The sequence below is a fragment of the Hibiscus syriacus genome, unplaced genomic scaffold (genome assembly GCF_006381635.1).
Source record: "Hibiscus syriacus cultivar Baekdansim isolate YM2019G1 unplaced genomic scaffold, ASM638163v2 tig00113124_pilon, whole genome shotgun sequence".
Taxonomy (NCBI): domain Eukaryota; kingdom Viridiplantae; phylum Streptophyta; class Magnoliopsida; order Malvales; family Malvaceae; genus Hibiscus; species Hibiscus syriacus.
Genome location: NW_024063444.1, coordinates 1,736,175 through 1,843,152, shown reverse-complemented (window position 1 = coordinate 1,843,152; position 106,978 = coordinate 1,736,175). Strand labels below are relative to the sequence as shown.

Sequence of the window (106,978 nt, the reverse complement as noted above, 5' to 3'; positions counted from 1 at the left end):
TGAGTTAAATTAATAAATGTTGAAAAGTAGTGTTTTAGACGGTATATTAATAATGATTGTCGCGTAAGTGCAGCAACAGGTATTGGATACTAACATCAAAGTAAGTGTTGAGAGTATTGCTACCTTTTGGGATATTGGGTAACTATGTGAAATTCACTGACTGTGAAAAGGTAAGACACCATACGAATTACAAATGATGCTTTCGGATATAGAATGTTGAATTTTGTCAAATTGGGTGTGAAATTTGTTGCAGATCATGATCATAATAAACTACCATAATTCACATTGGTATATGTTGGTGTTGGATATGGTAGATCGTGTTGCAACATTATATGATAGTTTGTTTACATCTGAAGTAGCTAAACAGAGAGTGAATGATGCTAAGAGATTGGTATGTATGAAAAGACATTATGTAAATTATAATGAATCATGTGCGAGACTGAATGGTCATTCCATTTCGTCTTCAGAAAAAATCAATTGATGTAGGTTGTGTGCTTGTATTCAAATTGAGCTTGACTTGAGGACATGTAGTTTGTCATGTCTCTCACTGCTGCAGTACCAACATCGCCTAATTTTCTTCTCGATCTTGTTCTTCGGTACTTCTTTTCGCTTGCGTTGTTTTCGTTGAGGGTCGCGAACGTTGTTTACTATACTGCTCTGATTTACTGAATCATTCAAACCAAACGAGTTTTCAAATTCTTGTATTAGCCTTTTCGTCTCATCTCTTGCGGTTTTGAAAGACGCATCTGTTTTTGATGCAATGTAGCATAACCTACTTGGCGTTGAACGTAGAGCAGCGAACCTTGCCATTTGTATCACTTCTTGAGGCACATTCAAGTCAACATAACTGGGTGCAGAAGCCTTCATATCCTTAGTCCACCTACTTTGAATCAAAGTCACAGGCAAATATATGTAATCCAAGTTCTTCAAAATATGAAGTTGATGGCGACACGGAAGTCCAACGGTCTCGAATTTTTTGTAGGAATAAATTAGGGTTTTCGTACGAGAATCAAAAATAATTTCAAATGTTATATTTTTTCTTTGTACTTTGTCAAAATATAATGTTGACATTCATCTGATAAGGACTGAATCTCTTCCTCAATCCGGTACAATGTCTCCCGTTGAAGTTCATCTTGGAACGCACGAAAAGATTCGCAGGTAAAAATCTCAGCGGCATGGCTTTCAAGTTCGACTAGTTTTGTGATCTGGAAGGGCTTCGTCTGGGAATTTAAGTAATCCGCTTTCAACTCGTTCATACGCATTCTACTAATTCCATCTTCAATTGCACAAACAACATCTAAATATGTCTTCTTGTGTTTCAGTGTAATCGCTAGTGAAGCATTTATAAACTCGCACCTTTGTGTTGAGCGAATATTGGCAAATAAATTACTGGTTAGATATGCTTGTGCCCATACGTGTCGAGTATTTCCCTTCTCAATCACCCATGGATGTTTTTCAACGTTGAATTCTGAAACAACCGAACGCCATTGAATATCGAATTCATCGGTTGTCCACCAGGAAGCCATGCATTTTGAGAATGTTTCTGTAAAGTTTGGGTCACCAATGTTAGCCTGTGCATTGCGAGAAAGATGCCAAGAACATAATATGTGTTTAGCAAAAGGGATAACAGATTTGATAGCCCTCTGCATTACCTTATCCCCATCGGTGACAACTGAAATAGGTGATTTATTCATCATGGCTTCTAAAAAATTCTGTAGCACCCACTCGAAAGATTGGGACGTCTCGTCAGCGATTATGGCAGTGGCAAACACAATTGTGTTATGGTGATGATTGACACCGACAATAGGCATAATTGGTCGACCATACAAATTATTTTTGTACGTTGTGTCGAACGCAGTTACATCACCAAAGCATGTGTAATCTAATCTCGATGTAGAATCCGACCAAATAAGATTATGCAATGCCCCTGATTCGTCTACCGAGTATGTCATAAAAACCCGTGATCATCATGTTTCTTATAATCAAAGTAAGCAATAAACGCATTCACACCCCCATCGATGATTTCCTTTGCTTTACCTCTTTGAAGTGCATTGTAGAGGTCTTTATGTGTAAATTTAACATTATGATAGCCCTCTGCCTATTGCGTTAAATAGTTCATTACTTGTGACGTGCCAACACCAACCTCTTTCAATGATGTTGCCTCATCGATATCAGCTTTACTTACAACTCTATTAGAACGCATAAATGGTGGCATAGCAGGTATGCACAACGCATGATTATGTTTCTGATAATACTTACTTATAACCTAGTGATCGTTTATATTTGTTGATGTAACTACGACTCTAGCCTTGCATCCTGTTCTTGTGACTGGCGTATGAACACGTTGATGATCAACAGTATTGCCTTTTGATACTTGAAACCCTTCTTTGGAACAACAAAATTCTTGTGTCTTCAGATTCTCTTCCACGTCAAGCCGTGTTGTTCCCTTACGTGCACTAAACCCATGTTCACATGCGAATCCCTTATAAAAGTACCAAGCTTGATCACGTGAAGAGAAGAGCTGACCAACCAATCTGTCAGATTCATCAATATTATGTACTTCATTGCATTCCTCGGTTGGTTTAACATTGTCTGCATCAGTATGATCCATGACAAAAATTTTGTTGTGCAAGTTCAGTGGTCCCGGAGTTGATGGAGATGTAAGTAAAGATTCATTCATTCAACATGTTTCAGTCGGGAGTCGTGCTTTCAATAGGATGTGGTATTGGTAGTGGTAGTTGAAGGGTGGGTACAACATTAAATTCACGTGACATATTTAGGTGTGTACAATAACTACCTAAATATGTGTCGATACATTTTCTAAAAGTATCGACCCAAAAAACATCGAAACCAATAATTATAATGTAATAGGTAAATTAACAATGTAATCGGTATAAATATACCGATTAATTAGAAAACATGTCAACATAATGTATCGACACTTGTGTAATTTGTGTCGATACTTATCGTCCAGAATGAATGCCCAAACGAGGTGCACGCATAAAGTGTCGATACAATTATTAAAAGTATCGATCCTAATAAAATCGAAACAGATAATTATAATGTAATAAGTAAATTTACAATGTAACCGGTATAAATATACTGATTTTATGTTAAAATAGGGGAACATAATGTATTGACACGTTTTATATTTGTGTCGATACTTTTTGTCCAAAATGAATGCCAAAAGGGTTGCACGCATAAAGTGTCGATACATGTTTAAAAAGTATCGATCTTAAAAATATCGAAATCGATAATTATAATGTAATATGTAAATTTACAATGTAACTGATATAAATATACCGGTTTTATGAGAAAATATGTCATCATAAAGTATCGACACTTGTTAAATTTGTGTCGATACATTTTGTCCATAATGAATGTCAAACGGGTACACGCATAAAGTGTCGATACATTTATTAAAATTATCGATCCCAAAAATATCTAAACCAATAATTACAATGTGATAGGTAAATTTACAATGTACCCGATAGAAATATATCGGTTTTATGAAAAAATATGTCTAAATAATGTATCGATACTCTTTAAGTTTATGGTGATACTTGTTTCCAGAATGAATGCCCAACGAGGTGCACGCATAAAGTGTCGATACATTTAAAATTGTATCGATCCAAAAAATATCGAAACCGATAATTATAATGTAATAGGTAAATTTGCAATGTTACCGGCATAAATATACCGATTTACTTATAAAATAGGTCAATATAAACGCTACCTATTACATTATATAAGCGCTACATAATATGTTATTGTACTTGATAATATTTCCGGCTAAATGCCTATTTTATTATATAAGCGCTACCTATTACATTATATAAGCGCTACCTAATATATTATTGTACTTGATAATATTTCCGGTTTAATGATATAACATAACTTATTTAAATTTTAACCGATCACTTATTTAATCGATCACGACATTTTTTAGTTTTTTTTTTAAGCGGCACAGCAGAAGTTCCCCCTTTCATTTGATATGTATCGTCTCCATTATTTTTCAGTTAAAACCAAAAGACACTGAAAAGTTCTGTTGTATGTTCCAACTTCCAAGGAAAGGTTGAGGGGTTTAAAGATATTTACTCTCTTGCACGGCTTGCTCTCCATATCCACCATGATTATGGTTATGGATTACCCAAACGTATCAAGAGTCTGACAAAATCAACACAAACAAGGCAAGTATAGCTAAGACACCACAAATATGGGTATCTCTTTGCCTTTCACTCTCGACTCTTTTTGTTAGATATGTTTTCTACACGAGTTCAAGGAGAAGAAAGAAAGTACTAAAGCTAGCACCAGAAGTATTTGTTCTGTCGTTTACTCTTGAACAAACCTTCTACACCATGAGTTCTGGTCCTCGTAGAGACTATTATCAGCCCATGTTTGCATCCAAAACTCCCCATTTTTTCAAAATAATTCTTCAGGAAGCTATTGGGCATGGGATGCTTGTAAGTATTTCTTCTTCTTTTTCCCCGTTTCATGATATTTCTGCTTTGTAATCAGATTCATTCGTGAAAACTTCCATTAACTGATCATCAGGGGATTCCTAGAAAATTTGTGAGAAAATATGGAAACCAACTGTCAAGCCCTGTTAAGCTTGAGGTCCCAAGTGGTGCAATATGGCAGGTGGAACTTACAAAGAATGATGATAGGGTGTGGTTCCAAAAGGGCTGGCGAGAATTTGCAGAGCATTACTCACTGGAATTCGGGTCCTTTTTGGTTTTCGGATATCAAGGGAATGATCATTTCCATGTATTAATTTTCGATAGAAGTGCTTCAGAGATCGAATATGCCTGTAGGAAAAACAAAGAAAAACCAGACTTGCTATGTCAACTACCACAAAAGAAAATGAGAACTGGTTGTTCATCATGTGAAATTGGAATTGATTTTAAGTTATTGGATTCATCTTTGCACATTAACCTTGATGCCCCCAGCTTTGAAGCCGGGAATCTCAAGAAAAATGAGAACTCACATAGTTTTAAGGCCACTGTTGATGGTATACATGGATTCTTTATTTCAATTTTAGCGGTGGTTATGTTCGTGCCATTTTCTTTTGTTTTCTGCCTTTTGATAGTTGTTTACTATGATTTCGAGTCCATCTACGACAGGAGTTGGAGGAATTTCAGCTTGTGGAAATCTGAAAACGGAACTTTTATGCTGTTCCCAAAGGTTGACAGACACTGAAAAGGCTCGTGCAAGTCAGATAGCTAATGCCTTCAAAAGTACTGAAAATCCAGTTTTCATGGTGGTCTTGCAACCATCATCTGTTAGTAATGGTTATCAAATGGTAACGTGTAAAACGAGAATCTGTATAATCTCGAATGCATCATTTTGCTGACCCGAAATTACGAATTGTTTACTCTTTGTTTAGACTGAAAAAAGTTTTATATTCTGGTTTATTTTCCCTTCTTGAATTCCAGGCTATACCATTGGACTTTGCTAGGGAATTTTTGATAAAGCACAAGTGTAATCTGACCTTATGCAATTCCGCTGGGAAAACTTGGCCTGTGAGGTACTACGTGAATGCAGGAAATAGAAAACGGCGGGCACAACTGTATGGTGGCTGGCAGGCATTTGTGCAAGAAAATCATCTTTGTGTCGGTGACATTTGTGTTTTTGAGGTAATTAAGCTCCATCAAATATTACTTAGAGTGAACATCTACCCGGTTGTTGAAAATGCAAGCAAGGCCTGCAGGTCACAGGGTGAGTAGCATCTGTGATACAGGTTATTGGTATAATGATCGGTTTGTTTATATGACAACCTATAGAGATCCCTTGTTTCTTCTTGTCATTTCATTTTGTTGCAGCTCATAAGAGCAAAGTCAGTCCAGTTAGAACCTGCATGGTCAGTGATACTGAACCTGATTGTCAACAAACTCGATGTTCCTCCATCTCCCAAGAATTTAAAGGCTTGAATCTAGATGAACAGGAGAATAGCATGGATTGCATATATTCGACTAAAGAATTTTGGGGTCATAATCTTTTTCTTCAAATGTTTTTTTAGTTTAAGCAATGGTATGTTTCCAAAGTTAGTTGTCCTAAAAGTTCCGATTTTAACAGATGAAGTCGAATATTCTGCAAAACATGACAATGGAGGAATATCAGGTGCCTGGGGATGTCTGAAACCTGACCTTATGGACAAAATCCAGATGCAACCATCGACTCCAACGGAGAAGCAAAGAGCGGCTGATATTGCAAGTTGGTCTTCATCAAGATTACGTGAGTACAGAAGTTAAATATAATCTTCGATAAGAGTGCTCCATAGATCAATCCATGTACTAGCACTAGCAGTGAAGAGGTTGATGATATATTTTTGTTGTTTCAGGAAGTAGGAAAAGTAAAGATAAATCCCATTTTCCAAGTCCCCTTCCTCGAAAGAAAATGAGAACTAATTCACCTAGTCAACGTGGAACGAATACGAAGCTAGAGGTTTTATCTTCTGGTATAAGCCCTGATGCTGGGTTCAATCTTGGAAATCTCAAGAAAGTTGAAGGTATGCTTTCTTTATTTCAATTTTGGCAGCGGCTTAATGTTGAGATGCTCATGTCATTTTATCCTTTTGTAAATTACAGCTGAGAGGTGTGTAAAAACTGAGGTTTTCAGTTGTGTGCAACGGTTGACAGCCACCGAAAAGGTTCGGTCTGTTCAGATAGCTAGTGCTTTCAAAGGTTCTGGAAGCGGAAACCCGGTTCTTGTGATGGTCATGCAGCCATCATACGTTAGCGAACCGTACAAAATGGTAACTTCTAAAAGTTAAAACTATAACCTGCCTATTTTCGTATCATCATTTTGCTGTCACCAAGTAGCTTAAAATCACAACTTATGCAGCTCATTCTTTGGTTTCTATCTCTTTCTTGAATTCCAGTTTGTACCATCAGACTTTGCTAGGAAATTTTTGGCAATGCACAGGTGTAATTTGACCTTATGCAATTCTGCTGGGAAAACTTGGCCTGCCAAGTACTATAGCAATCCAGATAAACATCAGGCAGCAAACATCTATGGTGGTTGGCGGGCATTTGTAGAAGATAATCATCTTTGTGTCGGTGACATATGTGTCTTTGAGCTAATTAACCATCCTGAAAGTGAATTTTTAATGAAAGTCGACATTTACGCAGCTGTTGAAGATATAAGCAAGGACTGCAAGCCACCGGGTGAGTAGAACCTGTTAATAGGTCATTAATTCGATGATCGATTTGTTCATGTGACACTCTGCGGAGATGCTTGATTGCTTTTTACCATTGTAACAGCTCATGGGAGCATAGCCAGTCGAGTTAAAAGCAGGAGCTTGGTCAGTGATAACGAACTTAATTGTCAACAAAGTCGATTTGAAGACCTGACAGACTCGTACATTGAAATCTTGGATGAGTTTCCTGTGAACCAGAAAACAAAGGAGAAATTGGCACCTCAAGCGGAAGGGGACTAAGCTCGAGAATGAAAAGATGAGCATGGATAACAAAAGTAGGTGATATCGTTTGTGTTTGGAATGTTTTTGAGCTTCTTGTTGTGATGCATCCCATGATATGTTTATTTCTTGTCTCTGGTGAGATATCTGTTGAATCATCTCTTCTTTATTTGTATATCTATTCAAGGATGCAGAATACTTGGTGTTAAAGCACATATATATATATATATATATATATATTGCTGAAGGAACTGATGAAGTGCAGCAGAATAGTAACTCCCTAGGAAACAATACCAGAAACTGATATGAACACTCGCGTTTGGTTGGGGGATTGGCTATACCATTCTTCACTTATTTAATGATGAACATATTCAATGGTATGGATGGAATGTCATTCACCCTCTATTCCTACCTCTCTTGGAATAGCCTTTCTTCGTAGATGCCAAAGAATGATTATTCCATGCAATAAGGAATAACGAAATAGCCCTTGGGTTGAATTGAGTTTGGTTTATAGATGGATTTTTTTCATTATAATCGTAAAATATTCTAATAATTTTTTTTAAAACAAACGAAAGTGCCGGGAAGATATTTAAAAAAAAAGAGTGCCAAGAAGTTCTATTGTGCGACATGTTTAAAATACGGTTAAGAAAATACGTTACCGGTTTTGTTATTATTTTTTAACAAAACTGGTAAAAAATTACCTAAAACATTATTATTTCTCTCGGACAGCCTTTTGCATGCACCTATGATAGCCCCTTCACTATTCCGGATTAAAACTCCTGACCATGCACACTGTTTTGCATGCAAGAAACGAGTGTCGAAGTTAATCTTTACCATTTGCAAAGGAGGGGAGCCCAACGGACCACAGTCACCTTTGGAGGGCCATTCAGGCTCCTATTTGCCTCATGAAATTCTTTGCATTGAACCGTAACCATGGTAAGAAGTTCCTCCACCTTCATCACTGTTTTCATGTTGGTTTATGTTTCTTGCATACCACAACGCCCACAATGTCACAGTAATTTCTGTATGCCTTGATCTATTAATAGCGTTATAAACCCACTTTAACCAATCGAATAAATCTAATTCATAAATCTGGACTGGCCATTGAAACCCCAATCGAACCCACGCTAGAGTAGCTAATTTGCAATCTCGAAAAAAATATGCACCCCCGATTCAAAAACATTATGACATTGAGCACATAACGGATTATTCAGGATACGTCAGTTATATAAATTCTGGCGAGCAGGGCAAAAATTCCAAACCTGGATTTTGATTTTTCTTTGACAATAACACTACCAAATATTGTGAAACACCGCCATATTTATAACACCTTAGTCCAGTTAGACCCTAAGATTCATGGATTACAAAGTTACACGAGACTACCGAAATAGTGACTATTTTTTTAAACTGCTCGTAAATCTCTAAAATTTAGACATCCATAAAGTAATAGAAAAACATAATAATAATATGCATTTACAAATAATGAGGAGGTCCCAAAATACATCCACAAAATAATACAAAATACTGAGTTTCAAAAGAGTTACGACTGAATACTTGATTTTTCTTTGACAATAACACTACCAAATATTGTGAAACACCGCCATATTATAACACCTTAGTCCAGTTAGACCCTAAGATTCATGGATTACAAAGTTACACGAGACTACCGAAAAGTGACTATTTTTTTAAACTGCTCGTAATCTCTAAAATTTAGACATCCTAAATAGAAAAACATAATAATATGCATTTACAAATAATGAGGAGGTCCCAAAATACATCCACAAAATAATACAAAATACTGAGTTTCAAAAGAGTTACGACTGAATACGTAACAAGGTCATAATAGTACATGCCCTCTAAAGATGACTTAAGACGTACTCTGAAAGGTCTCTGGAAATCTGAATCTGTTGCACTGGAATATCTGATGACGATAGCTCCCCACGACCTGCTCCCTAAGAACCTACGTACGGAAACATATTCCGAACACTAAGGTTACGAGTTCAGTGCCTCACTGAAAATTGTACTATACTAAATGCGTTCATTAGATAAAGTGACAAGTGGCACAAGTCTGAGTGTACAACTACTGGACTGATAATATGTGGCTGACATCATGGTACGGCTGAGGGATTCTGCATCTCGGAGCTCACGCACCCCTCTAGCACTGTCGAAGTGCCATCGGGTACTCCTAGGTGAGATTCTGAATTCTGCATCGGAACGTACACCCACCGACTTACTCCGTCAAGTCTTGGGGTATATGCACCTTGTCGGCTAATATAGTACCGTGGCACTGACTTGGATCCACTAAATGTCGTAAGGAACTCGAGTGTCCTGATTGTTTCCTGAGTGTCCTGATTGTTTCCTGAGTATCAACCAAGGTTAGTTTTATGTGAACCTAGCTATTTCTGTTTCTACTATTATGATATTAATTATTGTTCTCGCTTGAAGTTAATTTGAGGATATATTGAAGGGTTGAGGTACCTCGAGTCTAACTCCCTTAAAAACTGGCTTTTTTGTCCAAAACAGATTGAACGTATCAATACTAGCCTAAGAGTATCGATACTCCCGAAAAGTTTCGATACTTTATATAAGTACTGATACTTTTAAAGATTTTGTTTTGCCTAGTTTCAAAACTTTCTGAGAGTTTCGAAACTATGACACAGAGTATCGATACTCTTGAAAGAGTATTGATACTCTTGCCTAGAAACTCACAAGTTTGCCCGAGAAAAAAACAAGTTTTGATACTATCTCTCAAGTATCGAAACTCAACCTGCAGAAAACATAAGATAGGTGCAAAAACTCCTATTCTACTATCCCAAAGACCTTAGTGAGGTTCCCAAACATTATTAATATTTTATTAAGATACAAAGGAGCCTAAATAGGGCCTTAGACATGTTTATAACTCTAAAACATGAAATCTACCATGAGAATGCTTCAAGATTATGCAACCTACTACATTTAATCTAAATGACTTACATATGGTATAGTTGAGTCAAGAGTGAGTGACCTTTGATGCTATACTGCTGGAAACGTCAAAGACTCAATTTTAAGTAGAATTTTCCTTTCGCTTATCTTTGGAGTCTTCTCCAACCTCTTGCACTAAACAAAACCAAATGCAAGGGTTACTAATTGTTGCTAGAGATTAAGGAGGGTTTTCAAACACTTCCTAAAGCTAGAAATATCTGAAAAATAGGTTGGAACCATCTAGTTTCTTAAACATGTTTTTACAACAATGGCCAAAATTTGTTCTGAAGGTCTCAAATGAAAGTTCAAGAGGTGTTGATTTTGGTTCTTACCTTGGTTTGATGAAATAGATTGAAACTAAACCAAATCCTCCACCTTTGCTTAAGAGAATGATGAAGAAGAGGAATATAACTTGGGAGAAGAAAAGGGAATGGAAGAAAAAGAGAAGGTGAAAATCAGACGTGAGATCACCAATCTTAATTGGTTTTCAGCCTTTACTTTGAATAATTGTATATTTGCTTCCTTAGTCCTTCTGATTTTAGTTGTAAGCTAAAAATACCCTTTTTATCCGCAATTGGGTTCAATCCAAGCCTAATTCCACTTATTCTTGGGTCAAGGCTTCCTACAAGCTAGAGATTTAATCCAAGGCCCATTTTGAGTTAGCCCAAACCTTCTAACATGGGATTCGGGATGTTACAATATCTGTTGGATCCATATTAGCTCGAGGAAGCAAAACCCTATACCCACTTCTCACTATATACATCCCAGATTTCTCTCCACCCCAAACCCTGCAATCAGCCTGATCAAAACTTGATAAAGTGATACTAAGAATGATATCCGCTTCAGCCTTACTTAACAAGTTTCGAACCAGCTCAACCTTCCAACCCCATGTTTCCACATCAGTCAAATCCACCACTAACTCAACCAAAATTTTCCTCGTGGTGGCAATTTGAGTTGGCCATTTTGTAGGCAACAAAAAATCATTCCAAATAAAAATTGAATTTCTATTACCTACCTTCTATCGTAGCCCGATCAGAAGAAGACCTTCGCACTCCAAACGCTCTTCCAAATATACAAAGGTGTTGACCCTAACCTTGAAGATAAAAAAATCTCCACCGACATAATATTTTGCCTTGAATAACATCCTGCCAAAGAATTCGGATTCTGAAACAGCCTTCAACCATGTTTTGTCAAAAGTGCTACATTGAATTTGCCCATATCACGATACCAATTCCCCTTGACTCCTTCAGTTGGCACAAGGACGACCACTGACACCAATGAATCCCCTCTCTTGTATTCTATCTTTTGCCACCAAAATCGAGCCATAATCACTTCTAATTCCGAGCAAAGGGTCTTTGGCAACAAAAAACACGGCATAACATACAAAGGAAGAGCGAATTTAATAAAAACCTCTTTGCCCCATGTGAAAGAGTACAGAAGCTCCAGCTCCTAATTCATCGTTGAAATTTATCTTTCAACCCTATAAAAGCTCCACGTTTGTTCCGTCCAACCAATGCGGGGAGCCCCAAATACTTTTCTGGATTTGATTCAAAAGATACATTAAAAATACACCTGACATCACACATGTGGTCACCAACAACGTTCAAACTGAATAACAACCTCGATTTATCTCTTGACCAGAACTACTCCCATAAATATCTAGAACCTCCTTAATCTGAATAGCTGCTCATTCAATGGCCTCTCTAAAAATGATACTATCATCTGCGAAAAGCAAGTGAGAAATCCGAGACGTATATCCATTTAACCGAACCCCCAACGCCACCTCTGCCTCAATCTCTCGATGAAACATTGCCGACAACCCTTCACTACGTTGCCACATTCCCTTTTCTTCCTGAAAGAATGAAACATTTCATATACAACCATAATGTTGTTCGTTATTAATCGCCCTGGGACAAACACACTCTACGCTTCGTTAATGCAAATTTGCAGCAAGCTCTGCATCTTATGAACCAGCATCTTTGAAATAATCTTATATAGGACACTACAAAGACTGATTGGTTGAAATTGTTGAATATTGTTCAAGTTATCCACCGTTGGAATGAGAACAATATGAGTGTAATTGATCTGCCCTATGTCAAATTGTCCCTCCAAAACGCCCACACAGAAATCCGCAGCTTCTCCACCAATAATATGCCAGAAACATTGATAAAACGATGCACCTAGCCCATCTTCCCCAGCAACGTTTAACGGATATAACTATTTAACAGCTGTTGTGACCTCTTCAAAGGTAAAATATCGAAGCAAATTATGGTTCATCTCGTCTGAAATGCATGAATAAATCCCCTCCAAAATTCGACCATTCGTTTCAGTGAATGATGATTCAAACAGAAATTGAAAATAATCTTTTGCAAGTAATTCTATATCATCTTCACTGTCAACCCTCCTTCCATCTTCTGCCATTAGTGTTGTAATCTTATTGCGTCGTTTCCTTTGAAAATCAAATTAGTGAAAAAAAGAAGTATTGTTGTCATTTGATTGCAGCCAATTCGCCAGTGTCCTCTACTTCTAATACAACTCTCTTTTATTCGCTTCTAGATTCATTTGCAGTTTGGTCTCAATAATTTCCCCTAGGACATCATCCATCGGATTCATCTCCGCCAGTTCTATTAAGCGATTTTGAAAGTGCTTAAGCGAATATTCCTCAAACATGTTCTTCCGAAGCCAAACCCCTATCAATCTTTCCAGAATATTCGTCCTCACACTTTAGCCTCTCTCCCATGTATACCATAATCCCTCAAACCCAATATCGGAAAGACTACATTCATCAATCACATCACGGAAAGCTCTCATATGTCGTTCCCTTCTTACCAAGCTACCCTTTTTTTCAAAAGAATACATTATCTCGTTAAAATTCCCAATGACTAACCATGGAATATCAAGTGAGTCATTAAAACTGCGCAAAAAAAAAAACTAGGAAGCCTTCCTATTATGTTCCTCTAGAGCTCCGTAGAATCTTGTACATCTCCATTTTCTACCATCCACACCCGTGGAGATCAGTACATCAATGTGAGAATTGGAGACTGATCGAAGCATAACCTCATCAATATTTCTCCAAGCCATACATAGCCCTCCTTTTGTACCCATAGGCTCAATCTCAATACCATACCAGAAACCACACGACCTTCTAACCTTAACTATCCTAGACTTTTGTAGTTTTGTCTCCATGAGGAAAACCACATAGGGATTTGCATCTCGCAGCAAATGTCAGAGATGACGGAATGTTCGAGGCATCTCTAATCCTCAGACATTCTAGCTTAAAATTTTCATGGTTGTCGGCTGGCTTGGTTACTCAGGCATGCCGATAAAAATGAATTGCCAATAATATTTTCCTTCATTTCGGTTGGAGCTGCTAGAACACTCCGAAGTCGCTTAGCACTTTGTTGTTTTTTCAAAGGATCCTCCTCCTCCACCCTCATCATATTCCCATCCGAATCCTGTTGAACCCCCATATTTGAACCAAGGTTCTTGAACTTGTTTTCCACCCAAATTTTGGTTTGTCTTTTCAGAGCATCTGATGGAGCCGAGACTGTTACCTTCTGCATCACATTCGTGTTCTCCATCCCACTAGACTCACCCTTCTTACACAACCACGGGCTAGTCAAAGCCTCATTTTTTCGAAAAGGTGCCCTAAGCAAAATATCCCATTGTGCCACCAAATCCTTCTTCTCCTTTAACACTCTCAATGGGCAAAAATTTTCCCCATGTCCCAACTTCCCACACAAAAAGCAAATAATGGAAGCTTCTCATACTGGAAAACAACATATCCAGCCGATCCATTTGGTAGAACTAGTCGTTTTTTTCGTTTCAACTACTTTCTCACATCCACCCCTACCCTAATTTGCATGTTTCCACGACAGCCAAGGATAACAACCTTGTCATCATACTCCTTAAAAACCCCAATAAATCTTCCTATTTACTTCACCACCTGTTTTGAAATATTACTCATCGGTAAATCATTCACAAGTATCCAAAAATTGATTGTATTCAACTCTACTCCCATTGGATCCTCCTATTCCTTCAATCGATGCAATATTAACATATGAGAATTGAAGTACCATGGTCCCTTAGAGTCAACCCTATCCATATCGACTTCATGAAAGAATCGAAACAAATATCTTCCCCTTCCCAAATCAGAAATCGAAATCCCCTAATTGGGTGCTAAATATTCGCTAAAGTAACCTTCATGGCTTGAAAATTGATCAAATTTGCATTGAGAAAACGCCCAACCATACAGTTATCAAGAGATAGTTGCGTGGGACTTTTTGATTGGGCCAGAACTAAATCCTCCTCCTCTTCATCCCCTATCATCAAATCTTCCAATTCATGTTCAATCTCCCCCATCTCCCACTAACCGAGATAGACAAATCATAAAAAGCAAACAAAAAACACGAAAAAAATTGAGTAACACTCAGAAAAACTGACCAAAAGGTAGAGCAACTACATACCAAAAGACGGAGAGAACCCTAGCACAGAAAGTAAATATTTTAATAATTAAATATATATTATTTAAATTTAATTATATTTAAACATATTTTTTAAAAGTAAAAACTATATATATATATATATGATTTAAAATAAACTAGATTATTTAAATGGGGTGGACTTGGATTTTTCTAGACTTGTTCATGTGTTAGACGACCTGATCAGGATCAAGTTTGTGTTTTGATTTTAGGATAAACTACGTATTTAATTATTCATTTATTCTCGTAAATTTATTTTAATCATTTAATTATATTTTTTAAAATTCATATATAATGTTATATTTTAGTTTCATTTTAATTATTCACTGTTAAAAATAAAAAAATATTGGCATAGTAATTTTATTTTTTCAATAATAACATGATATTATCTTGGGAAGTCAATACACACTAATAACAATGTTAACTTTCTAACCATGAATGACAAAAAGAAACAAAACGTAATATTAAGAATAAGTTTAAAAATTATTGGGTGATGAGAACGAAATTATGAGAAAAATAGATTATTAAATATGTTATTAAATAAATAATAAAATTAAAAATTATATAATAAAATAGTAAAGGAAAGAAAGCTGGAGTGGATTCGTTCCTAGTTTCATGATGACCCATCTAGAGAAGCGTGGGCATTTCTGTAAACAAATTAGCTTTGGAGCCCATATAAAATGAAGCACCAGAAATAACGGTAGCGCGTGATGCGATCGGCGGTCGAGGTCAGGAGCCTGTTTTTTCTCCTAGTAGCCGCCGCCGCCGCTTTTTTATTTTCAAATTTCTGAATGAAATGTCACAATCACAGTGGCAGCGGGAAACTGCAGCCGCCGGTGCGGTGGCGGGCTTCGCCACCGTAGCCGCGATGTACCCTCTGGACATTGTCCGTACGAGATTTCAAGGTCACTCTGTGTGTGTGTGTGTGTATATACGCAATATCTTAGTCAAAGATGTTTCAGACTTTTATTTTGTCGCTGATTGGATTGAGCTTTATACAGTTAACGATGGTGAGTCACCAATTTTCCGACTTACAAGAACACTGCCCACACCATTTTTACCATTACTCGCTTAGAGGCTCGCACTTCATCCATCCCTTCTCTTCTCTTATTTTTTCTTGTTTGTTTAGCTTATCAAATTGTATTGCTTAATACTAGAATTTTAAAGCTACTGAATTGATCATATAACCACGAAATCGTGTGATTATTTTATCTATATCATCTAGAGAATTCAGTGACTCCGTATTTTCGTAGTCTAAGGTACTTTCATTTGGTTGTCTTCATGTAAAGTTTCTTTCTTTCTTTCATTGGAGATTACAGTTTCTCTTTGTAAAGCCCCTTTTCCTTTTGATAGCTAACAGTTTTGTGGGTTGATCATGTAGGGTTTGAAGGGGCTTTATGCTGGCTTTCTTCCTGCAGTTTTAGGATCCACCGTTTCATGGGGTTTATATTTCTTCGTTTGGCTGTTATATCTGTATACATATATGGATTATTATTATAGGTTGAAAAATGTATTGTGACAATCAATTAATCTGTTGTTCTATTGTTATTCCTTGTAGCTATGGCAGAGCTAAACAAAGGTATTCTAAAAACAGAGAGGAGAAGCTTAGCTCTGGTCTTCATCTTGCGTCTGCTGCAGAAGCTGGACCTTTGGTGAGTATAAAAAACCGACAGCTGATATTAGAAGACTCAAGAAGAATTTACTTTTAACAGTAAAATTTTGCTAATAACCGAGCTTAAAATCTTTAAGGATATGGTATAAGATGCTAACCGACAATAGCATGTCAGTACATGTTGCTGCAGTTGGATGCTAATTGAGTTGTCTTGGTTTAAGTTAGTCATCTACTCATATTCTCTCTGCTAATGCTAGGTTGGTCTGGTCTTTAATTGACGTTAAACTAGATGGTTTAAAATTTGTATTCTATTAACAATTGGAATCTTATAGCCTTTTTCAGGTTTCCTTGTGCACAAATCCTATATGGCTTATTAAAACAAGATTGCAGCTTCAGAATCCTCTAAATCAAAATTGACGTTATGCTGGTATATATGGTCAGTTCTTCATCTTAACATTAACTTGCTAGTAATGTGCTCCAAGTCTGAGATAAGCATTTCCCCTTGATAGTTAAGAGTAACTCTGGCTCCAAGTCCTGCAAAGATGTCGATGCCTGAAATTTTTGAAGATACACCTTTTTCTTTGTAGATTTCTTGTGCTAGTTGACATTTCTCGCGATGATTTAACACTATTAAACAGATATGGTTTTGAGCACTGATGAGAAGTTAGCCACTTTTGAAAACGATAGATGATCAAGAGGTATTTATATTTTTCAACATGAACACCTTTTAGTGCCTTAATGTTTTCACCCAGAATTGTAATACATGAAAATGGATTTCTGTTGCTGCTATTTCTTCAATATTGTTTTGTCTTAATTATTTCAGATGCCTTAAGAACAATACTGAGAGAGGAAGGATGGACTGCACTTTATAAAGGACTTGGTCCTGGTCTCTTGATGGTAGTTTTCTGTCTGTTTTACTCGTATTTTTTATCTTTTTTCACATCACTATATGCTTAATGCTTATACACACACATACCTTCCCACCAAATTGTTTAAGTAATACCCATGTTACTCGAGAGTCAAATGTGAGTGCTTGACATGGGTATGTATCCAACACGGCCACACGGGTATGTTCAAATCTTTTTCAAGCTTTTTATTTATTTGGAGAGCCTATATATCCATCTGTGGATAAGTGTCGAACATGGGAGCCTGACATGGTACTTAAAAGAAAATGAAGAGCCGGAGCAACATAACCCTATACTTCTTCAATTTACTGCATATTTGGACTTTAGCAGGTCTCTCATGGAGCTATTCAGTTCACAGCATATGAGGAACTGCGTAGGATAATGGTTGATTATAAAACAAGAAAACAGAAATCTGAAAGTGCCAGTAATTTGTTGGTATGTAAAGCAGTTCCGTTTGTCTAAATTTCGGGTTTACATGCATAACAACCGACATACAAACTCATGATTTGTGCCATATGCTCGTAGTGTCTATGTTCATTGTGTTTTTGGGTTCATGGTTTAACAAACTCAAATAAATCTGGAGATATTTAATGACTGATAATCTGAACTATCAAGATCGTTTTCAGTCTCATGGTTCTATCATTTGAGGAGGCTACAACGGATAATGATTTCTACCAATCTCCATCATTTTGCACAGAACTCATTTGACTACGCTTTGCTTGGGGGGTCATCTAAAATTGCCGCCAGTCTTGTTCCATATCCATTTCAGGTATGTGTCGTTTTAAGTGGTGTGAAGCATTTGTATATAATCATATTCTCTGAGCTGGCTGGTCATGGTGTGCCTTACAATGGTATTTTTTTTCAGTGTCGGAACCGTCTTTCGGTTGGGTCCCAGAATTGGGCTTCGACTTGAAAAATATGGATTGGAGTCGCCACCGATCACTTTAAAAATATTTAGGTGGATCGGACACCCTCTTACCTGATCTGCGTTGTAACAGAAACGTATAGGGTTCGGGAGTCGGTTACAGTCAAGGAAGGATTAGCACCCTTGAACCGCCTTTTCAGTACCAATTAATTTAACGGTTGTCTTTAATTGCGAAAATTAAAATTTAAATTAAAATTTAAAATATTCGATTCAAATTACTTAACTTTGATTAATTGAAAAGTATCCCTAAAATCAAAAATATTATTAAATAATAAATAATAAATAAACATTAAATAAATTAAAGGGAAAAAATAAAAAAACAATAATAAAAAAAAATGAATATAGTGGAGTGACAGTACTCTTAAAGTTAACTGACAAACAAGACACAAATCCATAACCTGAAACATGCATGTGGCAACCTGGCTTTCATGTTGCTGTGCATGTGTAGTTAAATGGAATAGGAGGATTTGGAATTACCAAGCTTGAGAGTTTTGTTGAATCTCCAGTAAAGAGCAGGTCCACAAATGCTTCCAAAATCCATGGTTTAGGTAGATTCACCGACGCAACAAATGAAGTTTATGTAGGCGTCGACCTATATACAAATTCCTTGGTATCTCCTCGGGCAGTGGTAAAACACTCGGTTCGTGCTCTGTTTTATGAATATTCCAGTGTAAACCTTCATCTCCAGGTTACCAAAGCTGATAAGATAGTTCGTTGGAAGCCGCCTCTAAACCCAGCAGTGAAAGTGAATTTTGACTCGGCCTTCATGGTTAAAGTGGTGGCAGCATATCACGCGTTGGAGTTTGCAGCAGACTTGGGCTTTTTCATTTGCCATGTTTAATTTCATCTTCAGGTCTGGAAACCTTGTTGCTCATTTGTTAGCCATCGACAGATATTATGGGGAAGAGGAGTGAATAAGAGAGATTCATGTATTTACGTTGACCATGGGCTTGGTGTTCCAGATGTTAAACAAAGGAAATCAAAGCTTAATAACTGAACTCCCCCTAGATTTGAAGGTCGAGTGGCGTTTTATCGCTTCTGTTGATGGAATTGAAAGAGAGAAAAGAGCCGAGAATCGTGGAGAGGTGGGTGGTGAGATTATGGACGTTGTGGGGGTATTGAAATGGTAGAGATAACAATAGAGGTTCCCTTATTTTTGGGTAGTAGTGGTGGAGTAGTGGGGTTGAACATGGGTTCCTACAAAAAAATAAAATAAAGAAATTATTAATAATAATAAATAAATTATAATAATAAAAATATAAATATAAAACCCGGTCAAAAACGGGTGTCTACAGCTGCCCCTCTTTGCACATTCTTGTATTAACAAGAATATGGCAAAGACGAAAAAGACAACCAGTTTTTGTCTGGTCTTCTAAAATGTGATTGAGTTTCCTGGAATTGGGCCTTTGTCTTCTTCTCAGTTTAAAGATTTCGGCTTGAAAATTCTTCCAGAAAGTAATTCATCGCTGTTATCGAGCTGAATGAAATCGAACTCGTCAGGTCTTTGGTTGACAAATAGCCCTTCTTGCCTTAAGCTATGTTGCAAATGATGTGCCTTGGAGCTGAGTGCAATCGAACTCGAAGGTTTGGTGTTTTAAGAGAAATATTTTCAAAGGTTTTTTTTTTCGTTTCAAGAGAAACTGTCTCAAGGGAGGCAAAACTTTGTTTCAAGAGAAACCTATTCAAAAATTGGTGTTTCAAGGGAAACTGTCTCAAGAGAGACAAAATTTGTTTCAAGGGAAACTGTCTCAAGAGAGACAAAATTTGTTTCAAGAGAAACTGTCTCAAGAGAGATAAAACTTAGTTTTTAGTACATTAGTCTTAAACGAGACGACCCCTTGTTTCGAGAGAAACGATCTAAAAGGCGATCGATAATCTGCTTGTTCCTGAAGATGAATATTGCCGGTGGGTACGATTCCCTTCGTCGTGAAGTTGAAATCGTGGATGGTCCATTCGTTGTGAAGTTGAGCCTTGAATTGGATATCCTTCGTCGTGAAGTTGAAATCCAATCTAAAGATGAATGTTGCTTGTGTGTACGATTCCCTTCATCGTGAAGTTGAAACCGTAGATGGCCCCTCCGTCGTGGAGTTGAGCCTTGAATTGGATATCCTTCGTCGTGAAGTTGAAATCCAATGAAAGTTGTGTTGTCTCGAGTCCAATATCATTCGCTGTGAAGTTAAAATTGGCTCCGAAATTGGGAAATTGTTTGTTGACAACCAGCCGTCCCTTCGTTGTGAAGTTGAACTTGAACTTGTGTTGTCTCGAGTCCAATATCCTTCGTTGTGAAGTTAAAATTGGCTCTGAAATTGGGAAATTGTTTGTTGACAACCAACCGTCCTTTCGTTGTGAAGTTGAACTTGTGTTATCTCGAGTCCAATATCATTCGCTGTGAAGTTGAAATTGGCTCCGAAATTGGGAAATTGTTTGTTGACAACCAGCCGTCCCTTCGTTGTGAAGTTGAACTTGTGTTGTCTCAAGTCCAATATCCTTCGCTGTGAAGTTGAAATTGGCTCTGAAATTATGAAGTTGTTGTTGACAACCAGCGGTCCCTTCGTCGTGAAGTTGAACTTGCGTTGTCTGGAGTCCAATATCCTTCGCTGTGAAGTTGAAATTGGCTCTGAATTTGGGAAGTTGTTGTTGACAACCAGCAGTCCCTTCGTCGTGAAGTTGAACTTGCGTTGTCTGGAGTCCAATATCCTTCGATGTGAAGTTGAAATTGGCTCTGAAATTGGGAAATTGTTTATTGACAACCAGCGGTCCCTTCGTCGTGAAGTTGAACTTGCGTTGTCTGGAGTCCAATATCCTTCGTTGTAAAGTTGAAATTGGCTTTGAAATTGGGAAGTTGTTGTTGACAACCAGCGATCCCTTCGTCGTGAAGTTGAACTTGCGTTGTCTGGAGTCCAATATCCTTCGTTGTGAAGTTGAAATTGGCTCTGAAATTGGGAAGTATTTATTGACAACCAGCGGTCCCTTCGTCGTGAAGTTGAACTTGCGTTGTCTGGAGTCCAATATCCTTCGCTGTGAAGTTGAAATTGGCTATGAAATTGGGAAATTATTTGTTGACAACCAGCCGTCCCTTCGTTGTGAAGTTGAACTTGTGTTGTCTCGAGTCCAAATCCTTCGCTGTGAAGTTGAAATTGGCTATGAAATTGAGAAATTATTTGTTGACAACCATCCGTCCCTTCGTTGTGAAGTTGAACTTGTGTTGTCTCGAGTCCAATATCATTCGCTGTGAAGTTGAAATTGACTCTGAATGAAACTGAAAAGTTGTTTGTTGACAGTCAATCGCCCCTTCGCTGTGAAGTTGAGCTACCACCATCAATTTTCGAATGCGCTCGAGTCCAATATCATTCGCTGTGAAGTTGAAATTGACTCTGAATGAAACTGAAAAGTTGTTTGTTGACAGTCAATCGCCCCTTCGCTGTGAAGTTGAGCTACCACCATCAATTTTCGAATGCGCTTTTGAATCGAGTATATTTCGTTTTGAAGTTGAAATTTGACTCTAAAAGCTGTAAAAAATGTGTGTGCTAAAAATGATAAATGTGATGCTCTTAAGTATGTCTAAGATGCATGCAACATAAATGAGTTATTTTTTTATCTCTTGGTTTGGTAACCCAAAATGTCATTTTTTTTAAAATATCGAAATATGCTTTGGCATTTCATTTGGGTGTGGACAAAATAATGCAACTAGAATGACCAATTACTAGACATTTTATTTCGGTCCTCTGAAATCTTCCATTTGTTCAAGCTTTGTAGGCTCCTCCAACCAAGGCAGTGCAAAAAATATCAGTCTAAAAATGAAATTCTTTAGTGCTCGTGTGTAGTCGACTATAACAGGTGTTCCTTAACTCTCTTAGTCCAACATTACCGAAAATTTCGTGCTTAGATAAATTTGATTTATTTTTCCGTTATCTGGCAAGCTGGATCCATAAAGCCGGGGCGTTTAACCAATTGCTTTAGAGGGACCACTTAACATTATAACCAATTTTATCATGTTCACTGAAGGGTTCATTTCATCACAGAGTCTTCAGCCTGACAAGAGCAGTGGAGCAAACACCGAATTACCAAGTGTCCGAGCAATGTCATGGTTTGAACGTAATCTACTCATAAAACCAGGGCTTTCAAGTTTCCTCTATAACCAATTGCCTTAGTGGAATAGCTCTGCTTTACGGATTTAATTTCTTAAGATTGTCAAGAAGAACCGGTTATAGTCTAAGTGTTGTTAAAAGTCAATGAATCTTATCTTTAGAGTTCAATTTCCTAGCAACTGCCTAAACTAGATTTGCTTACTCGACTATTCCATATGTGAAGATTATTATAATCACTGAACGTCTTAAATAAAAAGTATAGCAATGTCATATGCAAAAGGATGCCCCATGTTGTCCGCACCTTATGAAAGGAAAATGTCACATTGGTTAATTGCAAGAGCATGGTACGGTGTTTGAGTGTATATTCTGGGTAATGTCAAAGTCCTTGTTTTAAATCATGTTACTTTGTCAGGGATTCGTAACTTTGAACCATTTACAGAGTTTCTTAATTCAGTTGATATTCAAAGAATTGCAGTTTGCAAATGTGATTTATTGCTCGTCACCATTAAGTAACATAATTTGATTAAAATGTTCTTACAAAACTTGAGAAAAAATGGAAAAAAACAAAGTCAACAGAATGCCTCAAATGATGAAATGATATTCCTCACTTGGTCCCCCAAGTTGTTGAAGTCGATCCAATTCTTGTTATGTATTTTCTGTACGATTCTCTTGAATGTGGAGTAGTTCTCGATAGTGCTCCCTGGGACACTGCTATAATATTCGCAATTAGCGTTCTCATCATACTACCTGGGGTACGGGGGCTTTATGGATTTCTCTGGATAGGGTGACACCCACATGCGCGTCAACAACTGTTGGCAAAGTTTCTTATATGTCATAGGATCGAAATGTTATCCTTTTTAGTAGACATGTGAATGTAATAAAAAAGAGAAAAGTAATGCGAAATATGCAGGAATGCATGATGCATGCAATGTTCGAGGCATTGATCCAAAAATGTGTGTTATTAGAAATAATCCTTATTGGGGACAAAAGTGTTTTATCTTTTAAGAGACAAAAATATCCTAACAGCTTCTGATATGTTGACTAGTCTTCTACCTTCGTCTGTCACCAGTTGAATCACCTGTTGAACCGCTCTGGCTTATCTGGATGAACCGTGCAAATGACGAGTTGTTTGCCCAAAAAAAAATCTCGAAGGACTGCACCTCCGGCTTTCGCTTTCTGCTGAGTTTGTTCCCTAACGACAATACCATTGGAGCCCTCCATCGATAAAAACTATCTGAAACTTTCTTCTTGAATTCGTCAGCAATGACATTTAGCTCAGCTAGGGTTTAGCCATCTTGTTCTCGTAGTTTTCGAAAGGAGCGTCCGGGTCAGTAACATTTTTCTCATCTTGCCCCTGTAACCTTTGCCAGTCAGTTCTTCAAATATAGACTTTCGTTGTGCTTGATGTAGACCCGGTTCATCCTGAGTCCTTTATAATGAAGCAGAGTGATATACTCTTCAATTGTGGGCACCACGTCTTCTGGATTGAATATGACGCATAGTCACCTTGTAGATTGCCCTCTGCATTTTCATCTCTTGTATTACAACCCCTTTGTCCATTAATGCAGATTATTCATGTTTAACAAACACGTTTTTGGTAGATCAACACCTCTTTTAAATAATGCAAGTGATGAAAATAAAATGAAAGAGAATAAAAAAATAAAAAAATAAAAAGAGTTAGTGAGGTAAATCAAAACAATAAAAATGAACAAAAAAAAATCCTACCCCACATGATATCTACCCTATATGCTTATTATTCTTACCCGGACATGATCTCTATCCCACATGCTAATTTCAAACAAATCCTAACCGCATATTTGTCTAGTTCACATGCTTTGGAATAGAAAATAAAGCAGGAAATAATCTCGAAGCAGCCTAAGGTTTGAAATGAGGTTTTGGGGTGGGCTCTAATTCCCTCTAGTCTCCCGGTTTAAGTTCTAAAAGGGTACCCGAGTTCTCATTGCTGGTGCCCCCTTGGGCTTGCCAGACCCCTTAGTCCTAAGCCTATTACAAGCTTGCGTGGACTAAGTTAAGCTCGATAGGACACATTCCCTTATGTCTGTGCGGTGAATAAATTCACACGAAGACGTAAGGTATATGAATCCCGAAGGCTACTTGCTAGGCATATGCGGTGAATAAATTCACACGAATGCATCGCTTTCACCCCCACTTAAAACGGGTTCGGAGCTCGGGTTTAGAGCTTAGAGATGACAATTTTGAAAAAATCTGAAATTATTAAAAAACGTCAGTACAACTATTTATTTGAAAAATAATCAAAGGTAAATAATTAAAATCAAATAAACAAATTAAAATTTAAACTTGTAATTTTCGCTAAAAAAGACAACCAGAAATTAATTTCGGCCTGACTCACTTACCTGTCCCCAGCGGAGTCGCCAAGCTGTAGGAACAGTCTTTCGGTTGGGCCCTAGAATTGGGCTTCGACTTGAAAAATGTGGATTGGAGTCTCCACCGATCACTTTAAAAACATTTAGGTGGATCGGACGCCCTCTTACCTGATCTGCGTTGTAACAGAAACGTATCGGGTCCGGGAGTCGGTTACGGTCAAGGAATGATTAGCACCCTTGAACCACCCTTTCGGTACCAATTAATTTAACGGTTGTCTTTAATTGCGAAAATTGAAATTTAAAATATTCGATTTAAATTACTTAACTTTGATTAATTGAAAAATATCCCTAAAATCAAAAATATTGTTAAATAATAAATAATAAATAAACATTAAATAAATTAAAGGGAAAAATAAAAAAACAATAATAAAAAAAATGAATATAGTGTAGTGACAGTACTCTTAAAGTTAACTGACAAACAAGACACAAATCCATAACCTGAAACATACATGTGGCAACCTGGCTTTCATGTTGCTGTGCACGTGTAGTTAAATGGAATAGGAGGATTTGGAATTACCAAGCTTGAGAGTTTTGTTGAATCTCCAGTAAAGAGCAGGTCCACAAATGCTTCCAAAATCCATGGTTTAGGTAGATTCACCGACGCAACAAATGAAGTCTATGTAGGCGCCGACCCATATACAAATTCCTTGGTATCTCCTCGGGCAGTGGTAAAACACTCGGTTCGTGCTCTGTGTCATGAATATTCCAGTGTAAACCTTCATCTCCAGGTTACCAAAGCTGATAAGATAGTTCGTTGGAAGTCGCCTCTAAACCCAGCAGTGAAAGTGAATTTTGACTCGGCCTTCATGGTTAAAGCGGTGGCAGCATATCACGCGTTGGAGTTTGCAGCAGACTTGGGCTTTTTCATTTGCCATGTTTAATTTCATCTTCAGGTCTGGAAACCTTGTTGCTCATTTGTTAGCCACCGACAGATATTATGGGGAAGAGGAGCGAATCAGAGAGATTCATGTATTTACGTTGACCATGGGCTTGGACCTCAGCTTGGTGTTCCAGATGTTAAACAAAGGAAATCAAAGCTTAAGAACTGAGCTCCCCCTAGATTTGAAGGTCGAGTGGCGTTTTATCGCTTCTGTTGATGGAATTGAAAGAGAGAAAAGAGCCGAGAATCGTGGAGAGGTGGGTGGTGAGATTATGGACGCTGTGGGGGTATTGAAATGGTGGAGATATCAATAGAGGTTCCCTTATTTTTGGGTAGTAGTGGTGGAGTAGTGGGATTGAACATGGGTTCCTACAAAAAATAAAATAAAGAAATTATTAATAATAATAAATAAATTATAATAATAAAAATATAAATATAAAACCCGGTCAAAAATGGGTGTCTACATTCAGGTTATTCGAACTCCAACTCAGGTAAAGGAAAATTTATAACCTTTTGTTTGTGCATACAATTGGATTACTGAAATTCTTTAATTAGGAATAAACAAAGCTTTCATGAGACGGCATGGATGTTTCCTTGAAACATGGATGAATAAATTGGACTACCTTTGTCCGACAAATATCCAGAAATGTGTATGGGAATCTTCCGACTACCCTAAAAATATATAGAAGGGCTAGGAAAATTGAGCATACACGAGCGTTTGGTTTGTATTTAAGGCTGTAATTTGAAACTACCTCTTTATCTTTTTCAGCAAAGACCTAGTGACGAGGGAATTCCAAGATATATGAACAGTTGGCATGTTGTGAAGGAAACAGCACGGTGAGAACATATCGAAACCCGAATTTACCATCTTACCGCTGAGAATAAACTTTAGTATGTATTAACCATTGTGAATGCTATTATTTGCAACTTCCTTCCTCTATAAGTTGATTTCTTTCTGGTATTAAATGACTTGCAGGTTTGAGGGTCTTCATGGATTTTACAAAGGGATAACCCCGAACCTTCTGAAAAATGTTCCTGCTTCTTCGATAACATTTATTGTTTACGAAAATGTATTCAAATTGTTAAGACCGTTAAGAAAGAATGGTTGAAGAAGGCGTCAACGTCAACAATGAATGCATGGGGTTGAGAAGGAAGAAAGATTCAGGACACATCAACTTAATTAAAGTACAAATATCACAACTTATTTTGGCAATATTATTCACCCGTGAGATATACATTTCGATCATCTTATTCTACGGCTATATCAAATTCGATGTATGCTGTCAGAAGCCATGCCATTTGTTAGCCAAATCAATGGTCTTCATGGAAACTGCTTGGATCTTCCCTTTCCCATTTTCAGCTCAGTTTATGAAATCGACACTGGATGTGGGAAAATGAAGACTACTCGATCGTGTTTGTTTTCCCTGCTCCAGGCTTTATGAATCGAGAGAGTGTGGAAGAACTTTATACGGGTTGAGTATCCCATTGGGGTCAAGCAGTTTTTTTATGGAACCCATCGTTTTTACCTATCAAAACAAATTCTCGATTTAGACGCCTTGAAGCAACCATGACCGGAAGAAACAAAATTAGCAGGCAGAACGTTGTAGTATTTTTTTTTGTTTAGAAGAAAACTCACGGTTTCTGGAGATTTGCTGTAATAAATCTTGTTAGCTTTCATCAGTCCCAGGCCATGTTCGGCACTGATACTCCCCCGGTGCTTAGATGTCCATTCGTAGACATAGGGTTCGATTTGTTCTAAAATCTGTGCAATATATTGCAGATGCTTAATAAAAATATTGAAGCATTTCAAGTTTTAAACAAGGATCTTACTTTATCATCATACTGCGGAGCAGATACATTGAGATGCAAATTTCCATCCCCCAAGTGACCGTATCCAACTACTCTGGCCGAATCACCTGAAATTTTAAGATGCAGTTAGAGTGGATTTTTGGTGACATTTATATTGTGAAATGCTGGACTAGTAATTTACAACTTTTGAATTAATAGGAAATGAAAACTTCTATACATAGAAACGATAACAACTTTTCTGACCAAGTCTTGTTCTCATGTCATCCACGAGATCATACATCCTCTCGACAGGCAATGACAAATCATATTTGTAAACTGCACCAGCTTTCATCAATGCTTCTGGCACGCCCTGCAACGTAAGAGAAGGAACATTGAAACTAAATCCTTGAATATAAGATTAGCAGCGTCCCCGATGATTATCAATTATAAAAAATGTGGTATTGAGACGTGAACCTCACGTATTCGCCAGAATGAGGATGCTTGGTTTATGTCTTGTGCAAGAACACCATCAGAAATTAAACCACCTTCCATCGAGCTAAGTAAGAAGGCCTCAAGTTTCTCCCTGCAGGAATTCTAATAATTTGTAAACACATGGAGATACCATGGGTGTTGATAGCTTAAAATAGATATTAGAAGGAATCCCAAAATATAGTACAATCATCTACTGATCCTTCCCCTTTCATTCAGGAAGTGGAGCCAGAAGCGATAAGAACCAAATTCCGTAAAACGGTTAATGAAAGATCATTTGATAGCATCAAGTTCCAACATATCCAAAAAGGAAAAAAAAAAACTCAAGAGGTAGGTTCAATCTGTTAGTTGATTTTAGCCATTTGATCTAGCAATCAAGGTTTGAGCTTCAGTTAGGTTTGTGTTATGAAAGCACGGGATTTAGTATAGAAAAAAATGTATTAAAACAGGTTTATTAACAGTACATGGATAATAACCAATTAACAATGATACCTATCATATGATTCATCACTGCCCGTCGTCTCAATTAGAACATAAAAGTTGTGCATTGGGGCAGGTAATGGATTCCGAACTCCATCTAAATGATTCAATACCTGGCAGATATAATGCAATAAGTAGGAAGCAAATAGAAATAGTATAAAGAATCAACAATGCTTCTATTCCGACCTTCATTCAACAACAAAGACTTGCAGGACTATATATTAATAGATCAGAGAATTTCAACCAATAGTCCAGTCAAAATATAAAAGTAAAAAAAGGGTATCCAGCAGCAAAATTAATAGCATATGATGCACATACTGGGAGAAGAGTTGCAGTATGCTACAAAAAACTAACCAAATCCATGGCCTCGATATCCAAAAACTCAAAAGCAGATAGAATCTCCCCCATTTTTCTTTTTGCTTCCATGAGTAGTTTCTGAAAAACATAAGAAAGAAAATGGTAAGCAGAAGAAAATGTCTCGGCTATACTATTATTATGCATTAGTTGAGCAAAAACTGATCCTAAGAAAAAAAGTATTATGGAAGCAGATCAAACCTGGCAGCTAGAATAGTCTCTGCATGCAAGAAAAGCTATATTAACCGAAGACAACTTGGGCGGGGTCAATATAGAAACTTTAGTTACAATTCCCAGAGATCCTTCACTTCCTACACCAATGATAGAAGAAACATAAAGGAAGTTGAATTCATTACTGAAAATGTACTAGAAACAATCCACTACTAAAGGCACTCACCTATAAACAAATGCTTCAGGTCATACCCAGTATTATCTTTACGCAAAGTCCCAAGCATATCAAGTACATCACCATTTGCTAAAACAGCTTCAAGACCTTCAATGTTATGGCAAAGATAGTAGTGTTAATAATGGTTAAATGGCTAGACTATGTTCAACTCCTCAACTTCAAGATCGTTCACTTCATTCTAACATTAACATTAATCCATCTCCAGAGTTTCATGTTTCTTTTTCTTTTAGAAAATGAGCTTCAAACACCAAGAAGAAACTTGAAATACTTTAAGACTTGTCTAAGCAACCATAAATCCCAAGTACAACAGCAAATATGCATAACCTCATATAACCAGATGGACGAGAATGTAATGCCTTAAAATTTTCATATTAGCAGTTTCACTATGCATAACATTCAACAGGCTCCTTTTCAATTTTCCTTTCTGATTAGCAAAACTACCTTACTTCTGTATGTTTACACAGAGGGAATAAAAGGGCAGAAAAAGGGGGAAATTGAAGAAAATTAGTCCGAAGTTCAGATTCAAAGGCGGAACAAGCAGATGCCTCACCAAGTACATTCCCATGAAGCGAACCATAACGTACAAGGCGCAAACCACCAGCATTAGTTGAAACATTTCCACCAATTTGACAGCTTCCTTTCGCACCTAAGTCCAGAGGCATGATAAATCTGAAAAAAATAAAGCATGTACGGATATAGCATGAGTGAAAGCAGATTAATATCCACATATATATTGACAGTAGCAAGCAATTACCCTTGGTTGTCCAGGAAAGAGATAAGATTTTCTAATATGCATCCTGCTTCACATACCAATATACCACTGACCTGAAATATAGCATACAAAAATCTTTTATACATAAGTGGTGGCGAATTTTCTTTTCCTTTACAAAGTGGTTTCATTTAGTGTTCTGAATTGATCAGGATCGATCAGGCTTACTAGATGTTATTTCCTTTTTGTTCATGAAGTCCGATAATGCAATTCATTAGGTACCAAGTGGATTTTGATAAATAGAATCCACATTGCATAATCATGATTCAAAATGAAATGTCTTATAATTAGTGGTGAACAAAACTTGACTCAAAAAAATTTCAAATTCGAGTTGAGTTACAAAATAGAACTAGAATAACTCGAAATTTTAGTAATTAGTGGATTGATTTTCAAGTTTGAGTCGAGTCCTTCAACTTTGCATGATATATGTATATAACATATGAAGAAATATATATGTATATTGTATATGGTTATAGAAAACCTTTTAAATTGGAATCAAATAGTATCATAACATTGTACATATTACAATTAAATTTAAACAGAATCTCGAACAACTTGACTTGAGAAAAAATAAATAAAATTGAGTTATAAAATAGGACTCATCAACTTGAATAATTTGAATTATTTTATTCGACTCAACTCAAATTGATTGAATGCTCACCCCTATCCATAATTGGCCAAAAAATAAAAGCAGAATAAGCAAGAAACAAACAGAGAAATAACATAAAAGCATACCGTGTCAAAACTTATGATATTATTCATTGAGCCAACATTGACAATAACCTAAAGAATTAAATCAGCAAGAGCAATTAATTAAATACATGAAAAGAAGAAAGCCTCAACCAAAAGGACTATCAAACAAGAGATTACTGATCAATAATTGGAAACAATTCCCAGCACCTCATCAAAGACAGGCACACTGCCACCAACAAGGCCGGTATTTCCCCCTTGAGGAACAACAGCCAAACACCTCGAATTACAATAATTCAGAATCTGTGCCACCTGCAATACAGAATTGAATATAAAAATACATACAAAGACCTTGTTTTAGTAGCGGTGAAGATACAACAAAGATGGACGAGCGAAAATTAAGAAAATGAACCTCCTCAGTACTTCGAGGTTGAAGCAAAAGCTTGCTAGAGCCTCTGTACTTATGCATCCAATCTGTATTTACAGTTTCAAGCCTATCCTCATCTTGAATAACACTTTTCTCTCCTAGTAAATGCTTAAAATAACTAATATCTTCGGAATTTAAAGTCGAAAATGCAGGATTTCTCTGAACAACTGTCGACACTGAACTGAAACATCTGTACCGAATCGCATTCGCTTCTCCGAAACTTTTGTAATCTCGGATCAGATTGAAGGTCGGCTGACAACTTTTTTCATTCAAACATCTAAATTCTGTTGAGAAAAACGTAATGATATCTAAACCATATTAATAATTCTTAAAACGATAGTACGATACTCAAATTTTCTGAAGAACGATTGAAAGGAGTTGAGCTCAAGGCAGCGGATAAAACCTGAAACGGAACTTAATTGTCGGTTGAGAATCGACTTCAATGATCGCCGGAGATTGCTTGTAGCTCTCCACTTCTCCATTTTCAGTTGCCCTTTTTGTTTGGCCAGTCGTTTCGTGCCTATCCAATGGGCGAAAGTAGGAGAGCTGTACTTAAACACGAATTCTTAACAAAATATTACAGCTTGATGAACTAATCAAAAAATTCGACTCGCTGATTCCAGATTCCAAATCGAATACCCAATTTAATTTGATATTATTTAAAAAAGGTAAACTACAAAAATGGCCACTTAACTATGGGTCAGATCAAGAAATGGTCACCATTTTCAAAATAGTCACATATATACCACTAAATTATTTAAATGGGTTCAAAAGAGCCACTAATTATTATAAACGAAACCCCGAATCTAACGTGGCCATAAAAAACTAACGGCGGGTCCTCTTGAGCATCTTTTCAGAAAATCATACCTAATATCAGTATCGGTAAGATATCTTATATTTGTCTTATTAGTGGCATGTATATTATATATGTATATTGCTTTATCATAATTGTTTTAAATGGTTTGTAATAGTAAAATAGGATCATTTATTTTTTATTTGTCTAGTTATATTCGTATTTATAATTGAATAGTATATATATATATATATATATATATACACGTTTATGTTTTTAAAATGGTTTTCTAATTAAGCAATATTTAGGCAAGTTTTTAAATAGTTTATGAATATAGTATTAAATTGCCTAAAATTGGATTCGTTTTGAACGTTTAAATATTATTTTATGATTTTACACGATTGTTGAAATAGTTTAAAGTTGAAAAGGGAAAGTTTTTTAAATGAAACAAAAATTTTCAAGTGTTTATGATCAATGAATGTCTGTAAAGTTGATGCACCATCTTTAACTCGTATTTCGATATGTATACGAGTTATGGGTGTTACATACTTAACAGATTAAGTCATTGAAAGGTGAACATAATTATGTAAGGGGGTTTAAAAATCAAAATGTAACTTCTAAGTGGCTAACTAAGAAGTAAGCAAATGATTTTTATGTTGATCCCACATTCTCGATTAATTCCCTAAAACAAGTTGTCCACAAGGATTGGGCATCATAGTTCCAAAGAGTAAGTGTATTAGGGCAAGAAATTTGGCCCTCGAAAAACTGCTTGGGAACCATAATGAACAATATGCAAAATTATATGGTTACCTAGGTGAAGTCAGATACTCAAATCCAGGGACATCAACCGTTTATCATTTAGATAAGAGACTTTACATGATATTTTATTTGTGTATGCAAGCAATAAAAGATGGCTTCAAGGCAGGTTGTAGGCCCATCATTGGTCTGGATGGATGTCACTTAAAGGGTATTATTAGGGATATCTTTTGGCTACTGTTGGAATAGATGCAGATGACTCAATTTATACAATAGCATTTGTTGTTGTGGAGAGTGAGAATGAGTCATCATGGTGCTGGTTTCTGAAAATATTGGGCAATGATTTGGAGATAAACAACTCTCACAACTTCACCTTCATGACTGATAGACAGAAAGTTTAACTTCATTTTGTAAAATATCTTACCCATTAAAGTTGTGTTTTAGTCTATAGAGGGTCTGATGGAGGCTACGACAGAACTGTACCCTTACGCAGAGCACAGAACATGTGTTAGACACTTGTACTCAAATTCTAAGACCAATGGATTTGTTGGAAAAGCATTGAAGGACCAGTTGTGGAAAGTTGTAAAGGCAACATATGTTAGGGAGTTTCAATCTGCCATGGATGAATTGAAGGTGTGTTAAAATTTGTATTTTAGTATATTATGGACTTCCATTATAACTAATCTTCCTTGGATAAGTTTTGTAGGTTATATCACAAACTGTTTGGAAGTGGTTGTCAGCTAAAAACCTCAAGCAATGATCAAAGTCACACTTTTCTGTCAGATGCAAGTCGAACATGCTTCTAAACAATAATCGTGAGTGTTTTAATAATGTAGTTACTTTTATCTATGAATACACAAAATTTTATTTTGTTTATTAATTAGTACTATTGCTATGAGGTCAGATAATTCTCGAAGCCAAAGATAAGTCCATCATTATATTGGTGGAGCCCATCAGAAGAAAATTGATGCAAAAACTTAGTAAAAATAAGAATGAAGTTGAAAAGTAGATTGGACTTATGTGCCCGAAAATTCAAAAAAAAAAAAAACTAGACCATGCAACATCAATAGCACATAGATATAACTAGTTCCTTAATACCATTTCTATTTTTGTTTAAATTATGCTAACTGTTTATTTGATTTTTATAGTTGTTGGCTCGTTTATGCTAGTGCAAACATGTACCAAGTTTCATGTGGTCCTTCCGGCCAGCATTTTGTAAACATCCAAGAATGAATATGTTCGTGTAGAAAATGAGAATTAACAGGTCACTTTTGTGCTAAATTGTTTTATCAGATTTCATGTTATTTCTGTTTTATACTAAGTAAATCTTGTTTTATGTAGGCATTCCTTGTGTACATGCAATTGTTGTGATTTTATCACTTGAAGATAGACAAAAAAATATGCTCACCATTGTTATTTTGTGTCAATCCAAAGTGTTATATATTCTCATTTGATCAATCCCATGAGGGATGAGAAATAATGGATTCCTGAAGATACATTGGAGCTTATCCTTCCACCTGTCTTTCGAAGACCTCCAAAAAGATCACACAAAAAATGAAGAAAAGAGGTTGATGACTGACCTATACTTAGTCGGTTTCAAGGAATGGTGTCAAATTTTCTTGCAAAAGATATGAAGGAAATGAACATAATGTTAGAACATGTAAAGGAAAAGTTAATGATAATCTCATAAGTTTTTTGTTTGACTAACTTTAGTGAGTCATTATTTTGTTGTTTCATAGATTATATATATACTTAAAGATGTGATTATGTATTGGTCAAATATTGTTTTTTGTATTGATTACAATCCAAACTCAATGAATTTATGATATTATCAGTTTACCCTTATTTTAGTGTGTTATTTTTTAACTTGCTTAATTCATATTCTTGTCTATTGACAATATTACTTCACCTTCTTCAACTAATTCCTAATCTTGCTTAATTCACAATATAATAGGAAAAATATTTTTTTCATTACATATTTGGGATTTTAGTACATCACAAAAACAGTTTACCCATTCAAAAACATCATCCTTAAAATTACAAAAAATCTACATATCCAACCCCATCAATAGTAAAAACAAACATTCCATTAAAAGAAGGAAAATTTCAGCAATCTCAATCTCAAGCAGCAAATTTCTAGCATTTTAAGAGCACATTGTTCCCAAAATGAAACCGACCAAGAGCACAGTACCAAGAAGCAAAATAACAAGAACTCGTTCATTCTTCATTTCTCTCTTAATAGAAGCAACCCTTCTAAGAAAACCAACAAGTATCGCTTTTGATCTAGGGTTCACTGGTGGATCATACTAGCAAAAAAAAATTATATCCGTTACTTCTTTTCCATATTTCTCACAACCCCAAAACCTCCTACCTGAATTTTCATCAGTCCAACCTATCGTTAGCGTTGAACGAGCTTCACAAAAGCACACTCGATTCATATCTGCCTCCATTGTCATCTACAACCTCTATAGATTTCCTTCCTCTCCACAAAATGATAAGAAAGAATGGAGAAAATATTGAAAAGGGGTTTTAGGGTTCCTTCAAATTCACAAATATTTCAATGTTATTCTTTCCACTGTGTTGAGGTGGTATTTTGATCTGGAGGCTTTTTAAACCAACGTGGAATAAAAATTTGTAGAAAAATCCATGTCAGATTCGTCGTTTCGTTTATAACGGCCAGTGGCTCTTTTGAACCCATTTAAATAATTTAGTGGTATATATGTGACTATTTTGAAAACTGTGGTCATTTCACGACATGACTCATAGTTAAGTGGCCATTTATGTAGTTTACCCTAAAAAAAGGGGTACACCACACACTCCAATTTATCCAATTATTATTGAAGCGTTTTCTGCGTTTATCATGAAAATGTAAAATTTTCAATTTGATCACTAACATTTATTATTTATCTATTTTAGTCCAAATTACAGAAATTGAAATTTATTACAATTTGATAATTGAAACAAAAATGTACTTATAACTAGATAATTAACAGTATAGTTTAACTACTGATAAACTGTCCAAATAAATAATTTAAAATAATTTGAATTAGTAATGATTTCATTTTAAAACCTTTAATAAATTTAAATGATTAAAACTTAAAATAATATCAATTTCAAATACTCAAAATTAAATTAAATCAAATCTCTACTAAAAAATAGCTTGAAAATTTTTATGTATTTATATGCATACATATTCATTACATATTCATCAAAATGAGAAGCTGATTCAAATATTATACGTAACTAGTACTTCACTTTCAATTGCCACGCAAAAAATGCTTCTCTCTATTTTTTTTACAATTAATCTTGATAAATACAAGGCAATATCCATTTACAGATAACTCTCTATCATTTGACATTAAATGCTCACACATCTGACATTTATAGTGCTCGAAACCTAAGTCCTCAAAGAATAATGACAGTTTATTTATCACGAAATCCACTTGATTCATGCCAGAAAGTCACGTCCAAAGATTCTTATTCAATGTAAACAAGGACACGCTAATACAAACAATCAGTGTATGATCTTTTGTTTCAACCGTTGGATTAGGAGATTCTTGAACTAGTCAACCTTGTTTATGAAAAGATTTTTAAAAAGTCTGCCCAAACTTTTAGAAAACCACAATGGCCACGTTTTTTTGCCGAACCAAGGCATTATTATATCACTCATTTAACATGACGTCCGATTGAACGATCTCAAGGGTAAAATGAAGTAATATTCTCATTCTATATCTTAGATTCGAAAAATTACATTTATAGGGTATGCATACATTGTCAACGATTAAAAAAGATTTGAAACAAATACTATATTATAATCATGAAACATGTGTATAAATAGCAGTGAATATTAACAAGCAGATCTTTCAACGCTAATGGAGCTTGGAGAGTTGAAAAACTTAAAAGCTACAATTGGATCCAATTCTTGAAACAGTAAGTACCAAGAAGGAACCAACCAACAAGAAGGTATGCAAAGAGGGCCAAGAAAAACAGATAAGTTGTTCCACCAAACACAAGTCCAAGACCAGATACGACTACAAATGGTAAGAAAGATTGCAAAAATCCGATTCTGTTCACCCACTGGCCTTTGAGTAAGACGAGAAGGCCAATGGTTACTACATTCCACCCACCAGAACCAAAGCCTAATCTGTTCAGATTGTTTGCTACGAATGAATGGCAGTTGCAGGTGAAAAGGCTGTATGCTCGGTGTTGGAACTCCATCGTGCTTTTTCGAAGAGCATCATCCCATGTTAATGCCTCTCTTCTAGTATCATCATGATGGCTTTCAAAATCCCCTTTGAGTGCAGATGAATGGGTAGAAATGCTGCATTCCTAGTTTAAAAAAAAAAAAACTCCATAGATTACATCTTTAACTATGGCAGAATGATTGAAAAAGAAATACGCTAGCATAAATGCTGGCATCAACACTTCCTGTCATTGGCACTGAATCAAATTTTTGCTCTCATATCAACCAAACCGAAGTGCATCCATGAATAAAAGAAAACACAAGTTATATTCTACATCAATGCAAACTTATTTCCGGTTATGGACATCATCCTTCACTACCAACACCCCAAAATATTTGCCCCCAAATCCACCACAGTGCATTCACATCATTGAAAAGAATAGGAACTTATAGTCTATTACAGTTCCTCCCAATTAAATCCTCATTTAAGGCAAAGGTGTAAAGAAAAAACGGAACTGATAATTCCAACTTAAAATGTCTGACATAGTGTCTTCACAAATCATTGAAAATCATGGGAAATTTTAGTCTATTACAGGACAGTTCTTCCCTATCAAATCCCCATCTAAGGCAACGGCATAAAGCACAATGAAACCGATAAATCCTACTTCCAAGTTCTGCCATAGTGTATTCACAAATTATTGAAAATCATGGGAAATTATATTCTATTACAGTTCTAACATATCAAATCCCCAACTAAGGCAAAGGCGTAAAGCACAATGGAACTGGTGTATCTTACTTCCAAGGTCTGCCATTCACAAATTATTGCAAAGCATAGAAATTCGGATAGTGTAGCCGCTCACAATTCTTCCCTATCAGATCCCCCAACTAAGATAAGGGCATCAAGCACAATGGAACCAATAAATCCTACATCAGAAAAGCTGCCATAGTGCATTCACAAATCATTGGAATTTACAGTCTGTCTATTACAGTTATTCCCTATGAAATATCCAACAAAGGTAAGCGCATAAAGCACAACGGAACAGGACCAATAATTCTTACTTCAGGAAATCTGCCATAGTGCCATATCATTGAAAATAATAGGAATTCATAGTCTATTCCAGTTATTCCGTATCAAATCCCCAGCAAATCCTACTTTCACATTCTTAACTAAAGTTATCATTTAGTTATCCTGCACAGTAACCTTTTTCCTTTGAAACAGTAAAAGAGATTCAAGAAGGTCACGACATGAAATTTTATACCTTATCTTTGTTAATTTGCAAATAGCGAGCCACTGGTCCAAACGTGAAATGGTCAACGCAAACAAAATTAGGCCCTGCAAAATCTAGAATAGTTCCATCTTCTCTGCAAATCCCAACGTGGCCGATGAAAGGAATAAACCATGAAAGAACGGGTAGAGGTGTCCAAACGATGCAGCATGGAAACCGTTCTCTTCTCGGATCAATATCCATACTACGAGGGTACGGGAAACCAGCTTCTACCATTAACTGGTGATCCGAATCTACATGTTCTTGCATTGCCAACTGATCTAAAATTGCGAAAAGAAAGAAAGAAAAACCCGTCGATTATTCCTAACCAGATTGAAAATTTGTTATAAATTTTTCGAATCAATCATCCATTAAGGAAGGAGAGAAGATTGGATTCAAAGCAAAATAAACGCCCGAAATTTGTATTAACAAATGAAAGAGGGTTTTCGTAGGAACTGGTAAATCATGATTATTCGATAATGGGAAACTTGAGATTAGAGCGTACCTTTGTCGTCTGAGAAAACAAAGGAAGATCCAGAGAGTGCCCCAGCGATGGCCCGGCTTCTCTTCTCAAATTTGGTGTATGTTTGGGAAGTGAAATCTGATATTCTTACGCTGGTTTGGTATTAGTATATATATATATATATATAATACTTAATGCTTCTTTTATATTTTGTTGGCGGAAAATTTTAGAGTGAGATAGTTTTAATATATAATTAAAAAAAATGTTATCAGTTTTTTTATTATTTAAATAATAAAATTAATAAAAAATTATTTAAAAAATTATTATTTATATCTAAAACATCAATATTTTTTAACATTTTCGATAAAGTATTCAATAATAACAAAATTAATATAAAAAATAACAAAACTAATAGAAACAATAATATTTACAATAATTTTTTTACTGATTTTATTATTTAAAACCGATAACACTTTTTTAACCTATATTAATGTGGCACGTAATCATTTCCTTTTTTGGCCAACTCTGCAAATTATGTTTTGTTGGTCAACTCTGCAACACATTTCAATTTTAGTTTTTTATTTTCATATGTTCCAAATCAAACCAAAATTAAAAAGAAATCAAATCAAAATTATGTTAGGGTAAATTACGTGAGTACTTAAACTATCAATTTCATTCCTTTTTAGTACTTAAATTCTTATTTTTTTTAAAACCATACCTAAAGTTTAATTTTTGTTTCATTTTAGTATATCGATGTTAAAAACTTTAATTTGTGTTTCATTTTAGTATCACGTTCAAAATTTAATACTAAGTTTTGAACAAATTGAAAGTTTAGATACTAAAACATATCAAAATTTATAGTTTAGATACTAAACGAGTTAAGTTTTTAATGACGGGTACTAAAATGAAATGAAAACAAAACAAAACGTTATGTATGGTTTTAAAAAAATTAAAAGTTTAAGTACTAAAACATACCAAAAATAATAGTTTAAGTACTAAATGCGAAGTTTATTTTTTATTTTAAAATTGTTATAATATAAACTTAAATAAATAGAATTATAAGACTAATAGTATTATTTTTTTATGAATTTAAACTTGTACCCTCAGTTTATGTTTGAAATCTATTTTGTTTTTATATGTTGAGCTTAAAAAATAGTGAATAGTAAACAAAAATTGCAAAATCCAAGCCGGGTATTTCTTTAGGACCAGTGATTGTAAAACGATCCAGCTTGACCAATGAGACATATGCAACCGATCGTCCAGTTCTTCCCCTTAGCATCCCTACACGTTCTTGTAGCAGAGGCTATATATATGTATATAACAATTTGGAACGTAGATGATTAAAAGAATTGCATTGTTCAATGAATTGATCATTTATTAGCATCTCTGGTCCTCTACACCTGCCCTAAGCATTCATGTAATCGAAGGGCAAAAATGCATCTACGAAATACCAAAACATACACATATAAACATGTAAGTACGCGTCAGAATCAAGATGGCTTTAGAAAATCTAATTACTGGGAAATCATCCCCACGCCATCAAGAACCCCGTGAAGAGATGGGGTGGCTTCGCCGATGCGCCAGTTATACACTATAATAACCTTCTCCAGGCAACCAATTTTGACAAGAAAAATGTATGTACTGAAATAACTCAGATCCCCAATCTTTTTGGTTAACTCTTTCTGGTTTGCCATACACATCAATGCTAACCACAGGAAAGAACCACATCAAAATATTTCAGAAGAATTGCATCTTATGAACGCAGACTTTCGAAAATCCAATTGTCTCAGAACAATTGTATGGGAAAAGGATCCATCGAAAGAAGTATAGATTAACATCTACATTTAAAAATGTACTTAAGAGTTAAGACCTAAACTAGAGTCCTCCATAACGACAAAGCAATATAAGATAACCTCACAAAGGCCATACCATTATCACAGAGCACTCATCGAAATCTTGATGTGAAACTAAATTCACAACCCAGATATGATTCTGTAATCCTCAAGCAGTTTTGTAGTTCACGAATCAGATCAAATGATTGCATTTCCTTCTTTCTAACAGTTGATCAACTTCCAGTTAGAAGCCTTTGCAGTGTACTATTATCGACTGCAGCTCCGAGACCTAAGTAATCGGAAATAAATAAGAAAGATGAAATCAATACGTATACGTCTAATGTCATGAAAATCAAATACTATGGAGACACAAAGTAGCTAACCATCAGAGCCTCCAATATACTTTCCATTCACAAACACTTGCGGAACAGTGCTTCGACCTACCAAATCAAGGACATATTGGATTTTACCTCCTTCGTCTAAATAAAAAACTCATCAAGTCAGTACTTCATCTAAAATTACTCTTTTTGAACATATATAGAGAACAAACGAATCAGAAGCAGATACCTCGGAGATCAAGCTCTACAACATAAGGTTTCTCATTTAGCTCACTTAAAATGCGCTTGGCACGAAGGCAATACCTACGGACAAGATAAAACCGAAAGAATTAGGAGCAACCCACCATATTATCTAATAACAAAACCCCAAGAATCAAAGTTTCAACTATACTTTTGAAGAAATACCCAGGAAGAAAATGGGGTCAAAAAGTGGAAACAAGATTGACTATGCGGGGAAATAGATAACTATGTTACCCGATTCTCAATTATTATTACTGGAAGGTTTAAATGTAAAAGAAATGGAGGAAGATGGCACACGGCCAATAGGATTTGGAGAAGATAACGATCTTGTTGAGGAAGATGGCGTTTTGGACAAAGGTGGAAGGTGAATTATTGGCTTTGGCTAGCGTCAGAGTATTTCCAATCAACAGCAACACCAACACTTCGCCCATGGGTGTAAGGATCAACCTCGACCGCCTCACCATTTCTTCTATTTCTTTCGGAAATTTATGGGCTTTTGTCTGTAACTTACAAATGACTGGATTTGACCAATTTATAGAGTTTTCGTGTTCTCTTTACACATCAAGGTGTTTATTTGACCTTGAAGGTATTATCTCCGGCGCCTTGAGGCTAAACCTAGTCCATTGGACTTCGAAATTTGAGATTTTGCCCCGGCAGTTATTTGCTCTATAAATTCGCTCTTGAGATGGATTTTAACTAAATTAGTTATTTCTCGGATTTTCTCCGCTCAACACTTAGTTGAAAGAAAATATTATATATATATATATTTTTTAAAAATAGTTAATAATAATTATAAATTTAATACAATAAAATTTGATTAATTTTAAAATTAATTGAATTAATTAAATTTTATTCGATTAATAATTTTAAAAAAAATTGATCCGACTGACAATTTTCAAATTTTAATCAATTTGATTTTGATAAATTTGATTCCATCATTGACTAAACTAACCGATTGAACACTCTTACTATGCTTACCAAGCTAAAGCTTTGTAAAATATTATTTTAGTGATAATTATTAGATACACATGTAAATTTATTTATTTTAAGGTTAAAAGTTCAACTTAAAGTTTAAAATTTAAGGTTTACGTTTAGAATTTAAAATTAAAACTTTATGACGTTAAAGTTTAGGTATTGAGAGTTTAAATTTAAATATTTAAGATTAAAATAGACATTGTATAAAATAAATTATGGAGTACAATCTTAATATAAAATAGTAATCCTTAATTTATTTGTTTATATCCATAGTACAGATATAATATGGATTGTTATATGCCTAACTTGAATAGTGAACGATACACTACCGTTACAGCTTATGTTTAAAACTTTGGCGAACAAACAGTCAAAATGCACACAATTGTTGTGGTTACCTATAATCTAGGGTGCCAATAGCAACAGGATGCTCCTTTATTGCAACATCCCCTTTCATAAAGTTCACAGACCTGTTGTCCTTTGGGCGGAGGTCTGCAAGAACCAACTCCGTTTGGAGGAGGAACATCGTAGTTCGAGTGCCTATGCATCGAGGACATCCCCCTACTAAAACTCGAATCTCTTCCCTGAAAATCAAGGCCCTCCTATTGGCTTCCTCAATAAGTGCCTAAGTTGATGCTTCCATTGCACTGGAAGGTCCCCTGACCGATTCCCCAACTGAAGTTCCTAGCTCCTTGACCTGAGCCTCCCAAATTGAAACTTAAGTTTCCCTTAATGGCTTCCCAGTTGGGTATCGTAGCTTCTCGACCTGCTCTCCAAGTTGTATTTATAGCGGTCATGTCCCAAGTTGTTACTGCTAGTGCAGGAAGCTGCATGCCTGAACCATCTTCATATTGGTTAACTGAGACATCGTTTTCAGAACTCGTGGATAGGGGTGGGAATAGGCCAGGCCAGGCCAGGCTTTAATAGGCCTGAGCCTGGCCTACAATGATATTTGTAGGCCTGAGCCTGGCCTGTAACCTGTCAAAGGCTTTTATTTAGGCTCGACCTGGCTTGTTTAAAAGCCTGGCCTATTTAATAGCCTGGCCTGTTTAAAAGCCTGTTTCACTATAAACATTTAATATTTCCAGTTTTGTCACTAATTTTAGAGTAAAGTCCCTATTAAGTCACTCTAACTTAGCGTATTTTACGAAGTAGTCACTTTAAATAGGCCAGCCTATCAGGCTTTTTAATAAGCCTAAGTCTGGCCTATTTAATTTAATAGGCTTTTAAAAAGGCCCGAGCCTGGCCTTTTTATTAAATAGGCCAGGCTAGGCCAAGCTTTATATAGGCCAGGCCGTAGGCCGGCCTGGCTTTTTACCACCCCTACTCGTGGAAGAATGCCTGCCAGAATTCTTCTGAGCAACCATCAAGAACTTCAGACTCAGAAGTCCCAATTGTCTCATTGGTCACGGTCGACTTAGATGAGATTCGTAGATCATTTGTGGAGCTCAAAGCATCGCTTTTTCCTGGTTCAGGTGCAGGGCTAAAACAATCAGGTTCAGCACCTCGAGCCAACTCTCCATCGCAACGTAAAATTGATATAGGTGAAGTCAAGCCATTAAGAGACTCCATCGCCTCGACTTCGGCCAAAAGATCAGAAACCGACTCATTGCCAAAAGAATACTCACTGGGGTCAGGAATAATTGGATCCCAACCACCTGCATTTTCTGCAGGATCTGTGAGAGAAGAATGTGTCAATTGGCCGCTTCCTGAACTTGGAATAGCTGCATGATCACTTCCCAAGCTCGTTCGTTTCAAAGAAGACTCGAGCACAAGATCTGAGTCTCATTCCTCCACAGTATGTCTCACAGGGGTGGAGGCATACTGACCCCATTCACCAACTACTTCAGAACGCAATGGGCCATTACCAACTAGACTAGAAGCTGTACTCCAACTAGGACCCGAATCTTGATGAAGAGCTCTCGAAGAAAGAGACTGTTTGGTTTTAGTAGCCCGGGTTTTAGATTTTTCCTGGTTCAACTCTGATGTTGAGATAGGAATATCTGGGAAATCAATGTCATGATTGTTCTCTGCTGCCTCAAGAACCCTAGCCAGAGAAATAAGACAACAATTAGGATCCCAACCCTTTAAAGCATTATTTAAAGGTGATGTCCAGCTTTGCCCACAGGATTTGTTTGATTTTCCCCCAGTATTATCTTGCTTCACATTTCCAGAGATAACTTGACCTTCAGAGGTCCTGTTTGAACTTTTGTTCAAGTTAATCGAACCACAGTCCCATTTTTCAGCCCTATGACCTGTGATGTAACCTCCCAAATTACGGGTTAGTGATTAAATTATAAAATTTCAGAATTTGGTGATTAAAGTAGAATATTTGAATAATTCAATGATTTATTTGGGAATATTTCCGGAAAGTTGTTAGTAATTATCTAAGGAATTAAAGGGAAAAATGGTCATTTGACATTAAAGATATTTTTATCCCCTTTAATAAGAGATAAAAACGTGAAAGATGAAAACATTTCATCTTCATCTTCATTTTTCTTCTTCCTCCCCGTGGAAGCTAAACAAAGTTGAGTTTTATGATTTCTTGATTATTTGTTGATTTAAAAGTTGGGTTATTATTATTAGATGATAATTAAGCTTAAGGAAAGCTTAATTTGTTCTAAAACAACAAGATGAAAGGTATATGAGAGATTAAAGATTTTGGGTTTTTGAATGAAATCTTGGAATAGAGTTTATAATTAGAAGTGGAAGTCAAATTTGACTTGTCATAAGTGAAATAAAGAAGTATGAAGTATTAGAAGTGAATTTAGAACATGTGGAAAATTTGGTATAATTCTTAATTTTAAGAATCATAATGAGATATGGAAGATAAAGATGGTTTATATGGATATAAGTTGGTTTAAGTGATGGTAGTTGAGTTTAATGGTATGATATGGGCTTAAAATAGAAGAATTGAGTGAAGAGTTGATGATTTTCGGGTTTAAACAACAAAATTCTGGATTTTTCAGAATACGCAGGGGGTACAGATTTCCCCCTGGGGGGTATCGATTCCCCCCTAAATGAAAAATGAAAAATGGAATTTTGGTTAATTAAACCGGATTAAGTTATTAACATCAAGTCTAAGGTTTAGGCTTCTGATAGTTGTTTTGAAATGTTATATTTATGTAGATATTGAGCCTAAACAAGTTCCAGAATAGTCAAAAGATTAGGATTGAATCAAAGCAAGGCTAAGGTGAGTGCAATTTATTTTGCACTTAGGTTCTTGAACAAACATTAGCTTATGATGAGCCAATGATGGAGTTACCATGGTAAGAAGTAACTTTTAAAATATTATGTGTGTATTAATATATAGAAATATATATATATATATATATATATATATATATATATATATATATATATATATATATCTTATATGTTACATGATTTACATGTTTACGTGAAAATGCACTAGTGATATATGTGATGTATTGGAAACATATAAGAACAAGAGATGATATGATTTGTATGAATCCATGAGTCACATATGTGAATATAAGTTGTATGCATTATATGTCATGTGAACATAAGAGGATAGAGCACATTATATGATATGGGATTAAGTGATGAAACATAGATGATATATATATGATGATATAAGAATAAGACATGAATCAAATGATATATATGTTTATGTGAATCCATGCAAAGTGATATGAGCTATGTGACATATGAATATGAATTCATATGAAAAGTGACATGAATTACATGAAAGAAATTACATGATTACATGCATATGTGAACGAAGCTATGAGCTTATATGAATATGTGAAATGATATAAATAATATTGCACATGTTATGTGATATGAGAGCTAATGGTATAGTTGGCATGCCAAGAGTCGATGGTTACAGTGGTCCTACGGGACATAGTGGTCCTTTGGTATAATACAGTGGTCCTACGGGATATAGTGGTCCTTCGGGACAAATTCCAGTGCCCCTAGTGGGAATTTTACGAGATGTGGTGACAGCATTTGTGCACAACCTCAATGCACTCACATATCCTTAGTTCTCACAAGTGTACCATGGGCTAATTAAAGAGATAAAACAAATATAATATACGTGATGTATATGCTTTTGATGATATGAAATGTTACAAGAATTATATGATGATGTGTTTATTGTTTGGTTAAGAATGTTAGATACAAGAGCATATGACTAAGGGATTAAGGATAATGCTAAGAAGGTAAATGATGATATGTTTATTCCTTGGTATAATGATGATAAAATGAGAAATGATAAGCATGTTCATGATGTTATATTATATGATATGTGTGTGTATGTATATATTATAGAAAAGAATATATGCATTGGTATGATAAGATAATATCAAATGTTCATGCATTGTAGAAGTTACAGTTAGCATATAATTATGTTTTATATGCCTCACTAAGTCAACGACTTAGCGTGTGATTGTTTCACACGTAGGTTTTGAAAGCGAAAAGAGAAGTAAAGAGGAATAAGACAGGTCAGTTCTCCTTACCGAAAATCAGATCAGAAATGTAATTGAATTACATGTATTTGGTTATATAGAATTTAGTTGGCATGTAATATAAAAGATTTGAATCTGATATGTTTTAATCGGTTTTGTAAAATCATATGATTGAATTTTATAATATTTGGAATGTGTATATGTAAATTGATAAATTTTATACAGATGAAACCTCAGATTTTTATAAATTTATACGTATTTTACGGAAGTATTGTAGTAGTACTGTAGCTGTGTATCGATTCCTTGTAGGAGGGGAATCAGTTCCCCTCTTTGAATCTGAAAAATTTTAACATTCGGGGTACTGTAGTAGGTATTGTTCATCACTGTTCATACAGTACTGTTCATACATATTTTACTGTTCATAAATACGTTTTTGATTGGAAATTTTTATGCGAAACATAATTTAATAGAATATTGTGGTATTTTCTTAAAATGAGTTCAAATGTTTTGATATTTTGTAATAATATCGTTTTTAAAAGTCAATGTGATATCTCAGACTCGTATTCGGGTTGGATACGGGTTGGGGTTTTACATGTGATAACTAGATGAGACTGTGTTTCACATGGGTTCCCAAAAAACGTAGATGAAGGAAGTGAACTACTAGCTAGAGGCTGGCTAGGGAAGTAGTTATCACCCTTCACAGAATCCCCGTGTGGCAGGACTTCCCGACTGTACTGCATTGGAAGGGACAATATCTAGGGGAGCAGTACAAGAAGATTGAGAGCCCAATTCTTTACCCTTTGTAGACTCAATGTTACCACAACAATGACCACTTGCATCATTCTGCATTGAGTTCGAGCTCCCCTCCACCTGTTTACTTTCCATCTGATCCACATTCAGATCCCAACTCTCTCTAACATCTCCAACCCTGTTCTGATATCCATCATTCGGGGTAAACATTACATCCTTAGCTAGTACGCAGGTTTTATGGAACAGCTGTTGCAGTTGGCTGTACCGCGCAGCCAAAGCATCAGTTAAGAGAATGGAATCCTCTTGCCTTTCACTTGTTCTCCATATTCTCAAATCAGGTGGGAAAAAGCCACTCATTTTCCACCTTTGTAACATTGCCATAGGAAATGGCCCATGAATTTTCCCAAGTGGATCTTGATAGTGCCATATTTTATCTGTCTCCATATTATTTACAGATAGCTCCGTTTCTGTAGAATGCAGTGTTATGCTAGATTCTCTGCTTCTTATATCACTCAAGACATCACCTCCCTTTTCCTTCACATTAAGCAACAAAGAAAACTCTTTTGTGTGGCCCTTCACATCAAGCAAAGGCGTCCCTTCCATAACAAATGAGTTCTCTGCTTCTAGAGGTTCAACTTTGTTCAAAAACTTCTGTGGTTTCATTGTTTTTCTTCTCTTGGAATAACTAGCTCCTAGGTCTTCAAAAGACCTTTCCAAGCTAGCGCCTTTAGCAATTTCTTTCCATGGTTTTTTAGCTTTAATAAGCTCACTTAAACTTAAAGATAGCTTCTCTTTCAATAAAATCCAATATGTATTGAAGAGATACTCCCAACTAGTTTGATCATCAAAATCCACTTGCACCTGCACATGGTAAATTAAAAGGCGTTTAAGTTAGACAAAAGCTCTTCACTCTAAGGTAATCTAAACATGCCAATTACAATGGTTACCAAACAAGGAAGTACAATTAATCGGAAAAAGAAGGTATGGGGCATTCAAAAAGAAATTAATTGTACAAGGAATAGTTGATCATACCATTTCCATGGTTCCTAATGCAGTGCTTTCAATCATCATTATAGTTCTCGTGCACAATCCACAAAATCCTTTATTTCCTCTTACGTTCACATAATCAGCATCTTTAGTACAATTCTTGCACAATGAATATGTGCAAGTATAGCACATAATACGAGGCCTTCTGACATGTGCTACATATGTGCCAACCTGAAATGAGCAACAAGTAGAACACCAGAAAATTAATGGAACAAACAACTTAATCAATACTAATAATTGAAATAAAAAAGTTAGCAAAATAACCTTCCGATATGCAAGAGTCCAAGAAGTCAATGAACATACACGAAGCTACAGTTCAGTATGCACATAGAGACAGTATGATATCGTGAACTAGATGAAAGGCTAATGCAATAACTACTTCAGAAGCAATAATACACGTCAATATGACGGGCACAAGAAGCCACCATTCGATAGATACGAGTTAAAGGTATGATACCATATCATAATTAAGCTAAATACAGTAAATCCAGTAACTACGCAAGAACAAGTAATCCAAACTCATGACAGGCATGGAAAGCTACCTTTCGACATGTACGTGTCAACGGAACAACAGAAGAACAGTTAACTAACTGCAAAGCAAGCAAAGAGGAACATGAATATAGATAGAGAAAATAACCTCAGTGATCAAAAATCTCATATAATATACGATTTTAACCAATTTTTTCCGGATTTGCCAAAATGACCAACAAAATCGCAATGCGATCTCTAATTCGCAACGCGATCTCCATTATCGCAAATTCGTGTTGCATTTCGCGTTGCGATAATTGAAAATCGTGTTGCGATGGTCTACAGTATCGTTGCGATTTTCCCAATTCGCAATGCGAATAAGTAAATCGCAACGCGAATTGGGAAAATCACAATGCGATACTGACTATCGCAATGCGATAATACAAAATTGCAACGAGATACTGACTTTCGCAACGCGATTCTGACTTTCGCAACGCGATTTACATAGCGCCATTCGTATTAACGCGTATTTTTTTTTCAAATTCCAAACACGAATTTTTTCTTAATAAATCGGAAACTAAACCGTCCACAGTAATCGCAACTCATAACCTCAAACCCAAAATCACAACACTCAGTCACATCTCCATCTCTCACTCTCTACGGCGAAATCCGTCCCCATCTCCGAAGATTTCCGTCCCCATCGCCGGCGAAATCCCTCACAATCATTCACAGTCAAAAATCCCTCACAATCATTCAGAAATGGAAAATCAACCTCCGAGGGTTAGTTTTGTTTTATTTTTATTTTGAAATTTTTGCATTATTTTAGGTTTTTCATATTGAGATTGATGATAAGTTTACTGGTAATTTCAATAATAGATTAACCATTTCACTTAGATTTCTTATTAAATTCATTCGATTGCTGCCAATACTGCTAAACTGTTTAGCCTGTGAAGTTAGTATTTGTCTTTGTTTTGTCTTTTGGTTGAAGTAATGCAGAAGAAGAATAGTTTCGAGAATGAAAATCGCAACGCGGAAATAACTATCGCAACGAGAGAATCGCAACGCGAAATAAAAATCGCAACGTGAAACCAAAATCGCATTGCGATTTTCATTTCGCGTTGCGATTCTCTCGTTGAGATTTTCATTTCGCGTTGCGATTTTCATTTCGCGTTGCGATAGTCATTTCGCGTTGCGATTCTCTCGTTGCGATAGTCATTTCCGCGTTGCGATTCTCATTATCTCGTTGCGATTTTTATTTCAACCAAAAGACAAAACAGTGTTGCAAATTTTAGTTTCAAGAATAAACTACTATTTATGTTTATTGTTTTTGGTATATCTTGACAGTGTAGTTTTTGGTATATCTAACTTGGTATGTTTATTGTTTTTGTAGAAATTTTTTTCGGCTTCATTGACATTAAGGAATAAAGTTAGCCTAGCCACTACAATTGCTTCGAAGCTTTCACCTGCACAAAGAAAATTGTTTGAGGAAACCTGCTTCGGGCCATGGCTGAGAGTACAGCATCCGGGTGGAGATGCTAATTTGACCCATTTGTGGCTTCAGACCATGACTAGCGATCTACCCGACAGTATACAACGTGGTGAGGAAGAGATATGGTTTCATTTTCCACCAGCGTATACTTGTTTTGGGCGGAAGGAGTTCTGCTTAATCACTGGTCTACGATTCGGACACGATGATGTAGGCCGGTACACTCGTCATATCACCCGCCCATCATGGTTATCCAGGGTTTTTCCTGATGAGTCAATAGAGAAGCCGAACTTACACGTCGACGACATGAAGAAATTGTTTAATAAGAAAGATGATTTTACTCAGATGAATGACGTCGATGTTGTCCGAGTATGCCTTCTACTACTTTTGTATGCCGGCTTTTTAGGCAGAGAGGCCAGACAACCTATTCCTCAGGAGCTAATATTATTGGTAGAGGACCTAAATGCATGGAATATGTTTCCGTGGGGTTCGTATATATGGAAAGCTACCTGGACTAAGTTGTCGTCTGCCTTTGATGACCGCAAAAGTTTACGGGGCGATGGGTCGAAATACACTTTGTCAGGCTTTGTTTGGGCCTTTAAGGTAAGAATTTCTATATAATGTTTTCAAAATTATAATTAATTATTTAACAATTACTAAGATTTGTTATTATATTGTTTGTAGATTTGGATATTCGAGGCCTTTCCCGCCATGAAGACATATGCAATAAAAACTTCAAATGATATTCCCAGGGCTATTTCCTGGAAGAGGAAACGTCTGTTGGATTGGGAAGACTTAATACCATATGCGACAATAAATAATGTAAGTTAACACAAATACTATCATATATAAACAAGTTATTAATAGTAGACGTTTAACTTTGTTTGAGTTTTTATATTTTTAAGAGGCCAACATTCCATTAATGAGACTGACACCCACGGAGGCTGAGCTTGCCACTGATTGGTGGCAAGCTAGTCAGCGTTTTCTTGATGGCACGAATGATGAGCAGCCTCCACTTCCTCCACTTCGAGAGCCATCACCTCACCCAGAGCCATCACCTGATCGACCCGACTATACACCTCTACAACGAGAGCCATCACCTATCCCGTCACATCATCGAGCCACTTCTCCACCATCACCTCATGATAGGCGACCGGCAAAGATGCCACGACTTCTATCTCCCTGTTCTCCACCTCCACGGGATGAGTCAAGGGAGTTACGTGATGAGGTCAATGCCTTGCGTGAGGAGATCGGTACTTTATGCGATAACGATGGTGCATGGCGTGTGGAGGTGTCTACTTTACGTGGTGAGGTTGCCGCTCTACGTGAGATGGTAGTATCGTTGCAGAATGAGGTTCATACTCTACGCAACGAGGTAAGTTTAAGATTTTCCATATTTAACTTGATGATAAATTTACTCGTAATTTCACTTAAATTAACCATTTCACTTAGATTGCTTAGTAAATTTATTCGGTTGTTGCCAATACTGCTAAACTGTTTATTAACACTGTGAAGTTAGTATTTATCTTTTTGTTTTGTCTTTTGGTTGAAGTAAATTTATACGGTTGCTGTCAATTCTGGTAAATTGTGTATTCTTTAACACTGTGAAGTTAGTATTTGTCTTTGTTTTGTCTTTTGGTTGAAAGTTTGAAATATATTTGTCTTTGTTTTCACTGTTTAAATATCATGTATGTTTATTTACTGATATTTGTATTTAATTATTTAGCGGACCGATAAGGTGGATGCTTTACGTCGGGTTTTTCTTGCACGACAGAGTTCACGCATCAGACGGCGTGCACGTGCTATTAAGTCTCCGTATACCCTAATAGTGCGAAGACACCGCAAGAAGAAGCCCGACTCGCCTGTCATCCCTCAAGAGTCCACTCCTATCGTTGAAGAGGCCCCTATCATTCCTCGAGAGTCCCCTCCCACCGTTCAAGAGGCCACTGTCATCGTTGAAGAGGTCCCTCCCACCATTCAAGAGCCCGATTCACATGGCGTCATATGTAGGATTCTTGAGAAACCCTCTGACGTGTCGGACATGATGGATTCAAGTTGGCTCTCATATGAGTTACCGGCCAGTACCATATCGGTATCTGAAGTGGAGAGGAAACAACTACCGGACACAATTCTGGATAACACCCTTTGGGCTAAGACCGCAGTTGATTTTTATCTACATGAGCGAAGCCAGGGGTGTTTCACTGACATATGCAAGCTCAACGATGATATCTATTTGTTGCTTGATCGGTCTTGGTGGGCCGTATTATTAGGGGTCGAAGACAATGGCTATTTCGATGGAGGGGTAAGTCTTATATTTTTTCTTATATTTTAATTTGATTATTTTTTTTGTAAATTTATGTAAGTTACTAATATATGTCTTTTTTTGTAAAACAGCATATCGATGCGTGGGTGTCACGTCTTCTAATAATTAGGAAACTTAAGGAAAATAAAAGAAATACACGATATACAATTATGCCGACGTCTTTTAACGTCGTTCACTTGAAGAATCGACGAGATGAATCATTTGCGTTGGGTAATGGACAAGCTAAACTTTATCCTGCATGGTGGGAGGTCGATAAGGTTAGTGTTTATTTTAGATTGAGTTTAAAGGTATTCATAAATAAGTGCGCAAATGAATGAATTATTACTTATGATTGCAGGTGTTTATCCCTGTTTTGGAACGTAACCATTGGCTTCTCGTCGAGCTTCAGATCCCATCCCTTAAGGCAATAGTATATGACAACATGATAAATTACATATCATTGGCTGATTTAAGAGATATTATTAAGGGATTGAGCTCTTATTTGGCTAAATTCTTGGATGCGATAAATTATTGGACTCGTTCTGGAAACAAGAAGCCAAAGAAGCTCAATATTACAGTTAGCAGAGACGAGACCGCACCACAACAAACGAAAGGACCCAGAGGGGATTGTGGTCCTCTCGTATGCTTGGCGTTGGACCGTTTGATCACAGGAAGTATAAAGTATCTACCTCCCACCGATATAGATAGAGCTGCAGTAGGCTTGTGGTTTCGACATTATATGGCTAGATCGATATATACGAGACGCTGCCTACCTGCATCCGCGTTATAAAAATGTCCATAAACAATTGGTATGTTTATAGGCTTGTGGTTTGAAAATGTTTGGTTAAGTACCTAGAATTCAATAATTTGATGTTTGTAGGTTTTAGATGTGTAGAAAGTGTTGTTTGATCGCGTTGCGAAAGTCAGTATCTCGTTGAGATTTTGTATTATCGCATTGCGATAGTAAGTATCGCATTGCGATAGTCAGTATCACATTGCGATTTTCCCAATTCGCGTTGCGATTTACTTATTCGCATTGCGAATTGGGAAAATCGCAACGATACTGTAGACCATCGCAACACGATTTTCAACTATCGCAACGCGAAATGCAACGCGAATTTGCGATAATGGAGATCGCGTTGCGAATTAGCGATCGCATTGCGATTTTGTTGGTCATTTTGGCAAATCCGGAAAAAGTTGATTAAAATCGTATATTATATGGGATTTTTGGTCACTGAGGTTATTTTCTCATATAGATAACGCGAATACAGGCTTTTAACACATTGCAGCAGTTATATTGATTAAATTTAAATGAATGACAAATATTTACAAGTAGTAACTAAAATGCAACATACAACAGTTCCATTTGGCCTTTGATTTAAAGAATGCGTCATCTCTTTTGATACAAGCTGGATGGTATGCCTTAGGACAGCCTCTAACCGATAAAATACAATATAACCAGTAATAGTAAATAACACAAACTGAAAAAGGAAAAGAGAGAGAGAATATATAAGCCAACATAAATAGAAGAAGATTAAAAAACTATACCAAATTTATGTAGTCAAGAAGAAGATCATGAATCGATATATATGAATTATTGGTACGATTAAAAAGAATTAAAGATCGTACATAGACATCGGCATGGAAATTCTATATTGAGAAAAAAGGTTAATAAATTTTCAGCTCAATCTCTAGATATCGTCCGGCTAGCTAGAACTCTCTTCCACTTTCTTCCGTTTGCTGATCATCAAAACAACAGAAAAAGAAAAAAAGACGATAAAAATAGTAAGTTTTCAAAACTCACCGGCGATCACAAAGCACGAGACTCCCGCCATCAAAGCATATAAAGCAAACATCTTCTTCTTCATCCTGATTCGCCCTTTCCCTTGATTTTTAGGCGGCCTTCCACGTCTGCACTTCCCAGCTGTCATCCCAACAACTTTGACTACATTAGCCGCCACGTCAGCTTTCCCAACGATCATATCCGGAATCATGAGGCATTGATCGGGCCTTTTCAACTCATCTCCCCGAAAAGAATCGCGATTCAGACAATCACAACTGTTCCCAACATCAGCACAAGCCATGGTGATCAATTTCCGGAATTAAGAAATGGAGGGAAAAAAACAAAAGTGTTCTCCTATTAGTTTTTCCGAATAAAGAAGACAAAATAAATGAAAACCCTGCAGATGAAAATGGGTGGTTAGGCAGTAGTAGGTACATGGAAATGGAAAATGGGAACTGGGAGGGCGTTTTTCCCGAAAAATTATCAATGATCGGTATATTTATCGATCTAACACCGATCAGATTATATTTTATGATTTAACACTCGTAGCAGTAAAACGCGCTCCCTGTCCCGCGTTCCTTGCCCCGAGCTATATGCTGATTTGGCGCCACGTGGGGTATAACGCACCCTCTGTACCGCGTTATATGCTGACATGACTTACATATAGGTATAACACGACCCCTAATCCGCGCTATAGCTATTTATCTGACACGTGGGGTATAGCGCGGTACGGGGGGCGCGTTATACCTTTAATTACCGCCAATCCTCCCTATAAAAATCTCATCCTCTATTACTTTCATCACATCATATTCTCTCAAATTCTCTCAAATATTCTCTCTATTTAAGGTATATTTTATAATATTTTTAATATTATGTATTTAATTTATTTAAACATTTTACTTTATTTAATATTTTACTAATATAATTTTTTTGCAAATATATAATGGAAGGCGGTCTACTTCGCTTGGATGAAAATCATATATCTCGACACTTTGTTGATACAGTAACATTTTAACATTTTAATTTAATTTAAATTATTTGTAATAATTTGTTGATTTATTTAATGCATGATTATTAGATTCATAATTAATTTGTGTAATTATTTAATTTTAGGAGAAGGGTCGTGTATTAGATCCTTTTATGAGGAATCTTAAGTTAGTGATACATAGCCGTGTCTTACCGTATTTAGTAGAGGCTGGATTTGGTTACATAGGTAGATATCAAGGTCACTGTAAGATAGAACTAGACCTTACTTCTGCCTTAGTAGAGAGGTGGAGGCCGGAGACCCACATATTTCATCTTCCGTGCGGAGAGTGCACGATTACACTTGATGATGTTGCTATTCACCTAGGGCTTCTGGTGGATGGAGATGTGATATCAGGGATCTCGCAGGGTTCTTGGACTACTTTGTGCCGGGATAATCTAGGACTTGTCCCTGAAAGTTTTATCGGATGTAGGATACCGTTAAATTGGTTAGATGCCAATTTTCGAGAGTTGAGCGCAGACGCCTCTGAGGATGAAGTTAAGATGTATGCACGGGCATGCATACTGCAGTTGATAGGAGGGTTGTTGATGCCGGACAAATCGTGCAACCTAGTTCACTGCATGTGGTTGCGACATCTTAGCGACTTTCGTCTGGCTAGATCATTCAGTTGGGGCTCGGAAGTTTTGGCTTTGATGTATAAGGAGATGTGTGGAGCCACTGACTACAGGCGTAATGTTATCAGCGGATGTCTCATGCTGCTGCAGTCTTGGGCATAGTATCGATTGTCCTTTTTATATCCCATTCGTATTTCCACTACTTCTGAGGTAATTATAAAACTGATTTTGTATATTAATAATTTCATACAGCGTATAATAATTTTTTTCCTTGAATAGGTGGTATACTGATAGAAAAAATCATCAGGAGCTACCTGATGATTTAGAAAAAATTAGGGTGCTAATCGATCAGAAGGCTGGCACACATGTATGAATTTTAATGTTTACAAATCGATTTTAGATTATAGTTGTATAATTAGATTATTATTTTGATAAAAAAATTATATAATATTTGTTTTAGTTTGAATTGGTGTCATATTGTACTGATGATGTGAGGGCGGTGATCACACCTGTGTTGAGGGGCCCATCAGATGTTTGGATGGCGATGGTCCCTTTGATCTGTTATGCGACCGTCGAGTGGCACTCTACTGATCGTGTGCTCCGACAGTTTGGTTGTTTTCAACCAATTCCAGAAGCACCTCGCAATATGGACGAGTTGCATAGCTTAGATAGAAGCGACAAGACAGATACAAATTGGCTGGTGAGGCATCATGAGTGGGTCGTGTTGTGGGAGGATCGACATCGGCTCCTTCCCCGTAGAGAGCCCATTTTTTATGACCTCTTGATGTTTGTTGATGGTTATTATGAGTGGTTCAACAGTAACGGAAAATCATTTTTGCTTCCCGAGGATGCACGAGGGCAGACCTTTCTACGACGTCGATAGAGACGTTCACCGACACAGCATCATCGTCCTCCAACTCGTGGACGGAGAGCAGGTGTTTCCGGTTCATCCTCAGCTGCACCAGCAGGACCTTCACAGCAGCCACCGTAGTTATTTATGATGCCGTAACCATATATGATATCGCCGCTTTTCCATTTCCAGATGCCGCCGCCTTTACCTGGTTTTATGACCCCGCCGCCACCACCGTCACAGATGACCCCTCCTGGAGGCTATTATGGGCCTATGTTTGCAGATCTGACTTAAGGTTCATATACTAGATATCTGGCAGGTTCAACCTCATCACTCATGGCCGTAGCAAAGACACCTCCTGTACAGTTTTCACACTCAACGATGTCTGGGTTTTATGAGTTTTCCCAGTTTTCGCAGGCCGGTGGGATAGTCAGTCATACACCTCCAGGGTCCTTATTCTATGGAGGTGCTTCATCGTCATCAGCTCCTCATCAACCTAATGTACCTGCTCAGGACGACGACGCCGACAATGATGAAGATGATAGCGAGGAGTCAGAACCAGTGATACGAAGAAATCCTCCTCAAGACAAACAGTCATCGCCCTACGGAACACATTCGTGTCGCAGGCATCGATAGATTTTTTTATTATATTTGTATTTACTTTATTTTATTAAATTTGTTGGACTTTTTTTTAATATATTTAAGTTAATTTTGTTTATTACCATTTAATATCAGTTATTGTAATTTGGTTATCATTTACCATTTAATTCTTATTGTAAGTTTGTTGTATTTAAAATTATATTCAAATACCAAATTGTTATTAGTTTGAAAAAATTTAATGATTGTGTTTATTTTTTTAATCTTCATCAGCGATTATCGAATGACATTAACTTGAAGTAAATGCAAATCAAAGTATAAGAATTATTATTTGATAAACAAATACATCATTTCCTCATCAATTGTTACTTGATGGCAACAGAAGTGGACATGTTTTTCTAGTGTGTCCTGAGTTTCTACAATGCCCACATCTTCTGTCTTGTATAGATCTTTCTAGAATATCCATATCGCAATGATTTCGATTAGATTTTGGACGACCACGCTCCCTCAATAAACTCGAATTTGGTACAATCGGAAGCCAATATTAAACCTCATCAGGGTCTTTGTCATTACATATAGGGGGAAACTCAAATTCGTATACCTTAAAAACTTCAGATAGTAGGTATACGGGATCCACAAAATGGTTACAGTCTTGACGTGTATGCGAGCAAGCTGCTATTACATGAGAGCATGGATACTTCAGAGCTTGAAAAAACCCGCAGTCGCACGTTCTGTCCCTTAGATTTACTCTTAACGACACAGCTTCAACCCCTTGAAGAGGTCGCGATAACTCTGTGACACGAAATATTTCATGCCTTCTAGATAAGCTTGTTACATACATTCCATTTTATGCATCAATTTTTTTTGTAGATCTGCAACTAATCTAGGGTGATAGACATGACCGCCTTGCATCCAGGTTTGAGCTTGTCCCCCGATCTTTGCAAAAAGCGCCCCCAAACAAAAATATATAGTCTTTATCAAAGCCGCTACTGGTAAGTGACGTGCACCCTTTAAAGTTGAATTGTTTGCCTCTGCCAAGTTGGTCGTCATATGTCCATATCGATATTCACCATCATATGCGTTCATCCACATTTCTTTATCGATGAGGCTGATGTAATCGTATCCTTCCTCGTTCTTCGCCCGTAAATCTTGAAGCATTGATTCAAACGTTTGAGGAAGTAGTTCGTAACCTGATAAAAAAATGTATAACTTACAAACTTGCTTTCTTTGCAAAATTAAAACGATTGAAAGAAAACAAACTACATCAGTTTCACTTACCCATGCGCACAATTAATTGACGCTCATCATTCTTCTTGTACCTTCCATGATAGTTCGCAGCAATGTGTCGGAGACAATACCTATATTGGACAAAGGGTGGTTGCCACATTGGACCCAAAGACTCCATTACTGTTTTGATCCCAGCTCCGCGATCTGAAATGACACAGATGTTTTCCCTCTTGATAACATATGCACGTAAATTTCGGAGGAAAAAAGACCAAGATTATGCATCTTCTCCTTTGACAATAGCAAAATCAACTGGAAGAATGTTGCGATTGTCATCTTGGACAACTGTCAATAATAAAACTTGCTTGTATTTTTCATACAAGAAAGTCTCATCGATCTGGACCACAGGCTTGCAGTATTTGGCAACATTAACGCACTGTGGGTAACTCATAAAAACCTGGTAGAATTGGCTTCGATCGCGAAGAACTCGATCATTATGGTATGCATAGAAGGTTTCGAAGTCCACAATTGTCCCAGGATTCAACGTTCGCACTAGCCTAAACCAACCTGGAAGTTCGTTGTAAGATGCATCTCATTCGCCATGAATTTTGACAATGGCATTTTGTTTTGCCAACCAAGCTTTTTTATAGGAGACATTGTACCCATACTGCAATTGTATAGCTAAAATCAATACTGCAACAGCTATATGAGAGCTTGTTTTTACCATGGGCATGATGGCTTGGCATATCATTTCAGAGTCCAAGTTGGGATGATCTTGGTTGACCCCTCCAGCACAACATGTGTGAGGATCGTTGTATACTGTTAGTTCTCATATGTTGTTTTTCCTGTTCATTTTCGATATACGAACCATCCAATTGCATCCATTTTCGCGTCGGGCATAATAGCATACATATTTTTCGGTCGTCGATCGATTGACTCTGGACTGAACATAATTACGGATATTGTAATTTTTTATAGCCATCACCGCTTCTTATTTGCTTGAAAACTCCATGCCTAAATATAACTCACCATTATTTATTGATGAGTAATATCCATAGTCACCGAGATGAGGCATATCCACAAATTCTGGCCCGTACATTGCACCATAATCAACTTCATACATGTGTGCATGAGGGTCAGTTTGTGCCACATTTCCTGGAACTTCATCATCATCGGAGTTGAATTGCGGTGATTCTGGGTAAATGAATAGTCCAGTCTCAGCACCATCCGCACCAGGCTCACGAAGCGGTTCTTCTGGTGGAGATGATAGTTCCTCCATGCTCTCCACATTTAGGTCGAAGAACCTACTACTTACACTCCTTTCCCTTGAACTGGAAGGCATATCGACATTGAGATCGAAAAAGCTCGCAGTCGAATGCCTCCCACTGGAGCTTGAAGCCATCGTGTCAAATGGGAACTGCACAGATGGTTGTGTCGATGGCATCTCCATATGGTTAAAGAAATTTACAGATGAATGTCTTCCCCTTGAACTGGACGCGGTGTTGCCATACGGATTGTTCGTGGACCCACCTCGGTACATATCGTAAGGAGTTACGGATGAATGTCTCCCCATTATGGCATTAAAATCATTACACATTACTGTAGTCGGGCTGTCAACTTGATCAACTTGTTCAGCCAGCCCATAGTGGGAGCTTAAAGATTGACCCCGAACAGCACGCACTTAAACAAAATATGCATACATCTCAATAGTGGCGTCTGAATAATTACTTTGAGCTTCAACCATCATTTGAACATCATCATTGTTCGAAAGTTCAAACACTGTATAAGTTAATGGCAACAATGATGTTGGCAATCTGTACTGCAATGACGACATTCTTCTACTACTTCCAACATGAATCTTCCTCGAAATCTTCGTTATCAGCTCCTCAAGAGTTATGTTTCTCTTGAATGATATTTTAACACGATCATTTGATACGAAAACAACGCCGATTTCATCTTCTCGAATTTCACCATCATAATAAACAATAGCTGAAAGTCGCGCCATTCTTTGAGTTTAAAAGTGCGGCAGTATTATATCTGCAAAAAAAATAACTGAAACAAATTTGATTAAATAAATTATATATGAACAAAAATACAACACAATAATTTTTTTACACATCAACGTAAATAATTTAAATAATATAATTTTATATTATTACATGTACCGCAAAACTATTTTGACTTATACTCTTGCTTTTCAATTTTACAAACACAAAAATTAATTGAAAATAATTAGTATAATATTTTTTCAAATAATCATAATAAACAATAAGTATAATAAAAAAATTATAACAAAATTTATAACGAAAAATCGCACGAACTTCTAAATCAAATATGAGAAAATTACCAGAATTATTACTCGTTGACGAAATTATTGTATTAATTTATAAGTTAGAGGAGAGAGATGTGAGAAGATGTGAGAAACTTAACAGGGAGCGAAGGGTATTTATAATCATATAAGGCGCGGTACTTGTACCGCGCTATATGTAATTATTCAGATATCGTGCTAAATATAATTCATACCCAGGTATAGTGTTGAACAGAGGCAGCGCTATACCCTACGTGGAGTATAACGCGGATCAGGGGTCGCGCTATACCCACGTGTAAGTCATGTTAGCGTATAGCGCGGTACATGGGGCGCGTTATACCCCATGTGGCGCCAAATCAACATATAGCGCGGGGCAGGGAACGCGCTTTACTGCTATGGGTGTTAGATCAGAAAATATAATCTGATCGGTGTTAAATCAGTAAATATACCGATCACCGGTGATTTGTCGGGAAAAAGGCCAATTGGGAGGGGGCGTTGTTTGGCAGCCAAAAAAGGAGAGGAAACGCGGACACCAGTTAATTGTGTTTGGGTTGTGAATGTGAGTTTGAAGTCAAACGCGGTTAAATGGAGTGGGGAGAGTGATCAGAAGATTGAGTCTCGTCCGAAGCAGCAGAAACAGCAGTAGCAGCACGTGGCTAATGGGCGACAGTGGTAAGTAAGTTGGCGAAGCAAAAGCAAGAAAGAATTGGGATTTGGGGCCCATTGGTTTTAGTAAATTTCAATTTCCGGTGGTGTTATTATGCTGGCTGGCCTATGTCTATGGTCCCGTTTTCCCACTATGTGAAAATCACAGAACGTGAGTCAACATATCAGAGCCCAATGTTGGCTTTCTAGTAAACGCTTTTACTATGTTTATGCTGTGGGATTGAGTGATGAAAATGTGGGGTGATTCTGTTGTGACATAATTTAATATATTATCAAAAAATAATAATTTTGGATGAATTATAATATTTTAGGTTAGATGTAACTGAAAATATTATAATCTTTCAAACATTTTTTTATTAAATTTGAAAAAGTAAAATTTTTATTTGTCAACCAAAAATATTAAGAATAATATAACATTCTAGTTACACTGAACTTAAAATGTTATTATTATATTTTTTGTTACGTTTAAAATTATTATTTTTTAATCTTTAATTAGGTTATCTTCTCTTAGACTTCTCTGAAAATACAATTTTAATTCTATTTTAATTTTTAGTATAAATTATATATTTAATCATTCATCTATTTTCGCAATTCATTTTGGTCATTTAATATTACCATTTTATTTCAAAATCATACCTAAAGTTATATTTTAATTAACCGCCAAAAAAATATTCTATTGATGTTAATGTGTCATCATAAGATATTATCACTATCATTAAAAAATTAAAAAAATTATCATGTCAATAATTTTATTTATTTTTCTAACTACGAGTGATCAAAATAAATTGAAAAACATAAAATTAGGTATAATTTTAGAAAAGAATGATTATACGATTAAAATGAAACTGTAAAAAATAAATGAATGATTAAATATGTAATTTACCCTAATTCTTAATTCAACTTAAAAAAAAAAGTGTTGGCTAAGAAACCAAGGTGGACAACTCACGGTCTGAACATTTGGCCCTTGCGTCCGCGTGTGTTTTCTAAGTTGTATTTGGAATTTAGTGTAAATGTTGGACATTTATAGGGCCACCACGTTGATTGGTAAAAATTTATCTAAATGGAAATAAAATGGTCGAATAAATGAAATTGCCATTATGTTGTGTTTTTTGTTTGGCTAGAGGTTGAATCATGCATGCATGTATCCACTGCTACTATACAAGCTCTATTATATTAAGGTTGTTTTCTTATGCACATGCAGAAAAAAGTGTTATTCTGGTATTTAATCTATGCTTGTTTAATGATTTGATTTTCTCTCATTCATGTTGTAATAAACTATTATTACAATTAATTGAGTATTAGTTCACTTATTGTTATTATTATTCTCATATTTAAGAGTTTATAAATTTAAACATATTTAAATTTAACGACGGGTCTAGAACTATTTTTAAAGATAGATACATATATTGATAACGTAAAATTTTGGTAGACGAGTACGAATAAAATCTTAAGAGGGATACCATCAATAAAATAAAATGATTAATTTAAGATAGACAATAACCAAATGTACATCCACCTTATGTTTAAATGTAATTGTAAAAAAATCAGTATCTTGGAGAACCATTTGCTCACTAATAATTTTTATCCGCTAAGAGTCTTTTTGCCTCAGAATAAAACTTTAAGAATCGAAATATATAAAAAAAATTAAAATAATTATTTAATTAAATATTAAAAAAAAATTTAATATTATTTCTTACTTAATCTATATTAAAATATAGTATAAAGAAAGAAGATAAAAATATACACCTAAAATATTATCTTCAAGAAACGTATGATTGAGTAGAAGTAATCTAAAAGCATTCACTTCATTTATAGTTTGATGATAACCTCAAGAATTGCCGACTATAGTATATTTTCCGGTAAACTACACATTTAATATTTTAATTATCATTTTTTTCTATTTTGATCATCTAATTATTATTTTTTTCAAAATCATATTGGAAATTTAGTTTTGATTTTATTTTAGTCACTCGTTGTTAAAAAATTAACGATGTTATTAATGTGTCATCATAATATAATATTACATCATCATTAAAGATATAAAAACCGTCATGTTAACAGTTACATTAAATTGTTTTAATGGTGTATGAACAAAGATATAGAAACAAGACTTAAGAAAAAGATATTTTCCATTCAAGCTTAAATGATTACACATAGATGGGGTCTATATATAGCCCAAACATACACAGCTTAAAGCCCAACGGCTGAAACAGAATTAAGAAACCGAATAACAACCTAGCCACGTCAGCTTAATTCTTATACTCTAACAGTACACGTGTAGGTTACTTTCCCCCCCCCCCCCCCCATCTTACATGATTGCCGTCACGCCTACTCTCGAACTCCCAATAAGTTGATTTTCTGCTGTTTTAGGCAACAGCGGAATTGCCTTTGGAGTTTTGGAGATGGTTCCACTGCCATTACTTGCCGCATATCAATATATGATGTTGTGCAGGTGAAGAAGTTGGTGCTGTGTCCTTAATGGACAAGGCCAAGGATTTTGACTTCTATCTTCCTGGGTTCATATGAGTTAGTTGGTCATCTCATTTCCGCAGAGCTTAATATCACTTTACTTAGTATCAGCTTTGGGATTGTATATTGAAATTCAGTGGTTTTTTAAGAAAAGGGACGAGTCCTTTGAATTTTCATTGGCCTGTTGGAGACTAGCATGTTCCTTTTGTTACATAGATCATTGTCATTAGGTAATGGTTCACACGAAAGATAGATTTATTTTATGGCATTTATTCTTCGTGTTGGTAGATGTGATGCACCTAATGAGAGAGAGAGAGAATTGGAGCTAATAAAAAGAAAAGTTCCTTGCCGGGACTTAAATCCGGGTCTCTCGGGTGAGAGCAAGTATCCTAACCAACTAGACTACAACGGATTGATGTTTAAGATGATAAAACCGGTATGTTTACTGATATTTTAGCTTAAGTCGTGTTGACTGTTCAGTTAATAACGGGTTAAAGCAGTGTTGGAGTTTGGGGGTGCTGACCTCATATATGCTGCTCTGGGTTTCCTCTACATATCTTATGATAAACATTTGGGTTTTCTCGATCACATTCTTTCATGCATCCACCATGAAGAAAGATCAAGGAAGAAGAAAATTATAAAAGAAATTATGTCTGAATGGTTTACAATGAAACAGGTGAATATATTCTATATGCATAACCAAATTATTGAAAATCCATATCAAAGAGGCTGGCATCTTCACGGAATGAAAAATGTTTTGTAACAAAAATGCAGCAAAATTTCCACTTCACAAATCTCTTAGTTTTCTCTTTAGATCATTTTCATCTATAACAGAGGTCATATTTCAAAATTTAATACAAACAGGAACCTTATCGATCCCAATATCTATCAGCATAAGGAACGTGAGGTTGGCTATGTGAGGAGAAAGGTCACCTGCCAACTTGAGAGATGATAGACGCCAGGCAGTGACTCGTCTTCGATGTCGTCGACCGTATTTTACTCATCACCAGTTGCAGAAATGCTGAGAATCTAGTATTCGAGCCTTGAAGGCAAGCAATGGTTGTACTTCAGTTTCATTCCTTAATGTCCTGGATTCAACATGATCCAGCTTACAAAGAATGCAAAAGAACAAAAGAGAGGAACTAAGTAGCTTTGATATCATGGAATTAGTAAGAAATTCAAACACCAATGCCCCTCCATCAGTATTTGGTTCCTTATTTTGATAGAACATTGTCCAGGTATTACTTGGACAGGTCGATTGTTGATTCATTCAATTTGACCTTTATGTGTAAGAAGACGATAGGGGAGAGCAAACAAGAATTTATGTGTGTTTTTTTTTAATAAAAACTAAAACAGCTGAAGTGAAGCCATTGGAGACATTTTGGTCAAAACTAATCATTTCTTGCCCAAATTGATCAAACCGGTTTTGTTTAATAAAACGGAGAATGAAATTTAGCACATCAAGTTGAGATGGCCGAGTTGGTCTAAGGCGCCAGATTAAGGTTCTGGTCCGAAAGGGCGTGGGTTCAAATCCCACTCTCAACAAATGATTTTTAAATTCTTGTAATAAGGCAGGTCCACTATGCTACGGACTTAGACTCTCCTGAATTGAGTTTCATAATAGACATCAAACTATTTACACAGAGAAGATGTTGTAATTTGGCAATACATGGGACCAGAAATGTCCCTATCAAGCATTAGCCTGAACTAAGGAGGTACGGTAAAAGTCCCTATCAACGGGCTAGTTACTTTTTCGCAGAATCCATTTGAATTCCGTCATTCACCTTTCATTGCGAAGTTTGTCTATACCCCGGATCAAAGCTATTGCTGAAAAAGAAGCCACAGGATCATTAATGAATTGGATGGTCTGCAGCAAACAACGCTAAAAAAGAAAATGAAGTTGTTCGCATTCTTTTTTGTGTTTTTCCCCGCTGCATGTCAGAATGAAATATCCAACATCTCCATGCTCAAGCTCTCCATCATGGCATTTTCCATGAATCCACATTCCACAATAGCTGGTGCAGCCCTGTTAAAACTGCTGAGCCAACTCGGCTAGTATGAGCAAGACGAGAGTGGAAGGATTGGGATGTTCTCACAGCTGCAGAGCTATCCGTCCGGATCATGGAAGAACACTTGATCTAACACTACTCCCTTCATCTTCTACCACCGCCGTCACGTACTTCATTCCCATGTCTTCAAGCAGGGATAAACCGAAGGGGGTGCTGGGATTGATCATTTTTGGTTCAAAGATTGTTTCGAAGTCATCGGTCAGTGGATTCTCAATCGAGTACCAATGCCATAGCTATACAACCTGGCATTAGATCATGGTGGATGATGAGTCATTTAATGCCGTTTCATTGAAAACTAAAAGAGAGAGGCAGTAAGGTTACCAAGCTCCATTGAATTTGTGGTCCCCTTTATGAAGAAAATATTTGGGGAGTTCAAATTCAAGTAATTATATGGGGATAGTGTTAGATCAAGTGTTCAACCATACACAAATGTTAGTGTTTTTTTTTTTTACGATTCCCCGTCAATTTCCTAATATATGCCTTACAAGTTCATGTTGTAATATGAATCCACGTTCAACCATACACAACAAAGATGATGATAAACTAATACTGCAAAACGCTTTCATAGTTAGTAGAAAGGTTGCAAGCTGATTATTGAAACATAGAATCGAGGGAGGGGGTCAGTGTGGGGCTGAGGGAGATAAATTATAACCAAAAGCCTTTTATTATAAACAAGCAAATAATCTCAAAATGGTTCAGAAATTAAACGCCCCCAAGCAAACTAGTCCCAAGCATCTAAAAGGTCATTGTCAAGTGGTAAATATCACTCAAATACGACATAGGCAGAATCAAAAGTAATTCAGAGTATTCTCGGATACAATTTCCCAACATAGAACTAGTTGCGTCACCAATAATCAACCTGTTCTCTTGATGATGTGAACTCCGCTATCGGTATCCACGATGTCACTTATCTCACCAACCTTAAGGCTATATGTTGCATCCTCAAATGGCTTTTGCATCTGCCCTCGACCAAAAGAACCTGCAAAAGGAAATGTTTGTATAAGGTTTGATTCAATTATGGTTGATGAAAACTGATAGACTTGGGGCATGCTAACTATGGGATATGCATAATGAAAATTTGATGTCCTTGCTCTAGGCACACGCTAGTGGATATTTTTTCCCTTGATCTTATGTATCAAACAAGAACAATGACATAAACATAAAATGAACAAAATTGCAAAATGTCCTAGATTTTAACTATAGGTTAGGTTCCTAAGCAAAAGGGCTGGTTTGACTTGGAATCTTGGGATCAACCCCTATAGTCAAAACTCCATACGGATAACAATCAAGAAGAGTTATAGAAAAAAATTCAAAGTCATTTATAATTTATAAATGTATAAATATAAATATTAATCTTTGTTTCTTTTTCAGAGAAATAAGGTACAGGAAAACACAACAGGGCTTTAACCTAGTAAGAGAATTGCAGAAATATCATCAGTACATAAAGAGTATGAAAGCAGATAACAGCTTAAAAAAACAAATGCAAAGTGCTTCTGTCATATTCTAATATAAAACAGAGAAATTCTGCAAAATGCTAAAACAAAATCAGGTAATTCGGTTTGCCAGGTTAAAATATTGACTTGCAAAGCAATCACAACCATTGAAACATATAACTTTAAGCCTTCAAAGGAATACGCTTGCACACAAGTAAATAATCAATAAAACTAGAGTTATTAATATATTGGATCACTCTTAAGCTGGAGAATGTGAATGCTTTAACAACAACCAATTGAGTAAACCAAGTTGACTATTACATCTCCAACTGATTGCAGGGAATACCAAAGTTCAAGCATCTTTGACTTCAGTTAAAACTCTAAAGAACTCCAAACCCTAGTTATAACCAAAGTGACCCATTAAAAAAAATTTGATAACTAAATGCCCCCCAAGGCCCCAACTGCGATTATATTTTCAGCTAAAAAAGTCCCAAAATTCTAGTATCTAAGCCTTCAGTTCAAAACTGTTTTTATTGTATTTCATACCCTAGTTATAACCAAAGCGACCCATTGAAAAAAATCCGTAAATATATGCCTCAATTGCCATTATCTTTTCAGTTAAAAAAAATCCCAAAATTAGCATCTTTGAGACTTTAATTAAAAAAACTGTTTTTAACGTATTCCGAGCCCTAGTTATGACCAAAGTTTCCATAAATTTTTGCCTCAGTTAGGATAATCTTTTGAATTGTTAACTCAAAGTTCCTTTTTCCTCCTCCCATAATTCAGCTTCTGCCAATTTTCTAAGAAAAAACAGCAAATAAATTCTAATTAAATAACAACTAAATAAGCAAAATCATTTAAAGTATTCAACTTTTGCAATCAAGCGAAAAGAACTACCGAGATCCCCGCCGCGTTTAGCGGAGCTGCAATCAGAGTATCGACTGGCCACCTCGCCGAACTTAGCCTTGCCGGAGACTATGTCTTCACGGAGGGATTTGAGCTGTGAGACGGCGGCGTCTCGGGTGGCCTTGGAGATGACTTGACCTTCTGGATCCTTCCAAGAAAACTTACGGCGGGAGCCTGTGTGCTTGATCAGTATGTGCGATGCCCTCACTTTATCGGCCGCCGATGAAGATGACATCTTGCTCTTCTTCTTGTGGTGGTGGTGATGGTGGTGGGTAGAGGTCTTGGGAGCTTTATCTTTATGTTTATCCTCCTTCGCCGCCGGTCGATCTACGGATGAGATCGGAGATTCCTTCCTCTTGCGATCCGAATCTATCTTGGCTGCTTTTGGGAGACTACAAAAGAAAATTAGAAACGATCAGTTATTGTAGTGAGAGTGGGGCAGCGGGTGCTTTCCAAGTTTTTATGTAGAATATGAAGCTTTGATTTTGTTTTTATAAGCTAAAAGCATTAATCGGTAAACTATGCAAAGGTCCCTGAATGTTTTAGATGCTTAAATTTTAATTATTTAATTTTAAAAAATTACAACACAAACACTAAACTTTTAATTCATTATTATTAAGATCAAGTGCACTTAGAGAAATCTAACGTTACACATTAAAATTTTCTTCCCTGCTTCTAAAACTTTTCTTTCAAATTGGTCAACTACTCTTTTAGCCTTTGTTTTTACTATTATTTATTTATTTCTCCGATAAAAAAATATCAAGCTACAATCTTCTTCTTCCTCTCCTCTTCTTCCATTTAAACTCATGGAAAAATCTTCAAATCTCTTTAAATTTTAATCAAAACTAAAAATTAAAACTTTTTTAATATGTTACTATAAATCATCAAATTAGTTTGAAGTTGAATTATATTAATTATCTAGCTAAACAAAATCTTCTCATCGTTAAGACTGACTTACAAACATTCCATTCAATAAAGATTTGTCAAAATCGAAATTAATAATTTTTCTTTTCACTTTTTTCCCTTTACTTATTTGTTAATTTTAATTGTTTAATGTTATTAATGGTTGTGCTGTAGACAATGATCAAATGGAATTGGTGATAGTGGCTAAAGTTTTGGTTGGCTTGATCATGGATGGTGAGGGAGTGTGGGCTGTGTTTGGAACTGGATGAAGTAATGGTGATAAATAATTCAACAACCATGAGAAAATGATAAAAATTATAAAATATGGTGAGTGTTGCATTTAGTGACAATAAAGATAGAAAGAATATCAAACAATGACGACACAAGTGATCCAACATCAATTATCAATTTGGAAGATTAAAACTTTTCAAAAGACTCTAACATGCCGTGTCAATTTTTTTAACAGCAATTGATGCCAATAACCATAATATTAGTAAATTAGAAGTTCAATGACTGTACTATTCATGACCAAAGTCGCAAAGACGGTAGCGGTTGGCAAAAGATAAAAAACAATGCGTTCCTTGCAAGTACAAAATGTTGATGTGACGAGGGAAGCTGGTGAAGTAACCTGTTTCCGGTTACGATGAAGGAAAACGAGAATAAACCTTTCAGGTTAACTTGATTTGCCGGAGATAAACAATGAGTTTCTCGAGGTGTGATGTAGGAAGACATTGCAACTTAGTAAACTATATAATTGTGAAAGATGCATATAGAAGGATGGCATAAAATAATTTCAGGTAAAACTTCAAATTCAAAACACAAACGTCTATCGTATAAACTCTAAGCAGTAGTCCAACAAGTATTGGCACAAGTGGTTGAGAATCAAAAATTTTAACTTGTAAGGTCAAGTTCGAATCCTAATCACTTTTAGTGGACAATTTATAAATTCTTATGTAAATCCCAATTGAATATTAGGTATGTACTGGCGCTGGACTGAGGAGCCACCCATGACCTAATTTTTTTTTTTGTACCAAAAAAAACTCCAGGCAGTAGCATTATCCGAAAATTCAGACAAAATTTCTGGCATAAATGTGCTTTAATAGTCTTGGAACATAAAATAATTATAAAAGCCAAAAGAACTAAACCATCAAGTTGTAGTAACTAGTAACCTACTTGGCCTATGCTTTATCGGCCTTGGCAGCAGCTTGCCCTCTGAGCCTACCAGTACTCCTTGCAGCAATAAGACCAACCTTTTGACCAGGTGGGGCATCGCGTCTAACAGTACTAGCATGACCGATGTGTTGATGGTTACCACCACCGTGAGGATGCTCATCTGGGTTCATAGCCACACCACGAACCTGCCTAAGGCGGTAAATGAGACGAGACAGATCGTGAGCTACTCGAGATCGACTCGGTCAAGGCTCAATAAATACTCAGATCGAATGAACTCGAGCTCGACTCGAATTCTTAACGAGCCAAAACGAGCTATTTGATACTTGACTCGAAAAGCTCGTGAGCAGCTCGAAAATATAATATATTAAGATTTTATTTTTAAAAAAACAAATTATTAATAATATTAACTTTTATGTGTTGATTTTTTTTAAAAAATACAATAAGACTTTCATGTATTTAAGGTTCATGTTCGAGTTTGAGGATTCAATCTTGTTAAGTTTAAGATTTTTTTTTTCATTTCGAGCTTTTTCGAGCTACTCACGAGTTTCAGTTCAAGATTTCGAGTTCAAGTCGTGCTTAAAATTTTTAAGCTCACGAGTTTTCTAATCGAGTCGAGCTCTATTTCAGAGTTTTCGAGTCGAGTCGAACTCAGCAATACTCGAGCTCGACTCGACTCGTTTACACCCCTACTTAGGCCAGCAGTTCCTCTTCACTCTATACTTGTGGAAAGCATTACCAGCCTTAAGCAGAGGTTTCTCAGTCCTACCACCTCCGGCGACTTGGCCAATCATAGATCGGCAACCACTTGGGACAATCTTCTTTGCACCCGATGGAAGCTTGATCCTGTAAAGTTACAATCCAATAATCTCACTACCAAGTTAAACTATAAATAATCACCATCCACTCACTTCCAAGAATCAAACTAAAAACGAACAGAACCACTCATCCTTGTGCATCAATATGTTATTTCATTTTATATTCCATCAATTCATAATTCACGTTGGGCCAATCCCAGTTTTTCACATCTAACAATATATGTTCTTTTCTCATATTCAAGCACAATATTGATAGTTAACCTTAGACTGTCGCAAAATTTATATGAGTAATGTTTGGGTAAGTTTTCGTTTTTACCATTAATGTTTTAAAATTTACAAATCGGTCATTAACATTATCATTTGTTACAAATTGGTCATTCGTCGTTAACAAACGTGACGGAAAACACCCGTGGCATGTTAACATCAGTTAACATTCTTATAAATAATGATATATTTTTATACAAAATAATGTTTTTTAGTTATAAAAACAAAAAAAAAAAATTAATATGATGATATAATGATTATTGATATGATGAAAAAAATAATAAGCACATAGGTCGTGATATTGTTTAGGGAATAGACCGAACTACATCCGAAGTGACTCGTGATGATATCATCGGCACCAAGTAAATTTTTGAAGCCCCTCCCACCTCCATGATTCAAGAAAAAAAAACTTAATTTCTAAGTAAAATTTTGTCCAAAATTTTAATTTAATATTACTTGAAGTGATCTGAAAATATAAAATTCCAATATTCAAGCTAGTAATAATATACCAGACAAAAGTTCCATAACTTGAAATGATAAATTTGTGAATGCACATTTATGTATTTCCCAAAAAGATGTTATACCGAAGCACGAGGAAATACATGAATACCAATAATGTTATGGGGCTATCAATAAGACGTATAAATCTATTTATGAAATATTTACCAGGTTTAGAAATTGAAATCCCAATAGCTTTTTTGCAGATAAAGGCAATCGGAGCTCCAAAATAAATTAGTTATAGACACCAATTTACACCACCTAATGAATTCATCGTGATTAAAGCAAATGTGGTCGTATCATCGGATATAACACGAGCTGAAAATTTGCTTTTCCTTGGACACAAGCCAGACCTTCGGCCGATTTATTTTTATTATCTCGAATATATCCTTCGGGTGGATTCAATTTGTTTCTTCTTGTGGTTGAAATAAATTCTATCACGAATCTATAACGAACTACTTCGACTTGACGATAATTAAAAGAAGAAAATATCCATTAGTTACCCAATCTACAAAGCTCTCGGAATATTCACCGATGATATCATCACGAGTCACTTCAGATGTAGTTCGGTCCATTCCCTAAACAATTTCACTACCTATGTGCTTATTAATCTTTCATTTAATTTTTCATCATATCAATAATAATAATTAAATTTACAATTTTTGTTGTGATAAAATTTAATTTATTTAATTACAAATTAAATTATAATATTGTTCAGAAAATGAAAAACTTAATAAAATTAATTTTAAAAAATTTTATGCACAGAGTGAAAAAATTTCTTCACAAACAAGATTTTAATATTAGAATTAATTTAAAAAAATAAAAAAAAAGCGTGGGGAAGAAAAAATGTTAATTTTTATTAAAAAATGTTAATTTTTATTAAAAAAATGTTAATTTTTATTAAAAAAATGTTAATTTTTTTATTAGTTTACCCTAACATTTAAAAAACGTTAATTTTTTTGTTTTTATAACTAATTTTAAATTTTTGATTTTCTTTTTTTTAAAATATATCATTATTTATAAGAATTAAAAATAAATATATTTTAATTTATTAAAACAATAATCAAATCGAAAGAATATATAAATAACATGGACTATTTATGTAATTATACCATCCAAGTAAGTCTGTTAACTGCTGTTAACAGGCCACGTGTGTTTTCCGTCAAGCCTGTTAACGGCGAGTGACCAATTTGTAACAAACGATAATATTAGTGATTGATTTGTAACTTTTGAAACATCAGAGGTGAAAATGAAAACTTACCTAAACATTAATGACCATTGGAATAGTTTACCCTATATATAAATAGAGGTAAGCAATCATAAATCAATATAGATGGAACAGTGGGGGCGTTATTCGATCTTCGAACAATGGATGGATTCTCTAAAGTACTAGGAATATGCTCTATTGTTGAAGTGGAGTTATGGGGAATACATGAAGGTCTCTCGCATGCGTTGAATCTTGGCGAAAGACAAATCATAGTTGAAACACATAGTTTGGAGGTCATTCGGATGCTTAAGGAAAACGCTAATAGAGGATCGGTATTTACGCTGCTAGACCGGGTTAGTGAATTATTAAAGCAAGAATAGACGGTTATTTTGAGGCATATAAACCAAGATGTGAATAAGGTGACCGATAAATTAACAAGATTAGCTACAGCAAGAGGCGATGATCATACGTTTCCTACACTCCACCGCTGGAAGTGGTTAATTTGCTACAACAAGATTCACTTGCTTGTAATTTGGCAGTAGAACATTAAGTGTTAGCTTACATCTTTATTTCATCAAAAAAATATAGATAGAACGGATCCAAATCATAATTAAAATTAAAACATAGTAATAATTAAAAAAAACGCCTGGTGGTATCGTTATCAGGATTGTGACTAATAACAATGGCGTAATCACCAGAAGCCCTAGCGAAAACACCGCGGTCACCGACATGGTGTTCAACTTTACAAACGACGGCTCCTTCATGGATAGATCTAAGAGGCAAAACATTTCCGACCACGAGGGTAGCCTTCTTACCACAACACACGAACTGTCCGGTGTACATGCCCTCGGCGGCAACGAAGAATTCCTTTTGCTTCTTGTAACGGAACGGGTGGCGGAAGACGACTCGGGCTAACGGGGCGCCCCGCCCTGGGTCGTGGATGACTTCGGTGACGACACCTTTGAGGTAGCCATTTCTTTCTTTCTTTCTTTATTTTTTGAAGGATTTGAGGTAGATATTTCGTTCGACGAATTCGAGGCTGCGGAAACGGGCGGAACCCGGACCCTTACGCAAAGTATCAGGTCCAAATAACATGGGCTGAGACACTGGGTCTAACTTTAGGGAGCACTATGAGATGAATCATTTTCTTTCATATTTATGTACTTTTATTCATTAAATTAAAAAAAAAACAATTATACTATCTTAACGTTATTGATTCTTTTTTTAAATAAGATAGTACTGTCTTTTATTATAATAAAATTGAAAAGACCCGAGACAAACGAGACTGTCTCCGGAAAGACGGATTAATATATAGTTAATATACGATGTTACTGGATACATTAAAAGATATTTAACAAATTCGGTTTAGCATTACCGGAAATATCGAGTAATAATAATGTAATAGGTGGAAATCATGAAGAAATATTAAAAAATTTGGCAATCGGCAAACTTAACTTGTCGGTTTGTGTCGATACTTTATAAAAATATATTAATCCATAACAATATAACAAGTAAAAAAATGACAAAATCTGTCTATAAATGACAAAACAGGTAAAGCGCTACCGGGTATATTGAAAGTGTCGTTATAAAAATGTATCTATCCATAACAATATAACAGGTAAAAAAATGACAAAACCGGTCTATAAATGACAAAACAGGTAAAGCGCTATCGGATATATTGAAAGTGTCGATACTTTATAAAAATGTATCGATCAATAACAATATAACAGGTAAAAAAATGATAAAATCGGGTTATAAATGACAAAACAGGTAAAGCGCTACCAGATATATTGAAAGTGTCGATATTTTATAAAAATGTATTGATCCATAACAATATAACAGGTAAAAAATGACAAAACCGGTCTATAAATGACAAAACAGGTAAAGCGCTACCGGATATGTTGATAGTGTCGATACTTTATAAAAATATATCGATCCATAACAATAAAATAGGTAAAAAAATGACAAAACCGATCTAGAAATGGCAAAACAGGTAAAACACTACTGGATATGTTGATAGTGTCGATACTTTATTATAAGTATCGATACTTTTGGAATTTAAAAGAGAAGAAATTATAGCGCTAATAAAGTGTCGATACTTTATAAAAATGTATCGATCCATAACAATATAACATGTAAAAATATGACAAAACCGATTTCGAAATGACAAAACCGGTAAAGAGATACCAGATATGTTGATAGTGTCGATACTTTATTATAAGAATCGACACTTTTGGAATTTAAAAGAAAATAAGTTTTAGCGTCAATAAAGTGTCGATACTTTATAAAAATGTATTGATCCATAACAATATAACAGGTAAAAATATGACAAAATCGATCTCGAAATGACAAAACCGGTAGTAAAAAAATGTGCTTGTGTGATCATTTTTATTTCAGAATTTTTATTTTTTAATACAAAAAGTTGGATATTTTAAATAAAACCCAGTAAGAAAATAACAAAAACTTTGCAGTAACAAAAGAATAACATTGGGAAACCCACCATGTTATCAGTTTCTCAAAGAACAAAAACCCAAAAACAAACATCTCTCAACACAAACTTATGATATACTCTTATTATCTCCATAAGATAAAGTTATGCCAGTTTTAGTTTCTTAAAGAATAAACTTATGATTGAAGAACTCAAACTGGTGCACGCATAAGTGTCGATGCATTTATGAAAAGTATCGATTCAAAAAACATCGAAATCGATAATTATTATATAACAGGTAAATTTACAATGTAACCGGTAAAAATATACTGGTTAATTAGCAAATAGGTTTACATTATGTATCGACACTCTTTAAATATGTGTCGATACTTTTTTTCCAAAATGAAAGCACAACGAGGTGCACACATAAAGTGTCGATACATTTAAAATTGTATCAATCCCAAAAACATCAAAACCGATAATTATAATGTAATAGGTAAATTTGTAATGTTACCGGTTTAAATATACCTGTTTAGTTAGAAAATAGGTCAATATAAGCGCTATCTATTACATTATATAAGCGCTACCTAATATATTATTGTACTTGATAATATTTCCGGTTAAATGATATAACATAACCGGTCTAAATTTTAACCGGTCACGTCATCTTTTAGGCGCCGCACAGTAAAATCACCCTAGATAAACACGTGTCCTGCGACAACATACAAGATAAAAAAAAGAACGTAAAAACAACAAAGGGGAATGTTTTACAGAAACAAAGAAAGAAAAACCAACAAATGTACTGATAAAATAAAAAGAGGGTTCTCATCTACTTCGCTTGATCCCGATGAAGAAGAAAATCAGCAATGCCAGCAAAATCAAAGAAAGTTCTTCTGCATGTCTCTTTTGAGGTCTCAAAAGCCTACAAGTGTTTAAAATGTCTCGGAGCTTTCGAATCAATCTGGTGTATCAACCCATCATCTGTCTTTCGCAATAGCTGCTTCGATCAGCGGGTGAGCTTCCTCAAACCAAATTGTTGCAGTAGAGACAGACCAACTTAATTGGGAAAGGTGGTGCGCCACTGTGTTACAAGCTCTTGCTGCATGTCTAAATGAATAATCAGTAAAGTCCTTACACTTCATTTTCACATTTAGAAAAAAACACGAATTAATAATCCGATAATGATATTAAAAAAAATAATGAATAAATATCATTATAAATTAATATATATTAAAGGGATAAAACGAGTTTACTGTCTTAAGATTGTTAACTGAGATAACAATCTGAGATGAAATCAATCCTAAGAAAATCAAACAAAGAAGTTAAACTTCATAAAGTAAATCAAAATTAAATAAAAATAAAAATATTCCTTTTATTTTGATCAGTTGAGATCGAAATCAATTGAAGTATGTCGCTACACAATTTCTTTAAGACAAATTTTTTGTCACTCCTTTAGTGCTCGAGTTCGTTTGTCGTCTATCTCCTAGGATACAACAACTTATGATAAGTTACAGTAGCACATCTGTAGAGATCACGAACGTTCATTGTCTTCGACTATCACTAAAAAACTAGTGGAACAAAAGAATATTTCTAAGGAGAGAATAATTTTTCAAGAGAATAAAAATTCTTGAATTCTTAAATATATATTATTTTAATTTGAAATATACAAAAGTATATAATTATCTTTAATATTCAAAGTTAAAAAGATGACGAATATCTTTTTAAATTGACATATTCAAAGAGTAATTATCATATTAATATTCAAATTAAATAATATATTTAATTTACAATGGTAAAAAAGAATATGAATTTAATATAAATATTAAATTCATCAATTAAATTCACTCTTATTACAACAATCCTCACATGAATGAAATTGATGATTTAATCAAAAATATTTTGGCACGATGTGGTGATAGCCTCTACGATTGATAGTTGCATAGGATAGGTAAGTGTCCTCCTTTGAACATTCCCTTGTGACAGTATATTTACTTTACAGAATAAACAATAGGTGTGATGTCCTTGAATTGTTCTTTCGTTTGTGTAAACGATAACATACTTCACACAACTACCCCTCTGATAAGAATTTAGTTCTCATGTGTATGTCCTTAAAGCCATAGACATCGCCTGGTTCTGCAAGAGTTTGAGAGAAATATGACCTAATAATCTCCTTAAAGAGGCCCCCACTTCACTTAAACATGGGTAACTTATGTTGTTCAGCTCACCACATCACACAATGGTCATTAAAAGCTTTGCTTAGCATGTACCACTTAGATCACTGTTTACATCTTAGGAACGAACTTGGGATAATAAACCCCTATAGTGACCATACACGGTTATGTAATTAGGTTGTCTATTTGAACCTAAATCTTGGGATCTCCAGTCAACAATGTAGGTTTTTCCTTCACATAACGCTTTTAAATTTCTAAGGCTTTAGTCACATTCCTTTAGATGTTTTCTCAACTTGATCTCAATTTAACACTTTGGTTAGCGGATCCACAATGTTATCCTTTAATCTTACAAAATCAACAATGATAACTCAATTTGAGATATGTTGTCTATGGTATTATGTCGACGATGCATATGTCTCGACTTACCATTATACTTGCTAGCCACAGTATAAGCATACTGTGGGCACATGTTTAAGCCATTTAGGAATATCCTCCAAGAAATTCCAAAGCAATTCAGCTTACTCTCTGGACTTATCTAGAGCTTCAAACTCAAATTCCATTATGAATCTGGATATAACCGTTTTCTTAAGGATTTTCATAACATTTTTTCCTTCCAATGTGAAACATATTCACTTGTGTCGTTGATATCTTAAATATCAAATTCTAACTAGCATCGATCTATCCATCTAAGATAGTAGAATAGTCAAAGAAAATACAATCCATCATTTAGGATTTATTTTCATTTATTTTGGTAATATGACCATTACATTCTCAAGACAACCCCCACATTTTCAAGTGTTTGTATGACATAGGTTTTCAACCTTTTCATAACTCATGTGGTGTCTTGTCTTTTTTCTTTGTTTAGGGACCTCAATTAAAAAGTAATTAGTTGACAGAACAACTTCTCTCCCCCCACATGTTATGTGACAATTCAGAACTTCTTAGCATTGAGTTTATTGTCCAATTCTTCCGCTTTGCTACTCCATTTATTTTAGGAGAATATAGTGATGTCACTTCATGAATAATATCATGTTCTACATAATCACTTCTTACCATCTTAATTTATTTATTAAGTTGGTTTTCAACTTCATGTTTATAGAAAAAAAAAATTATAACTTCGTTTTGCTCTTTTAGCAAATACACATAGCAATACTTTGCTATCATTAATGGAGATAATAAAACATTTATTCTCCCTCGTTTTTTTCCATTATTACGAAGTTTAAGAACTTGGTCACTAATAATTCATTAGTACCAACATCTTCTATTTCGTATCTATGGTTCAATTGTACACATTATATTGTGTATCCGATAATACATTCAATATGTATTTCCAACACAGGAAATCATAATACTTTCAAGATCCGGTAATAACGTTTACCTCATCCTCTCTAATAATAGAATGATCATCTCACATTTGGTCAAATTCACCGTGACCAAATAAAATAACATCTTATGTTATCACATCTTGAAATTCTATTCATAGTATTTTACAAGTTTCTCATCATGGCTCACGACCACCGATAATCACGGTTTTGTTTAACACATGAAACTATAATTAATAATAATTCCAACAATAAACCAAAACTAAATTTTTATTTATTCTATCAACATAATTTAGTCATGAACTAAAATTCTAAAACAAATAAGCAACACTATTGTTATTTTCCAACAATTTTTTTATAGAAATCAAATAATTTTGTTACTGAAAAAAATTAAAATCTCAATTGATTTCAAATATGAAATCAAAGATTCCAATAAACAGAAAATTAATTCTTGTTTATTTTTGATTTTGTTATCAAACAAAATTAAAATTCTGAAACAAAATCAGTAACCAAATTACTTTAACGACAATTTCTGTTATACAAATTTGTACACTTTGAAATTTTAGCAAACATGTTAAGACGGTAGGATAAATCCTGAAACAAATTTATTTGATATCTCGTTTTCCCACGATATCTGAGCCATTTCATATTAAGAAAGGTAGAAGAGAGAGTTCTGAATCATTTCAGACTAAAGGGAAATATTCAAATTTTACTTACTTGATTGACTTCATCGTTGTCAACCAAAACCTGAATTCTTAATCATTAACTTAACCATTGTTAATCGAAACTTAAACCTTCAAGATTAAAGGTGTGCCCCACAAAATGTGCAACCACAAAGATCTTGCAAAGATTTTGAAATCCAATTATTTAAATCCTTACACATAAGTCAGTGGAACCATGTCTCACATTAGAAATTGAATTCAAAAAGTATTCCTCAAAGAATTTGAAATTCATAAATTCAAAATTAAAGGAAACTTATCTTTAGCATAAATTCCTCTTGATTTTCGCCCAATATTTGTTTTGTTGAATTTTTGACACTTCCTATGTACACAATAGGGATTAAACACGCGAATTCTATATCATCTCGAAAGCAATAAGAAAATAAAATTCGTCTTAAGATTGTTATAAAAATTATGCATTGATAATCCGAGAATGATATAAAAAAAATAATGAATAAATATCATTATAAATTAAAGGGATAGAACGAGTTTATTGTCTTAAGATTGTTGACCGAAAAACAATCTGAGACGAAATCAATCCAGAGAAAATCAAACAAAGAAGTTAAACTTCATAAAGTAAATCAAAGTTAAATAGAAAGAAAAATGCTCCTTTTATTTTGATCAATTGAGATCAGAATCAATTTAGCTCTGCCGCTACACAATTTCCTTAAGACATATTTTCGACCACTCTTTTGGTGCTCGAGTTCATTGATCGTCTGTCTCCCAGGATACAACAAGTTATTATCAGCTACAGTAGCACATCTGTAGAGATCACGAACGATCATTGCTTTAGACTATCACCGAAAAACTAGTGGAAGAAAAGAATATTTTCTAATGAGAGAAAATAATTTTCAAGAGAAGAAAAATTCTTGAATTCTGAGTTGTAAAAAACCTAACAGATTTGCTCACTATTTATAGGGGATTTTCAAGAGATATTTAATTCAACCAAATATCTTCTAATATTCAACTTTAAACAGATAATAATATCTTTTAATTTGAAATATTCAAACTATTTTTGTCATTCAAACTTAAATAGATATTATTTTAATTTAAAACATACAAAAGTATATAATTATCTTTAATATTCAAAGTTAAAAAGATAACAAATACATTTTTAAATTAACATATTCAAAGAGTAATTATATTTAAATCAAATAATATATTTAATTTACAATAATAAAAAAAATATAAATTTAATATAAATATTAAATCTATCAATTAAATTCACTCTTTTTCTAACATCGAAATCTTAATAATCATCCTGTATAGGGGTTTGGAGCTTCTGTATCACAGTTAGGAATCCCCTTCAATAATCACCTTCCTGAAGTTCAACTCCTGTGCTAGCCTGATGGCCTGTTCACATGTTGTTGCCTCTGCTACACAAGGATCGAAAATGTTTAAGTCCAGGTAAGATCCAGCAGCCACTAATAATCCATTGTGATTCCTTATAACAATTTCAGTTGCTGACATAAGATTATTCTTGTCAAATGCAGCATCGAAATTGACTTTCATGACATGCATAGGGGGTGGGAGCCAACCCGCAACAGATGAAACATTAGGATTAATCTTTGCGGTGTGCAGGGATCTTGCTCTCTTAAATAGGCTTTGATAAATGTAGTAATAGCAAAAAGGTTATTCTGCGCATTGTCGTCAATTACATTGTTTCTATGACTCCAAATGGCCCATATAGCAACGAAAAGAGAATTACAATCTGGAATTGATAGGCTGAGGGCGAAGTGTGCCAACCAGAGAGTCCAATCTTGAAAAGGTACATGCTGAGAATATCAATTTACAGAGTTGCAAATACTTGAGTTGAAAAGGTACATTGTTGGATCAAATGAACAATTGATTCAGGGCCTTCACCACAAAGCGAACAGGTGGTGTGAGTGGTGAGATGCCTGGCAGAAAGGTTGCTGAAAGTTGGCAGGTAATTCTTAGCCGAACGCCGTACTAGTATTTTAATTTTAGTAGGGATAGGGGATTTCCAGAGTCTATCATAAAACGCTTGCAAAGCTGAGGAATAATTTGGATATTATTCTGTGTACCTGTCTCTGAATTATGTAGTAGTAAGCGATAGCCAGACATCACAGAATTTTTCTCGGGTGCGGTCTCCCTTCTAAATAAGCATATCAGGTTGGTTGGTACTTGGTAACATTATTGATTTATTAAATTTCGATTATTTGTACTCTTAGTTATTATATTTTAGCTTAAATACACCTTGTCCCCTTAGCTATACATTTTTTTAATGAGTTGTTCCTTAAAATATTTTTCGAGACGTTTTGTCCCCTCAACTTTAAAGCTTTACTCCGTTTGCCCTATATCATTAACACCGTTAAAAAATCTCACTGACCGATTAGAACACACCATGTCACCTCTTAATATTTATTTATTTTTATCTGAATAAATAAAAATCCATTAAATAAAATAAAACTTATAGTATACCAAAAATGTCCTTTCTCCATCCCTTCTCCGCACCTCCACCATAAACCAACCCCCCTCAACCCACCTCCATTTTTCTTCATCTGTCTCCACCCTAAATATTATTCCAAAGCTAACATCCAGAATTCTTTTGCTTTGAATTACCAAAACCCAGATTGGAAACAAAACCTTAATGAATTCTGTTCCTTTAGCAAAAAAACAGAGAGGAAAACTTTGAGCCGATCTATAAGCCATGTTTCAACATCCTACCCTGTAACAAATGTGCAGTTTTGACAAACGAAAATGCAAAAATAAATAAAAATACAGAGTATTGAAGCTGGAAAAATAGAGGCAGAAAGAGAGAGGGTGTGATTACATCGAGACCAAGTCCTTTGATGTGTGTAAGTAACGATTCTTTGCTTTTTGGCTATTGATTGAACCTATTCTATTTTCATTTTTTTCTATATAACTAATTTCTTTCTTTGAATTTTTAGTTTTTTTTTTTGCTTCTCTTTTGTTTTCTCTTTTCTGGTCGAGAAAAATGACCACAGTTTTTCAGTTTTCTTAAACTTTCTCCAACATTTAGCACTATTTATCAATTTGGAATTTGGAAAAAAAAGATTGGGAAGACCAAATTAGAAAGCTTTGTTGAGGTGGATTTCAAGGAATTGACATTCTTCCTATTTGTTTTCTCTATTTGTTACATTATTATTTACTTATAAAATCGTATGTTTGTCTCAAGGGACTTACCCTATTTTACTTATCAAAAATGGAGAAAGCGAATATGATAAATTTAATCTACTACAACGACAAAAGTGACCCTTAAACCTTTAGTTATTAAGTCTTTAATTCTTGTTAATTTGATAATATGACACATTAATACAAAAGAATTAATTTTTAATTTAACTTTCAATTTTAGGTATATTTTTAATATGACCTAAAATTTAGATAAAACATTAATTTGATATTAAATTTTAAATAAAACATTAACTTGATAATTAAATTCAATCGTAGTTTTCTATCTCCCACCACCATTCACCACCCTCATTGACGCTATTCACCGTTGATCCTCAAAATTTATATAGTTCACTCTTTTTTAGACCTAAACACAAATCAGATGTCTGTTTCATCAAAAACTATTTTAAACTTAACAATTCTTTTTTAGACCTAAACAGAAATCACATGTCTGTTTCATCAAAAAAATATTTTGAACCTAACAATTCTAACAAAAAAACGCATCAGCTTCCTTTAACATTAAACCATAATAATGAATTTATCATTAATATTTTTCTTAAAATAAGGGCACAAAAAATCTAATCAAGACACATATTATGCGTGCTGTTTATTTTTAAATAAATTTTTTTATATTTTTCGATTCATTGTTATTTATTTCTTTCATTTTTATCATAAGCAACATTAGTGTAAAAGAAATCATTCGAATGATTGTCACATGAACAAAGACATTCTCTTCAAAATAAGTCTTTCAAAAAACATTTTCACGTGAACATACCTTCATTAAAAGGACACCATCTTAGTTAAAAATATCATTTAAATAAAAATTATTCTCATAAAATGATAAAACAGTAATTTTACTAAAAAATCAATATAAAATAATTATTTATTAATATAACACTCAATGATCATTATTTATCAAAATGTCATCCATTTGGATAAAAACACGTTTTACAAAAAAAAATATTTTAAGCATAGTAATAAAGACTATTTCTAATTTGGTAATACGCGTGAAAAGCACGTTCTGCATGAAGCGCATTTAGATCAAATATATCAACTCTTATATAAAATGGAGGTTACTAATGACTAGTTGATTTAATAAGATAAGATATTAGATTCTTTAAATTAGGTCAAAGATTCAAATTCTGGTGTTTTCGAATGAAGCAAACTGGATTGGGAGAGTCACATTCACCTCTGCAGTACTCAAACTGTATTAATCGATCAATAGATTAGATACCAGTGATTAATTCAAAAAAATTATGTGAGTGATTTAAGGTTTTAAAGGTTGGGCAAAATTGACCCATTAGGCCATGCAATATATTTAATTGGCTCGTTAGGTTAGTGATTAATTTCAGTAACTAATTGTAAAATCATAATAAATTAAAAAAAAATCGTTGAACTTGTCACATTGAGATAACGAGTTCGTTTGGAATTTAAAATCAACTAACAATTGGTCAATTAGCAACTTTTGAAATTTCAAAAAATATAGACGTTGAAACTCGTCACATCGATGTGATGTGTTCGGTCCAATTTATTTAAAAATAAAACTTTTAAATAATTTATTACAAACTAATTTATTACAATAATAAAAGTTTTTTTAAACTAATATAATTACTAAAAAATTTACTTATATTTTCGTAATTATTGACGATGCCGAGGAGTAGTCGAATAATAATGACGTGAAGCTTGTCGATTTCATTGTGATTGTTTGCCTTAATTGTCTTCATCTTCGTTTGCTTCTTCAACATGAGGTGTATTGAACATCATTCCACTTTGAGTTCTACCTTCAAAATATGGTGATTGAGTATTTAAAGTATTTGACGCCATCATTGACGTCATTGACTCGAATTGTTAACTGAAGTCGGTTTCTTGTTGACCATATAAAAGATGATCTTATTCACCCACAGGTTTTGTCGAAGATGGTTGAACATATTGCATTGCATCCATGAATCTCCAACTCAATTCGGTCGACTCTCCACTAAAGCATGATATGGAGGATAAAAACCATAACTGATTTGAGATGCAAAATATTTTGCAGAATCATAATCAGAAGTCGAAGATGTTGATAATGATGATTTCTTACCTTTTGCATATTTGACCTTCATTCCTTCCATTCAATCCTTTTACCCTGGTGTTGTTAAATATGGTTTCTCATTTGCTTCATAATTTCAGAAGTAGAGAGATACTTATAAATATAGATAACATCAAGATGTAACATTTTATTTCGGGTAGACATTTTAAGGAATTCTTAAAAAAATATTTTTTTTCTCAAGAGTAATTTTTTTCTTCTTAACAATACACAATAAAAATTCTAAACCGCAAAAAACCTATTTATAACCCCAAATCTAACTTCTCTAAATGACTATAATTTTAAAAAATCTCATGGAACTCATCACCTCAACGTAACGAGTTTTAATATGACAGTTTTTCCAAATATGTTTTTTAATTTATTATAATTTAAAAATTAATTACTAATTTTTTTTTAAAAAAATACTAGACTCGTCACGTTGACGTGACGAGTTCGAGAATTATATAATAATATTGGACCTCACTTATTTGGGACTATTTAAAAGTATTTTTTGGATAAACTCATTACGTTGACGGGACGAATTTTTCCTATATTATAACATTTACAGTAGATCCTAAATAAAATTTTGGGTGATCTAATGAGCCCTAAATAAAATTCTGGATGATCTAATGAGCCAATTAAATACACCTGGGCGAATTTTGCTTAAAAGGTTGTTATTAAGTTGGGTTTTGGTTATTTGGGCTATATACCGAAACGATCTGATGGGCTAACAACCAGACAAATAAAGCTCAGTACTCGTTTCATCTACTTTTGTTTATTTCATTTGTAACCGCCGTAAACTTCATTTCCCCTTTTTTCTCTCATATCTCCTGCCACCATAGTTGTTCAACAGAAAGGAGGTGAATTATGAGCCTTTACACTAGTGATTCCTGGAATCGGCTTTGCGTTCGAGGGCGAGATGGAGTGCTGGAGGCGTTGCCTTTCCGCGGTTGGATATATCGGCCGTATTTTGCTGAAAATGGTATGAAAATTGCACTAGATCCGACGGACAGGGAACCATTATTCAGAGTTGAGTGGCACACTTTGAATCTGCAAACTCAAGAAATCAATAAGACTCTGAGTACGATGCCACCCGAGGCTCGTCTCTCTGGAACTGCCGTTGCCTGTCGCAACCGCGTTTACGTCCTTGGGGGAGCATGCTCGGGGGATCCCTGTTGTCCCGATAAAAGGTTTAACGAAAGACACTTGCATAACTGTGTTTTCATCGATCATGTTTAGAAATGGATCATCTTCCTGAATTGGCTGAGCAAAAACGCTTCACCGTCTATCATTTCGCCATAGCTCCATGTACCTTGAAATCCACTATTGTGTTTTGGAACCCAACAGAACCTGCAAACTACTGTATGAAAATAGATTTCAAGAGGGTAAGCTGCATTGGTGAAATACATTAAATTTAATAGTTTTCTTGGAATGTTATCCCATCCATGGACGCAAAACTCCACGAAATTTCTTGTAGTAATCACCCATGGTGAACCTGCATTGATTTTGTGCAGGATAAGTTGATTGGATTTAGTTTTTCTTCAAAATATTTATATTCTCTATCGAACTACATGTAAATTCACAGTTGAAGTTCTAAAACTGACCTCCACAAATCTTGAAGGCATCTGGTTTTCGAGTTTCAACATCATAGTGAACTGGACTATTGCTCTTGTGATATAAATTGGGGTCTACAAAAATTCTGTTCTTTCTCTTCCCTTGTGTACAAATCCAACATTTTTCACCTCAAAACGAAAATGAAGGCTTAGTTTACTAGGTAAAAGTTGGAGTTTGAATAACTAGAATATTAAAAAAGATAACCTTAATCAAAACCAAAATTGAAAATATAATCCCTAGATTGAATGGGTATAATTTAAAACACAATGGTGGTTTGTGCTTACTGTTTCCAGCCCGGATTGCTAGTATATGTTAATACTAACATTCTTCATGCTGTTCATATACACTAACAGTATAGTCGTTTGAATGGGTATAAACTCACTCGTATTTATAAAAAAAAAATCTTTGTTTGTTGGTTGGAATTCATCACACGAAGATTAAGAGTTTCAATTTTTAAAAATTTTCGAGTTTACAAAACGGTTACACTTTCAAATTTCTAATGGTGGAGGTGACGAGTTCCTTATTTTTTTTTTAAATTTCAGATTTCAAAAAAAATAATATACTTTAATGGAATTCGTCATACTCACGTGATGAATTCTAAGAAATAATATAAAAAATTCCACCCACTAGGCCCACAAACATGAATCCATTAATAATAGCATATAAACTACATGATTGATCAATTTCATTTAAATTTTGCACATTTTCCCATTGAATTTAAAAAAAATACCATATTTACTAACTTTTGTTTTTATTTAAGGATAAACTAGATAAATAGTCACTAATGTTTGAGTAAGTTTTTGTTTCTCCCACCAAAGTTTCAAAAGTAACAATTTGGTCACTAATGTTATCGATTTGTAACAAATTGGCCAATCGATGACGTTAACTGATGTTATTAGGGATAATGTAGTGCTGATATGGCGTATTAAATCGATTGATGTGGTGCCTTTTAACCACGCGGGACAACCTTGTTGACCATTTGACTTCAATTCTCTATCATCAGAGCATATTTTCTCATTCCCTTATATTTCTCCTTTACTTGGCCTTAAAACTCACACAACCCACTCTTTAAAGATAAAGACTCTTATTTTCATTCAAAACTTGGGTTTCTCAGCAAAAGGAAATTAACCAACCTATATGAGTTTTACCCTTGCTAATAAAATAATCAATCAGAATGATAACCGTGTCGTGGTAATCCACTGCCTTAGAAGCAAATTCGCCCCGATGTGTGTAATCGCTACAATGGACGAACATCCCCCTGAGGTTAACACGACTCTCCAAGAATCTATACACCCGAAAACTAGAGTGAACTTGGTTGTATTGTTATTCTCTCAACTCAAACAACATTAAAAAAATGAGTGTTTCAAAGCAAATGTTTGCTTGGGATGATACTAAATGAATGAAATTGCTCACTATTTATAGGCTAAATAGTGAGGGCAAAATGGTCATTTCCAATACTAGTGGAAATACCTAATTTTGAGCATATACTAGTGGAATAACCTAACTAGCATATTTCCAATATTTAATTGAGCATTATTAACACTAGTGGAATAACCTAATTTGATCATATACTAGTGGAATAACCTAACTAGCATATTTCCAATATTTGAGCATTATCAACATTCCCCCACTAATGTGAAAGAATGCTTTCGTAAAGATGAGAGCAATGAAGTTAAAACATGAGAAGAGCAATAGCGAGATTAGTTGCTTAAGCACTAGTGAACGTATCTGGAACTAGTACATAGTGATGATGAGCAATCCTTCTCTTAGATAAGTGAAACTAGTCTTGAACTTTCTAAGATTGGGGTAAACTCATAATGCACAACTAACCCCTTTATCTACCAAAGTCCTCGATGTGTCTACAAAGAGTATATACAAAAGCGTATATATGTTTAGCACTCTTTCCTCAGGATTCTAATAAGTGTACTAGAAAAATGGCCCAACGTTTTTCATAGAAGGTGGCTAATCCTTCTCATTTACGTAGGTTATTTCATTAAGTTTATCTCAACATAAACCACTCAAATTGAGCTATAAAATAATTAAGAGCTTTTATAATAACTCAACCGCATAAAAGGTATGGTGACTTTCTTCAAGTTCATTATTAATGAACCACCCAAACTCTGGGATAAGAAGTCATTAAGAATAAATATTCAACATCATAATTTGGTGAATTCAATATTTCCTTCTCACTTGGAACTCCCATTCAATATGTCATTCTCACTAGGAAGTTTGAATTCATTAAGAGTTTAATAAAACTCATCCTTTCAAGCCGTAAGTTCATCTAGTCCTTCGCGATTAGAACTACCTACTCAACTCTGGGTTATGAACTTATTAAGAATAAATATTCAGCCAAAATCGATAAATTCATCAAGTCTTTCTCACTAAGACCACCCAAAGCCTGGACTATGAATTTATTAAGAGCAATTAAGCTAATCCTGGGCATGCACATTATTCATCATAGGGATAGGCAGTAGGAATATGCACTATGAGTCTTTCCATGGTTTCGTTTGACCACATGGAACTTAGATAACTAAGTTGGGTATCTACCATGAATTCATCAACCAATGGGCTTTAGACCCATCCCCCTCGACGAATCTAGGACCAAGGATTTGCTAGGTTCCTTTCTGACTTCATATACTCTAAAGAGAGCACTCCGTTCTTTATTAAGTGTCTAATTGATTCATGCCTTATGTGAATGTCTATTTTCTTACCATTGTACACATATCGCAGCTTGTAAATCACACAACAAAGAAATCGAAGGAAACGGTCTTCCCCACAATAGAATATCTGCTAACAAGCTTCTGAGCTACTCGGCTTCTTACCCAGCTAGGTCAAGAGCTATAAACTCTGACTTCATGGTAGAACGAGCAATACAAGTCTGCTTTGATGATTTCCATGAGATTGATGCTCCACCTAAAGTAAAAACATACCCGTTCGTAGAACTTACATCATCATTATCAGAAACCCAGTTGACATCACAATATCCTTCCAGTACCGCAGGAAATCCAACAAACTCAAGTTTCCAATCCAAAGTACCCTTAAGATACTTCAGTAAGCATCTAAAAGCAATCCAATGTTTACCACTTGGATTATGAGTATATCTACTTAGTCTACTCACAACATAAGTAATATCAAGCCGAGTATGGTTCATTAAGAACATTAAGATTCTGATTAATTTAGCATATTCTGTTTGGGAAATGCTACTTCCTTTATTCTTAAAGAGATATATGCTAGGGTCACAAGGGTTCGAACAAGGAGACTTCAAAACTGTCAAATTTCTTTAACACTTTCTCAAGATAGTGTGCTTGACCTAAAGAAAATCTCTTTTCAGTTTTGGTAATTTTGACTCCTAAGATTACATTGACTTCTCCCAAATCCGTTATCTCAAATTTAGTGGACAAGAAACTATTTGTTTTGTTAATGGACTCAATGTTAGAACTGAAAATCAATATGTCATCAACATACAAAACTTATGATGACGTAATCAGTACCAAACATCCTCAAATACATACAAGCATCTGAACCATTCACAACAAAACCAAAACTAAGTATAGTTTTATGGAATTTCTTGTACCATTGTTCCCATATAGATCTCCTCATCTAGATCTCCATTCAGAAATATGGTTTTAACATCCATTTGATGTACTCGCAACTTATGAATGGAGGCTAGTGCAAATAATGCACGGATCGTTGAGATGTTCATAACGGGAGAGTAAAAATCAGAGTAGTCTAAAACAAACTTTTGAATGAACTCTTTGACAACTAGCTTTGCCTTGTACCACTAGATTAAACCATCTAGTCTCATTTTCTTCCGGAAGATTCATTTGCTACAGATTTGTTTAAATCCTCTAGGCAAGTCAACTTATTCCCAAGTATGATTAGACATTATCGATTGTAGTTCATCATTAAAAGCGATTTTCTAGAAACTAGCATCGATAGATCTTATAGCTTTTTTAGGATCCTCATATAATATTTAAGCTATATGATGAGAAAGAGAGTCTAAATCATTTATCTCAGAAATAAAGTAAGTGATAAAATTCGGTCCAACTAGCCTTTTACTTCTTCTAGGCTCTAAATCAATTTCTTGAGAAGGCCTAGCAGGAATACTAGAAAAAGTGGACAGAATATTTTCTATTTGTGTTTATGCATTTAATCTACATTTTAAGACACCCCACATTTCTAACATTTTGGGATATCCTTAAGTGTCTTGTAAATCATGTAAACAAATACTCAATCATACTAGAGTAAAGTTTGTTATGAGTTTTAGCCATAAAACTATATTTTAACAAACTCAAGTTTTGTTTACGCATAATTATATTCTCAAAGTTTTGAGAAGTTACAAATCATTAAGAATAAAATGAATAAATCATTATGAAATAGATAATCTCTTTTCTTTCCTCTACTTAGGAAAAACATTTAAAGAGATTTAATAGCTACAACATATTTTTAGTAGCAATAGTGTCTATCATATTCTCATTCATGATAATCAACATATTAGCCTTAAAGAGATCATCATATATTTTTATTTACTATGAATAAATTTGGTATTCCACTCAACCAAATTAATCTCTACACTTTTAACTTCTGCACTAAGTTTTAAGAGTTTTTATCTTGTCATAGTATTTTATAAATTGGAATAGTGAGCATAGTAATGAACAATGCACCATGTAGGTTTCTATGAAAGAGAGGTGGTGCACTAGGCACGCTTAAGTACCAAGTCTTCATAGAACCAATCCTAGACATGCACTTTCATACTCATCACACTACTTTCCAATAAATCATTTTGTAGATTTTCTCTTTCTTAAGGCTTCTTAAAGAATTATGCTTAATACTTTTAATCACAATAGTAACTTATTAAGCATATATATTTCGGGCTTGCACTACTACCTTATCCTTAGTAGTACTACCTTAGTCTTTACTAGTGGTTTTTATCTCATTTCATAGTATCCACTAAGTTTTAAAGACTATCTTAAAGGCTCATGCAATCTAATTTATGTATTAAAAAAACATGAATTAACAGATAACAAGTATAAATAATCTGACCTCGCAGGTAGAGTCATAATTTCCAAATAGACTTATTCATCCTCACCATGCATGCTACTTCACCTTTGCATCATCATTTTTAATCAACATGATCCCAAAATCCATCGTGACAATCTCTTCATCTGAACCATCATCTCTTTTAAATATTCTGAAGTCCAATGAAGAATATACATGGTTAGTCATGAAATTAATTTACTAACAATAATTGAAAAAAATATTGATAGTGACAAAATCCTTATCTTTAGGATTTTGGTTCCTTATCTTCAAGAGATTGTGGAAATCAAACTCAAATTTAACAACTATTCAGTTTGGAGAATCTCCTCGTTCAACATCATCACCTTTATGATTATCCAAAATTACAACCGTTCTGTTGTCTTTATAAATTTCTCAAAAGAAATTATTTGTATGATAAAATAGTTGATATTTATTTTCAATTTAATATTCAGAAACTGAATAATCTTACCTCACATGAAAATAAATAGTTACACATCTCCACATGAACCAAAGGTTGTTATTCTCCAAGAGAATCAATTTCCATTATAATGGAGTCATTAAATCATAATCTTTATTGCACAAATATTAGCAATATATACTCATGTATAATAGCAATATATATTCATTAAAATGAGAAAATAGCTAATTCACCAATATAGCTATGTATACACGTTAAAAGCAATAAATGCTTATTAATTTTTTTTATTCAAACATTAATTCATTTAAAATTCAAATGAATCATCAATAAAAAAATATTATTAATGCATACACAGTCGATGTACACTAAACACAAAAGTTCCAATTAATCATGATAACATATTATCATATATTCTGCATGGTTTTAGAACCACCCAATGTAGTCAAACATGTCTTTTTAGACCACTCCAAAATTGCAGTGGTTCTATCACATAATTGGTGGTTTCATTTGTATTTTAATATACCACTCAATGGTTTTATCACATAGCTTAATCACAAATGCCTTTTTTATTTATCTTTAAAACCAATGTTGAAACCAATGTTAATTAGTTTTAATTTCTAACTTTCACATGGTTTTAGACCTCATGTATAAAGGCATTTAACAAAACATTAAAAACAACTGTTTAAATGATGTGTCTAACGTGCAGAAAATTCTGCTTTTAAACATTTCTAACATATGTTCATCTTATAAACAAGAACCGTTTGAGTTTCTTACTGATAATTTTCCAGTGATCATAGAATTTATCTTTCTTCACAACACGAACAATAATAATTATTGTCGTATTTAGCAGCAGTAAGAATCTGCTTCTAAATTGTTGGTAAAATAGACTGCTGCAAAACGAGGTGTTAACACTGACTGGAAAATATTAAATAAATTAATCAATCAGAATGATAAACGTGTCGTGGTAATCCACTGCCTTAGAAGCAAATTGGCCCAATGTATGTAATCGCTACAATGGACGAACAACCCCCTGAGGTTAACACGACTCTCGAAGAATTCATACACCCGAAAACTGGAGTGAACTTGGTGGTATTGCTCTTCTCTCAACTCAAACAACACTAAAAAAAGATGAGTGTTTCAAAACAAATGTTTGCTTGGGATGATATTAAATGAATGAAATTGCTCACTATTTATAGGCTAAATAGTGAGGGAAAAATGGTCATTGCTAATACTAGTGGAAATACTTAATTTTGAGCATATACTAGTGGAATAACCTAACTAGCATATTTCCAATATTCAATTGAGCATTATCAACACTAGTGGAATAACCTAATTTGAGCATATACTAGTGGAATAACCTAACTAGCATATTTCCAATATTTGAGCATTATTAACATCATGGTCCGAAGTTCACTTGGTTCTGCTGTAATTGTTCTGTCGGACTTGATCGAAGTCTTGATAATTCAACATGGTTTGATATAATCCAATTCGATTCAAAAAATTTAAATTCAAATTGAATTGTAAAATATAATGTAACGATTGAAACCACCTTTTTAATCTTCAAAAAATTTTGCTTTAATTTATTTCCAAATTCATTATTAAAACAAAGGTTATGGTGAATTAAAATTACATCCCGCGGGAAGGGAATACGATTGCGGACGGCTTAGCTAAGATGGCTTAGCTAAGAAGAACCTGTGGAGATCCGAGCGGATTTTGAAGCTGAGAAGAACCATCGGATATAAAGGCTGTGAGCCTACCTTTGTATTAAAAAAAATACATAAATTATTATAGTTTATGTATTTTGAAAATATTTTCATCATTATAAAATATTTAAATTATATAAAAATTTAAAATTAAAAAAAATACAACGCAAACGCTCCTTAGTCTATTTTTCTCTTAGTCTGGAGGTAGATTGTCTGACAAGAAATCTACGATAAATAATACTATAATGTAGAAAATATTAAAACAATCCTTCTTCCTTTCCCATAATTCATTGCAACTCAAACTGCATAAGTAAAACATTGAACCTTTCTTGGAGTTCATTACAACTGGAGTATAAAACAATTAGAATTTTACAATCTTTTTCCCCTTAAATTTTGTTCCTCAAGATATGTCCTGCAACTTTTGCAGAAAATACGTACGTTTTAGACACGCATGCGCACATGTATATGTAAGCAGAAGATACGTTTTATACACAAACATGGTCTTTGATAAACTTTTTCAACATTCAACAAAGTGGCAAATCCTTGGGCGGAGGCAGAATCGATTGGTCGGCTCCCTTTCCATCTTCAACCACAAATGCCATTTTCAATCCCCACCCAGTATGTAGCTCCAAATGGCAATGCATAAACCAAACACCTGAACCAGCAAGATTCAATGAAATTCAAAACATATTAATCAAATTCGAGTTTTTCTATATCGGACATGGATGTTTATTACCTGGATTGTCTGCTCTAAACCGAATAGCGGTCCATCCCCCAGTCGGGACATCGACAGTGTTCCTTTCAACAGGATCGACCAAGTTGTACTTAGCCGGATCTTTGATAGGATCAAAGTTCCCGATACCAGTTCCGACAACGAAGAAGTTATAGCCGTGGAGATGGAACGGATGTGACTCGACCGTAAGGAGATTAGTGTCTTGAAGCACTAGCTCAACTGTAGAATTGAAGGCAATCCTTCTAAGCCTTGTCCCATGTGCAGTGCCAAGGTTGGCTGTTAAGGGCTCACCAGTGTAGTTGAATGGCTTAAGAGGTTTATCAGGGAAATCAGTTCTAAAAAACCCACTGATATTGAAGTAATGAGCTTGGAGAAGACCAATTTTAGGCATCACAAAGGAAATATTGTTCAACGAGGCTAAGATTCGTGTGACATTAACGCATGTCAGGCAAGGTTCTTTGCCGAAACCGACAGTGTAGAACAGTTTTCGGTACTTTAAGGGGCACATTTGCGGGAAAATTTGCAGAGTTCAAGCTCTTCAGGTTTCTGTTGTAATTCAAAGCGAAATCTGTGTCGTTTGGAGCTGGTAATTGAGGAAGTGTAGGAAGAACAGTGTTTGGGATTACTTTGTATTGGAATATCCCTGTAGCTGTTTGTCTACAGGAAGCGGAGCATCCATGAAAGGCCTCGCAGCCATGAAATATCTGTCGGGGGATCGATCAGCTCGGACGAGAACGTTGGTGGTCTGCCCTGGTGCAATCAGTATTGCCCGAGTGAAGAACGGCTTTGTATAAACCGCATCGACCTCAACTACCATCATGTTGTGACCAGCTATTGCAAAGAAAAGCTCGTCATTGAGGGCAGCATTGACGATCCTCAGCAAGTACGTTTTCCCGGATTCGACTTCCATTGCAAATGTATCTGAAAATGAAAACATTCAGGATTGAACAACGATGGTTGCAAGTGAAAACTTGTTTTTCGGCAAAAGTTTTCGGCTTATGCTTCTCGGAACATGGAAAAAGAGGTCCCGGTTTGCCATTGATTATGTGTGCATCCGACATATTTGGTGGCAATCCCATGTTAGTTCCTTGCTTGACAATCTCTTCAACATCTTTGTGCCACCATTCACCTGCACCATCAACACAGTTTTCACCATAATATCATCAGAATCACAAAGAAACTTGTAAAAACCAATCCGAAAACATCGACTCTAGAACCGACCTAATACGACAATCTGTTCCATATTTGGCTTCGGGAATGGAAACGGCGTTCCCAGTTTCGGCTTGATGACAATGGCTCCATAAACCGTAGCCCTGAGCCAAAGAATGTGTGCATGCCACCATAATGTTCCTCTTTGCCCTGTTACATTGAAGTCGTAAGCGTAGCTATTCCCGGTCTGAATCGGACATTGCATTATGTAAGGCGGTCCATCCGCCCAACCGTTCCGATATTGCTTCAATCCATGCCTAAACAGATCGTCAAAACAACACATTACAAGAAACTTCGTTTCAACTTTTTTTTCCTTTCCTGCGAATAGTTTATCAAAATCCTACCAGTGAATCGACATGTTATATTTCGCATGGTTTGTAACATTGACAATAACTCTATCTCCCTCTTGAGCATAGATTGTAGGCCCTGGAAACCTCCCATTTACCGTCACGATCGGCTTCGCATGGCAAAGTCTGCTAACATTCTTCACTCGAATCTGTTCATTAAGCACATCATTTCGAGTCGAAATTACGAGAATTTAAACAAATGAAATGTTCATTTCTGAGCATGCTCACATCAAACTGGTAGTTCCTCACAGCAGCTTCTGCAGGCAAAGTAACGAGTACAATGAAATCGAAGAGAAAAAGGGTCGTTTTCGAAACGAAAAAGCCGTCGATCGCCATTCGAACTAAAACTTTGAAATTCTCGATGATTGTATGGATATGAGACATGAAGGTTGAAGCATATGAGTTATTTATATAAACTCTAAAAACAGAGCGAATTATAGCAAATTGTTACGGACAAGGGAACGAAGCTGATTAGGTAAAAAAATTGCAAAGGAGTCTTTGATATGTCCAAAGCTTGTAAGCAAAATACTGAAAGAGACTTCAGTCTCCATTGACAGGCGTAGAGGTTGAGATTGTGATGCCATGAAGCAAAATATTGAAACAAACTTCCCATATCCGATTTGATTTTAAAATAATTCAAAGCTTTGGGATTGAAAGGTATGTACCAACCTAATCCTTCATATAGCTTTACCGCTAAGGAAAGGGCGCTTTTTTTAACATCAGATTCTAGGTGTTTTTTTTAAGTTAAAGTGATTACAAAGTAGTATCTGTTCTAAATATTTTTAACCATTTGACAATAAATGCTCAATCACCTTGCTACAGCCGCTGGTGCTCAAACTCGTGATCTCTAAGAACAACAATGATTTCTTTAACCACTAAAATAAGTTGGTTAATGTAATTATAGGGTATTTTTTTTATAGAATGCGTGATTAGTAGGTAATATTTGTTTATAATATTTCTTAATTCTCGATAAATAATGCAAACACATTGCAAACGTAACTTCCATAACCCCTATATAGAACAACATTCACTTTTATCGCTCAAGACACTTAATGTATTCACAAATTAAATAAAAACAACGTTCTCTTTTCTTGTAACCACTTAATTCTACTGTCATTTACAATTTATAAAAATGTGGGTTTAAATTCGACTACTAAAAAAATAAAGGTGAATACAAGTCAATAACAACGTACCACACATATTGATGTCACAAATAATGCTCTCATGATATCTCTTTATTAATTAAAATCATCATCTTTTATGAGTAATTAAGTTATGTTTTTGGGTTAAACTAAGAAAAATAGTAGTTTAAGTATCTTATCAGATTAGGAAAACATAAAGTAGCCAAGTGAAAATCGGGTATAATGAAGGGGCTAATTTGTGAATAAGGTTTGTAGATTTAAAAAACTAAAATCAGAAAGACTTGCTTCTAAGCATTTTGTAGCGGTTCATTGTAAGTCCGAGTTTGCTTATTTAAGGGCACAATTGTTTTTGGGTTAAACTAAGAAAATGAGAAACATAGATGTTTATTTTATTCCTTTTGATTTAGAATGTATTTTGGGTGCTGGAACCAAAGTCTTCCAAGAACACCAATAAGTACTTTAACATAAAGGTTACGTGCTCAAACCAAACTTATCAATTGCTATAAATGTAAATAAAATATCGATTAGTAAGCAGCAACCTATCTGCAAAGAAGCATTGTCACCAGCTTACAGAGAGACATATTCCAACCCATTGGCTGGGGCATTTCTTGGCCATTGTCGTGGGCTGTACACCTATCCTAGGAGTGGGCTGTACACCTATCCTAGGAGTGTTCAATCGGTCGGTTTGATTAACAGATCGAACCGAATTATTTAAATTATTAATTAATTTTTTTAACTGTTAATTAAATTGGAAGTTTTCAAAAAAAAAATATAACCAAATCGAACCAAGTTTGATTAATTCGGTCGATTAACTGAAATTTATAAATAATATATATTATATATTAAATATTTAATAATTTCAGTTAATCAATCGTTTTTGAACCGAATTAACCAATACCGAGGTTTAAAAATCATTAATCGTTAACCAGTCGAATCTAAAATCAATCTATCATTTAATAAAAAAAACGTCGGTTCAGTCGATTAATTTGATTAAAACTGAACTTTGAACATTCATACTTACCCTCATTCACGAAAGATCCACTTGCAAATAGGGCTGAACATTTGACCCAAATTCTATGACTTTTGACTCAACCCGATTTTATAAGATTTCCTTTTTAAATTTAAGTTTGAATTAAATTTTGAAGGATAAAGTTAAGCCAAATTTAAATTAAGGGGGAAAATACTAATATGACCCAACCCTATTTGCAACTTTGAGTGACAGGAGAAGAACTGGCTAGGGGTTAATGAGCTTAGTGCATGAATATATGGCCTTATCGAAAATAAAGCTAGTCCAATTTTACACACAATGAGGAGCTTCAACCCTTTTATTTGTCGCCTTTCCTTGCATTAATATTTCATGGAGCTGGTTATAAAATGCGAGAGAGTTGAAGCAGCCTTCTTCCTCATAAAAAAGACTTAGGGGTTGTTTGTTTACTTCAGAATGATTAAGCGCTGAATGATTCAAATATTGAATGATTCAGAGGCTCTGTATGAATTAGCTCTGAATGTGACATGTTGTTTGATAATGGCTCTGAATCATTCAGAATGTAATTCTGTGATGAATCATTCATCACTGTTTTGCTGAATCAGTAGCACTAAATCATTCAGAGGTGCAAAACAAACGCGCTGAATGCTGAACGGTTCAACATTCAGCGCTGAATGGTTCCATTAAGAGGTAAACAAACAACCCCTTATTGTCTTTAGGATCTGATGCTACACCGCTTCTCAATAACTTAGGGGATCGACTCTATTACATAAGTTGATTCCTAATTTTTATCTCATATTATGACATAAATAAGCAATTCTTATTTATTGTATCGGTCCAAAACCTCGCTAATTGATCTTTACGGTGCTTCCTCTATCAATTAGATCTTTATCCAAAGAATAAAGTAGAGAAAATAACCTCAGTGACCGAAAATGCCTTATAATATACGATTTTAACAAACTTTTTTTGGATTTGCCAAAATGACCAACAAATTCACAACGCGATCTCAAATTCGCAACGCGAACTCCAATTTCGCAACTCAGTTTCCAGTTTCGCAACGCGAATCTGTAAATCGCAACACAGAAGTCAAATTCGCAACGCGATAGTCAAATTCGCAACACAGAAGTCAAATTCCCAACACAAAAGTCAAATTTGCAACGCGGAATTTCAAATTCTCAACTGAATTTCAAATTCGCAACATGAATTTAATTTCGCAATAGGTTTTAGTTTCACAACACAAATGTTCTGGGTATATAACAACGCAGTAGCAGGAACTCATAACCTAAATCCCTAAATCGCAACTCATTCCATCTCCATCTATCACTCTCTCCGACGACATCCGTTCCTATATCCAACGACATCCTTCTCCATCTCTAATTTTTTTACATAATTTTATTTCTATATAATTTTTCAATGATTTCTCTCCCAAATTATCAACTATCAACTTAATAAAGGTATGTTTTTCTCTAAGTTAGTGATGATATCTAGTTTATAGCTCGTTTGTTTAGTAAATTAATTTACAATTTATAGAATGAAATCATCTAATGTTGATCATGTTTGGATAGATTTGTGTTTTGAAGGGTCATGGGAGAATTTTCATGGTGTTTTACAATATGTGCCTTTACCCATGAATCTTCAACTAAAACTGTCATTAAAAAAGTTAACTTATGAAACTCTAATGTTATGTGTTGCAAAGGAATTGAATTTAGAGCCTCTAAGTTGTTGAACCTAGAAGTAGTGAAGTTGGATCAGTAGCGGGTAGTAATCAACTAAGTTCTTCAACCCCAGTTTATGGTGCTCACAATGTACAACGTTGTTATCAACCTCAAAATTTAATGGTTCCACCATAATTTCATCACCAAGAAAATTTTGTTTCACCACATTTCCAATACCAAACAAAATATCAAACACAATCTCAAAACCCACAACCTTTTCCTAATCCAAATCCCAATCAACTTTCAGCACAAAATTCTGGTTTTCGTATTGATCAGTTAGACGATTATGAGCCAACAGAAAAAATTGTGAGTACTAGCCAGTATTCGAAATTTGATCTTGGTCAATACCCAGACTTTGATCTTGGTCAATACTCAGATTTTGATGATGTGATGGAAGAAGAAACAGACCCTGCATGTAATGATTTTGATATTGGTCAATACCCAAATTTTGATGATGAAACAGCCGCTGCCGAGGAAGATGTTGTTGATGATAATGAGGAGGAAGTTACGACTGTGAATGAACATGTTGAACATCCATTCTGTAATTCATATAACCTTGAAGAAGAAAAAGAAGAAGAAGAAGTCCCCGAAGAAAAGAAAAAGAAGAAAATACCACGGGAGTATAACTGGAATATGCCAGAATTACTTCAGATACCGGAAGAAGAGTTGGTAAAGATAGCAATTGATTGTTACACAAAAGTTATTCGTATCAAGAAAGATGATTGTTTTGATACAAAGGAAGACTTGAAGATAGCTTTGTATACGAAATGTGTGGAAGATGGCTATCAACTAAAAGTTAACAAATCAAGCAAAGATCGTTTCGAAACAAGGTGTATGATTGACAAAAACTGTACGTGGCGTATGATTGCAAAGAGGACAAAAGATTGCGAAATGTTTCAAGTTAGGACTTTTATTGATAAACATACATGTTCAAGAACCCAAGTTTTTCCTCACCACCATGGAAAGGCAAACAAAAAGGTGTTGGGTGGTTTTCTGGCTGAGTTATTGTTTTTGAATGGAAGGGTATATCGGGGACATGAAATTATGACTGACATGAATGCTCAGTTCAAGATTAGTATCTCATATTCTCAAGCTTGGAGAGCCAAATGTTATGCCTTGGAATTGTTGAGGGGGTCGCCAGAAGCATCGTTTGCCCAACTGCCGGCTTATTGTCACAATTTAAAGCTGAAAAATCCTGGGTCGGTAACTCATATCAAAACAGATAGAGATGGTCGCTTTGAGTTGCTGTTTATCACCATTGGTGATGCGGTTAGTAAATAATTATAATTTTGTTCTCATTTTTGTTAGTTGCATGCATTTCACATTTAAATGATTATATTTCTTGTGTATATGATTTTGTAGATTCGTTTGTTTATTACTTGCATGTGCCCAGTTATTATAGTTGACGGAGCACATTTGAAAGGTCGATACCTTGGAGTAAACTTATTAGCAGTAGACATGGATGCTAACAATGAGATATTGCCAATAGCTTACGGGGTTGGCAAATCTGAAATCTCTTGTTCATAGACATGGTTTATGGGGCATCTTAGGGATTGTATAGGTCCTATTAGCAATCTGAAAATCATATCCAATAGGGCAAACTCAATTGACAATGCTGTTAGAAGGTGTTTCCCATATGCTTTTTATGGACTTTGTGGTGTTCATTTGTACAGAAATCTAAAATCAAGGTCTGCTGGTATAAAAAATCACAATTTGACATACTGGAAGGCTGTAAAAGCTTATCGGGAAGTGGATTTTAATAAGCATATAAATTGTTTAAGACGTGTTTTGCCTCAATGTGCTCAAACGCTAGAAGATTTTGGGTTTGAAAGATGGTCAAGAGTACATCAACTTGGAGCAAGATATGATTTCATGACGTCTAATAGTGCAGAATCAATCAACGCTCTAAGTCGTCATTCCCGAAAATTACCCATTACTATGTTAATGGAGTTTTTTTGAGCCTCTATTCAACAGTGGTACTACAAGAAAAGAAACCATGTAGGTATTATTTCTTTAAATTTGTAACTTATCATATATATTTTACTAATGATTATTTATTTAAATTTACAGGAACATTGGAATGTCATGTTACACCATGGACTGAAAAAAAGATAACGAAACGTGTTGTGAAGTCAACGTCATGGAGAGTTGAACCATGTTCAAACACTTTGTTTGAAGTATTGGATAATAACTTAAATGGGCTTGTCGATCTAAATGCAAAGACGTGTAGTTGTAAGAAATGGAAAACATTTGGTTATCCGTGTAGCCATGTTATAAAAGTTGCTCTTCATCTAAACCAAGATGATTCAAGCGCATACGCTATGGATTGCTACACTACAGAAGTATATCGACAGACTTATGCCGAGATTTTCTACCCATGTCCACATCCTTCTGAATGGGACATACTAGATGACTTACAAACAGTTTTTCCACCAGTCATGGATAGCGGGCTACCTGGCCGACCAAAAAATCACGATCATATACCGTCTAAGGGTGAAGAGAAGAGGATATCGACATGTAGTCGGTGCAAGGAAAGTGGTCATACAAGGTTGACCTGTGGATCACCAGTGCCATCACAATCATCTTTTCCTCTACCAAAAAAAGGATCATCATCAAAATCCAAAGCTCATATGGTGCCAAGCAAAAGGAAATCAAAATCAAAATCCCAATCACAACCGACTTCACCTTTTGGGACTTATTAACTTAGGTGATTTTTAAATGAAAACGTTGTATTATGTGTATTTTATGTGTGAATGCATACATTTTCAGTTAGACATTCATTAGTAACTTGAGTTTGAACATTGCTATGATCTGTTCAGTTGTTATCATGTTGGGATTTTCTCTTGTGTTTGATTGCTTGGATAGTTTTTCTCTTGCTTCTTCAAGTGTCCTTAGCTTGTATTTATAGCTTGGAATGTGTTTGATGTTGCGATTAACGCGAAAGTCAAATTCGCAACGTGAAAGTAAAATTCACAACGCGAAATCGCAACGCGAATTTGACTTTCGCGTTGCGAAAGCTTACCTTCAACAGGTCTTTTTTACCTTCAACATAATGCATATTGAAAATTAAACAACAAATCAATTAAACATTATTGTGGGTACATTATTTGAACATTGTTATGGGTACATTATTTGGAAAATAATGTTCCGGACTTAGAAATAACCCTTTTTCATCGGATTAATTTTATTTTTGTGGGTACATTATTTGAACATTGTTATGTATAAATTTGTTGTATATGTATGTTTTGGTTTGATTATATTGTATGTATATTTTCATTCAGATGAGATGGGATGTGCATAACAAAACAATCTATCTCTTCCATGTGAGTACTTTATTCCAACCATGTGACAAGTGTGACAACCCCATCAACTCACAACTCAGCTTTGAACTCAATCAATATTATCTTTTAGCTTGCTGGTTCATAAAGCATGTTACTTGAACAGTATGAATCAATTATGCAATTTCCATGTTCAATTTAACACTTCATTTCAAATTCATTTCATATGTAATTGAAGTTTGAATTTAAATTTCAATTTGAGTTTGAATTTCAATATAAATTTCGGTTCCACTATAAATATTAGCCCAAGCCTTTGTTCCATCCAAACAACAACTTACTCAATGGAATAACTAGCCAATATGCATGTTATCATTGATTATTCCTAATTTCCATTGTTTTTTTTCAACTTTAAACGCAAGGGAAATCCCGACCATCGTAATTTTTGGTTAACAAGCAAGAAGATTGGATATCCAAAGAATGCCTTTCGGATATTATCCATTTTAATCAGCTCACTGAGGTAGTTTAACCCTAAACCGAAACTGTCTTAGCTAAACATATTTGATGTAGAAGCAGCTGCAGATTTAAAATCTCAATGGTGATGCATTTGGTTCTCAAACAGTTAAAGCGTCAGAAACGTTTTGGGCGTATAATCTGGGTGGTATACGAGAAATGCAACAAATGGAAACTAAAAATCCTGATAATTGAGGGCTACAACTTGTAATAATAACAAAAAAATAATAAGTTCGAAATGCTTCCGAGTACCACCCAAATCATAAGTTCGAAATGCTTCCGATGCTTTAAATGTTTGAGAACCAAATAGATCGCCTTCGAGATTTTAAATATGCAGCTGCTTCTACATCAGCTATGTTTCTCTCAGACTGTTTCGGTTAACGGTTATCCTATCTTCATGAGCTGGATGAAATGGATAATATTCGGAAGGCATTTTTATTTATATAATTTTATTTATATATAATTTTTCAATGATTTCTCTCCCAAAGTATCAACTATCAACTTAATAAAGGTATGTTCTTCTCTAAGTTAGACATTCATTAGTAACTTGAGTTTGAACATTGCTATGATCTGTTCTGTTGTTATCATGTTGGGATTTTCTCTTGTGTTTGATTGCTTGGATAGTTGTTCTCTTGCTTCTTCAAGTGTCCTTAGCTTGTATTTATAGCTTGGAATGTGTTTGATGTTGTATATAACTTGATGTTGTATGTTGCGATCAACGCGAAAGTCAAATTTGCAACGCGAAAGTCAAATTCTCAACGCGAAATTGTAAACCGAAAATCGCAACCCAAATTTGACTTTCGCGTTGCGAATTTGACTATCGCAACGCTTATTTCGCGTTGCGAATTTACCTTTCGCGTTGCGAATTTACCTGCAACAAGTCTTTTTTGCCTTCAACATAATGCAGATTGAATTTAAAACAATAAATCAACTTTTACAAATTAATTAAATAAGCAAAAAAATAATTCTTATTTACACATCAAATTAAACAAATCAACTTTTACAAATCAATTAAACAAGCAAAAAATATTTCTTATTTCCTCATCAATTAAACAAATCAACTTTCAATGTAAAATTCAATTAAACAAGCAAAAAAAGTGTACCCCAGACTGTTGTTTATGCACAAATACATCAATTTCACGTAGCTCACGTCAGGAATAACCTGTAGAAACCAAACATTTGCTCAAACAACACTTTCTACACATCTAAAACCAACACTTTCTACACATCTAAAACCAACAAACATCAAATTATTGAATTCTAGGTACTTAACCAAACATTTTCAAACCAACAAAGAGTATATATGTTAATAGCACTTGCTCAAACTTACCAATTGTTTATGCAAACTTTCAGCACGCGGCTGCAGGTAAGTAACGTCTCGCATATATCGCTCGAGCCATAAAATACCGAAACCATAAGCCTACTGCACATCTATCTCTATCTGTGGGAGGTAGAAGGTGTTTACTTCCTGTCGTCAAACGCTCCAAGCACATGCATACAAGAGGACCACAATCCCCTCTGGCTCCCTCTGTTTGTTGTGGTGCGGTATCGTCTCTGATCATTGTAACTTTGAACTTTTTTGGCTTCTTATTTCTAGAATTAGTCCAATAATCAATTGCGTCCAAGTATTTTGCCAAATGAGCGCTCCATCCCTTACAAATAATATCTCTCAAATCAGATAATGGTATATAATTCAACACGTTATCATGTACCATTGTCTTCAGGGATGGGAGCTGAAGCTCGACGAGAAGCCAATGACGACGTTCCAAAACAGGGATAAACACCTGCAATCATAAATAATTGTGCACATCAAATAAAATTTATGAAAACCTTTAAAATATTCAAAAAAATAAATACTAACCTTATCGACCTCCCACCACGCAGGATAAAGTTTAGTTTTTCCATTACCCAACGTATATGAAGCATCTCTCGGATCCTTCAAGTGAGCTACGTGAAAAGACGTCGGTATAATAGTCCATCGAGTATTTCTTATTTTCCTCAATTTCCTTATTATTAGAAGATGTGACACCCATGCATCAATATGATGTTTTATAAAAAAAATACATATATTAGTGAATTTATTAATAATTTAAAAAAAATTAATCAAAACGTAATATAAGAAGAATATAAGACTTACCACCCCTTCGAGATAGCCATTATCTTCAACCCCTAATAAAATACCCCACTAAGACCGATCAAGAAACAAATGAATAACATTGTCGAGTTGGCATAGGTCAGAATAACACCCTTTGCTCCGCTCATGTAGATAAAAATCAACTACTGTCTTAGCCCAAAGGGTATTATCCGTAAATGTGTCCAGTAGTGTTTCTCTCTCCTGCTAAGGAATGGTACTGGCCGGTAACACATACGAAAGCCAACTCGCATCCATTATATCGGGCACGAGAGGGGGTTTATCAATATGTCGACATATGACGCCATGTGAATCAGGCTCTTAAACAGCGGGCGGGACCTCTTGAACGATGAGAGGGGCCTCTTGAACGGTGGGAGGGGCTTCTTCAATGATGAGAGAGGCCTCTTGAACGATAGGAGGCGCCTCTTGAATGATGATAGGTACATCGGGCTTATTCTTATGAAGTATTGGCACTAGTGGGGTGAACGGAGACGTAATGGCACGTGCACGACGTCTGATGCGTGAACCCCGTCGTACAAGATAAACCCGACGTAAAGCATCTACCTTATCGGGCCGCTGAAAATAAATTGATACATAAATCAGTAAATAAATAAATAAATAATGCCAAAAAAAGGTTATTTGCATTTTTAGTATAGTATTAAACAAATTTACCTTATTGCGTAGAGTATTAACCTCATTCTGCAACGATAAAACAATCTCGCGTAGAGCGGCAACCTCATCACGTAAAATAGATACCTCACCACGTAGCGCACCATTGTCATCGCGTAAAAAATCTACCTCGCCATGTAAAGACCAAACCTCATCACGCCATGCACCATTATCTTCACGTAAAGTACCGACCTCATGACGCAAAGCACTGACCTCATCACGTAACTCCCCTAACTCATCCCGTAGAGGTAGAGAACAGGGAGATAAATATTGTGGCGTCTTTTCCGGTCGTCTATCATGAGGTGATGGTGGAGAAGAGGCTCGATGATGTGATGGAATAGGTGATAGTGGAGGTGGAGAAGAGGCTCGATCAGGTGATGGCTCCGGGTGTCGAGCTGTAGAATCGGCCCGATCAGGTGATGGCTCTCAAAGTGGGGGGTGCTTATCATCCATCCCATCAAAA

At 35.2% G+C, this 106,978-nt stretch overlaps 7 protein-coding genes, 1 non-coding gene and 3 pseudogenes across 9 annotated transcripts; 4 read left to right on the top strand and 7 right to left on the bottom strand.

Annotated features, from left to right (window-relative positions):
- Positions 1 to 1,301: 1,301 nt before the first annotated feature.
- On the top strand, positions 1,302 to 27,488 carry LOC120185550 (folate transporter 1, chloroplastic-like). 2 transcript variants are annotated; one of them, XM_039189732.1, is made up of 9 exons: positions 1,302 to 1,313; positions 16,418 to 16,511; positions 16,814 to 16,907; positions 17,295 to 17,368; positions 17,707 to 17,811; positions 18,074 to 18,145; positions 26,145 to 26,165; positions 26,444 to 26,511; positions 26,651 to 27,488. In XM_039189732.1, the coding sequence occupies exons 4-9, from the start codon at positions 17,366 to 17,368 to the stop codon at positions 26,781 to 26,783; spliced, it is 402 nt and encodes a 133-aa protein (XP_039045663.1). In that variant the 5' UTR covers positions 1,302 to 1,313; positions 16,418 to 16,511; positions 16,814 to 16,907; positions 17,295 to 17,365; the 3' UTR covers positions 26,784 to 27,488. The 2 variants fall into 2 exon arrangements, with proteins under 2 accessions (XP_039045663.1, XP_039045664.1); XM_039189733.1 differs by having other exon boundaries at positions 16,804 to 16,907.
- On the top strand, positions 4,359 to 7,556 carry LOC120185738 (annotated as a pseudogene).
- Positions 15,570 to 16,888, top strand: LOC120185737 (folate transporter 1, chloroplastic-like). The gene is made up of 5 exons (XM_039189879.1): positions 15,570 to 15,587; positions 15,671 to 15,772; positions 16,241 to 16,332; positions 16,418 to 16,511; positions 16,814 to 16,888. The coding sequence occupies exons 1-5, from the start codon at positions 15,570 to 15,572 to the stop codon at positions 16,886 to 16,888; spliced, it is 381 nt and encodes a 126-aa protein (XP_039045810.1).
- Positions 26,883 to 31,605, bottom strand: LOC120185549 (D-2-hydroxyglutarate dehydrogenase, mitochondrial-like). The gene is made up of 15 exons (XM_039189731.1): positions 31,481 to 31,605; positions 31,063 to 31,361; positions 30,861 to 30,962; positions 30,696 to 30,743; positions 29,946 to 30,016; positions 29,742 to 29,860; positions 29,183 to 29,278; positions 28,987 to 29,096; positions 28,786 to 28,866; positions 28,444 to 28,544; positions 27,937 to 28,045; positions 27,727 to 27,832; positions 27,505 to 27,590; positions 27,311 to 27,436; positions 26,883 to 27,200 (listed from the first exon to the last, which is right to left on the bottom strand). The coding sequence occupies exons 1-15, from the start codon at positions 31,557 to 31,559 to the stop codon at positions 27,111 to 27,113; spliced, it is 1,623 nt and encodes a 540-aa protein (XP_039045662.1). The 5' UTR covers positions 31,560 to 31,605; the 3' UTR covers positions 26,883 to 27,110.
- Positions 31,606 to 36,484: 4,879 nt separating this feature from the next.
- LOC120185590 (protein RTE1-HOMOLOG-like) lies at positions 36,485 to 38,669 on the bottom strand. Its single transcript, XM_039189765.1, has 3 exons — positions 38,580 to 38,669; positions 38,069 to 38,355; positions 36,485 to 36,955 (listed from the first exon to the last, which is right to left on the bottom strand). The coding sequence occupies exons 2-3, from the start codon at positions 38,342 to 38,344 to the stop codon at positions 36,530 to 36,532; spliced, it is 702 nt and encodes a 233-aa protein (XP_039045696.1). The 5' UTR covers positions 38,345 to 38,355; positions 38,580 to 38,669; the 3' UTR covers positions 36,485 to 36,529.
- A 1,803-nt stretch (positions 38,670 to 40,472) lies between these two features.
- Positions 40,473 to 41,411, bottom strand: LOC120185736 (glutaredoxin-C3-like). The gene is made up of 4 exons (XM_039189877.1): positions 41,245 to 41,411; positions 40,937 to 41,010; positions 40,753 to 40,848; positions 40,473 to 40,658 (listed from the first exon to the last, which is right to left on the bottom strand). The coding sequence occupies exons 1-4, from the start codon at positions 41,409 to 41,411 to the stop codon at positions 40,603 to 40,605; spliced, it is 393 nt and encodes a 130-aa protein (XP_039045808.1). The 3' UTR covers positions 40,473 to 40,602.
- A 906-nt stretch (positions 41,412 to 42,317) lies between these two features.
- LOC120185735 lies at positions 42,318 to 54,486 on the bottom strand (annotated as a pseudogene).
- A 10,876-nt stretch (positions 54,487 to 65,362) lies between these two features.
- On the top strand, positions 65,363 to 65,443 carry TRNAL-AAG. The gene has a single exon. It is a non-coding gene; the product is annotated as a tRNA-Leu (tRNA).
- A 1,167-nt stretch (positions 65,444 to 66,610) lies between these two features.
- Positions 66,611 to 68,729, bottom strand: LOC120185844 (peptidyl-prolyl cis-trans isomerase Pin1-like). Its single transcript, XM_039189949.1, has 2 exons — positions 68,298 to 68,729; positions 66,611 to 66,946 (listed from the first exon to the last, which is right to left on the bottom strand). Exons 1-2 carry the CDS (start codon positions 68,539 to 68,541, stop codon positions 66,822 to 66,824), a joined length of 369 nt encoding a protein of 122 aa, XP_039045880.1. The 5' UTR covers positions 68,542 to 68,729; the 3' UTR covers positions 66,611 to 66,821.
- A 1,671-nt stretch (positions 68,730 to 70,400) lies between these two features.
- LOC120185732 (60S ribosomal protein L8-3-like) lies at positions 70,401 to 81,318 on the bottom strand. The gene is made up of 4 exons (XM_039189875.1): positions 81,124 to 81,318; positions 73,813 to 74,150; positions 71,073 to 71,225; positions 70,401 to 70,567 (listed from the first exon to the last, which is right to left on the bottom strand). Exons 1-4 carry the CDS (start codon positions 81,316 to 81,318, stop codon positions 70,549 to 70,551), a joined length of 705 nt encoding a protein of 234 aa, XP_039045806.1. The 3' UTR covers positions 70,401 to 70,548.
- A 12,757-nt stretch (positions 81,319 to 94,075) lies between these two features.
- On the bottom strand, positions 94,076 to 96,421 carry LOC120185843 (annotated as a pseudogene).
- Positions 96,422 to 106,978: the final 10,557 nt, after the last annotated feature.

Bases quoted from the DNA above. Each gene is read 5' to 3' on its own strand.
- LOC120185737 (XM_039189879.1), top strand. The intron at 15,773-16,240 runs GTGTGTGTGTGT...TTGATCATGTAG, and splicing joins CGAGATTTCAAGGTCACTCT to GGTTTGAAGGGGCTTTATGC. The intron at 16,512-16,813 runs GTGAGTATAAAA...AGCCTTTTTCAG, and splicing joins CTGCAGAAGCTGGACCTTTG to GTTTCCTTGTGCACAAATCC.
- LOC120185550 (XM_039189732.1), top strand. The intron at 26,166-26,443 runs GTAAAGGAAAAT...TATCTTTTTCAG, and splicing joins TTATTCGAACTCCAACTCAG to CAAAGACCTAGTGACGAGGG. The intron at 26,512-26,650 runs GTGAGAACATAT...AATGACTTGCAG, and splicing joins GTTGTGAAGGAAACAGCACG to GTTTGAGGGTCTTCATGGAT.
- LOC120185549 (XM_039189731.1), bottom strand. From the start codon at position 31,559: ATGGAGAAGTGGAGAGCTACAAGCAATCTCCGGCGATCATTGAAGTCG. The intron at 28,867-28,986 runs GTTTGATCTGCT...TATGTTTTTCAG, and splicing joins GAGACTATTCTAGCTGCCAG to AAACTACTCATGGAAGCAAA. The intron at 27,201-27,310 runs GTGAGTTTTCTT...TTGTTTTGATAG, and splicing joins ACAGCAAATCTCCAGAAACC to GTAAAAACGATGGGTTCCAT.
- LOC120185590 (XM_039189765.1), bottom strand. From the start codon at position 38,344: ATGCAAGAACATGTAGATTCGGATCACCAGTTAATGGTAGAAGCTGGT. The intron at 36,956-38,068 runs GTATAAAATTTC...TTTTTAAACTAG, and splicing joins TGCAAATTAACAAAGATAAG to GAATGCAGCATTTCTACCCA.
- LOC120185736 (XM_039189877.1), bottom strand. From the start codon at position 41,411: ATGGTGAGGCGGTCGAGGTTGATCCTTACACCCATGGGCGAAGTGTTG. The intron at 41,011-41,244 runs GTGTGCCATCTT...TCTTGTCCGTAG, and splicing joins TTCTCCAAATCCTATTGGCC to GTATTGCCTTCGTGCCAAGC. The intron at 40,659-40,752 runs GTTAGCTACTTT...CCGATTACTTAG, and splicing joins GTATATTGGAGGCTCTGATG to GTCTCGGAGCTGCAGTCGAT.
- LOC120185844 (XM_039189949.1), bottom strand. From the start codon at position 68,541: ATGTCATCTTCATCGGCGGCCGATAAAGTGAGGGCATCGCACATACTG. The intron at 66,947-68,297 runs GTAGTTCTTTTC...TTCCTTTTGCAG, and splicing joins TAAACGCGGCGGGGATCTCG to GTTCTTTTGGTCGAGGGCAG.
- LOC120185732 (XM_039189875.1), bottom strand. From the start codon at position 81,318: ATGAAAGTCAATTTCGATGCTGCATTTGACAAGAATAATCTTATGTCA. The intron at 74,151-81,123 runs GTGATTATTGAA...AAATAAAGAAAG, and splicing joins AGGAGTTGAACTTCAGGAAG to AAAGAAAGAAATGGCTACCT. The intron at 71,226-73,812 runs GCGTTTTTTTTA...GTAACTTTACAG, and splicing joins CCTGATAACGATACCACCAG to GATCAAGCTTCCATCGGGTG.